The following is a 120,792-nucleotide window of genomic DNA, read 5'->3' as shown; positions in this document are numbered from 1 at the left end:
AAACTACTCCCTCCCCTGTTATCCAGACAGAACAAGTTATTACATTTCAGACATTGACAACTTGCTCCTCTGACTTGATCTGGCACTCTGCCAACGTACTAAAAATGTCCCTTTAGAAAAATTATGGCAGCAAGCCCTTAACTTTAACTCCTCAGAGTTGAACAGTTTGAAAACTGTATTGATTCTGGCACTCCATGTCACATCTTGGCTGGATATGTGACAAGGTGTCATGACTACCATGATGATGAGGGAGTTGCCCCTGAACTCTTGGGGTAGGATAAGAAAGCTTATGTTGAACCAAACAAAAACTTCTTTCAGTTTTCTTCTGAAGATGGAAAGAGAAACCCACAAGATTCCTGTGTATAACTTGTTTACTTGTAATTATTTACATGTTACTTTTAAACTCGAGTACTTTCAGGTCCTAACTGTGACCCTTTTTCAAGAGATGAGGTAGTCAGGCTGGTTCAAGGCCCAGCAATCTTCTGGAACTTCTTCTCCCTGTGCTGTTATTTATATGATGGCTGTCCTGGTTTCCATTCTCTTGAGAGTTGTTAATCCCCTCCTGTCGGTCTGATATCCTGATCTGATGGTCAGTGGTATTAACCCTTGTGGTATGTGAGTAGTCACCATCGGTCTGTTGGGCAGGAGACCTAACCTCCAGGTCAGAAGGGTCGATCTTAGCTTCTGTTAATATTAAAAGATCGGCTTATGGGATCTTCTGAGGTAAATCCTTTGTTTCCTTCTATCACTTTAATCTGTCTGATGAGTGCCCCTTCCACTACCCTCCTATGACTGATGTTATTGCTTTTGTATATAAGCCTACTGTTTTTAAAATCCATCCTATGGTCCTTTTCCCAACAATGCCTAGCTATAGCACTCCCCTGTGAGTTGAGCTGTACTGCCCTCCTGTGTTCTTGGATTCTAGTTTTTATTCCCCTACCTGTTTCACCCACATATTTGTCTCCACAATTGTTGCAATTAATTATGTATACTCCCCCTATATCATCTGCATTACTGTCTTCTCCTTCCAATTTATTTTTACATACTTTGTTTTTTACGGTGTTGTCAAAGGTATACACAAATTTATATTTAATTTCTTTCATTTTTGATGTAATTTGTTTCATTTTAGGCATATAAGGGAGGGAACTATTTTCTTGTTTTCTGTATTCCATATACTCTCTGCATTTTCCCTGTAAAAAATCCTCCTAGCTTTGTTGAGTGCCCTTTTTCTGAACCATTCCCGGTATGCTAATGTATCAAAGCTTTTATCAATGTAGTTTATTTCTTTATCTATCTTACAAGGGTCACACGTTCTCATTGCCCTAAGAAATAAACCTGCTAGAACACCCATTTTTATAGCATGACTGTGAAAAGAGAAGAAATGAATATACGAGTTTGTGTGTGTGGGCTTTCTATATGTGTTTTCATATCCTATTTCTTTCAGAATCACATATTAAACATTCAGTAGATTTCATAGAGAAAGTTAAGAACAAGAATATAAAGGGACATATGTTTAGTTTTGATGTAGTAGCTTTATTCACCAATGTCCCCTTAGATAAAGTTTTAGAATTTCTATAGACTAAACATAATGAGGGCATTTTCAATCCAAACATAGAAATAAGTGTCTTCCTGGAGTTGATCAATTTATGCGTTAGTGATACTTATTTTACGTTTGAGGGACAAGTATACAAAGAGAAATATGGAGTAGCTATGGGGTCCTCATTATCACCAATACTTGCTAATATATGTATGGAATATTTTGAGACTAATCTAGTTCCTAATATTAATGTCCCTAACTTAAAATTGAAAGGTTGGTGGAGATATGTGGATGATATTTTTGCCATTCTGCAGGGTGATGAAAGTGAAATAGAAACTTTTCTAGAAAAACTCAGTAGTTTTGATAACAACATCCAATTCACTCTAGAAAAAAGTAACAATAATAAACTGCCCTTTTTAGACATCTTGATAGAAAGGAAAGAAATAGGATATGAATTCAGCACATATAGAAAGCCCACACACACAAACTCGTATATTCATTTCTTCTCTTTTCACAGTCATGCTATAAAAATGGTGTTCTAGCAGGTTTATTTCTTAGGGCAATGAGAACGTGTGACCCTTGTAAGATAGATAAAGAAATAAACTACATTGATAAAAGCTTTGATACATTAGCATACTGGGAATGGTTCAGAAAAAGGGCACTCAACAAAGCTAGGAGGATTTTTTACAGGGAAAATGCAGAGAGTACATGGAATACAGAAAACAAGAAAATAGTTTCCCTCCCTTATATGCCTAAAATGAAACAAATTACATCAAAAATGAAAGAAATTAAATATAAATTTGTGTATACCTTTGACAACACCATAAAAAACAAAGTATGTAAAAATAAATTGGAAGGAGAAGACAGTAATGCAGATGATATAGGGGGAGTATACATAATTAATTGCAACAATTGTGGAGACAAATATGTGGGTGAAACAGGCAGGGGAATAAGGACTAGAATCCAAGAACACAGGAGGGCAGTACAGCTCAACTCACAGGGGAGTGCTATAGCTAGGCATTGTTGGGAAAAGGACCATAGGATGGATTTTAAAAACAGTAGGCTTATATACAAAAGCAATAACATCAGTCATAGGAGGGTAGTGGAAGGGGCACTCATCAGACAGATTAAAGTGATAGAAGGAAACAAAGGATTTACCTCAGAAGATCCCATAAGCCGATCTTTAATATTAACAGAAGCTAAGATCGACCCTTCTGACCTGGAGGTTAGGTCTCCTGCCCAACAGACCGATGGTGACTACTCACATACCACAATGGTTAATACCACTGACCATCAGATCAGGATATCAGACCGACAGGAGGAGATTGACAACTCTCAAGAGAATGGAAACCAGGACAGCCATCATATAAATAACGGCAGAAGGAAAAGAAGTTCCAGAAAATTGCTGGGCCTTGAACTACCTCGTCTCTTGAAAAAGGGTCACAGTTAGGACCTGAAAGTACTCGAGTTTAAAAGTAACGTAAATAATTACAAGTAAACAAGTTATACATAGGAATCTTGTGAGTTTCTCTTTCCAAAGCTTATGTTGTTGAGCAGGAAAGCCCTCACCTTCCTGGCCCACCAGACTACCAACCTTTAGGTTAATAATTTTCTTCAATGGAAGGACTCATTCCTGTCACTTATGTCCAGACAGGCATCTCATGAGTTGGCACTTCCACAAGAATAGTTCAGTCCTTGACTCTTACTCTACTTTCCCCAGGGAAGGTAGAAGTGAGGTAGAGGTGACTATTGAGAAAGAATATTCACATGACGAGCTCATCTCTCAAGCAGCCACCTTGAAGTCAAGCCAAGGGAGTAGGCCATCAGCTTCCAAAACTTCTACTTAGACAAAGACCACCATGCTGTATGCACACCCCACTTGGGTACTTCTTAGCTCTTTCACCTCTTCTTCCTGGGTCAGCCTAAAGAGGGAGTCGGGGCAAGAGAAGAGGGGATTCCTGATGAGAAAGGCCTCATCCCTGATCTGCCATAGGTGGGAGGCTGCCTCTTGAACCACTGGATGGCATGGCAACAACAAGAGGTGGAACGGTGGGTAGTAACAGTTCTGAAGGACAGATACAAAATCCCTTTCAAGGACCATTGCCACCTCCCAGGGTCCAATCCCTTTCCTGCCCCTCCCAGGATCCAACCCCTTTCCTGACATACTTTGCCAACTCAACCAATTCCAAATTTCTCTGGACTGAGGCTGAGACAATGATGCAGAAGGGGGCAATCATAATCATTCACAATAGGCCTCCAGGCTTCTACAGCTGCCTCTTCCTAGTGGAGAGGGCTTTAGTGAGATATAGGCCTATCACAGATCCTTTGGTAATGAACAGCTGCATCAGACAGCCTTCACAATAACAACTGCTCATTCAGTGTTGCATTCTGTCAGAGAGGGAGACTTCATGATCTTAAGCAATCTCGAGGATGCATGTTTCCTTATCCTTGTTCATCATGACTCAAGAAAGTTCCTTTGCTTCATGTTCCAAGGGGAGATTTTTCTGCTTTGGCTTGGTGACTGACCCACATTGTTCACTATGGCCGTCCTGATAGTCTCGGCTTGAGTACACTCCATGGGACTCCATCCGTTGCGCTATCTGGACAACTGGCTCATCCTTGCTTCCTCAGAACAGAAGCTTATACAGGACAGACAGAATTGGCTGATCTTTTGCAAGCATGGGGACTGTCATAAAGTGGTGGAAATATGACTTAGTTCCCAAACAAAGGATCTGGTATTTCTGAATGATCCTGGAATCCACTGTAGTGAAGGCTATCCTTGTGCCCCTCTGAAAAGATATCCTCAAGAGAGTTGCCAAGTGCCTCTCGGAGAGGGAGGAACAACCAACTCAACAGTAACAAGTAATATTGGGCCACCTTACATTCCTGGAGAAACTCGTCCCAAATGGGAGGAGTCGCCTTCATTCATTTCCAGACAAATCACTACATCACTTGCTTCCCTTCACAATGAAATTCAGAAACACCTGGAGTGGTGGCTGTTGGACCACAATCTCCTTCAGGGAGTCTCACTGAAAGCACTCCCCCCCCAGGGTTACTTCTGTTCTCAGACACAGCCTGCAAAGGTTGAGACTTCATCTGGGACGAGAGTTAGCTTTTGGGACTTGTCCCCTGAACATGAACAGAGTGCTCATCAGTGTGCTAGAGATGATGGCATCATGGCTGGCACTCCAGACCTTCCATCAGCATCTGGAGGGGCACTCAATGTTATTCTTGAGCAACAGCACTGCCTTAGTGGACATCAACAAACAGTGGGGGAAGGATGGTCTCCCCCTCATTGTGCCAACTAGCTGTCTAATGTCTAGATGCACAGGATCAAGCTAAGAGTCAGATATACATTCTAGGCAAAAAGTGCATTGGCAGACCAACTGAGCTGTTGGGATCAGGTTGTGAAAACAGAAATGGTCCCTGCACCAAAGCTGTAGTGGAAAGACTGTTTGATCTATGGGGAAAGCTGATAATTATCAATCTGTTTGCCACCAAACTGAATTGGAAGATTCCCATCTTCTGCTCACTTGTTCCAGACCTATGGGCAGTGATGCAAGATGCATTTCAACAGCCACGGGACAGCATGGATGTCTATGTCAGTCTCCTCCTCAGGACACTCAACAGAGTATTCATGATATTCATGAATCTGAGTCTTCACATGACATTAGTAGCCTCCTCTGGCCAAGCCAAGTGGTAGCAGACCTCCTATTACTTTTGATAAATGTCCCATGAGCCCTGCCTCTTCTATGGCAGCCGCACATCCACAGGTATCATTGAGTGGTGGAGTCACTACATCTTCATAGGTGGGGGTTATCTCTCTGTGAGAGAGGCTTTTCTCACAAAACAGTTAAGGAGATGCCTGACAACCTCCAAACATACTCGGCAAATGTCTACAAGGGAAGTGGGCCATATTCTGCAACTGGTGTTGTAGAATGGGTTACTCTCCAATCAGTACCTCTCTTCAGTGCATAGCAGACTTCTTTGTCTTTCTACATTGAGACAAGGGCATGTCTGTCTCGGTTGTTACAGTATATGGCATTGGGCAGTGCTTGCTGAAAGTGTTCCGCCTAAGTATGTGGTGTGGACATGTCTACTCCCCAGAAATAGCATTGTTTATGAGGAGCTTCAAACATCATGCCCTCCTTGAGAAGTTAGGCCGAGTAGAACCTGACAGGGCAGCGTCAAATGAACCCGTCTCTGTCACTGGACAGGGATCTTATGCTCAAAAGAGTCTTCCTTCTAGCCCTTGCCTTGGCCAAGAGAGTGGGAGAGCCATATGGATTGTCAGACCTTGTTGAGCACTTGGAAGGGTGTGGTATATCTTGTTCTTTTTCATTTCAGAATTTGTGGTTAAGACTTGAAATCAGCCTTAAGTGTAGGTTTTACCTCTCATCTTTGTAGTGAGACTCCATATATGAAAAGCCTAATGTTTGTATCCCCATAGGGAAAATGCCAGATTTTTAAAGTACCGTATATTTCCGCATATAAGAAGACCTTTAAATCATAAAATTCACCCCTAAAAATTGGGGGTCACCTTATACTACCATTCTAAAACTCAAACCGTGAATAATTCTAAATGTTGTTTATCGGTAGGCTAGCCTTGGCCTCGGTTGTAACCACTGACAAACATGAAAAGGTCACATTATGAAATAAACTGATTATAAAGGTAGTAAAACCATTTTTACCTTATATATTACTGGCATATCTTCATAATAAATAGCCTATTCGAGGAATAATTCCATATCAATAAAATCGACTTTTATCTCTGCAAGGCCAGCTGACAAAATGTAAATATCGAATCAAGGTTGATCTCTCAGCAACCTTTAGCTTTCGGTAACGTAGTGCAATTACGTTAGTAATAAATAACATTTAGGATAACAATCATTTTTCATTAAAAATTCAGGCTGTTTGTAACTATTTAGAACAATTCAATCATATGAACGATAATTATGTACGATAATTATCATGCTTTATCGTATTGTTGTTGGGGGTTGCTTATGATTGGTAATGAAATGTAAACAAAACAATGTTTCCCTTTTAGGCGATGTGTGTAGGCACAACATGATATGGAATCAACTTTATTTCATTTACCATATATACTTGTTAACGTGCGAGCTCATGCATCGTGTGACCCCCAGATTTTCACCCATAAAAAATTATTTTATCATGTATCTCGTGTATCATGTGAGTTACTTTTCTGAGAGACCAGATTACTATGGACTACCTCTTTTACTCCGTCTCTTTATCCCATCTTCTAGTTAAATAGGTTAAAAAAGTAAAAGCGAATGATAAAAGTATTGTTATTTACGGTATACTCGTTGAGTAAAGGAGTATAGTCATAAACAACCAAACGAGGAACAACTGTTTTGCTTGCATTTCAACCATCGCACGATAGTAAACAACTACTGTAGTTATGTTACAAATGATGTTAAGTAGAAAAGGACTGATGCATATTTACATTACAGTAAACCCCCGTATTCGCGTTCTCACGGTTTTTGGACTCATACAGTCGCGGGTTTCTCTGTGGAACATATCTAGCCATTTTTCATGGAAAATTCGCCCATTCGCGGTATTTTTCACTGAGAAATATTCGCTAATTACTGTGTTTTCATATAATTTTCATGAACAAATGCACTTTTTGTGATGAAACTATTAAAATACTCGGTATAAGCATTTTTACAGGGTTTTTCTTGGTTTAAGCTATCAAAATGGGCAGTTCTATATGTTTTTAGAGGAGTTTTAAGCATTCGCGGATTTGACCTATTCGTGGGGGGGGTGTGGGATGCATCCCCCGCGAATACGGGAGGTTCGCTGTATACCCTTACTCGGTTTGGAGAAAAGATCGCAAGGAAATATACTGCTAAATTTAAGCTCCAAGTTGCAGCTAAAGCTGAGAAAACAAACAATGTTCAAGTGCTAATGACTATAAATTATTGTGCACTGCAACATAATCAAACTCCTAAATTTCGATATGCCACCAAACTCGACCGTAAATAATATTGGAGAGAAAAGTATTTCAATCAAAACTATTGGACATGAAAGAACACATTTTACTGTTGTTTTAATGTGTATGGCAAATGGGATGAAACCTTCTTCCATGGCTATCTTTAAACGGAAATTGAATTGATGCCGAAACAAAAATACAGTACCCGGAAGGTATCGTTGGCCACGTTCATGAAGACCTAAACAATGCAAATGGCGCATGATCGCTATGTTTGTATTTTATAGTACAATTATTAATATGCGAATACATACAATATTACTGGATACACTGAAGTAAAGCATAACTTGTTAAAAGATCCATGGAAAAGATGCTTATTTGTTAGGTTTGTATTAAAAAAACTATGTAAATATTACATACGCTAATTTTATACTTTGTGTATGATGCGACGCCCTTAAAATTAGCTTCAAAATTAGGTCTTCCAAAATCGCATGATATGCGAGTATATATATGGTATTTTGAATTTCTAAGGATAACAGCATTTGTAATAACATCATCTTTACATAAACAATATTTCATAAGATACCTGTTGTTGCAAAAGCTAGCCTATACACAGATGGTTTTGTAGTTTAAGCAGTCATCTTATACTACAGATATGAGATAAATTCATGAAAATTTGTTATAATTTTTTACCTCGTCTTATCTAAAGGTCGTCATATACACGAAAATATACGGTAATTTGTATTTTTCCTAGGTATACAAACCATGGGCTTTCATATGGGGTAACCCTCCTTGTCCACCCCACTTTGTTATTTTCCTTCCGTTTTTCATTCTGAATATGGGCCAGACAAACAATGGGGAGCATTGGTTGGTAAGAACGGGCATCTCCTCTCACCATTCTCCATCTGGGCATGAAACTTCCTACTGGTCATTAGTAGGTTTTGGGTAAGATCTCTAGAAGGCAAAGTCATCCATATGTCTGTCACATTCGGAAAGGACATGTAGTTCGAGTACTAGGATAGAATGTAATTGTGAAATTCACATGTATATCCTCTTACCTTGGAATGTTGACCATAGGCAAAGGGATAATTTCTCTGCCTGAGGGAATGACCTTCCGAATGTACCCTGCAATTTCCTGGTGGTCATTGGTACATTTGAGGCATCATCTCTAGGGGCCATGTCATCCATTGATCTGTGGCATTCAGGTAGAACCCATTGATCCGGTACTAGGATAGAACGTAATTGTTCAAGTCACATTATTATCCTTTTACCTTGGGTTGTTGCCCTCAGGTCCTTGGACTCCTTTCCCTTGGTGGGTGCTCAATAAGTCATGTAGTTTACCCAGCTCTTAAGGACAGGTTGTATCTCGCCTAAGGTGTGCAGCTACAGGGAGAAGGTGTGGGCAGGACTAGCTTTCTACCTTCCTCCCATTTTCTGTCCTCTTCCAGCGGACATAGGAAGAGTGAACAAGCCATCACCAGCTGGACAGGGATGCATGCAGGTGATCTGCATGACTGAGTATCCTGTCTATAATCCATTTTTGTTTGGATTAATAGATGCATTTCCTACCTTCTCTCTGGCAAGGGAGAGCAGGACTGACTACGGACAAACCTACATAGTCTTCGACATTGTTAATTCAAATGCTTTAAGATTGAAGTAGCATGCCCGGAGCAAGGTGACTCAAAAGAAGTTCTTACATCCTTCTTCGGTCCAAGTAAAGCTTCTATGCCCATAGGAGTCAATTGAAGCAGGAGCCTCAGACCTCTCAAAGAGATTGTTGAACTCACAAATGAGATCAATAACTTCCCTGTAGGAAGCAAGAAACTCTTGACTCTTCCCATCCTTTGCTTCATGCACAGGAGTCTGACAACCTGAGGTAGATGGAACAGAGGGATCCCGATCACTTGATGGATGTAGGCCATCCCTTGCCAACGAGGAGTCACGTCCATGAACGTAGGAACATGGCCGTGCATCAGCTCTTGGACCAGAAGAGTCACGCATGTGGACGCGTGAAGACGAACACCACACGCAATCCCTTACAGGATAGTGAGAAACTGAAGCACGAGACCTAGGCCTACATGGGTCCTCCTAGATGAATGAGACACGTTACGTTTCAGCCTCCTGCTGAGCCGGAGAAACATGGTCACTATCAGATCCACAGACGTGGCTAAGAACATGTCCGTGGACGACAAGGTCCCCTCCCTGGTATAGATCCTCTCCACTAATTGGTTGTCTTGCCATGTTTTGCTAATGAAGACAGTCCTAGTGATGTTCTGTAACATGGCTGGGGCCTGACATTATGGAGTCAAGTACTACTAAAGTACATAAGGAAGCATAAAATAAAAAGCAGATGCTCGATTAAGCGCAGTGACACTAGAGAGTGCAGAAAGTGAATGGATGCTGAAGGGGTGAATAACGGGATGAAACCTGAAGCAGGCAAGTGGCCTGAGAAGACAAACAAGCATGCTGTTGGAGTCAGAGTGCTACTGTAACAATGCAGAACCCTGGTAGGAACACTATTGACAGATGCCATATGAAGCGTAGCCAGTTGATTGGGTGCAAGGATTTGGCTGACAACAGGCATGAGGTTAGATGCAGGTGCACATCCAAAACCAAGAGCATGGTAAGAAACTGATGCTAGACCAGGGGGTTGGGTTAAAGCTGGATGCAGTCGCATGAACAAAGGCAGGCACACACGCAAAATGAGAAGCAAAGATGACTCTGAAGTTCAGTGGCTGGAACCAGTAGTGTAGTCATTTTCCATACAAGAAAAATATTAAACAGTAAAGTGTATTTTATATATACCTCAGATATAGCACATCTTCAAATAGTAATGTAGTTACAAGAGTGAGAGAGAGATCAGAAGACATAGCCACACACACACACTGCTTATGTCTTGCTTATGGGCAGGAAAAATTTTCAAATTGGATGAAGGATAAAATGTACATTAATCAATCATATAGTGATAAAATGTATATCAATGAATTGTATAGAGAATTTACTTTGTAATAACTGACTTGATACGAAGTCAGTGATTTCATCACTCTGGGGAGGTGTGAGCTCTTAACATTTGAGTAGAATATCAAGAATAACCACTATACCAACAACCAGTATACAGTAAAGTTTGGTATTTGTTGTACTTGGCTGTTATAATTTCCATTGTTTTCAGTCTCATTTCTGGAAATTGGTTCAGTAATGTTTCTTATGTTTTAGCAGCAAAAGAACACATTTCTATTTACTGTTGTGCAGTGCTTTGCATTGCAGTTTTTGTGAAATGTTGAATGCTCAATCAAATTTTTGTGTTTTATTGCACTTGCTATATACCCTAACCTGCTTGAATAACATGCTGTGACCAGTGCTGCCCAAGGGATCTACTTACCTAATAAGACTGGACCAGCCCAGTGTACAACAGGGGGTGGCTACTACCAGTGATGTGCCATAGCTACTACCTCAACCTTAATTACTCGCCCATTCAGCCTAGTGATTGATCTACTGTTCCAGTATTGTCGCTCTCTTTCAGGTTCACTAGAAGTATGCCTAAAAAGGCAGGGTCTGCCAAATGGTTATGCATCATCTGGAGATGGGCCTTCACCTCCCAAAAAATACTGTACAGGTTGTGGCCAGCACTGCCAAGGGAGACCTTCTTGGTGTCTTACCTGGGATACCTGCTGAGACCCGACCAACACAGTGTAGGGTTAAAAAAAAGGCATCGTGTACTAGTGATGTACCATTGCCATTGCAACTACCTTAACCTTGGCCCTCAACTGCTCTTGCTGTTCCAGTACTGCTGCTACTTTTGTATGCCCACTAAGCCACTCAGACTTAGTGGACCTGATAGCTGGACCACTTGACTGCTTTGCTGTATGTTTGGATCACTACATTGCCTGCCAATGCTCCATTGATCCCAAAAGTACCAATGACTAAGTAAGTGGTACTTTTTTCATGAGAATTTATGTCTCTTGATGTCTGGTATTATTCAGGAGCACCTTCACAAAACAATTGCGTATTCTTCGGCTGCTGTTCAACTGGCTGGTGTGTTTCAGCAGCTGTGCTTGCTACATTAATGACTGCTGCTCCCACTCCTGTTGCTGCTGTTCTTGTGACCAGCCCTACTGCAAAATTCATGCAAAGTAGTTATTATAATTTAGTGATACAAAAAGCCAGAGACCAATCTGTAAGTGGTGATGAATAATATAGTGATACTATGAGGATTAAGTGACTCAAACAGAAATACTGTAATGACTTAAAATTTCAGGATGATTAACAGCCATCCACAAACCCAGCAAACAAGCTGGGAGTACTTTACAGGCCTATGTGATCAACAAACCAGATATGAGAATAATGAAGAATGCTACTGGTTCCTCCCAATGTGTCCTGGTGAGCAAGTACTGTCAATCACCTTTGGCTCCTCTTCTGTTTCTGTCTACCATACATAAGAAAGCATATGTCAAGGGAATTGCAAAGACCACAATGTGGGCTCAATATGACTGATGTGTTTGTTATAAAACAAGTTTTTATAATATAAAATTTTTCCATATGAACCAATCAATCATATAGAGAGCCCTGATTTGTGGTCAGACTATGAATGCTGAGTTTGAGATACTAAAAGTAGTATTATAACAAACCATGGAAACTCATCAATCAGACCCCAAATGAGGAGTCCACTTGATTAATGGGGTTTGTGATGAAACATTTAAAATATATAGTACTGGAGTAATGTTAAAATATTAAAAAAAGTTGAACATCCTCCAAGGAACTCTAATTAAAAAAGGACCTGAACATACAGCTACAGTACATCTTGCTAATTACAGGTATGCTACAGACATCATAAAAATTTTATGTTACAAGTTAATTACATTATGTAAAATATTTGATGATACAAATAAACTTTGTAAAATCACATCAGAATGAAGAATGCAGTTATTATAAAGTCCAATAAAAACTGGATCCAACACAAACCAAATAGAAAAATACACAAAATATCTCAAGGAAAAACCAATAAGCTCAGAGGCATGTTGACCCAACAAAAAGTTAACCAAGGGCACTAAGCATGGGAAAGATATTACTGCTGAACACTTAAATAAACATCACTTTACATCACACACAAAGAAGCAATAAAATACTCAATGAAAACACAAAGTCAGTTAAGCAAGAATTATGATAGGTCATTAGCTAGAAACTAAAGCTAACACCTCAAACTAGACAGAGACAAACACTTGTTTTTCACTTTAGAGAAATTAAATCATCACAAACGTTATGCTAAAATTTCAGAAAGAAAAAGCCTGAAGAGCTCAGTACAATAGTACCAAAGTACTTACAGAAAATATTAAAAGTCCAGTGAAGAAAACTGCCGTCACTGTTCACAAAAATAAGCTGCAGTATCCTTGAAAATCTAAAACTGCTGGTGCCATTCACAAAACTAAGCTGTGGTACTACTCTTGAAAATCTATATAAACAATTTATCCACCAATGCAAGAAGGAAAATAATCAAAATGGAATAAAAAAAAATTATAAATTGGAAATATGCAAACCCTAAATGGTTCGAAAGTCTAGGAATCTATGGAGCTGTTCACCAGTCAGTAGACACATAAAGATTACCTTAACCAATGTAAATGCATGTGCCAGCCTACCAGAGGTATCTGATGATGATCTTGGGAACAGTGAATTTGATTCTTCCGTGAGGCTCAAGCAGGCTAATATTGAAATATGGATTTGAGATAACTGTCAACTGCATCTGTGACCTGGGATACCTCCTACTGTACTGTACAGCATTCAAGATTTCTCACGCTTGTTGGTTACTGACAGTTTATTCCAGAAGGGGTAAACTAACCATAAGTTTCTTTTATTTATGAGCTCATTTATTGAAAAATTACACTTCAATGACTAACGTCACAACAAAATAAATAAAAACACTTAGTATATATTTAAAGTAACTTCAGAACACCTCGTCTTACGTCATTAAGTTGTTCCAAGCTCCAAGGATCATGACTCAAGCTAAACTGACTGAAATTGAACAAACCGTTGAAAAAATTACCTAGACCCCCTATAAACCCATATAAGTAGCCCATAACATTGCTAATATGCTTTAAGTTGATGGATAGTTCATTTTTAACTGTAATAAATTTACACATTTCATTCGATGCTTGAAGAAAAAACAATTTTTACTATTCCCTGCTGAGTGACAGCAATGTGCCTTATTGTGAATGACTCTCAACACTGCCACCTGACTTGCACCAAAAACAAAAGCTAATAAAGCAAAAAATCTATCATTCTTTCTTCCCTCTCCTGTTTCAAGTTTTGATGACAGTCTTGTAAAGGCGTGTACACACTTGTTGCATTTCCACGTGTCGTATCATCGTTGCATAGCATGTGGATGGGAAAGCGTTGCACTGTTGCATGTCAAAATATGATGCAAACATACGCAATGGGCTCAGTCTGCCATTTGTTGGTCTTTTGCCATCATATCAAAGGAATGACACACAACTTGCATACCCTCGTGTGGATGGGGAGAGTGGCATTGTCCCGTTGCATGTTCAGTCTTGTTGTGGATGGCCACGCGTAAAGAGGCACATTTGTGACAGCCCGTGATTGTTTGTTATTTTTTGTGTGAAGCACTATCTACAAATGGATTGGAGTAAGGAGGACATTATAAACTTAATTTTTCTAGGCTTTGATGCATAATGAAAATAAAGTCTCAGTTCAGACGTTCCTGTCATTTAATAGGTAATTACCTAATCAATTATAAGTCATTTACATACAATAATAACTAATAATTACCTCAATAACGTTGGATAAACAGTATTTCAAAATTTTTAAAGTCTTTGGCTGTACCAATCTGGTTTATGGCTTCCAAAGGTACTATTGGAGGTGTTCCAGCAAAATCGACTTCTATATCCTCCTTATAACTGTCTGTCTGTTATAAGGGTACGGGTTTGATTGAAACCTACACTATTATCTAAGTTAGGTCAAATGATGACCACATGCCAAATTTTATAGCGCATAAACAAAAGCATACAAACATTCACTTTTATATATAAGAAATATACAGTACTATATATAATTATATATTTATATATAAGAGAGAGAGAGAGAGAGAGAGAGAGAGAGAGAGAGAGAGAGAGAGAGAGAGAGAGAGAGAGAGAGAGAGAGAGAGAGAGAGAGAGAGATGTTGATAAATAAAAGCTAAAGACACATTTTTCCCCTGCTTCAGAGGACCTGTCTTACTCAGGCAAGGAGTGGCCTTGTCCTCAGCCTCGATTACGCTAATAAAAGAAACTGAATGACACTATTACACCACGGAACGATGTTACAACACACGGATATGCAACAAATGGATACAATAAAATCTGTTGCACTGTATCATATCACTGGGTGATACCCAACAATGATACGATACGTGGAAATGCAGCAAGTGTGTATGTGGTTTAAGCTGTTAAATTCAGTAATGAATGTAACAATACAAGTAGGAATAATAAAATAAAAAAAAATACAGTAAGCACTGCATATGAGTCTTTATGTGTGCTTGTCTTCTGATTTTATCATGAGCAAATGGGTATACAGTAGTTTTGTACTGCATTTTGGTATACAGTGGTACCTCGGTTTCCGACGCTAATCCGTTCTAGAAGGAATGTCGAGATTCGATTTTGTCGAATTCCGAATCAACTTCGACCATAAGAAATAACTGAAAATGGATTAATCCGTTCCTGACTACCAGTCACTACTCCAACCTTGTCTTTTTATACAAAACACTACACACATTACAATTAAATAAGTTCAGAGTTAAATAACTTACCTTATTAGAGTCTTCTTACAGTTTTAAATGCATACTGTATCAAAAAAATTGGCCTACCAGTGGTAGACCGAGCGCTGCAGGCTAGGCTAGGCAGCCCATATGCACTCCAGAATGTACTGTAACGGCACGCACAAAAACTGTTGTTAATGATAAATACAATGAAAAACAAGCCTGGTCATTACATTAAATTAATAAAACAATATTAAAAATAAGCCGAATGTACTGTAGAGTCTGTTATAAAAATTAAGAAAAACGTCTTGTTACGTCGGCATCGGCAGCTTGTGGCAAGCGCGAATGTAAACAAACCAAATACGCGTACTACTGTAATTACATAAACATTGTGTACTTTCAGGATTGTATTAATTTATGGTAAATTCCATTCAGAGTCCACTGTAAGTGCTTTTAAATGTGCGTGGGAAGAACGCCACCAACAACGCCAACTAGCGCGGCGTTCAAACACTTTTGTTTACAAACATCATATGTTTTGTCGACGGGTCGGATCGCTACGGCGGGTCGGATTCTGGTTTGTTGTTGGGAACCGGCGCAAAGTTTACTCGGCATTTCGTGTTGGAATCCGATTTTGTCGAGTTTCGGTACGGTCGGAGACCGGGGTTCCACTGTATCTACTTGAAGAATCTAATAAAAATTTCACTCTCATTTTGTGTGTATGTGTGTGTGTTTTTACAATAATTTACAAAATCTTTGCACTGTCCAAAACATGTTATAGAGTACAGAAATAAGGGTATTGTATATCAGTGGTTGAAAGCTTTGGCAAATATGTAATGCACTTTACTTACAGATATACACAATTATATTACTATAATCACACTTTATTAAGGTGTTTGATCTTAAACGCAATGCATGAGACAGACTTTCACTCATGCATTGTGTATCATTATTTTACTTTAAGTTTTAAGTTAATACACCCTGTATCCTTAAACGTTGTGATTATTATAATTATGTATCAGTAAATATAGTGAACTGTATATACACCCAGTATTTCAACCAATGTTCTATAATAGCCAAGTTCCAGTAACTAATGACAGGCTTCAGGCGGAGTATCATAAATGTATCGTATAATAAAGATATTGTTGTAATATATTCTTAATAACCTCAGCATACACACACATGAAGAGTTAGATATGGTCATTAGAATTTTTAAAGTAAAGATACCAAAATTCAGATACAAAATAGTAGCTAATGGCTCTGTATAAAATTAACATATCAATTCACAGACATTTATCATGCCTGCATGTACCGTTGAATTTGTTACTGTATTCAACAGCTTGCACAACCCTCCTCAAAACTGTTTTTATGTATTTATCTAAGTAGAACAGGAATTATCATAAAATTTAATGTTGTAAGAAGTGGCAAGATCAATGAAGCCCATCACATTTTAGCTTACCTCCTTCTTCCAAAAACTGTAACCTTCTACAGATATTGTACATATTTCATTTCACAACATTCTTTAAAGAAAGCCATAAAAACGCCAATAAAAAAAATCTATGGTTAATGTTGTGTCTATTGAAAAGTAGGTCTGTCTGTAGCAGACTTAGAAGTGAGTAATGCTGTCCAAAAATATTGATATCATTTACAAGTTTTATATCTGATTTTGTTATACTAAATGAACAATATTAAGCTCTGGTCAGAGTCTGCCAGGAATCATAAGTGATAAAGCAATACTTCAAAAACATAATCATGTGAAAATTTTATATTCAACTGTTGTTGTCATGTATTGTATTATTGCAAAACTTTATATTCTAATATATATAGATATATATATATACTATATACAACTTTTTGTACACAATAAACTAACATTATAATGCATAAACGTTCCGCTTACCACTAAAACAGACAATATTAAACTAAGTCAAAGGTTAAGAATCAAAGGATTACAAGGATGTCAAATAACTTTCACATTCCTTTTGTAGGTGCACAGCCAGCTTGTCTTCCAGAGGTATAGCATGAAACTTAGTAGCACCAGCAATAGCACTACCAGTGTGATGAATATCAAAGTCACAAATTCAGCACAGAGACACTGAACATAACACCTACACAAACATAAGTTTGAATAAACTGCCATGAACAACCACTGCCTTGCAACAGAATGCTTGAACCATAGGAATCAAATGCATGTATATTAGACAATATTCATAAATTTTTAAGCTTTTTAAGTATTTTTATGAATTAAACTAGTGCTACATTATTTTATATTTTAACATTTATTTTTATGTGACTGCACTTTTTAATTCCTCTAGGGGGCTTTAATTTTTTTGCCTTTAAATATTTTTGCTGACTAATGTAAAGTTAGGTAAAGTGGCAGTTGTATTTTCTCCCATTCTTATTTACAAAATCTGCCATAAAATAAAATATGTCTTCAGCCATAACAACCTAAGTCGAGGTACAACAATTTATGTATGTGCCATATGCTAAGGTACTTAAGTGCTTAATAAGTTGACATTATTTTGTGGCTTAACCTTGAGATTTGCTAAATGATAAAATGGTACTTCAAGAGCAGCCAAATCACAAAATGAGGGTACTTCAAACAACAAAAAGAGTATCAAATATTGTCAGCCCCAAGTGAACTAGCATCCAAACGAGAATATAGTACAGTATTTGCAAATGTAACATTTTGAGAGAGAGAGAGAGAGAGAGAGAGAGAGAGAGAGAGAGAGAGAGAGAGAGAGAGAGAGAGAGAGAGAGAGAGAGAGAGTGTGTGTGTGTGTGTGTGTGTGTGTGTGTGTGTGTGTGTGTGTGTGTGTGTGACAAATGGTTTCTCCCTAATGTGGTGAGGATTACCTTGTTGAGGACGTGACTCATAATGATCACACATAAAACATGACTTTTTGTACTAAGTGCTAGTCCAGTATTAAAAGCCAAATTATCAGTTTCTTCCAATCAACCATTTAATATAAAATATTATGGCAACTGATGCAACAGAGCTGGGCATCAGATTTTAGGTAAGTAGTGTGAAAAGTATACTGACATCAAATCCTAACATTTTTCATAGTTCATGTAACTTTAATAGACTTGACAACGGGCAATAGTTCCTTAATTTTGCTTTCAATATCTATGTCATCACAGATAGGATTAGAACTTACATCTAATACTTCTAATTTACATAAATTCTTTAAGCACATAATTTGGTCAAATGAAGCTATTTTATTATTAGCTATGGATAACTTACACAGAGAAGTTATTCCACTAAGTGGACTAAGGTCACTAATTTTGTTGCTATCTAAAACTAGCTCCCTGCAAGTCACCAAATTTTTAAGGGGGTTTAAGGATGTGATTTCATTGTGACTCAGGTCAACACTGACAGAACATGCAAGGAGATGAGAAAAAGGAATCCTTGTGAGGTTGCTTCCATTTAGTTTGAATGTGCTACCTCCTTCTGCCTTCATACGGTGCTTTGTAAGTGAAGTTTCCATGGCTAACTTGCTTTCTGAAAATATAGAAAAAAATTTTAATGACAAATTACAGTAACATTGTTTTAACCTTTTGTGAGCGGGAGTCGTTAACTGATGACTATTTTTAGGTTGGGGTAATTTCTGGGTATAGTCCCCTGACGATCACCATTTCACGCTGTACAGTTTGAATGAATTTTGCGGGAAAAGTATTTAGATCACTCCCACAAATGACTTCTGGCAACTCTTACATGGCATCTCTAGTAGCTCAGTAGAGGATAGAGGGAGATCAGTTTGACTTGAGATGTCATGGGGGAAAGTACTGCAGCTCCCCATCCGAGGATGTCTAGTAAATATTTTACAATAAATATACTCAGAATTTGTTACTGACTTTAATTCTTATCTGTTATGATACTGTGTGAACTGTAATTATAATTTTACAAAATAAAATAAAAAAAATTATTAGAAAAAAATGTATAACTTGGTATTAGCATATTTTTACAACCATCTTCTGGAAATGAAGGCCCGCAGAGGGTTGTAAATATTCACTTTCAACTTCCCGTGGAAGGCACAGAAAATTGTTCAAAACTTTTTTCTTATACCACATGCATATGCATATCTTCTTACCACTGATTTTTTTTATTTGGCCAACCTTAAATTTAGCCTGGTCTAGGGGTGTGCTTAACCCTTAAACGCCGAGCCTCTATTTACAAAAACGTCTCCCGTATGCCGGTGGCGTTCGGTGAGTTATCACCGAAGCGGAAAAAAATTTTTTTTCAAAAAATCACAGCACGCTTAGTTTTTAAGATTAAGAGTTCATTTTCGGCTCCTTTTATTGTCATTGCCTGAAGTTTAGTATGCAACCATCAGAAATGAAAAAAAATATCATTATCATATATAAATATTGGAATATATAACAGCAAAAAAAAAAACTTATATAATTGTATACAAATCGCGCTGTAAGCACAACGGCTAAAGCTAATGAGTTAATTTTTTTTAGTTGTTTTGTACACTAAATTGCGATGATTTTGGTAAATAACAAATTGTAAAACAATCAAAGCAACACAGAGAAAATATTATCACAAAATGATGCATGAATTCGTAACGCTCGGACGTAAAAAAATGTTTTTTTAAAAAATTCACCATAAATCAAAATATTGTGCTAGAGACTTCCCGTTTGTTGAAAAATGAAGTTAATTGATTGAATATTACTAGACTGTAAGTGTTTTAGCTTACAATTGCAGTTTTTGACCATTTCGGTCGAGTTAAAGTTGACCGAAAGGCAAATTTTTTCTATTTATCGTGATTTATATGAAAATATTTCAAAACTGATAAAAGCTACAACCATGAGTTATTTTCTGTTGTATTGTACATGAAATTGCACACATTTTCATATATAAAACTTTATGTAACAACTAATATAAAACGGTGCAAATATTACGACAATGAGACGAAAGAATTTCTGAGATGTTCGGCCGAGTTACTGCGCAGACGTAAGGAAAATGTTTTTTTCAAAAATTCACCATAAATCGAAATATTGTGCTAGAGACTTCCAATTTATTGCAAAATGAAGGTAAACGATTGAATATTACTAGAATGTAAGAGTTTCAGCTTACAATTGCGTTTTTTTACCATTTCGGTCGCGTTAAAGTTGACTGAAGGTTGAAATTTTGGCAGTTATCGTGATTTATGTGAAAATATTTCAAAACTGATAAAAGCTACAACCATGAGCTATCTTCTGTTGTATTCTACATGAAATTGCACACATTTTCATATATAAAAGTTTATGTAACGACTAATGTAAAACGATGCAAACATTACGACAACATGACGAAAGAATTTCAGAGATGTTGGCCGAGTTACATAGCATGAGACATAAGGAAAAATTTTTTTTCAGAAATTCACCATAAATCGAAATATTGTGCTAGAGACTTCCAGTTTGTTGCAAAATGAAGGTACATGATTGAATATTACTAGAATGTAAGAGTTTTAGCTTATAATTGCGTTTTTTTTACCATTTTGGTCGAGTTAAAGTTGACCGAAGCTTGAAATTTTGGCAGTTATCGTGATTTATATGAAAATATTTCAAAACTGATAAAAGCTACAACCATGAGTTATTTTCTGTTGTATTCTACATGAAATTGCGCACATTTCCATATATAAAACTTTATGTAACGACTAATATAAAACAGTGCAAACATTACGACAATGACAATGTGAAAAAAGAATTTCTGGCGCGGACATAAGGAAAAAGTTTTTTCAAAAATTCACCATAAATCGAAATATTGTGCTAGAGACTTCCAATTGGTTGCAAAATGAAGGTAAATGATTGAATAATACTAGAATGTCAGAGTTTTAGCTTACAATTGCATTTTTTTACCATTTCGGTCGAGTCAAAGTTGACCGAAGGTTGAAATTTTGGCAGTTATCGTGATTTATATGAAAATATTTCAAAACTGATAAAAGCTACAACCATGAGTTATTTTCTGTTGTATTGTACATGAAATTGCGCACATTTTCATATATAAAACTTTATGTAACGGCTAATATAGAACAGTGCAAAAATTACGACAAAATCACGAAAGAATTTCTGAAATTTTCGGCCGAGTTACACATGCGGGCGTAAGAAAAAGTTTTTTCAAAAATTCACCATAAATCGAAATATTGTGCTAGAGACTTCCAATTTGTTGCAAAATGAAGGTACATGATTGAATATTACTAGAATGTAAGAGTTTCAGATTACAATTGCGTTTTTTCGACCATTTCGGTCAAGTCAAAGTTGACCGAAGGTTGAAATTTTTGTAGTCGGCGTATGGTACGTCCACTTGGCACCCAACAGACAATTTTAGTCGACGTATGATACGTCCAGTAGGCGTTTAAGGGTTAATATATATTTAGCCCCGTCCTGTAAGGGTTAATATTTATCTCACATAAGCAGAAATGTATACATCTTAAAAACTTACTCATGTCAGTGTAGTAATTTGCACGAAGAGAATCTAGTGCTTCAAGCTGTGATAGATAACTCCTGATTTTATCTTGGTAATTTCTTGCATCTAAAGCCCACAAGATGTCCACCAATGTTAACAGCACCCCTGTAAATACAGTTACTGAGTTCAAAAATACATTGTGGTGTTAAAAACGAAAATACCTAAAAACACAACAAAACAAAGCAAAAAATTTCAAATTAAGTGTAATATTGTATGTATCGGGTTTAAGGATCCTTTTATGTTTGCAAGTGTATAAGCTAATATATCTTTTCTCACTTTAATGTATATACAGGACGTTTACCCCTGATGCCAATTTCTATTACATAATTCACAAACAAAACATAGGTTATAAATTGTAACAGCTCAGTTACACCAAGGACAGAACATTAATAATATGGCTATAAATTTCAATGAACTACCAGCAGTGCAGTAGCTATAGTGTCAAAATAAGTGAGCATGGAAAACTACTTGCTCCCCAATGCTCCGCAGGGTACCGCGCCCGGGGTGGCGCCGCGCAACTGGATCTCCAGTTTTTCTCTGAAGGGAAATGGTAACCCGGCTACTATATCCCTACAATTAATCCTAGCCGGTGACATAAAATTAAACCCAGGCCCCTACACATGTCCCATCTGCAGCACACGAGTCACAGCTTCTCGCGCCGGGGGTGGATCAGTCCGCTGCAACTTGTGTGGTGGGTGGGTACACCTTCGGTGCACCACACTGAGAACACTAAAAGACTACAATGTACATTGGAAGTGCATCATATGCCGTAACACACACTCACAAACAAACAATAACAATACACAACAAGCACTTCCTATCCAACAAAACACCAACCAACCAACACCACACAGATCACCATCTCCCACATCTACCACACTTTCCTCCAATCCCAGAACACCATCACCTATTCCTACAAATCAAACATCCCCACAAACCCCAACACCCCATAGCACACACTCACCTAACACCCACAGAAATGCACCACTAAATACACGCACTCACACACTTAGACATAATCGCCGCAACATAAACATCTTAAAATTAAACATTGACGGCATTCGCAACAAACACATTGAACTAAAACATTTCATGCACAAACAAAAGATCCACATAGCCATCATTCAAGAAACAAAACTGAAACACACACATAAAACACCCAACATACCAAATTACACAGCCATCAGACAAGACAGACAACATGGTGATGGTGGAGGCCTCATCACATACATACACCATAACATATCCTACATTGAAAAAACGCAGCACATCAGAACACTAACACAAGTAGACAGACATACAGAACTACAAGCATTTAATATCAAAATAGGGCACAATAAACAAATCACAATCATCAACACATACATCCCTCCAGAATATTCACCGGGTTTACCAGCAAACTTCACAACTAGACTGCAGGCGTTGAATACCCTCCCAGATATACTTCTGGGAGGAGATTTCAATGCCAAACACACAGACTGGTACGCTCACCAAGACATCACACAAAGAGGCACAGACATCTCAACACAATTACACCAACTATACATACTAAACAACACAGATATGCACACACACATACCACACCAAGCCAACTTTAGTCTCACTTCCCCAGACATAACATTTTGCTCACCCAACATAGCACCATCAATCACATGGAAAACACAAACAGACCTATCATCAGACCACCTTCCTATTTTAATAACACTCCGAACCACACATGACACTTTCTCACATACAAGACACACCATCCCTAACTACAAGCGCGCTGCCTGGGATGAGTACTTGGAAACCACTGAGGCTCATTTCCAGGAGTTAAACCACACACACATAACATCATCACAGACACTAAACAATACAACAATACAATTCAACGACATAATAAACAATGCAGACAAAAGAAACGTTCCTCAAGGCAACAGAAAACACTACAACCCAAACTTCACGCCTGACATAAACAGACTCATAACAGAACGAAACAATTTAAGAAATACACCAACCCCACACACACAAATCACAACAAATCGCATACATGATTTAAACACAGAAATAAATACCAAATTAACTCAAAAACAGACAGAGAACTGGCAAACTTTTCAAGGTACACTAGACTACAGAACCAACCCATCCAAACTACACAAAACTATCAACAGTCTCATCAATTCAAACAGTGGGAACACTCAAAGTCACGCCTCAATCACCACATCTGACAAGATCCTTTCACGCAAACAACAAGCCAACATCTTAATAAACCACTACGCAAAAATCAGCCACCTACGCAAATACAAAGAAGACAGACACATCTACAGACGCAAACAACAGTTCCCATTAGATTACACAGTAATACTAGCCACAACAGAAGACACTGCTAGAATCATTAAACAACTTAAAAACTCTGCAGCCATGGGCATCGATAACATTTCAAACATTCATTTAAAACATCTAGGTCCCCATGGCACACAAACACTGACAAACATAGCCAATTATTCATATGCACACTGCATTATACCACACATTTGGAAACTGGGGAAAATAATAGCACTTCTAAAACCAAACAATACACCTACACAAGCAGCTTCATATAGACCTATAACTTTACTCTGCACACCATCAAAAGTAGTAGAACGCCTCATCTTACGCAAAACCACACCACACATGCCACTGTCACCCACTCAACATGGTTACAGACCACACCACTCCACAACAACACTACTCACCAACCTTACACAAAAAATACAAGATGGCATTAACTCCAGACGCCCACCACAAAGAACACTGCTAATCACAATAGACATAAGTAAAGCCTTTGACGCCATCTCTAGACCACTTCTCATCAACAAAGTTTACAACACCACACTACACAACAACACCAAACACTGGCTCGCCAATTACTTAACAGACAGACAAGCATTTGTACACTACAATGGCGAGTCATCCAAAATCAGAAACTTCCCGAACGGCGTCCCACAAGGCTCCATCCTAAGCCCAACACTTTTTAACCTATTCATGCATGACATACCAACACCACCTAACAACATATACATCTCCTCATATGCAGACGATCTAACAATCATATCAATACATGCAGACAAAAACGTATGCTCCACCCAAGTACAGACTTACATAACACAACTTGAAAACTGGCTCACACAAAACAGATTACAGGTAGCACCAACAAAATCCACAAGTACACTACTCACTAGTCACAACAAAGAACATCAGTACAGACCCACAGCAACGCTGAACAACACCACAATTCACACACACATGAAACAAAAATCCTAGAGTCACATACAACACTTCAATGTCATTTGCTCCACATGTCAGTAACATCATCAAGAAATGCAGACCTAGATTAAATGCACTAAGATCACTAACAGGCACAACATTTGGACAACAAAAGAAACGCTCATCACAGTATACAAACAATACATCCGCTCCATAATAAACTATGCCAGCCCAGCCTGGCACCCTGCCATATCCAACACACAACTAAACAAACTACAAATAATACAAAACACAGTTCTTAGAATCATCCTTGGCAGTACACAATCCACACCAACAGAACACTTACACGCTGAAACCAAGATTCTCACCATCAGGCAACACTTAGACATGAGAGGCACACAATTCTTGGCATCAGTCATAAACAACACAAACAGCCCATGCTATTACCTTCACGACCACCCTCCAACACACAGGCAAATAGCGAATACACCACACAGACACTATACAAATATCTTGAATTCTATACCACCACCCACAAACATCACACAAAACAAAAGCACATCCATACTCACCTCACCAGACAAGCACTTAATAACCTTCCCAACAACAAAATACTCGGCACCCCCCCACCCAACATAAGCAGCACAGAAACAGCTCTCAAGATTGGAGAGAGTACACCTGACTCGACTTCTCTGTGGTCATCACCAATCACTAAACACCTACAAACACCGCATAGACAACACCCAAACAGACATATGTCCACTCTGCCAAGTTAGTCCCCACACAATTACACATCTCTTAGTAGATTGCCCTAACTTGGCAGCCCTTAGACAACACAACATCCACACTACCACACAGTTATGGTCAGATCCAGTAAGCGTGGTGTCCTTCTTGCGCGGTGCAGGCTTCCTGGCATAACAGAGTCTGGGGAACCACAACAACAACAACAACTTGCATACATGAATGGGTGGCTTGAGTAGGAAGAGTAATTGTGACACTCACAATAGTGCTTATTTGTGGGTGATGCCACTAACCCTTTCTCTCGTATCATTCAACATTTGTCTTTGTTTCATGGCTGCACCACAAACTTAAGAAAGGCCTAGGCATCTAAAAATGCATGACTCAGTGTGAGCTTTATGGAAGATGGACTGAGTGTAGTGATGAAATAATTTTTGTGGGTGCCCAACAACCCTGTTTCCTTGTCCATCACTAACTATATCACTTGTGACTAGCTATGCTGCATTCTTTGCATTCAAAACTTGTTTTCTTCTGTATAAATATGGTGCCAAATAAGTATCATAGTGCACATGTATTTGGAAAACACTTAGAAAAAGGTATAAAAATTTAATAGATAGAAATAAAGTAGATGGTTTAACTAAAGTTTAGTGTGGATGAACCTAAAATATGATATTTTTATAATAAAATAAAGTTTGTTCATACTTACCTGGCAGATATATATATAGCTGTCCTTCGGAGAATACAGCTATATATATATCTGACAGGTAAGTCTCATGAACAAACTATATGGTAAGGAAAGATCTTATGAAAACTGAAAAGGCAATTAGTTTATGTGGTGCCCAAGATATTTATTAATTTTAAGGTAGTTAATCCAGTACAGTACTTCCCTTACTAGAAAACATTTGAGTGAAATTTGTGGCAGCTCAGAGAGACTCTGGCTTGCCATTATATAAGGTTACCATAAGGTCTAAGGCAAGGGATACCGTACAAGAAATGGCAAAAATAATGAAAGAAGACACGGGAATCCTATGCCTTTAAATGCCAGTAAAGTTTGGAGTTTTATTTTTCCAACATAAAGTTACAACTTGCATGGTTTCAAGGCACAGTGAAGTTTGCAGATCATACGACTGTGCTAAAGTGGAAAGGCCTTCCCTCCTATACCTTAATTATGAAAGAACAAAATGCTTTCAGGTGTCACAAGACCTCCAAGGATTGTACTGTGTTACTGCTGTAAACAAAATATGGCTAGGGATTGCAACAACAAGATCTAAACCTTTCACACACCAACTGGTTAAAGAGTATTAATGAACCTGAATACCAAAAATATCATGGTTTAATTGAGGCTCAAAACTAAGGGTTAGGTTGAGTGTCAACTAACACTCACTGAGTCCTAATATCTGCACATGATCCCTGACTTCCAGTTATCTTGACTAAGGATAATTTCCAAACACCTGCATGTCAAAGTAATAAGTAATATTTTTAATTTCTAAGACAACAAACCAAATCACAACCCTGGATCTGGAAATGCTTAGCAGCTTCATTGGGTTTTACTCTGCATTACTTCTGGGGGTTCTACTATTCATTAATTTGGCTAATGAGGAACTGACTTTGCTGGAAAGGACTTGGGTAGTATGGAGGCTGAAAATGGCAATGTAAAGACCATGGCAATCAAGAAAAGCTTCAGCTTCAAAGACTGTACAACAGGCAGTGTAAAGCTACCCCGTACATGGTAGAGCATGGGTGGAAGAAACTGCTATCCTATGTCTATCTTTATTCTCAACAGAATTGTTTACTTAAGTACTCTAGGAAGCTCTGGAGGTTGCTAACCAAAGTCCAGTGCAGGGATGTGAGGTAAAATTTTCATCATATTATGTTAATGTTATGTTAATGCTGCAGTGAATGCTGATGAAGTGAATGACAAAGTTTTAGAAATGCTAATACAGTAACAGCACACGAATAACAACAACAGGAGAATGAACCTGTACAAGAAAGTACAATTTGTTGCTGGCTTAATATACTCCTGAAGATGCCAAAAGTTTGAAGGACATCTTTATCAATCTCAACTTGTTTGGTTGATGATCCTGCACAGCATCATCTAATATCAATAAAATCACAACCTGGCCACGAAACACATAGACAACCAAACTGTTGTACTCATTACCCCTACCTGGTCCATCATATTCATCACCACACTCTGCAGTGTCATCATCATCTCTGCCTTCCCTGTCTACTATCTCACCTACAGCCTTGCTACCTGATACTTCACCTCAGATTTCCACTTGCTCAGATGAGTTTGGGATTTAGTGTCTCTTAATGAAGGGAGTAAGCAGTACAAACTTTACTCTTCAGCCTTCCACCCCTCCCAAATTACACTTAACTCTATGGCATGTTGGTTTCAAACTAATTTTCACCGTACAGATCCTCTAAAACAAACTTTTATTTTAAACTGCACTTGAGCCCCTTGTCAGACGAAAAAAGATTAATCAGGTTTTCCAAGCCAAACTAGTTTTTTTGCAAAAATTTCCTAGATAGCTGGCAGATTTATGTTAAAATCTCTCTATCACAATTTTATGGTGCTTAAAACTTTCAGATATGAATTAACTAGAATCATCTTGTTTGCTTCAATGTACCCTTAATTTGTAAAATCCAAGCTGGCCACCATTTTTAATTGCAAATAAATGTCCTCACTAGATTAAAATGATATATACATACACTATATTAAATTGGTAATCAAGTGGAACTGAAAACTGACAAATGTGGAAGTGATTGCAACTTCAAATTTATGAATGTTTTTGCTTATGATTAAGAACATGGCAAATTTTTAATTAATTTGTATTTTTCATAACTAACAAACCTGTGATCTTAACATTAGGATAAATATTCTGGCACCAGCTGGAACCTGGTAAAAAAAAAAAAACAATAAACTGCTGAGGAATGTATGGCTTACATGTCCTGAAGACCATCAGTGATCAGTCTTTTGCTCTCCCAGGTTTACAACAAAGAGGTATTCCTGGCAAACAGACCACCTATGGAAACTAGGTCAGCAAAATACACATCTCCATTCTTTATTGTGCAAATGCTGATGGGCATCTTTATTCAAAACTTTGGTTATTAGCAAGGCTTTTCATTACAATGGTCAATCTGCCAAAATTCTACAACTACAGCACCAATTCATGAAATGGCTTTTCAACCATGCTGTTTTTGATGTCAATCATCACCAGATGGAAGTGCTTGGAACTGAACAGCACTGTGTCTGATACATCCAGTTGCTCTAACACACTACAGCAGCTATCTACGAGGAGGAAGAAGATACTTGTGCAGCAAAGACGTTTGCTGTTCTTAAAGCTTTTAATCTTTCTGGCTGCCATTCATTGCTGAAGTTCACCAAGAAAGGAGATGAAGAAAATACTAGCCAGTGGCTGGAATATGCTGCTGAATGACGAAGACACCAGTATGCATGATTTTAATGGCTACATGGCCAATAACTCCTGGGCAAGGGAGGGGATAGAGTATCTAAGAAGTAGTGGAGTAGCCTGACACTGCCAAAGGTGATCCTAAGGATCAGGTGCAGGGGGATGAGGAGATTGCCTTGCCTACTGCAGAAGAAGAGGATGATGAAAAGCAATACAATGAAGTTTGTTCCAACTGCTGATAATTCTGCTATAACCAGTTCTTATGTTCTACATCACATTCCACAGATCTGACAGTTAAAGGTAGATGGAACCTCTGCCTTCAACCTCCTTGGATCCTTAGCCTTCAACATCCTTTGAGCCTCTACTCTTAACCTCCTTAGAACTTCAGCCATTGGCTTTAACTCCCCTTACATGGAAAAATATTTCAGACGCCTACATTGTACTTGTCGCTGGACAAAATCTCCCCCTTTCCCCTCCATCAAGCAAAAAATAAATAAGTAAAATAAAATACAATAAAATAAAATAAAAGTAAAAATGGATTATTCTCGCTCTCTCTCTCTCTCTCTCTCTCTCCAATATCTCAAGAATAATTCTTTCATTCTCTTTCTTTTTTCTTACAGTGTTTAACTGAGTTGAGATCAGTATGTGCAATTAACTGGATAACTTTATGACATTTGAGAATTTTTTTTAGCAATTGTAAGGATAATATTTTTTTCCTCTCCCTCATATTATCATTAAAAGGATTTTTCTCCCCTTATCTCTTTGTAATATTTGTAAATACATTTTTCAGTGAACAGAGTTTGTCTTTGTGCGTATTAACTGGGAGCATATTTTATGATGCCTCTGGAGATATGAAGTTTTCATAATAAAACTAATATTGTAATACTTACCTGAACACCTGAATGAGCCCTGATCACTGAATGCCTGAACTATATCCCTATAATTTACCCACAAAGTGGGTAATTAACTGTCAGCATTACCAACGCTACAGGAAAAATCTTGTCAAATGGGTTACCTGAGGTACCACTGACAACGCTGCTGCAAATACCGGCCAACAGAGGCCGACATCCCCAACTGAGTCACTCACTATCAAAAATTGAAGCGGGGAGGAGGGTGGGAATCATTTAGGTGTTCAGGTAAGTATGACAATATTAGTTTTATTATGAAAACTTCATATTGCAATATACTCCCCGAACACCTGAATTATCCCGATTAACAAAATTTTAATGGAGCTGGGATCAATCTAATTCAGCCTGACCTGTCAACGGAGAGTAAGCAGGTAACTCCTTATCAACCTACTATATGTAAATGTATGTGTAAATGTATGTCACCATATCAGTCAATGCTTTCGGTGAAGAGACATGCTGGAGGGAGACCCATCTAAGTTGCGGCATGCCCCCTTTTTACAACAGCAGAGATGGTAGCTCACTGATCTGCTCTGCATAGATATCTGTTTAGTCAAACACTCACCATATCAATCAATGTTTTCGGTGAAGAGACATGCTGAAGAGTGCTTTGATTGTCGGTCCGGTCAGTACTGTCTCGGTCCGTCGACCTCCCATGTGACTCTTCAGAACCTCTCGTGTATGGAGGAGTACAATGAAACTCCCATGTGGCTATTCAGAGCCTCTCATGTATGAAGGAGTAATGAACCTCCCATGTGGCTATTCAAAACCTCTCATGTATGGAGGGGAATGAAGCAGTGTGCCGAGCTGCTGATCCTTCGTAAAAGGCCCGACGACTGACGCAAAAAGTATCTCAGCACCGATGAAAGAGCCTAGCCTACTAGAGAACCCCCTTGGACTCTTGTAGGGAAATTATCAAAGGGTAAGATACTTAAAAACATACTAAACCTAAGTTCATGTGATTATACTATTACTGCTGCCTAAGATTCTAATGACTAAAAGGAATTCCTCTATTTGGTTAACCTAAGAACCTCCGCACTAAGAGAATACCAACTTAGCTAAATGAACACACCCTAGATGATAGAGTTAGCAGCTACACACGGACTAAGAGAATAACCCTCCCACGGGGTGAATTGAATGTCTCTTAAGTAACAGGAAGTAAACATTGAGACGGACTTCCAAGAAGCTGCCTCCAGAACAGAAGACACTGAACAATTCCTTAGAAAGGAAGATGAAGTGGCCATACTCCGAATACTGTGCACTCGGGGTAACACAGAGCTTGAAGACGACGAAGAAGAACCCTGAGAAGCCTAGGAAATCATCTCCCTCAGAAAGTAACTACTGTAATCGCATTCTTTGACAGCGGACGGGAAGGATTCCGCAGAGAGACGAGAAGTGTATGCGTACGAGGACGGAGTTTCTCAACCATTGATAAATAGACTTTTAATGCTCGCATCAGACATAAGGACATCTCCGCTGGATCACCGGTAATGAACTCTTGCAGATAAAGAACCCTAAACGAATGAGGCAGAGGGTTAACCTACGACTCCGACTTGCCACGAATTCCGGAAGAAGAGACAAATACATATCATTTCCTGCCTAGGAAACCAGCCTAGAAACTGCCTGAAGCTCGCCCACCTTTCTAGCTGTAGTTAAAGCCGTAAGAAAAAAAAAACATCTACAGGCAGTCCCCGGTTTACGACGGTTCCGGCTTACGACGTTCCGAGGTTACGACGCTTTTCAAATATATTCATCAGAAATTATTTCCTGGCTTACGACGCATGTTCCGGGTTACGACGCGCCGCGACCCGATCCGACGGAAGGAATATGGCCCCAAAACGGCAGAATAATCATAATTTGAAGGTTTTTGATGTAAAACTCAATAATAATGCAGTTTACATCGTTTTCAATGCACCCAGAGCATTAAAAGTGTTTTCTTATGATTTTTGACGATTTTCGACGATTTTCTGGCTTACGACGATTTTCGGTTACGACGCCAAGCAAGAAGAACGGAACCCCGTCAGAAACCGGGACCGCCTGTAATCAGTTGCCTTAATATTAGAACTCCCAATAAATCCCATGGAGGAGCCCGAGTTGGCAAGACAGGACGTTTAATCTTAAAGGAATGTAATAAATTATGGATGACCTTACTACCAGAAATTTTCGGGAAGATGTCAACTACATGTACTGCTAAGTGTTGAGTGGTAGTCAGCAATAGCTGAATATGAAAGAACCTTGACTTTCTGAAGGGATAAAAGAAAATCAGCTATTTTGGCTATGGAAGCTCTAGAGATGGAATGACCTTCCTTACGACCAACTTCGATACATTGCCCAACTGACCTGGTAAAGCTTACGGGTTGACTTTCTCAAGCTGAAAGAAAGCTGTCTAGACACAGCTTTAGATAGTCTGTTCTGTCTATCTGCTCACTCGGCAGTCACCTTGCAACTAGGTTCAGCATGCGAGGGTTTGGATGATAACAGTGAAAATGCGGTTGTCTGAGAAGATCTTTCGCATGGGAAGGAACGTCGGAACTTCCATAAGGAGCTTAAGAGTTCCGGAAACCAAGGGTGTAGGGCCAGCAAGGAGCGATTAGAGTCATAGACGTCTTGACACTCTCCCGCAATTTCCTGATTACCTGATGAATAAGACCGAACGGGGGAAAGCATACACCTGCATGTGATTCCAATTTTGTAATGTCGCAGTGGTGCCTATCAACATGGGGTCCACCACTGGTGAGAAATAAACCAGAAGACGATGGTTTAATCTTGTCGCGAAAAAGTCCACAGATGGTGGCCACTTCTGGAGAACCTGGCATACTGCTTCCTGAGCCAATACCCGACAAGGGCGACTTAATGAGTCAGCCAGTACGTTGAAACTCCCCGATACAAGTTGGGGAAGAAGAGACACTTTCCGTTCTTCCCACCTTCTCAAGACTCTATGTGTTATAGTACTGTATTGAGTTCTGTTGATCTTGATCCCCCCAGAGTTCTTTAGATACGACACAGAGTTATGTTGTCGCAAAACAGAGCCACTACTCTGTTGTGCACTAGGACTGAAAAACACCTGAGAGCTCCTTTACAGCCCTGAGTTCCCTAAGATTTATTGACTCCTATCATTCCCAATCCCTCCAGAGGCCCGAAGCCTGGGTTTCCTCCAAGGTTGCTCCCCAACCTTGATCTGAGGCATCTGAGTACAGATGAACGTCAGGAAGAGGGGAGTCGACAGACCTTCCGGGTGTCAGATGCACTTCTTCTGAACACCACAGAAGATCCGACAGGCAGAATCGCTCCAGATTGTAACTGCATTCTCATTGCAGAAGTCCCAGCGATTCCTGAGACACACTTGAAGAGAAATGCCTCCGGAGATGAGACCCTGGAATTAAAAGAGAGAGAGAGAAGACATTCTCCCTAAGAGGCTTCTCCAAGCTGGTACCGGCTGTTTCCTGTTGGACAGGAACACCTCTACTAGCTGATGGATGGACTGGATCCTTTCCAGGATCGGGAAAAAAAACCTCCACGGAAGAGAGAGAATCCTCATCCCTGAAAGATTATAGATTGTGTTGGAAACAGGCAACTCTTGGCAAAGATTAGACGAATTCCTAGTATCTTGCATAGATCCAATAAGAAGTCCCTCGCCCTTACTAGCTCCTCTAAAGAGGAGGCAAGGATCAGCCAAGGGCTAGACACTTCAACATTCTGTAACCTCAACAATGCACAACTGCCGACACCGGAGACACGAGTTAGAAGCAACAAAGTTCATCATACTGGCCACATCACTTGAACCCAGAGCAGCCACACGAATCATAGCCTCCTGTGACGCTGACGACGATGACACGAAATTGACCATGGAGGAGACATCCTCCTCTCTCTGTTGCAGAGCGCAAAAGGTGCCCTCAACAGAACCCTCTTATGTATGTCTGGATAGTAAGGTGGAAGATGATTTAAAAAGAAGTCCCTCCTCTTCTTGCCAAAGAATGTTGTACGCTAGCCGAAATGTTAGCCTGGTATGCCAATCCCATTGAAACCGAAGTGATGAGGTTGTCAAACCATACAGGACCGGAAGGAGTATATCCATCTTGTTTGAGAAACCCCATCAAACCAGACATCATCCACATAGACTGGCTGCAAAAAGTGCCCTCCAAAATACAAGTCTCACAAGATGTAACTGCTACCAAACAACTCAATGAGGGAACCCGAGAGAGAAGGGCCTCAACAGATTCATTGAGAGGGACTCTGACACCAGCAGAAGGGTTACCCACTACCCTACAGAACCCCTTCCAATTCGGAAGCAAGGTTGAATCCTGTCTACCCGACCCGATAAGAGAAGCTAACCTAGAGTCCACCTCCCTCAACACCTGCCCGACTCGGCCAAACCAGACTGATTTACTTGATGTCTGGGAGACTACTGGTTTAATTGCATACAACGATTCAAACACTGCTTGGTTTGGTTGTGTAGGTTCCTCAGGAGCCTTGACTGTGAATAGAGAGAATGGATAAGTCCACCATCTGGTATCGGCTCCCCTTCTTTAAGAGAGCATTCTCTGTCAGACTGGTCCGACTGAACCGGGACAAGAAAAGACAGACTGACCACCCGCAAGAACTGCACCCGATAACCCAGAACTCGCTACACCAGGATGTGCGAGACCAACACCTGACATACCTGACCCCATCATACCTAAGCCAACCGTAACTCAGTTGCGCAAACCCTGTACCAACTAAAGCCGATGACAAAACTCTTGTCAGACGCACTCGACTGCGCAAACCCCGCACCATCCAGCGACGATGACATAACACCTGGGCTGACCACACCTGGGAGACAAACGCCCACCCCTGCGAGTGGAGAGGCCGCAACACCCGATCCACCCAGCGCCAGATGATGAACCAACACCGCACCAGGACGGGTATCCGGAGCTGAAGTCACACTGATTAAGGGAGAGGGAGGAAGAACTCCCTGGTGACCCAGAATCAAAGCCGAACCCACATTGAACACCTTAGAAGGAGGAATAGAAATAGCTGCAGGAAAAGTTGAGAAAGAAGTAGAAGAAGGAGAGAAAAAGAAAGAGGCCACACTCGGAGTAACCACCGGAGCACCTACAGCCGATGTTGGACAGGTGGAGAACATACCTACTGGTCCAGTACTCAAAGGTGTTTCTCAGGACAAGCTATGAGCTGCGGAACCAATGGGGACCGAAAAGGAAAATTAACAGCTACTCTAGTGAAAGGAGAGGCTGAGGACACCATCGGTGCTGATACACTCAACGATGGCGCAGACAAAACGCCAACTGCCATAGCATCCACAAGAACCGCGGCGGACACATTACGTTTTAAACTCAGTAAAGGGTGAAAATACGGAAATGCAGAAGACTCCGCAACCACCTGTGAAGCATTTAGACCAGAAGCCTGAGAAAACTACAGGACCCGTGTAAGATGCTAAAGAAGACAGCCCCGCCAGAGAGTACACCTTACCTCAACTCCGAAGAGAGAGAGGGAGCCGCCGAAACTCCAACATTACAGGATTGAACCAATGAAAATTCTTTGCCCTGCCGAGTTAATGGCAAAGAAAACAGGATGAGTGAGAGGAGACTCCGAAGAGCCCTCCGAAGAGTGGCCCGATAAAGAAGATTGTGTAAAGACATTGGAAGAAGGCTTAAAAGAAATTGGGAAAAAAGGAAAACTCAGAAGCAGCAGAAGAGGCCATAGCTGTTAGAGAAAGAAACTAGACCAACTGTTCCCCCTTGATAATCCTGACAGACATCATTAGCAAATTGAGAAAAATTCTTCAAGACGTGATCGTGAATATTGGAAAACCCAAAATTGAAACATTGCATAACTAGTAATCTATAACCTTGTGATAAACCCAACAATTCTGCATTATATTGAGCCAAATTGAAAACCTGATCACCAGAATTACCACCACTGCACGACGAACCAAACTCATCCATCGAAGGAAATGGAACCTTCGAAGACAAAGGAGCATTCTCCAACACTTCAGAACCCGACAAACCCGAAACCACATCCAAACGATGAACCACGGACTTAGAAACCTTCTGTTGTAAAGAGCTTGAAGCAGGAAATAAAACCGAAGATGGATCCAAAGACGAAGTCGTCACACTAGAAACCCCAACTGAACCCGAACCCGAAGAAGGCTGCACCTTCTACTTCTCTTCCTGAACACTTCCTAACCTATTTTCCCTACTTGTCTGTCTTACGCCTTGAGTGGGAAGGGGGGGAATCTCCTGCCAACACTGCCTGCTCCGCACAGGGGGGGCCAGCAGAACCAACCTTCGAGACTTGCGGTTCTCCATGACCTCCGGCACCCGTTAGGGCTGGTTCTGTAACAGGCAGGGAGGCTGAAAAAGAACGATAAGAATCAACTATGCTACCACTACCACTATCTCTATTCTCAGTTAACTTACTCATCAGGCTAGAAAATAGGCTAGACATACTGGATGATAACCTGTCCTCTAACTTCTTGAACAACTCTGAATCTAACGCTTCCTTATCTACTGATTGTAACCCTACAGTTAGTCCTGACCTGCGCTTATTCTTCGAGGCTAAGGATTTTCTGTATTTCATATAATCCTCCATTTGATCTACAGACCAGGACCTACACTTGTCACTTCTCTGACTGATAATACATTAAACCTTCCTATGTAAAATACAAAAAGAATGTTGATCGTTTTTGAGGGTACTCATCCTACGCTTCCAGGACATGCAGGACCAATGAGCGACAGCATCTCCAGCAGTAGAAGGCTCGGTCTTCAAAGCTGTAGATGAAGTAGAAGCAGCGGCACTAGCAGATGGCGATGTCTTCTTGTCTGACTTATCCATAACAAGTCCAAAGTACCGACTTATCCATAACAAGTCCAAAGTACCGATCTGAAGTCAAAACTGGGAGAGAAGCTCCAAATCCAGTCAAAAAGCATAAATCCAGAAGAAAAGGCGTTGAAAACAGTCCAAAGTTGTGATCTGATATCCAAATTCTTTAAATGAGGGCCAGGCTAAATGACCAAAAGTTTGCCTGATGTGGGACACGTCCACATAGCACGGCGAACTAATAACAATTGGGAATTGGGGATGTGGGCCTCTGTCGGCTGGTATTTGCAGCAGCGTTGTCAATGGTACCTCAGCTAACTCATTTGACAAGATTTTTCCCATAGCGTTGGTAACGCTGACAGCTAATTACCCACTTTGTGGGTAAAATTATGGGGATATACTTCGGGCGTTCAGTGACCAGGGGTAATTCAGGTGTTCAGGGAGTGTATTGTAATTTATAAATTTTTATACAACTGTAGGTGGAAAATCTTTAAATCACCTTCATTCACACTTCTGATATTTTGAATAAGATACTTCATTACATCCTACTCAATCACACACATTGCCTGCATTTGAAGTCTCAAATTGAGTTTAAGTCTTTTGTCTTCCAGACAGGAAAGCAATAGTTCATGCAAGTACCAGTAGGAACCAACAAACCTCTTCACTGTTCAGAAGTCTACTGCTGTTAAAACTATTACTCCCTTTTCTTCCTTTTTATTTATTAGTCACCTTCTAGTTTCAGTACTTTAAATTTATCGCAACTCTGCATAAATAGTGATTTATCACTTACAGCCTGGGTTAGCATCAGCTCTAAGTAACAACTGCTGATATTCTGTTGTGATTTTCCCCTAGTGAATGCCTTATGTAATTCTGGTATTTTTCAGCTTCCCCATGTCCCCCATTTATCACATTATACTTTTCATGTCAGTGTATCCTTTTACCTATTCAAATTCTTACCTAGTTGCTTCCATGAGGTGTGGTTTATCATGATACCTTCTTTTATTTTGTGTGGGCTAGTTCAGGTTTTTCCTGCTCTACTTTTATTTCTTCTGGTGTTGGGCATGTACATATACTTTTTTGTGAAGTATCATGGGTGTTTCTGGGCCATCCTCACCTAGTATTATTCTTTGCTTAGGGTTTCCTAGGTAGGAGTTCAATTAATTTTTGTGATTTGTTCTTAATACTTGTTTTTTCTTAGATGTCAGTTACAGTTATTGCTGCTAATAAAAGACATCTTTCACGTTTATTGCTTCTCAACATGTAAGCAGAATGTTCTTTTTCTTTCCTGTACTCTTGTGCATTTAATGTTCACTGCTCTGTTTTGTATTCTTGTGTATACTATGTATGCTGCTTGTGTTTTGTGTTGATAGTACTACATTTTATGCTTTTGATATCTGTGCTGTTTTTGCTGTGTACTGTCATTTTGCTAGTACACCTATTCCAGACAGGGCACAGCAACTTCATGTCCTCACTCAAAAGTCCTTGGTAATAAACTACCTAAATTTAGTTGAATAATATAGCCACCCATGAGTGTGGTTTACCCGCGCAGGAAAGAAGCTATGAATGGATGCCTGCTGGTGGTTTAACCAAGATACACTACTTTATGCCACCAGTCTGTTTACTCTCCGCTGAACATAAATTGTGTAGTTGCACTCTGTTTGGTCTTGAGTACATTTTCATACATTACTTGCTATTACATGTGTACTAAATATCACTTGCTATTACATGTGTACAACTAGATACCTTTTGCATACAAAGCTGTGTTGCTTGAGTATCTGTACACACCTAAAACAAAACTAACTAGCAGAATCCTCTATCATCTCTAAAAGATGTACCCTATTTAAATAGAAGACTTGTATCCTGCCATCAGTCATATCTCATGCATCTATTATCACAGGTATTGCGCTGCAAATGTTAATTGTGTTACTTAAGTAACTCTGCGCATTTTAAAAGCAAAATTGACATCCTATACCTACTCCAATATGTATAGTATTCTGTAGTTAATATGCAACTTAATTACTTTACAAGTTTATGCAGTGGTGGTACACAGTTTTACAATCATGGCTCAAAACTTTCAAGTCAGTATTCTATGATGGCAGTTTTTAAAAGGAAACATGTGAATAATAGTATGAACATTATTGGCCTAACTCTCCCTATCAGGTATATAGCATCTACTATGCAGTTTAGGGTAATGTGGATGGTAACCTTATCTTCCAAATTATCAGTGGTATAGGTGAACAGACTGTCATTAAATTTCATCAAACATTATACAAAATCATTCTACAACTTACATTTATTATCAGGATCCAATTCATCTAGAGTAACACAGTTTTCTTTCACGTCCTCTAAAGTAGATCGTGTAAGATCTGACAACTCTTCTCCACACACTCCTAACTCAGTCATCCACTCAACAAAGTGTGTTGAACCAGCGGGAACTGTGACTGTTTTCTCCTCTAAACCACTCCTTGACAAAGTGATGCTACTGTCCTCTGATGATGGGAGATTTAACTTTGTAACCTGAAAAAGAATAGGCACTAGCTTTATACTTGAAAACTACAAGTAACAAGTAATAATGAATATAAATACAGTACAGTAATATGAGAATGCACTGAAATGCTGCAAGTTATCAGTGATCAAATATTTCAATCATAAAATTAATAAAGAAATTTCATTTGCCTGACATTATAATAATAAGCATGATTATACTTGAAATGACAAAACAGAAGAGACAGACAAAACTAGCCACACTAACAAATTTATTAAAAATAATTTAGCTGGATCACTTTCTACACAGAAATGATATTCCAAAAAATCATGCTAGGGTATTCTAATAGAATCATCTCTTTATTTTTTGCTTTTTGTAAATAACTGCAGTAATTATACTTCAAGTCCAAATACAATTATGAAATATTGTAAATTAAAAAAAATACTTGTCTGCAACTCTTTGGTTCTTGTACAACCAATATCTTCTCTCAAGGGAAGATCAATTTTCTTTTGCTCTTTTCTTTAAACAGATCTTTAACGTGCCCTCTCCTCAGGCTCCCTCTAGATGGAGCAGGCTCCTGACAGCAAGAAAGCTTTTTGTGCTTTTTTCACCCTTTTGACTCCTGCAGTTCCAAGGACTTCCATGAGCCTTAAAGTTGCTTCTTGATGGTGGCCCTCACAACCTTACTTGTTGCTTTTTGGGCTACTATTGGACACTATATTCATCAAAACTGTGTTGCTGTTTGCCCTCACCCCTTCTAAGTGCTTCAGTGGGCTTCATACCTCTTCTGACAGCCTCCCTCATCTCACCTGTTGGTATCTGTGAGGAATGTAAGTTGTACCTGCAGTTGGCAGCCGTAAATCTCTTTCTAGAGGAGGTTCATTCTTGAACATCCAAGCTTTTGATGTCTTTCCTTCTTTTCTCCTTTTCTGCTTGATGGGAGCCATCGAGTAGTGCCTCCAATGATTTATATCCTTCTGGCCTTCTTATTCTCATCCATCCCTACCCTAAAATTGCCAAAATTGGACTCTCAAGAACTCTCTTTCCTGTTGACTTTCATAGTTTTCTGAGCACATATGATTACATGCCTGAGGAGACCCATTCTACCAGGAGCTCTCTTTTCTTCATACAGAAACTTTGACCCCGGCAAGTTCCTTTCATGCATTTATCTACACTTATGGTGCAGTATCTGCATATGTCACAGTGGATCATTGCCTACATGTCTAGGAATTCTAGTTACTGATCCTTCTCTTCATCACTCCACCCCTCACCCCTTTTGCACACAAGGAGGTGTGTTTTTCCTCAAGAACCAGCCTTTGTGCCCCTCATGTGGTTGCTGTGCGTACTACCCCTAGATATGTCCTCTGTTACACCCATTACTTATGAAACCTAACAAGGTTTCCAAGATTGCTATTGGCTCCACTGTCCACTGTCTATAGGAACTAAACTTCTTGTATCTGGGTCTTCTATTCTCTTCTGAGGCTTTCCTGCTATGTCCTCCCCCTTAAATAGCAATGCAGGCTGATTATGACTAATGGATTTTGTATAAGAAAACAGATATGTAAGTCATTAATCATAGTCTTTTGAGCCCTCCTTTCTTCTCATCACTCTTCCAAATACAAGTTGGCACAGAAGACTGAGAGGTTTTGGTAACAAATGGTGGACTGTGGGCTGGGCATGTGAGGTGAAACCCTTTTTCTTTCTATTCTTTGAGTTGGTGTAACTGAGTCTACTTTACATGGAACAACAAAACTTCTTTTATTTTAAAAACATTGTGTTTCTAACACCAAAGGAGAAAGCACAATATTTGATAATTTTTACTAGTACATGTCATTCAACATCAATAACTTACCCACACATAAGAGAAAGTTTCTCCATTAGGGGCAAACCAGTCAATATTGGGACTCTCTTCACCATTAATGGACAAGACTGGCGTTTCCTTCAAAGACAGTGGTTGGGAAAATACACATATGAGTGAACCACCATCATCATCATCATATCCTACTTGCATCAACCTGAAAACAAAATTATAACTATAAAAGCCATGAACAGTAGAGATTGCCAAAAAATGTGAAGTTTCAAGCAAAACAATGATGATTTGGAAAAATGTAAGACAGGTGATCATTTCACAACCCTTATGTGCCTTTTGGAAGATATTCAATTGTTTTGCAATGCAACTAATTTACAATGAAAATTTACAAAACTGCCAGTAAACCATGGGCTCACTATATAGTTCAATCTTGAATTTAAAATTTTTAATGTATACACATACAGAATAATATATTTTTCTTATGTTTCACTTATGGTCTTGAAGTCCATGAGGCAACAAAAAAAAAATAAATATCTCACTAAATACTGTACATATGCTTTTCACCACACAATGCTATGCAATCATTAGCTGCCTCCATTAACAAAAGCAAGAAGGGAAGAAAACCAATGGAAGGGGTTGGGAGGAGGCAATCCCATAAAAGTTTGTTTTTAGGAAATATAAACAATTATTTATATCCAACTTTTGATTTCATTTACAGTATATTTTGTTATTTATTCAGCCTTTTATTTCACTATTTTATTTATGTGGGAGGAAACATGTGACTCTTTAGTATTCTAGTCCATTTAGGCCCTATAAAATCGGTAATAGCCAAAAACTTTACAGGTTTTCACGAATCTCAAATGTTTCTTGTACCAGTATCCTGGCTGTTACTCTCCACAGGAAGTAAAAATATATAAATATTTGTGAAAGAGAATGGAACTGCACTGCTCCCTCTCCTATTAAGATGAATTCTCAGTTCTTTAGATAAAGGTAAATCCTCATCTCTTTACGAAAGGTTTTAAAAATTCATGCATAGCCAAGATCACAGCTCTTCAAAGGAATGTTTCTGTAGTACATCTATTGGAAAACAGAACATCTGGTCACCTGATCTAAAGCCTTATACTCTTAGATTTTTGTCGTGTTACTCCATTAAAACTGAAATACTGTAAGGTTAAAAATGAAGGAAGCCATCATTCATGTTATGGAATCCTCAATGAGCTGCACTTTCCTAAGATAATCACGGAGAAAAAATGGCTTTGCTAATTCTAAGGGATGTTCCATAGCTCGTGTATCTTGTAACCATTACTTTGCAGGGAACCATTACTTTTCTGGAGCTTGGACCCTTAGAAACCCTTTGTATGAAGAGTCACCACAGGGAAGCTAAGTGGTATGGAGTTCTGTGATATGGTAGCCCTCCTGGAAGCTCCAAACATGGTCAAAGCATGTGCACTGTGCAGTCACACATAGATGGAAGGAGCTTTATAAGCAATGAATACTGTCAGTGAGTATCCCCTTGTTGGTTACTTATGCAATGAATATTCTGCCCTTTCCCAGAATCATTCAACATTATCATCTTTAACATTTTTACACCTGATTTTCCTTTAACATGGATAAATGTGAAGTGAGTCCCCTTTAACGTCTTTTGTCTCATGATGTTCTTTGTACTTCTACCAGAATTCCTGTCTAGTATACATTTGCATCTATGCCTCTCCATAATTTTCTGGACCCCCTTACAGGTCTTCCACTACTTCCATATCTACTACTGTTCTGACTTACTGCAACTCTCCTTCTCATTACATGTCCATAACATCTCAAACTTTGATCATCTCTATTTTCCAGCCTCTGAACATCCAATCACTCCATAAACTTCCCTTTCGTAATATGATATTCCTGCGACATTCCTTTTGTAATATGATATTCCTACGACATGACTCCTCCATTTTTTTCAAAGTATTAGTGTTTATTCTGACTGCTAATAGATATATTTACCAACAATATAGCACTGTCTTCCCACTTCATCTGTGCAGCTGCTACTTTATTTTTTCCACTGCCTCCAGTATGTCTCCTAAATAACAGACATGTTCTCCTCCTTTGTTTGCCCTTCTAACACCTGGTACTGCTCCTCCCTTCCTTCTGCATTTACTCTTCTTATACATTCAACCACTGAAATCCCTCACTTCATTTACATTCTGCCATTCTGAGCATGTATCTTTTGTGAGATCATCTACTTTCAATACATGACAAGTTCACTCTCACACCTCCCTCACTTCCATAAAGGCCTTTTCCTTTTTCTTTTAATTGCTTGGCTTTCCTTACATTTCTCTCTTACATATTTCAAGCATTTCTGCAACTTGTTCTTCTGATTCTGTAGCTAACTCAAGTTCACCTGTATACAACAGTTACCAGGGGCCTCCTTTTCTGAATTCCTGTTTAGCTGCCTCAATTACTATGATAAACAATAGACACAGTGCTGATCCTTTACGGAAACCAACATTTGTCTAAATTTCCTCAATTTAGATGCTATGGAGGAGAACATGTCTGTTATCTGGGAGGCATACTGGAAGGCAGTGGAAAAATAAAGTAGCAGCTGCACAGATGAAGTGGGAAGATAGTAGTATATTGTTGGTAAATATATCTTCACTCGACAACTTGTATTATGGTACACCAAAATAACTAGCTTACCTAGTCTCTCTTGTAACCTCTGCTTTTGTAATGACCATCTAATTACCTGTCTTGGTACTAGGTTATGTCTTCTCTCCTGATCCACAAATATGTATGTGGTATAACCTGTTTCTATTTCTGATGGTTCTGAGAATTTTATATTTTCATATTCCCAAAGGCTGTCCTAACATCTTCAGATGTTGTATTCTCTAACGGTCCCACTGCCATGTCTATATACTACAGTCCATACATATTCTCAATATTTCATATACCAACTCCAAGGTTTCCTTATTCTTTTTTTTTCAGCTTCTATTTTTACAATTTCATCTTCATTATATTTTACTCCTTTCACATCCATCTTCAACAACTTTGCTATTCGAAAATTTTATCTTCCCTCTTTTGTGCTGAGATTCTAATTCCACTCCTCTTAATCTGACTCACTATTTCATCCTCCCAGCCTGTCATCTGCCACAGCCTGAAGGTATTCTTCATTTTAAATTTCCCTCTGGTAAAAAATATTATATTCCACCACCAAGCTTTTCCTTCCTGTATATAAACATAAATTCATTCCCAAATGTTATAGTGTTTACTTTTTTTACTGTCTTTTATGTGCCCTCATTCAGCATACAGTGTATTCCAAGTCCACATTTTTATTCTGACTTACTGATACTGTACTTTCTTAGTACTGTACTTATAAACTTTTTCATTTTTAATTAACGAGTTTTTACTCATATTCTTTCTTCTCTGGCAACTCTACTCACAGCAGCCTAATAGCAGTAAGTGTGCCTTGCCTGGTTTAAATGTGCAATCTTTTTCTTCGCTGCTTGCACTTTTCATCATATGGAAATAAATAAGTTTCATTGCTTCTCACCAGGCTTCTTACACTGTACTGCTTACTCATCCCGTTTCTTTCTCCACACCTATATCTTTCCAGCAAACCCTCAGAATCAAATCTGGATGATGCACCACTGCCATTGCACAGAATGTTTCAGTAAATTCTGGCTTTCTTTAATTTAGTCTCCCTACTTGTGAAGTATACAATGAGAGGCATGAAATACTGTATGTAGAACATTAACATGAAACTTTAAATTTGCATCATTATTACTGTTTCTGAGGCATACACAGATAGAAACCTCTGATTTGCATTATTATTACTGTCACTAAAGTTTTAGAATTGTCTTCCTGGTTATATTTTTTCTAACTCTTATAAAATGCCATCTCTCCATCTTTGTGTTAGTAAGGGAACCTCATGCTCATTATCACATTTAGAGATTTAATAATAAAAAACTTTAAAGGTTAAATTGGTCAACACACGGATGCAAAATATGGGCTGTTTCTATGCCAATGTAACAAATATTTTAAAAAATAAGAGGCTTTATCATCAGCCAACAATACTCTCTGTTCATCCAGGACTGCAAACTGATGTGAGAAGAATGCAAGTGATGCCATTTACACCAATTATCATTTCCAAGTATTAATGACAGTATATTCCGTAATTAAAACTTGAGTGAAAAACCATTCAATTTATATGAAAATGTTCCAAGTTCATTTGTCAATTACATATAAATTGCACTGTCATAAGTAACTGTATGCCTCCCTATTTCTCTCTTGCATTGAGTATTATACGCCAAGATTTACTACAGTTAATTTCCCTTACAACATGTGATTAATACCACTATGTATCATTAAATAAAGTGCACTGCATATTAACTGAGCGTTTCAACCAATGATATATGATAGCCTAAGCTCAAGTAGCTTACATGTACAAACAAAAATTTGGATGAAATGTTCACTTAATTTTTAAAGAGGGTATACCAAAATTTGAACAAAACAGTACCTACTTGCTCTATAAAATCACCTGACAAATGAATATACATACTCACATATCCATACAGTACTTTTTTATTATTGTTTATCAAGCTTGAATCTACTGTTGAATTTGTTACTGTATTTAGCATCCTGCAACACCCTCTTCAAATATTGTCATTACAGGCAGTCCCCGGTTATTGGTGGGGGTTCCGTTCCGACGGCATGGCGATAAGCGAAAATAGCTGATAACCGAAAATCAGTGATTTTCGGGCACTTATCGGTGCCGAAAATAGCCGATTTTTGGTTATCAGCGCCTCTGTTAGGTATGTATTGGTGCCAATACGAGATTATCGGTGCTGACAAGCAGAAATCGGCGCAAAAAACTGCCGATTTGCGTCACTAGGCAAGCGCCAAAAAACTGGATTGCCAACAACTGAGCCCGCCAATAACCAGGGAATGCCTGTATTGGTACATACCTAAATATATTTAGAAGAGGAATCATCATAAAAGTTATAAAAAAAATAGCTACATCAACATGACCCAGAAATTTCAGCAAACCACCTCCTTCCAACAATGTAAACTGCACTTTCGTAAGCAATTGTGTGAATGTCTTTCTTTCTCTCTTGCATTGTGTACTGTTATTTTATTCCAATAATTGTACCCTTCAAAAGATATCGTATATGTTTTGTAATCCACCCACTCCTAATGCAATACTGTTTTGTTTCACCATACTCCTCACTTAAGCAAGTCACAAAAAATTTAGAATCAAAATATTGAATGTATTTAAAATGTGTCCGAGAGTAGCAAATGCAGAGATGGTAGGCTAAGTAATACTGACTGTAAAAACTGATATCATTTATCCGATTTTGTTATGAATTGTATTATTGTAAAAGTTTATATTCTAATATATAATATATATTTTTGTATTATCACTTTTGCATTTGCTTTTTTTGTCCATAGTTATATATATATATATATATATATATATATATATATATATATATATATATATATATATATATATATATATATATATATATATATATATATATATATATATATATATATATATATATATATATATATATATATATATATATATATATATATATATATATATATATATATATATATATATATATATATATATATATATATATATATATATATATATATATATATATATATATATATATATATATATATATATATATATATATATATATATATATATATATATATATATATTATAAAGAACTATACTTTATAGCATCAGTGTCTATGTGTTACTAACTGTTACTTAAGAAAAGTACTTCAAGTTGAAAATTAATTCTTGAATAGAGGACACAAAATAATTGTATGGAAGAATAATCAACAAATTTGAAAAAATTAACTCTCTTGATAAGGCTGATGAATAAATTTATCAATCTTCAAATAAACGATTATGATATTCATTACTGAATGGCACTTGGTAATATTCTGATTACCAATTCATTATTACTATAAAGAAAATGGAGTACAGTGTAAAAACACCCAAAGAATAGCTCAGCAAAAACACACCTCCATTAGAACAACTTAACCAGGTTACTATGCAGCAAATTACACTAGACATAACAGGTCACATGACATGAAGTGCATGCAGACATCCACACATTAATTGTTTATGTGAGTGGGAGAATGTCTAGAGGGAGGCATAACAAGTCAGTTACCCTGAAAACAAAGAAGCCACCTTACACGGTTAGACAAGCAAGTATCGGTTATGTTCGTTTCAGCATCCGCATGTCTAGTGTACTTACCGGATTATTCTGTCAAATATGAAAAGGGATTTGTGTTTTTCTAGGCTCAAATGTATCTGGTAAGTAGCAAAATCTGATAAGCTGATGTGCCAGAGTATTTTGAAATCCTGTATTATAGATTGATTTGTTATATTACTAAATGGTTTCTTTGGTCTTATCACAAAAGCCTGAAAGATATTTCTTTGGTAAGATTGTCAGCAGCTCATTCCTATGTGTGAATAAAACTCTCCTGTCTGAATTCAGGATTACACCAAAGATTTCAGAGTATATGAGCAAATGACTAGTTTTAAAGGAATGATTCTTCTTTCTTTATTTCTTTTGCCATTTCTTGCACTTGACTCTGAGTAACAAAGCACAATCTTGGGGAATACTTGCTGGGGTTGGGTTATTCATACCTATGCTTATTACAGTTAGCTGTCCACCATCTTTGCACAAATTTTATTTCACAGTACAAAAAATAAAATAGCCATCCAAGATAAGCAACTGTCCTCCACATGGGCCCTCTTAGAGAGAAAACATTACTGCTCTATCAAAGTTACAGTTGTCTATTTAAAGATCAAGTCCAACCCAAGGGCCAAATTTAACAATGGATTTTGATCTTGCTTGACCACAGCCATAAACTGAGTACTGTACTATGGATGGATGATGAGGCATGTCTCTCCAACATTACTTACCACCCAGCTATAAATGTAATGAACACTGTGTTAAAATTTTCACTAATTTATTACCTAACAGTTATTTTGAAGGTTTTCTGAAGTACCAGATGATTCATTTGAATGCTCAAGTGCATTATACCACATGAATTGCATTAACTTTATACTGCATGATAGTTAATATATACAATGTCCTGTACTCTATAATTACGAAAGCACTAACTTTATACTGCATGACAGTTAATATATACAATGTCCTGTACTCTATAATTACAAAAGCACTAACTTTATACTGCATGACAGTTAATATATACAATGTCCTGTACTCTATAATTACAAAAGTCCAAGTATAAATAGCATTCTTAATGTCTCATAGGCTCTCAGTCCATAAAACTGAACTTTCACAAAAGAAGCAGAGTCCAACTTAAGATTTTTACCTTGCTTAAATGTGATATTCACACAAATTCAATTGGTATTCAGTCAATCTGAGTTATTCAAATTATAAATTAATCCTGAAAGGGTTAAAATAGAAAAATAAACTTCCTGAAAATGGGGAAGAAAATGAGCTAATCAGCTTGATCAAATTTAAACACTTGAAAAATGAAAGTAGAATTTAGGTAAATGGCCATCCACCAGCAACCTAGAAGTAAGAACAATAAAAACTATAATCATTTTTCGACTAAAGATCATCCTAGAAGTAAGAACAATAAAAACTATAATAATTTTTTTACATAAGATCATGAGTGTTTGTTTTATAAATATTTATGTTCATATCAGTCAGTAATTTCTAGTGGTAATTTTCATTTAGAATTTCCCAAGTTAAGGGACAAATAAAGATTATTATAGATCTTGTTCAAAGAACTTTACATAAATGAGACAATGTAATATAATGTAAAGGATTATAAATTTAGAAACTAAGATCTATGAAAAAATATAGTAAATATACACAACTAAAATAATTCTCCAGCACTTACAACTCCAGAACATTTTTACCATCCACTGCATCTATTTCTTACTACATTCATTTTAACAGCAAACAGTTATAACTAACTATTACTAAGGATGGGATAAAAATGCATATGTATACAATACCTTGGATACTTCTCTTGTCGGTTTATAAGCCATCTAAGAAAAAACCATGGACTCTGATCAGAGGGGTCTGTGAATACTGCTTCAACAACAGTTTTCAATTCCTGAAATACAAACAATAAATTACATGTTTAGCATTTCTATCGACAACTTCTGGGATGAAAGTATTTACTAGTCAATTTATCAGGCAACAATATTTGTTAAAAAACTACAACAAATGTAAACCTTTATTGCTGAAATGGCTATCTAACTTCAACCAATGATCAGCATCTGACTCTGCATCGTACCCAGTAAGCTTCATTACTATTGTATTCTTGTCAAAAGGGAATAATGCTGTTCTTATCCTAGTTTTTAACATTTCACATGAATTTATCTGGTAAAAATGATCTTGAAAAATCTGGTCTCATACAAAGCTAGCTTATGCTTGATATAAAATTTAGTTACAAAAATTAACAACCAACACTATCAAGCTGAAAAATCCTCAGATTCACAGGACTGGACAACTTTGTACAGAGAAACATACTATTCCTCAGTTATTCTGTATTTTCAAAAGTTTTCTCTGACAACACTGAAAAGCAGCCACTTCAGGAACTGCTTGTTTCCCATCAAGGTTATAACTTTTTACTTCACTCAAAGTGCTTATCTTTTTTTAATGTTGAGTTGTTAAACTGTGCACTATTAAACCTTCATATGTTTTTGTAGTTGTATTATCACTGTTAGTGATTGCTCATTATGTGGGCATTGCACAGTAATAAGAAAAAGAAACACTGCCTTGGCCAGTATTGAAATAAGGCCACGCACTTTGCATTTAGCACATTGGGAACATGTCTTTGGCCATCTTACTTGTGGCTCCTGTTCTGATCGGTTCAGTGAGTAGTGATATTTCTTATTCAGCTACAGATTCTTTGGATTCATCCCCTGCAGCTCACAGAGTACAGAGTTGTTTATTGTTACAGAGTAGAATGTTTCCTCCAGTAATATGCCTTCTTGAGCCAAGCCTCTCTCCTTCCCAGAGAGTTGAAACAACAGTTCTTTGCTTCTGTTCATGAGATGATGAAACATCAGTGACAGAAAATGATTGCTAAACTTTTCCATTCTGCCTTACTACCATGACCTAGGCTGTGATTGGAGCCATACCACAATATTCTTAAAGAACATGCCCCATACTCTAGACTGTGTTTCAACGAGCTACGAGTTGAGACTTTTGAAGCTGTCGACTTTCATGATCATCAGCTTCATGATTTTAATCCCTTCTTCCTCATTGTAACCTATCAATTCTTCTTCAAGGGATCTGAACTGCTCTTTTCCTAGGGACCCTAGCCACATAATACTAAAGGAACCAAGCCAAGGTGCTTCAAGGAGCTGAAGCCACTCAACACTGAAAGGATCCAGACTGAATCTCTCTCATATCCAAGGACTACACCAAATATGAAAACCCTCTTCCTTGGGACAACACTGGTTAATAGGTAGATGACCATCAGTTTATCTCAAAAAAAAAAGAAAAAAAAAAGTTATTCACATAAACCTATCATTCATGTAAAGCCATCATTTACAGTCTGAATATTTCTAGGCAAGCACATTCTTATGTTTTCCAAACAGATGAAGCAGAAGAGATGAGAGCAACAATTCATGCATGCACACCTTTCACTTACTGGTAGGTAATAACTATCCTCCTCAGTGTTGCCATAAAGTGGATGTGAAACAGATAGGATGATGGGATGGGAGATGAGCACTTCATGTATGATTGATGGGTTTGTATGAAGACAATATGTTTAAGGTTATAAAATCTGAATTTGTTTTATCACAGGACAATCAATCATACAAATCCAGAAAGGCCTTGCACGAGGCAGGTTGAGAAGTTAAGAGAACGATTTGTGAAACTAATGAAGAGCACTTTTTCTTGATTGCCAAAGCAAAAGTTATGTTGACCAAAACATAAAAGTGCAGACAGTGAGGAGGATAGTTACTTCCCACCAATAGGTTAAAAGAGTAAAAGAGTGCAAGTGTGGCAAGTTACTCTTGGCTCTTCTGTTTCCTCTGTCTATAAGAAAGAATGTAAATGTCTGGGGCCATTCAGATAACAACTGAGGCTCTATAACTGAAATGTATCAACACCTTAGTAGCCATCTCATCTTCTTCTTTTCATGGCCTAACAAGTTCTCACATTTATGAATCTTCAGAGACTTTTGCAATGATCTTCAAGGCATCCATATTCTGTGAGTGAAGGTTCCTCTTGGCCCTCCTTTTAAAGATTCTTTTACTTCTGGATGTGAAAATCTGAAGGAAGGGGAAGGGGAAGGGGAAAGCCCATCTTGTCTTCATTTCATCAGGACATGACAGGTAAACTTCCTGAAACAGATGCTCTCTTCTTTAGTCTGCAAGTCTTTCAATTGTGCCTTTCTGCCTAACCAAAGATCTCCACTGCCAGCAAGCAAAGAGACTGATCTCATTCCCCATTGATTCTGCACATACACTACGGTGATGCTATTAGCCTTGACCCCAATGCAATGACCCATTGAGACAGTCATGAACAAGAAGACTAAGAAGACTGCCCAAAGTTCTAGAAGTTGCTGTGCCTGTTTCTGAGCTCCAATGATCATCTCCTTTCACATGTAAATCCAACAAATGAGCCCCAAAACTCTGGTTTGAGGCATCTGAGAACATCAAAAGTTCAGCTCAGGTGGCACCAATGGAAGTCTTCAGTATGTTCTTGCAACCAATGAGGATCATGAAGAACACATGAAGAACATCTCTGGGGTTGGCATAGGGGAGGACATTGCAGCTGCTGTAGTTATAGGGAATGGATGAAAAGCAACTGCAAGAAACCAGCTTCTAAATTTATACCAGGTGACCAACCAACACCTGCAAAGACTTCGCCATAGGTCAACGATGATGAAGAAACTCCCAGATAGTCTCCTGGAGATAAGAAACCATCTCCAGAAGGGTGGATTAACTAAATGTGCTGATCTACATGCCTAAGTACACTCCATTTGTGTAAGGCTACAGGTCTAACTTCTTCAAAAGATGCTGCAAGTGCTTCCTCAATGCCTCCCTTGATGAAGCCAAAACCTGCTGGTCCAGATACTGATGGAGACAGGCCAACATGATGAACCCTGAGGAGCTGTACACACATTGCAATAATGGCCTGAAACTGGAACATGTGGCAATGCCAAAAGGAACCTTAGAAACTTCCTGGAAAGAGCATGAACCAGGATGCAGAAGTAAACATTCCTTAGGTCTACTGAGGAAACTAATAACTTGATAGACTTCAACATCTCCTTCAAAATTTACTGAGATGGTCTATAAGACAACAAGGAAAAATTTACTGAGTGATGCCAGCATTCCAGAACATGGAAGCAAGTTTGTCATCGAGGAACTGCATCTTCACTGGATTAGAATAACAGTTCTTGAGGTCGACTTGTTGGGACAGCAAGGAAGGACCCATATAAAGAAACAAAAAGCAGCAGCCACTGCAGAGAACCTCCAAGACCCAAGGTCCAAGTACCAATAGAATCCCAACCCCTCCAAAACTGCTGGGGGCAGACTCTGAGTGGGAGGGTGAGGAAATCAGAGGGGACAAAAGAGCCTCATTTCTGTTGGCCACCTTTACCTGCAGACTTAATATCAATGATTAGTAACAATAAACTAACAATCTGCTCCCCAAATTCTTACAAGAATTCTTATACCTAATACAGTACCAAGGAAATAACCTATTTAAAACTTAATTTAAAAAACTGGAGTGGCTATTTATCATTTGACAATTAAGATACCACTGGTAATGCTGATAACAATAATGGTATAGAAGTTACCCATTTCTTAATAAACCCAGATGTTATGGGCTGACATAAAAAATACCTTAAAATTCATCCCCTAATAATTCTTTCTCATTTAGTTTGCAACATATATAACAAAAAGAAAATTTTAGAAGGAAATTATAAAAACAATTTTATAAAATTAAAAATAAAAATGATCTTATCAAACTGAAATGACTACCTTAATAAGAATATCAACAGGTATTGGATGTGGAGTGCTAGCTGATGGAGGATAAACTACAGGTAAAAGCTTTGACCTATAATGCCATGCTGAATAGTTACTCAAATTGCGTTCAATGAGCTGTTTAGATATTTTGAGCTCATCCTCTGGTTGCTGGTGGCTCCCAGTTGTAATAAACCTTCGATAATCCCAGCAATGAACTGCAAAATGAAATGAAATTTGTGAATACTTCCATTCATGGAAATAACATTAGCATTACAAATGCCATGATATAGTCAAAATAATAAAACTAAAACATCCATAAAAACACATAAAAGAGCTCTACAGTAAATCTTCAACTACAGCAATGATTATTGTTCTCCTGTCAATCCATATACTGTACACAATTACAATAAAACCAAGTCAACAATTTATCACAAACAATTCAAGCTTAAAAATGTAGGAGAAAAATTATTGTTTAATAAACACAAACATGAAGTTTTCATAATAAAACTAATATTGTAATACTTACTTGAACACCTGAATTACCCTGGTTAGCCACCAGCCCAAACTACATCCCCATAACTTATACCCATTAATTGGGTAATTGACTGTCAGCATTACCAATGCTTACTGGAAAATCTTGTCAAAATGAGTTACCTGAAACACCATTGGCAATGCTGCTGCAAGTCCCAGCCGAGTGAGGTGGGTTCCCCAACTGTGTAATTCACTAATCAAATTGAAGTGGGGAGGAGGGTGGGAATCATTCAGGTGTTCAGGTAAGTATTGCAATACTAGTTTTAATACGAAAACTTCATATTGCAAAACACTCCCTGAACACCTGAATTAGCCCGAGTAACAAAATTTTAAGGAGGTGGGATCAATCTAATTTCAGCCTGACCTGCCAAACAGGAAGGCAGGTAACTCATTATTCACCTACTCTGCCTATATGCATGTATCCTCACCTGGTTAACCACTTGGCAGGAGAGAATGCCTGTAGGGAGAGTACCCTCGACATCAGTCTCAAGTCTCGGTACTGAGTCGAGCTACCTCTCATGTGGTATTCAAACCTCCTCATGGGTAGAGAGTAGCAAAAAACCAACCTAACATGTGGCTAATCACAGCCTCCCATGAGTAACGGAGAATGACAAACCTCCCATGTGGCTGATCAAAGCACTCTCATGTATGGAGGGGTACAATGAACCTCCCATGTGGCTAATCAAAGCACTCTCATGTATGGAAGGGTACGGTGAACCTCCCATGTGGCTATTATAGCCTTGCATGTATGGAGGAGAAGTTGAATGTGCAGTCTCTTCGGGTTCTTTGCCGTATGTTGCAGCCGACATCTGTGCAGACAGGGAGTTTTGGAGAAAAGTTCCTATCAACCTGGCTCAGCCTAGTTTCATCGTGCTAATGTCTTGCCTAATGCTCCCCTTATGGATCTGGATCAATGGAGATTTCAAAATTCCTAGACTAGCTTGAATACCTAACTTCCACCTGTGCCCCCGCCCCCCGACATTTTCATGCATTTACAAGATCGTGTTGACTGCCACGAAAGGACCTAGCGAGTAACCCTTCTTCGATGAAAATTGGATGTCCCTGAGAAAAGGTAGTGAAAACCGACACCCATTTCCAAGTGGCTGCTTCTAAAATCGCTGACACTGAATAATTTCTAAGGAAGGCCGAAGATGTCGCCATTCCTCTACTACTATGCGCCCTTGGATGCGCAAATGAAGTCAAAGGTTCCGAAGTTGATGAAGAGCCTTCCGACGCTTGCTGGATAACCTCCTGAAGAAAGAAACTGATTTTGTTTTTGGAGATCAAACGCAAAGGACATTTAGGAGAAATGAATAACGTTCTTGGGCAAGGCAAAAGTTTCTCGGTCCGAGACAGATAGACTTTTAAAGCCCTAAGTGGACATAATAGCATCTTGGAAATGTTGCCTCCTACAAAGTCTTCTAAGGATGCGACCTTGAATGCCCTTGGCAAAGGATTCATTTCAGATTCGGACTTTGCCATGAATTCCGGTAGGTAAGAAAGCAAAAATATCTTTCCCCAAGAAGGAGACTGTCCTGGTTACCGCCCGAATTTCTCCAATTCTCTTGGCTGTAGCCAGCGCAATTAAAAATAGAGAACTTTCTTAGTTAATTGCCTTAGGGGCAGAGACTCTAAAGGTTTGAAGGCTGCTGATCTCAAGAAATTCAAAACCACTGCTAAATCCCATGAGGGGGCCTGAAGAGGAAGAATTGGGCACTCTATTTTAAAAGATCTTAACAGTTCATGAAGAATCTTCCTGGTTGAGAGTTCTGGAAGGTGAAAGCGGAATGTACTGCTCAGCATTGACCTGTACCCAGCAATTCTAGAGCAAGAAGGTCTCTTGTCTCTCTTTAAAAATAGCAGGAAGTCTGCTAATTTCGCAACTGACCGGCACGAAATACAATGCCCTTGTTTTTGGCACCATCCATGATGCATTGCCCACCTGGCCTGGTATAACTTCCTGGTTGAACTCCTTAAGCAGAAAGACAGTTGTCTAGTCACTGCTTTAGAGAGTCCCGCATGACAGGCCGCTCGCTGGACAGTCTCCATGCAGCTTGCTTCAGCACACGGAGGTTTCGGTGGAAGTAGTGGAAGTGCAGCTGTTTGAGTAAATCTCTCCTCTCTGGGAGGAATACCGGAACTTCCGTCAACAGGTCCAGGAGGTCTGGAAACGAAGGTCTCTGGGGTCAGAATGGGCAAACCTAGGTCATCTGCATGTTCTTGCAGCTACTGAGTTTTGCTAGGACTTCCTGTATCATCCTGAAGGGAGGAAATGCATACGCTTGTTGTCCCATGAGTGCAACATTATGTCTGTCCCACAGGGCATGGGATCCGCTACTGGGGAGAAGTAGACTGGAAGGTGATGGTTCATCCTGGTGGTGAATAGGCCTACCGTCACTGGCCATCTCTCAAGCAGAAGTTGCATTTCATCCTGCACTAATGTCCATTCCCCTCCGAGAACTTCCTGTGACTGACTCAGAGTGTCCACCAAGACATTGAGCTTTCCTGACGTGAATTGGGGAATGAGCGAAACTGTGTGTTCTTCACACCAACGAAGAACTCTCTGTGCTACATCGTTCAACACCTGTGATCTTGTTCCCCCTCCTTTTTGAGATACGATACTGCTGTACCGTTGTCGCAGAACAACGCTACAGTCTTGTTGCTCACCTGTTCTGCAAAGCAACTTAGAGCCTCCTCGACTGCTCTTAATTCCCTGTAATTTATGGACTCCTCCCAATCCAGATTCCTCCAAAGGCCCTGAGCCTGAGATTCCTCCAGGGTTGCACCCCAACCCTGATCTGAGGCATCTGTGTAACAGATGTAAGTCTGGAAGGGGGGGTCCAATCTTACGCCAGTGGTCAGATGATGTTCTTCTGACCATCACCGAAGATCCTTCAGGCAAGAATCGTCCCAGATTATTGACGCGTTCTCTTCTCGAAAGTCCCAGTGATTCCTGAGACACACCTGCAGAGAACGCATCCAGAGATGAGACCCTGGAACAAAAAGGGATAGGGAGGCCATCTGGCCCAGCAGGCTTTTTCATAAGCTCACAGGTTGAACTTTGTTTGACATGAAAGTTTCCAGCTGGCTTAATATTGCCAGAACCCGCTCCTCTGTCGGGAAAGCCCTCAAAGACGCGTCTGAATCGTCATTCCCAGATACATCTTTACTTGAGTTGGAAACAGAACTCTTGTCAAAATGATTCTTATGCCTAACTTCTGGCATAGGTTCAAAAGAAAATCCCTTGCCTGCAGAGCCTCGCCTTCCGACGAAGCTTGAACCAGCCAGTCGTCGAGGTATCTTCTCATTCGGACGCCCCGACAATGCATGATGTCCAAAACAGGAGACACCCTAAGGTATTCACCCTCGTGAATACCTGAGGTACTGTGGTCAGACCGAAGCAAAGGACTTTGAACTGAAATGTTCCAGTTGGACCTGTGAAACGAAAGAACTTCTGAGATTCCCTGATGAATAGGAACCTGGAGATATGCGTCCTTGAGGTCCACTGAAATCCTCCAATCTTCCTTCCAGACCGACCGCAGCACCGACTGGGAAGTTTCCATGTGAAACTTTGCCGAGGTTTCAAACTTGTTGAGGCCCAAGAGATCTATGATAGGTCTCCAAGATCCTCCCTCTTTGGGGGCCACGAAGATCTGGCTGTAGAACCCCGGAGAAGGGGGAGCGGGCTCTAAGGCCCCCTTCTCTAAAAGGGCTCGGATCTCTGCCGCCAAAGGTAACCCCCCTGATGGAAGAAGAGGAATAACTGGGAAGATGTACTGGTGGGTCGGATAGCGGAGGATGAGAGTGAAAAGGGACCCTGTAACCCTTCCTTAAGACCTCCACTACCCAACTCTCCTCGCCCCACCCCTTCCAGATGTCCCAGTAAGGGGCAAGGCAACCTCCTCCAGGTGCAGGTGAAGGGAATGTCTCCTATTTCCGAAAATCCTTCTTACGATTGGAAGGTTTCGGATCCAAGGCAGAACTGGAAAGCTTGGATGAAAAGCGTACTTTCTTAGGAGAACTTCCTGAAGACTTGGAGCGAGAGCGCTCAAGGAGAAGACATTCTAGACCCCTTCGGACACCTGGCACTCTGCGCTGCAACCCTGATCATGGCCTGCTGTGACTCCACTGCTGAGGTAAACGACACAAAGTTGACCATCCCTGAAACGTCTTCCTCTCTCAACGAACTGCTGCTGAGCGCCAATGGAACCCTCAGCAGTGCCCTCTTGTGAATGTCAGGAAAGTAAGGAGGCAGATGGTTTAGAGAAGTCCCTCCTCTTCTTCCCAAAGAACGTAGTACATCCTGCGGAAACATTCGCCTGGTGTGCAAGCCCCATGGAAACCAACGTGGTGAGATTGTCGAAAAGAGTCGGGTCTGATGGAGTATAACCATCCTGTTTGAGGAACCCCATCAGACTGGATAGCATCCACAGTGTGTGATAACCCCTCCGACTGGTTGCAGAAGGTGTCTTCCAAGATACTGGCTTCCCTGGCCGAAATAGATACTAGACGGTTCGATGATGGAACCTGAGATAGAGAAGCCTCTACCGACTTGTTCAGCGGCACCCTAACACCCACAGAAGGGTTACCCGCGACCCTATAAAAGCCCTTCCGAATAGGAAGCAGGGCTGAATCCTGCTTACCTGATCCTATCAAGGATGCCAACCTATTGTCAGCTCCTCTAAAAGCCTGCTCGACCCTGCCAAACCAGATTAGATTCTTTGGTGACTGCTCTACCACCGGTTTTGTTGCATAAAGCGATTCGAACATAGCTTGGTTGTGCTGTATTGGCTCCGGATTCCTTGGACTGTGGATACAGCAAGTGGATAAAGTCCAACATCTGTCTGTACTCAGACTCATTGGCCGAAGGAAAACTAGCCTCTGGTATCTGATCCTCCTCTTCACAGGAACAGTCTTTGTCGAACTGGTCTGACCGAGCCGAAACCGGAAATGAGACAGGCTGACCCCTAGCAAATGTTGAACTTAATGATCCGGAACAAGACACCTGGATGCACAAGACGGACCCCTGGTGAATCAGTCCTGAACATATTGGGAGTCACCGAAATAGGTTGCGCAAACCCCGGACCCTCCAAATACGATGATGCAACACTGGGTCGGCCACACCTGGGCGGACAACGCCCACTCCTTAGAACGGAGAGACCGCAACACCCACACCATGCAAACCTGGACGTAGCAGAGTTGCGTGAGACTGGGAATCCGGAACAGAAGGTCCCCTACTTAAAGATGAAGAGGGAAAGTGTCCCTGATTACCCGAAATCAAACCCGAACCTACATAGACCGCCTTAGCCGGAGGGACAAAGGAACCTGTCAGAAAAGCTGAGAAAGGAGGAACTGAAGGAAGAAAGAAGGAAGATGCTACACTCGGAGTCACCACCGGCACTCCTGCTGACGATGTTGGGCAGGTAGAGAACGTCCCAACTGGCCCTGAACTCGAAAGGGTTTTGAAGGGAAGATTACGAGGTACCAAACCCAAAGAAACATTAGAAGATGAAACACCAGACAGCTTAGGTACCAGGGCGACTGCGGAAACTATCAGTACGGCAACATTAAATGCTGAGGCAGGCGAGCCGCCAACTGCCGCAGCAACTAGATCGGAAGCCTGAGAGGGTATGAGATTCGCTGCAGATGGCACCGAAGACAAACCTGCTAAAGGCACAGATGCCGGATGAACTAGCAAAGCACCTGAAATGTTCCCCGAAAGATGGCCTGAAAGGGAAGGTTGAGAAAGAGCAGCGAAGGTTTGGAAGCAGTAGAGAATAGGGAAAAATCTGAGGTTACAGAAGAGGCCATAGATTTTAGAGAAAGAAAATATACAGACTCCGGTCCCCCTTGATAATCTTGTAACACATCATTTGTGAATTCCGGAAAATTCTTCATTACAAGATCATGGATATTCGAAAACCCTATATTAAAACACTGTCTGACCAATGACCTATACCCTTTGGAAAGACCCAATAAATTAGCATTATATTCTGCTACATTTAATGTCATATCAAATGAATTACCATCACCAACCGACAAAAGTTTTTCCCCAGAAGGAAAAGGAACTCTCGAAGAGGAAGGGAAATTCTCCAACCTTCCTGAACCTGACAAACTTACAAATAAATCTAAATCCTCCTCAATAGATTTAGCAACATTTCGTTGCAAGGAGACTGCAGCTGGAAATAGAACCGCAGCTGGATCTAACAAGGATCCCGGAACCGTAATTGCACCTGCTCCCAAAGAAGACTGCACCTTCAACTTCTCTCCTACACTCTTTGCTACCTCACTATACCTATTCGCCTGCATCAATCCTATATCTAAATTTACCTCTGAACTTACACTATCTGAAGAAAGGGGAAAAACTGCTGCTAACACTGCCTGCTCCGTGGTGGGGGGGGGGCGGCAGATCCTACCTTTGAGGTTTGCGGTTCTCCATGACCCTCAGCACCTGTTAGGGCTGGTTCTGGAACAGGCAGGGGAGCTGAAAAAGAACGTTAGTTTCTATTTCCCTAGCACTCGTATTTTGCTCTTTGAATTCAGATAACTTTATCATGAAACTAAAAAATATATTTGTCATGCTAGCTGATAATTTATCCTCTAACTTTCTAAATAACTCCGATTCTAAAGCTTCTTTGTCTAGACTCTGAGTTTCTACAGCTGGTTCCCTAGGTTTGCTCTTGGAAGCTAGAGAGTTTCTATGTTTAACATAATCCTCCATCTGATCTTTTGGCCATGACCTACATTCGTCACATCTCAATGTTAAGCTACATTGCACCTTCCCACATGCTATACAAACTGAATGTCTGTCATGTTTGAGGGTACTCATCCTCCATTTGCAAGCTGTGCACGATCGGTGGGTTGCAGTGTCTCCAGCATAGCAGTCTCAGTTGCAGTAGCTGTAGCCGAGGTTGAGGCAGTTGTGCTATCCAAAGGAGGCGTCTTTTTATCCAAACTATCCATGGTGAGTCCAAATTGGGCCAAAGTCCAGACAAGAGAGAAAAATCCGATGCCAAGCGAAAGAACAATCCAGGAGAAAAAGATGAAAATACGGTCCAAGTCATTATCCAATTTCAATAAAGTCAGTATACGGAGTCGGGCTAATAACCAAAAGTTCGCCTGAAGCAGGAAACACCCATGCAGCAAGGTGAACGGAAAGCAATTGGGGAACCTGGCCTCACTCGGCTGGGACTTGCAGCAGTGTTGCCAACGGTGTTTCAGGCAACTCATTTTGACAAGATTTTCCTGTAAGCGTTGGTAATGCTGACAGTTAATTACCAAATTAATCGTAAATGGGCTGGTGGGTAACCAGGGCTAATTCAGGTGTTCAAGGAGTGTATTGCAATATTTCATTTTACATATCCTTTATAGTAGTGCCTCAAACAGCTCGGTGCTAGCAGAGAATAATTTCTCCATTAGAAAAGCCAAAAAATGAAGAAAAAAACCAAACTTTTCTCCATCAGTATATCATTAGCTGCCTCAGCAAATAACTGAAAGGATGCACAAAATGACTTATCCTTAATTACTGCTATGAGTGGGAGTTACTTCACCCATCAGTATAAAAAGATTCTTCCTCTCCATGTAACAAACAGGTTAACAATACTCATATGATGATCAAAATAATGCTACATTAAGATATAATCTTAAAAAAAAAATCACACATGCCTAGTACTTATACTGTAATTCACCCAATTTTGTAATAACATAACTGTCCCAGACATTGCAGTCCTCCCTAAAAAGAAAATGGTTAGCAGCTGGCAATACTTTGTAAGCTTCGGTGGGTCCCAGGGCTTCAAGCAAGTAAAGGTTTCATTCCCTGTGCTGTCTAATCTAAAATCTGCTAAAAATTGGTGGACTTGAAGGTGGGAAATTGCATCATATGTAATGAGTTTTCATGAAAAAATTAGTTTTCAAAAAAATTGTTTTACAAAAAACATTAATGATGATTTAGCCTAATTTCCAATTTAGGTGGGAAGCAATGAGTGCTTTAGCACCATCTTAACCCTTTGAAATTTTGGGGGCTCCAAGACTCACTGGTCTAGTTTACTATCCCTGACCTTAGAGATAATTTCTTATTACTTGCTAGAATATTTACATAACACTGGTTTTGGTCTCATTCTAGTGTCTAAAAATGAAAAAAGTAATATTACATAGTCAGAATAATTCATTCAAGTTAGCCATGGTAAAACCCTCTTTAGCTTTTGTAAACAAATATTAAAAACCTATACATATCTACACCATGAAAAGAAATTCCTTTCTATTAATATATCAATTGTATTAATTTATTGCTATTTATGCAAATTATCGTATGTAGGAAATTAAATAACAACGTCATAAAAATACAGAAAAATATTTTTATTCAGTTTCAAACAGTTTTCATGATAATTCTTTTTGAATAGCCCCTACTTGCATGACTGATAGCATTGAAACGTTCCCCAGCATTCCAATGCTGCCAAACAAACAGTGTAGCAGATGACAACATTTATCCTTTAGGAGTGACTTTCTTTCTTTAAATCTAGTGGCAAATGACTTTAGAAAGAGTATGTCACAGAGAAAGCCATAATGGATAACATATTATGATTATGGCAATGCAAATGATGACTCTACAAAGTTGGGAACTTCTCCCTATGCAAGGGCCATCGCCCTGCTGCTACCCAAGGACCCAAAGCATGAGTCTCGTCACCTATTTGGTATATCATGAAAATAAAAGTTCATGAACTGCTTGATTCCACTAAATGCATGCCATGCCAGCTGTATCGGCATCAAGATATAGTTTAAAAGCTCAACGAGATCTGACTCCACACAAAACTTCAGCTTGTACTACTCTGCCATTTGTCATTTCCTATAGGCCCTCAAAAATCAATGAAAAATAACATTTATCAGCATCACAAGAACATAAGATAAAAGATGGAATAACTGTTTTACATTGCAAAGGAAAGCAAGCCTGGGTCTTAAACACAGCATCCTTGACGCAGCTCTGTCATCATATGAGGTTGTGCAGTAACCTTGATATAGTTTAGGCACATAATTTATAATGCATAACAAGTATCATCTAATGACCCATACTAGCATCATAAGTGCCTGAATGGTTCAAAATGAATGATCAAGGAAGTGCGTCAAAAAGGCTACACTAGTTTAATCAGGTCAAAGGGAAAAATTTGCTGGGTGGCTAATACTAATAACAAATGCCATGGTTCTTTTTCAAAGCACAAATGGGGTAACCAATACACTATCTGAATCTCTTAACTATTACATAAAAAATAACACACCAACTTTACCCTTGGAACAAAAGAACAGGGGAAGAGTGCCAGATATCAAATATAGCACAAATGCTTCCACAATGGAAGAAGCAGTGGAATTCCTTAATTACAGTCTTACAGCTTCATTCATCTACTTTTGACTTACTCCTGGGTAAAACCATACTGTTCAAGGCAGTAAAGCATAAAAAAAATAAGAGGTTTGTACACTGCATGGACACAGAAATCCAAAAAATTATTTTCAAGTTACTAAAGAAATATGAAACCAATGAGTTAGATGATCTCGGTAAACATGTGATTAAACAATATTGATAACTAAGTAGAAAACCATGCTAAACTTACAGTTCCTTTCATCTAGCTTCAAGTATCGATTACATAACTCCAGTTCATCATTCCATGGGGGTGAGGGAAACTTTTGCATAATCCAGCACCTATGATGCCAAGCTCCATAACTTTTAGGGTTTTTCATGAGACAGCTTTCAACCATCATAAGTTCTCCATTAAGTAGCTTTGTCCAAGCTTCATCATCATCACTAAAAAAAATTTATGGTAATAAATATATTACTAATGTGAGGGAACAAGTTTATAGAATTTCAATAATTTTATTAAGGAAAATTAAATAAGAACTGTTTATGAATATGAAAATGAAATTTTTCATGAAAACAACAAAATTTATCTTTTTAATATAAACCCAACAGTTTATATGACCCTACCTGGATGGTCACACCTCCAAAAGACCCACCATATAATGAAAAAGAACACTTCCTTTAAATAACACTTGCCCTGTTGACTGTCCATCCAGGAACCCCAGCACCACCATCTATTGCTAGTCATTCTTCTGTGATGTCTGTATTAGCAACAAAACTAGCAGGTAACCAAATGATGACTTTGTGTAACTGATGTATTAAGTAAAAATTTGTTGCTTTCACAAAAGTTTTCATTTAATATAAAGTACATCAGTTTACATGAGCCATAAGAGCTATTTAAGAGAAAAGGGCTCTTGCAGATAGCAAATTTTAGCTTCTGGGGTGTTGGAAAGGTAAACTCATGAGTAAATGTAATTTGGAAACAGAAGTTCTCCAGTGCACACTAACATGGGGGGTCATGTAGTTAAGACTAGTAAAGCCATGTTTTGCACTTCCTTCAAGACTTGGGGAAATAATGATACATTTACGCCTTCCATGAACTGTTATCACAAGTACCCTGGGCCAATGGAGTAGAAATTGATAGGTTTATGATAGATCTTTTGTAACTCTTATGCTGTAGGAAATCTCCAAGAAGAAAAATTAGGAATGGCTTCTACTTCCATGTTCCTCTTAAAAGCTATGGAAACTCAGATATGTACACCAAATCTCATGATTCCTAACTTTATCCTCAGATACACTGAACTTGGGAGTGTTCTTGTGTGCATTCCAAATCACCAAAAAGAAAAGGAGTTCCTATTGATTGGAATGGAACATAAAATTTAGGCCAAAGGCCAAGCACTGGGACCTATGAGGTCATTCAATGCTGAAGGGAAACAGAGTAAAAAACCTTGCAGTTGTACTATGAAACAATTGTTAGGAGAGGGTGGAAAGTAAGCTGAAAGAAGGAATATACGAACGGAGTTACAGTAAAAGGAATGAAAAAAAATGCAGCTAGGGGCTGAAGGGATGCCACACAGAACCCTAAGTACTGCCTTACAGTGCACCACATGAGGTGCAATCATAGCACTAACCCCCCTACAGGGTTCCTACTGACTCTAATCTTTAATACTTCTGCCACTAAAAACAACCATGAATCTAATTTTCTAATTGATTTTATTCTCCTCAAGTATTCTTACAGCCCTCGCCATGAAAGGGTCAAGATCTGCTTATCTACATGAATACACTGGCAAGACAGGGATAACAAACTGTGGAGCAGCCTAGTTTTGGAAGGGAGTTGCTGAATCTTGGTAGTGATTCAGGGGACATAAGGTAGTGATTCAGGGGACATAAGAGATATCTATCCGTTTTTTTTTTTTAACATTAAGTTTAATATTACACCTCAATGTAGGTGTATAGGAGCTGGGGGGAAACAGTGCTGGAACTTAATGGCTGGCATCAGTAAGGACTCCCCACTTTCTTAGCACCTGCAGAAGTCAAGTATGTTCTCCTGTTTTCACCAAGAACACTTGTAAAGTAAGGACTGGTCTGTCTTTAAAAAAAATTTCTATAATACCCTGGTGCCTCCTCTGCATCAAAGAGTTCTTTGGTGGCTTCCACAAAGTAGGACAAAAACAAAAATGACACAGAAAGGCTCTAGTTTTGACATACTTAAAAGAGTTTACTATACTTTCACTTCTGGCAGAAAATGTAACAGAACTGCCAGGATTTAACCGAAAATCTGTCAAAATACATTCATCCTAGGCAAAGCTTGTAGCCCTATAGCTCATCATTGTCACAGGTCTCCATCTCTTGATCGTCTACAAGTGCTGTCTGTCTACATGCTCCTTGTATTAGATGGATGATGTTGGCAAAGGTAGTGATCAAGGTGACGGTAGACTTCATGGGGACCAACAGCTGACTTTCTGTAGTCCCAAATTTTTAGGGGGATGAAGACCCACTATCAACCCCACCAACCTCAACAAGTATTTGCTTTTGACTCTTTTCTAGATGGAGACAGTAACCTTGGTATAGTGCTTCATTCTGAGGGATGAAAACTTAGTGCCAACTGACCTTAGGGACATTAACTTCCAGATCTCCATTTATCATTCCTTTAGTAAATCCTTTTGTTTCTCATGGCAGGGCAAGATATCCCAATCAAGAGCTCTGTTTTGGACTAGCTGATTGGGCCCGAGGAGGGGCATCATGCTGGTGAGGCATCTACATTACTAGGTGGTGTTGGCATCACCAACCTATGCCATCAACTAGGCCAAGTCAGACTTGCTTCCTCCCAAGGCAATAATCTACTTAGCAATGGATGTAAAATCTCAAACACCCTAGTTTGACAAACCATAGACAGGGAACAGAGGTGTTACCAGATACTGCAGCAGTTTCTCAGCCTGTTAGCCCTTCCTCCTCAGAGGCTACAGTTGACAGGCCACCTATCCTCTCTGAACAAATTAGTGCTCCACAGCCTCTTTTGGACGAGTTCCCTGCAATGTCAGCTCAACCCCAGTTAGCTGGCAACCAGTTTTCTGAGGGACAATCATGTTGAGGCCTCTCAAGAAATCAGGTTAGACTTCAAGACACCACTAAGTTCGCCTTGATGAAGTTGTAATCTTCCATGAACATGACTGATTAGTTGTCTCTTTCTGACCCCAAACAGACTTGGTTTCCAGCTTTACTAGCTCCTTTGGTGATTATCTGTGGGCAATATCATTGTGGTAGAAACTAGTGAGATGGCTGCACTTTTGGTGTTATCACCAACCTCCCTACCCCTCAAGCAGCATAAGGTTCAGATTGTGCACGGCAACAACAAGTTTTCAGCCACATACACACTCAGAAAGAGGAAAGGTTAACATAGAAGTAGTGGGTTTGTACATGAAAAAATTACATTTTTATGATAAAATAAGATTTTATATATACAGGCAGTCCCCGGTTAATGGTGATCTGGTTTATGGGGCTTATCTAGCGCTGAAAATCAGCAATTTTAGGTGCAGAAAATCGCCGATTTCCACTTACTGGCACCGATAATTGGGGAATTGGCACCAATACATACCTAGCAGAGGCGCCGATAACTGAAAATGGGCTCTTTTAGGTGCCGATAAGCCCCGAAAATCACCAAAAATCGCCGATTTTTGGTTAGCGGCAATTTTCGGTTATCATCACATCCTCAGAACGGAATCCCTGCTGATAACCGGGGACTGCCTGTACTTACCAAGTAATTACAAAGCTAACAGTTGCCTCTACTTTAGTGGGTGCTTTGCAATGTAGATCAATCACATGTTGCCAAAGCTAACACTTCAAAAAGACACACCAAAAATGTGTGTGTGCCTTTGCCCTGGGTGCAGTGCAAAAAATATAACCAAATAAAATTTAAAACCTACACCATAAACACGTTAAAATTCGGACAAACTGATGGCACTAATAACACAGTGCCAATCAGGCTTCCCAAGAAAACAACAATCCTCATTCAAGGAGAGTGGATAGAGGAAAAACAAAGACATTACTCCTATCCCTCATTCCCCAACACCACGCCAGCTGCGATGTACGGGCCTAGGGTACTGCATCTTTCATATATTGTTTCAACATCGCGCAGGTAGAACATTGCAACCCCTGACTTGCGTTTCCAATATGTGGACTGCAGGATATAAGTCAGCGATAGGTTACGTCTGAAGGCCAGCGAAGTCGTGACTGCCCTAATTTCATGTGCCTTGACCTTACATAAAGGAAAGAAGTCCTCCTGAATCCTCGAGTGTAATTCAGAAATCAGTCCTCAAAAAGAATGTTAAGGCATTTTTAGATAAAGGGCGGCTGGGGTCTTTAACCGAACACCACAGGTTCAGAGAAGAACCTCAAATTCCCTTGGTTCTCCTTAAGTATTCATGATGGGATCTAACTGGGCAGAGGACTCTCTCTTGATCCGCTTGACCTAGGATGTTAGACAGGCTCTTGACTGAAAAGGAACATAGCCAGGGTCTAGCAGGGTCTTCGTTCTTTGCCATGAATCCTAAGGTCAAGGAGCAAACGGCATCACCTTGAGCACAGCCTACCCTCTTTTCAAGGGCATGTAGCTCACTAGCCCTTTTAGCCATAGCTAAGGCCATCAGAAAAAGGGTCTTCCTCTTCAGGTCTCTGAGAGAAGAAGATTCCAGAGCTCCGAAGTTGGGCCCGAGAGCCATTTGAGAACTATATCCAAGTTCCATGCTAGTTCAGAATGTTTTTCTTGCTTACCAGTATTTAAGGATTTTATCAAGTCACTTATATCTGGATTTGATGAAAGGACCTTTCCTTGAAAAACCTTTTGCTCTGACAAGCTCCCTGGCACTCGGAAGCCTGTCAGAGAGTGGGATTGGATAAGCCTAGGTGAAAACGTTGACAGTAAGGCTGTCTGAGAAGATTTCTCTTCTGAGGTAGAAGCCTTGGATAACCTACCAATAGGCTTAGAAGGTCTGGGAACCATTCCTTGTGTGGCCAAAAGGGGAGCCACTAGGGTCACTGAAGTGTTGCTGTGGGTGCTGAACTTCTTCAACCTTCCCCTACCATGCTGAAAGGAGGAAAGGCGCAGACATCGAGATCCGACCAATCTTGCAGCATGGCATCTGTTGCCCAAGCTTACGGATCTGGTGTCAGGGTACAGTACAGAGGGAGATGATGGTTTCTTGACGTTGCAAACTGGTTTACCAATGGTTTTCTCAACAGCTTCCACAGGTCGGTGCACACCTGTGTATTTAGTGTCCACTCCATCAGTGGCCAAAAGGGGAGCCACTAGGGTCACTGAAGTGTTGCTGTGGGTGCTGAACTTCTTCAACCTTCCCCTATCATGCTGAAAGGAGGAAAGGCGCAGACATCGAGATCCGACCAATCTTGCAGCATGGCATCTGTTGCCCAAGCTTGCGGATCTGGTGTCAGGATACAGTACAGAGGGAGACGATGGTTTCTTGACGTTGCAAACTGGTCTACCAACGGTTTTCCCCACAGCTTCCACAGGTCGGTGCACACCTGTGTATTTAGTGTCCACTCCATCAGTAGAACCTGTCTTGCCCTGGATGAGGTGGGTTCACAATGGTGGTCTTGTTGCTCTGTGCCCATAGAAAAAGTCCTTGCCCACTTTGCACAGCAAAAAGGAGTGGGTCTCTCCTTGGTTCTTGACATAGGCCAGTGCACTCATGCTGTCCGAATGGACTGCATCTGTCCTGTCGAAGGTGTCTGTTGCAAAGCACTGAAGACCCAGGTGTATCACCTTCAACTCTTTTACATTTATGTGAAGGTCTCATACTGTCAGAGACCATAATCCCGACACCTCTAAACCGTTGAGAAGAGCTCCCAACCCAGACCTGACGTGTTGGATTACAACATTAGGTTGGGGTTAACAGGAGACAGTGACATCCCTGTCATGAATCTGTTCTCCACCAGCCACCACCAAAGGTCCTCCTTGATTTTGGGAGTGATTTCGAAGACGAACGAATCTGGAAAGACTTTCCTCTGCCACTTGGCTCTGAGGTAAAACTGTAGTGGTCTGGGGTGTAACCTGCCAAGAGGAAAAAACTTCTCTATTGAGGACAGTGTTCCTAGAAGGCTCATCAAAGCATTGGCTGAGCAGGATGGACAAGAAATGAATTTCTGGACTTTGCTGATTCAATTGAGAATCCTTTGTTGGGATGGAAAAGCCCGAAAATTCAGAGAACCTATTACTATCCCCAAATATAGAATCGATTGAGTGGGGACTAAGTGTGACTTCTTGAAGTTTATCAGAATCCTAAATCTTGCACAAGCTGAAGAGTCCTCTAAAGGTCCTCTGTGCACTGGGCTTCTGAGGGGAGTGTAGGAGCTAATTGTCCAGGTACAAACACGTTTATCCCCAGGAGGTGCAACCACTTTGCTAATGGAGCGAGAACACAGGTAAAAAATTGGGGGGCCATGGAGAGGCTAAAGCACAGAGCCGGAAACTGGAAGACCCTGTCCTGGAACAAGAATCTCAGATACTTTCTGTAGTCCTGGTGAACTGGAATGTGAAAGTATGAGTCCTGCATATCTACTGTGTCACGTTAAGTGATGGTTTTGCGGGAACTGCTGGTTTCCCGCTCGTTCCCTTTGTGGATTGCTGCCTCCCTTACCTTCAAGTTTTTTTTTTTTTGTTTTGATGTTCGTTCGGTGAGCCAGTCGGGTCTGGTAGGGCAGCAAAAGTAGCGGCAGTGGCAGCAGCAGCAGGCAGTTTTTTGGAGTCGACGTTGGTCGAGTTTTTGAGCAGCAAATTGGAGCACGCGGCTAGGTAAGTGGAGCACGACGTGAGGTGGAGTGTGACCATGAGTAGTCGTGTGACCACGAGCTGCTCATCTTTGATGACAGCGTGAGGCTGTCCTGACGTCTCCATCGGGGTATTCTGGTTTGTGGGGTCTTGTCCCTGTTGTGCAGCTGAGGGCTGTCTTGGTGACCCGATGGAGGACGTATGTTTGGTATTTTTTCTGCCTGCTGTTGTTTATTTTTGCCTTTTTTTTTTTTTAAAGCTTTTTTTTTGTTTATTTTAACTGGATTTTGTTTAGTGCTGCCTTTTGGCTTTTTGTATTTATGGTTTTATCTTTTTGCCAGACCTGACTCACTTGTAAATATTATAAATAAATTAATATTAAGCTCATTTTATTGTTTTTGTTGTTTTCCCTCCTTTGTTTGTTGCATCTGCCGTCAGTCATGACAGCCCGTCCTGAGTATATTAAAGAACCTGCATAACGGCCCACTCGGTCGTTACAATGGCGACACCGTGACAGGACGGCTCTGTTTTGGCTGGCGGGTTGTTCTGACATTGGAGGATCATGAGTGTAAAAAAAAAATAATTTTTTTTTTTTTTTCTTTTAGGTGGGGAGGTGTCACGTTAAGTGATGGTTTTGCGGAACTGCTGGTTCCAATTTCGTTCCGTTTTGTGGATTGCTGCCTCCTTACCTTCAAGTTTTTTTTTGTTTTGATGTTCGTCGGTGAGCTGCCGTTTTTCTTTTCGCCAGTCGGGTCTGGTAGGGCAGCAAAAGTAGCGGCAGTGGCAGCAGCAGCAGGCAGTTTTTGGAGTCGGCGTTGGTCGAGTTTTTGAGCAGCAAATTGGAGCACGGCTACGAAGTGGAGCAAGAGGTGGAGTGTGACCATGAGTAGTCGTGTGACCACGAGCTGCTCATCTTTGATGACAGCGTGAGGCTGTCCTGGCGTCTCCATCGGGTATTCTGGTTTGTGGGGTCTTGTCCCTGTTGTGCAGCTGAGGGCTGTCTTGGTGACCCGATGGAGGACGTATGTTTGGTATTTTTTTTTCTGCCTGCTGTTGTTTATTTTTGCCTTTTTTTTTTAAAGCTACTTTTTTTTGTTTATTTTAACTGGATTTTGTTTAGTGCTGCCTTTTGGCTTTTTTTGTATTTATGGTTTTTATCTTTTTGCCAGACCTGACTCACTTGTAAATATTATAAATAAATTAATATTAAGCTCATTTTATTGTTTTGTTGTTTTCCCTCCTTTGTTTGTTGCATCTGCCGTCAGTCATGACAGCCCCGTCCTGAGTATATTAAAGAACCTGCATAACGACCCACTGGTCGTTACATACTGTGTCCATCCAGTCTCCCTGGTGGATAGCTGACAGAACCAAGCAATTCGTTTCCATTTTGAATATTGTAGTTTGAATAAAGAAGTTCAGAGCACTGACATCCAGGACAGGTCTCCATCCCCCAAGTAATGGGAGCCAGAGATCGGAGTTACAGGAAAAGTCGGAGGACTTGAGGTAGGGGAAAAAAGCGGTCACAGGTGTTTGAAGGCACATGTAATTCAGCCCAAGCAACCCCTGGAGACAAAACCTGACTAGCAGAAGCCTTTGTTACAGCCCTAGCAGTAGCCTTCCTTGGTCTGTCATGCTGCAATTTCTCTAAATGTGCGTGCAGAGTCTTCCACTTCCCCTTATCCCAGTCCTTACATTCCTTACAGCAAAGTTCCAGCGAGCAAACTTGCTCCCTAAACGAACTACATAAGGTGTGATTGTCAAACTTAGCTGAAATTAACCTAGTCTTACAGCCTTTACTAAAGTACCTGACGCTAGACAGGCTAGAATCTGACATGATTAGTCCAAGCAAAATTAGTCAAAGTCGGGAAAGTCACAATCAGGAATCCTGAATTAGCTAAGTTAATTAATAGAGCATGCTACTGTTACGAACCCATGAGTTCGTATTTGTACATATATTTATATATGTTGTTTGTGTTCCTGAATTGGTATTATTTGCCTTTAAGGGTTTATTTGTTGTCACTTGTCAACGGTAGTTTAGTCACTCGTCAATGATAGTTGGTTGTTTATCAGTTGTTGACATCCGTATATTTGTTGCTGCAGTGGTTACTTAGCTGCTTTACTTTCATAATCATGGCAGTTTAACCCTTTTGACTAATTGTTCATTGACGGCCGAAATTATTTATTAATATTTATTATTATCGTTTAGTTGTTCTCTCGTATAATTGGCTGGTTAAGACTGATACTTATTTCTCCTTTGGTGGTTGGCTGATGGGCAACCGAGTTGATGAGTGGCCTGGAACTGCAGTCGGATGTAGAAGTCACCACCTGACTGGATTTGAGAAGAAGTCACCTACTTACTCCCGTGAGGAGAACCTGACTGGATTTGGAGAGAAGTCACCTGCTTACTCCTGTGAGAAGAACTTGACTTGGATTTGTAACTTGACGAAAGCGGACTTTGAAGGCTGTGGTTTTGGTGGATCCCTCGTGGTGGCCCCGAACTGGATCCTGCCCTTGCTGGAAGTTGTTCCTGAGTTTCCCTGATTCTGAAGGTAGCTTCCCCGTCAGAATTGCCATACGACGTAAAACATCACGACAGAGCTCGCTATCGAACTACCAAGACCCAGTAATAGAAGATCTTGGACCTATCCATTGTCATCCAGATATCTGAAGACCATGTGACAGAAGATCCTGGACCCATCCATCGTCATCCGGATACCTTATCTATCTAAGGTCCTGTGTCGTCTTACCAGCCAAAGCTAATTATTATTGTTATTATTATTATTATTATTATAATTTATTTTTATAGTTATTTATTCTTATTATCCTTCACTTCTTTCTTGACGTAGCCCTGGGATCCCAATTGAACCCATAAAATCCATTCAACATCTTTGGGTTTTAAATTAAACAATTTTTGTTACTGCCTTGAGGCTGATACGTAACAAATGGCATCCTCAGCGGATCATCCAGTGCTCTTCAGGTTTGAGGTGAAGGATAGAATTTAGGAGTTAGGGTTTAGTATTTTTTTTTCTCCATCTGGTTCTTTTTAAAAAATGGCAGTTCTAACCAGTATCGAAGATGTACAACCATTTATAAATAGGGAAACATTGAGGTTGACATTGAATCATTAAAGAAAGATGAACTTTTATTAATAGCAGAATATGGTGGGCTAGATGTAAGTAGAGCTGATAGGAAGCAAGTAATCAAGTCGGTGGTTATGAAATATCTTTGTTTAGAGGCAGATTCTATTGATGAGGATAAACCAGTTCCAGTTAGGAAGGATGAAGATCCTAAGCCAGTTCAAAGTAGGAGAGGTAGTAGAGGTAGCCGAAGTAGCCTTGTGGAGGGTGATAATGTTGATGATGATGATGAGGTCAGTGAGACTGGTAAAGATAGGGATGAAATAACTAAATTACAGTTGCAGATTAAGTTGAAGCAATTAGAAAATGAGGCTAAGGAGAAAGATAGAGAGGATAGAGAAAAGGAAAGGAAACATGAGGAGAGACAGAGGGAACATGAGGAGAGACAGAGAGAGCACGAACTTAAACTAGCTCAATTGAAGTTTGGAGGTAGGAATAAGGGAAGTGATGAGTCTTTTGATTTGATCCACAATATTAAGTTAGCGCCTAAATTTAGTGAGAGAGAAGTCAGTAAGTTTTTTGCCAGCTTTGAAAAGGTGGCAAAACAGATGAAGTGGTAACCACTTTAGAAAACTGGACTATAATGTTGCAGGTAGTGTTAGTTGGGAAGGCCCAGGCAGCATATTCAGCTTTGTCAGTTGAGGATAGCTCTAATTATGAATTAGTGAAAGATGTTATTTTGAAAGCATATGCCTTAGTGCCTGAGGCCTATAGGCAGAAGTTTAGGAGTTAAAGAAAGCAAGTGATGAGACTTATTCAGAGTTTGCTAGATGCAAAGAAAGGTTATTTGAAGACTGGTGTAATTCCAGGAAAGTAGGAAATATGCAGGATATGAGGGAGCTAATTTTGTTGGAGGAGTTTAAAAAACTGTGTACCAAAAGATTTAAAAGCTCATTTAGAGGAAACTCAAGTAGAAACATTAAAAGTAGCCGCTAGAACCTCAGATGAATATAGTTTGACCCATAAGAAAGTGTATGAAGGGGAGACAAGAGTTGAGGCAGGAAAAAGTAACATGTCCCTTCCTAGACATTTTAAGCCTTCGTCTCCACGTAGACATTTTAAACCTCCCTCTCCCAATAGTTATAATTTTTATAGGAGAAGTAACCTACCCCATAGGGAGATAGTATGTTATGGGTGTGGTATGAAGGGTCACATTATGGCTAGGTGTTATAAGTTAAAAGGTAATCCTCCTAGTAAGAAAACGATGTTAGTTGGGGCAGATAAGGGTATTAAGCTTAGAAAAGCGAGAGAGATAAAGGATAGGGAGTTATTGAAGGATTTCGGTCCTTATGTATCCCATGGTACAGTAGATTTTATGAATAAGCCAGGTAGTGAGGAGGAAGTAGTAATTTTAAGGGATACTGGTGCAGCTCAGACATTATTGTTAGAATCTGTGGTACCCCCAGATGTTGAGATTTGTGAAAATGAAGTAGTATTATTAGGTGGCTTTCCTGATAGTGTTGTGTCTTGCCCATTGATTACTGTTAAACTTAAGTGTAGTATAATAGAGGGTGAGGTAAAATTGGCAGTGGTTAAGAATTTACCTATTCCGGGAATAGGATTAGTGTTAGGTAATGATTTAGCCAAAGGTAAGGTGGGAACTGATCCCTTATTAATTTGTAACCCAGTAGACAGTGAGTTTGAGAAACCCTTAGACTTTGTAGATGAAGTTCTTCCAGTTAGTGCTGTTACCAGAGCTCAGTCGAAGGAGTTAAAAGCTGAGGAGGAGTGTGAGATAATAAAGTTTTTTGAGGACCAGGAGAATGGCAAAAATGAGTTAGAATTAAATGGTGGAGAAGTAGTATCTAGTATGGAGGCCGATGAATGGTCTAGGAGTCTTTAGTTAGAGAGCAGAAAGGTGACCCTGAGGTTAGTCGTTTGAGAGAAATAGCAGAGAGAGGAGGTAAGGAAGGAGATTTGTATTACTTGAAGGAGGATATACTGTTTAGGAAATGTAGTTCTGGAGAGTGGAGAAGAGTTGACCAGATAGTAGTGCCTGAGAAATTTAGAAGTCATATAATGAGAAGGGGACATGAAGATATATTTGCAGGACATGTATGCGTATAAGCAAAACTTTAGAACGTATTCAGGCGTAACTTTTATTGGACAAAAATGAAGAAAGACATTGCTAGGTTCTGTAAATCATGCCACATATGTCAGTTGACTGGTAAACCCAATGAAATAGTGCCCAAAGCTCCACTAATACCTGTTCCTTCTATTGGTGAACCTTTCCAGCACATCTTGATAGACGTGGTTGGCCGCTACCAAGAGCCAGTGCTGGCAAAGAATTCATTTTAACTATATTGATAGAGTTTCTAGATATCCAGAAGCCATTCCATTGAAATCAATTAAGGCTCCGTAATTGTTAAATGTCTGGTAGATTTCTTTTCACGTTATGGTCTGCCTAAAACCATCCAATCAGATCAAGGCAGTAATTTCATGTCTAAATATTTCAAGGATCAGATGAAGCAGTTAGGAATCAAACATATAGTCTCTACAACCTACCATCCAGAAAGCCAAGGAGCCATTGAAAGGTTCCATCAGACTTTGAAAAGCATGATTAAGAAATATTGTATAGATAATCATAGTTCTTGGGTAACAGATCTACCATACTTATTATTCGCTGTTCGATCAATGCCTAATGACTCTCTAGGTTTCTCTCCTTTGAGTTAATTTTTGACACCATGTAAGGGCCCATTAGAGGTGCTTAGAGATAGTTGGGAAAGTGAGGAACCAAATTCCAATATTTTAGAGTGGGTGTCAAATTCCAGAAGTAGACTTTTTGCAGCTTGGGAATTAGCTAAGGATACTATAGTTAAGTCACAAAGAAAAATGAAAGAGGTGTTTGATATGAAAACCAAGTGTAGGACATTTAAAGAGGGAGACAAAGTCTTGATATTATTACCTTTAGTTGAGAATCAATTGCAAGCTAAGTTTGTGGGTCCTTATGAAATTGAGAAGAAAATTAACGACTCTAATTATGTGGTTAACACACCTGATAGGAAGAAGAAACAGTGGGTTTGCCATATTAATATGCTTAAATTATATTGTGAAAGGAAAGTAGAGCCTAGTATGTTAGTTCAGAAGAAAGCGGAAGAGAGTGGTGAGGAATTTGTGGAAATAGGATGGACTAGTAGTAATTTAGGAATATTAAAAATCTGAAGACTAAATTATCACATTTGTCAGAGGCTCAGAGAGTACAGTTAGTAGATTTAATTTCATTCTATGAAGATATTTTTAAAGATGTTCCTGGCAGGACTCATTTGATAGAACATGATGTAGAAGTTGAGGGTGCAACACCTATTAAACAGTACACGTACAGATTAAATCCCTATAAGAGTGGCATTGTAGAAAAAGAAGTAGAATATATATTGCAGCATAATTTAATTAGACCTAGTTATAGTCCATGGAGTTCTCCAGTGGTTTTAGTGCCTAAAGAAAATAATCAGTTTCGACTCTGTTTCGACTATCGAAAAGTCAATAATGTTACAAAAACTGATACCTATCCTTTGCCCAGAGTTGATGATTGTATAGATAGAGTAGGTATGGCCAAATTCATCTCTAAATTCGATCTATTGAAAGGATATTGGCAGGTGCCACTAACTGAAAGAGCTAAAGCTATATCTGCCTTTGTGACACCCAATGGCTTGTATGAATGTGATGTTATGCCATTTGGCATGAAGAACGCCGCATCCACATTTCAGCGGTTAATGAATCATGTCACTAGAAATATCAGAAACTGCGTTGTGTACATTGATGACGTAGTTCTCTATAGTAATACGTGGACTGAACATATGCAACAGATTAAAGAATTTTTGAAGCTATTCGAAAGGCTAATTTAGTTATTAATCTGAGTAAATCTGATTTTGGTCATGCTAAAGTCACTTATCTAGGGCACGAGGTAGGCTATGGTAACATACGCCCTAAACATAGCAATGTGGAGGCAGTTATGAGTTTTCCAGTGCCAAAAACTAGGAAAAATGTTATGCAGTTCTTAGGGTTAGCTGGGTATTACCGAAGATTTGTGTCAAACTTTTCTGATACAGCTCAACCACTGACCAATCTATTAAAGAAGAACGTTGCTTTTAGTTGGAATGATTCATGCCAGGATGCTTTCAATAAATTGAAATCTATTCTAGTTAGTGATCCCGTATTGAAGTCTCCTGATTTTTTTTCACAACCATTTAAATTAGCTGTGGACGCATCTGATGTGGGTATAGGTGCAGTATTAATTCAGAATAAAAATGGTAGTCTACATCCTGTAGCTTACTTTTAGAAGTTGAATCCTCATCAGCGGAAATACTCAACGATAGAGAAAGAGGCTTTAGCTTTAATTTTAGCTTTAAATCATTTTGATATTTATTTGTCCTCCAATGTAGGCAATATTGTAATTTTCACAGACCATAACCCATTAACTTTTTTAAGTCGTTTTAAAAATAAAAATCAGAGGTTAACTCGTTGGAGTTTGATTCTTCAGGAATATAGTTTGGAAATTAAACACATCAAAGGTAAAGAGAATGTAATACCTCATGTTTTATCGCGGGCGCATGAATAGATTTTTGCAGTCCTTGATAGTTGTTTGAATAGATGGTCTGGAAGTCTTATTGGTCGGTTGAATCGTGGTTGCCCCGTCTAGCCTACCAATGGGACTTTTAGTAATTATTATATTAGAATAGGTATTTTATTTTTAAAGAAAAGAAATTGTTTTTCCTTTTCTTTCTTAAGGGGAGAGGATAACCCATGAGTTCGATTTGTACATATATTTATATATGTTGTTTGTGTTCCTGAATTGGTATTATTTGCCTTTAAGGGTTTATTTGTTGTCACTTGTCAACGGTAGTTTAGTCACTCGTCAATGATAGTTGGTTGTTTATCAGTTGTTGACATCCGTATATTTGTTGCTGCAGTGGTTACTTAGCTGCTTTACTTTCATAATCATGGCAGTTTAACCCTTTTGACTAATTGTTCATTGACGGCCGTAAATTATTTATTAATATTTATTATTCTCGTTTAGTTGTTCTCTCGTATAATTGGCTGGTTAAGACTGATACTTATTTCTCCTCTTTGGTGGTTGGCTGATGGGCAACCGAGTTGATGAGTGGCCTGGAACTGCAGTCGGATGTAGAAGTCACCACCTGACTGGATTTGAGAAGAAGTCACCTACTTACTCCCGTGAGGAGAACCTGACTGGATTTGAGAGAAGTAACCTACTTACTCCCGTGAGGAGAACCTGACTGGATTTGGAGAAGTCACCTGCTTACTCCCGTGAGAAGAACTTGACTTGGATTTGTAACTTGGAAAAGTGCGGACTTTGAAGGCTGTGGTTTTGGTGGATCCTCGTGGTGGCCCTGAACTGGATCCTGCTCTTGCTGGAAGTTGTTCCTGAGTTTCCCCTGATTCTGAAGGTAGCTTCCCATCGTGAATTGCCATATTGACGTAAAACATCACGACAGAGCTCGCTATCGAACTACCGAAGACCCAGTAATAGAAGATCTTGGACCTATCCATCGTCATCCAGATATCTGAAGACCATGTGACAGAAGATCCTGGACCCATCCATCGTCATCCGGATACCTTAACTATCTAAGGTCCTGTGTCGTCTTACCAGCCAAAGCTAATTATTATTGTTATTATTATTATTATTATAATTTATTTTTATAGTTATTTATTCTTATTATCCTTCACTTCTTTCTTGACGTAGCCCTGGGATCCCAATTGAACCCATAAAATCCATTCAACATCTTTGGGTTTTAAATTAAACAATTTTTGTTACTGCCTTCGAGGCTGATACGTAACAGCTACCAAAAAGCAAAGAGTACTTCACCCAATGAAGAAGGTCTGCAACCAACCAGTCAAAACCAGAAAACCAGAGCTGCTCAATAACCAAGTATTTAGTCACTGACCACCGGAAACGAATTAAGCTCTTTAGCTGTGTTTTGCCTACCCTCCCCGAAAGTGAGTGGGGCAGTATGCCTACACCCAAAACAAAAGAACACCACTGCAAATTTTGAATTTTGAGCTGCTGCGTAAGGTAGAAACTAGTAGCTATGTAATTATTTGGTAAGTTACTTATATAAAACAAAGTATACAGGACTTGCAGTGAGCATCTTATATTTCCCCAAGATCAATATAGGAGAAGTTAAATATGAACAAACATTTATGTTTGTCTCAAATTACTTCATATTTTCAGAAATTCAAAACAGTACATGGTATACTGCACAAACCATTTCATATTTAACAATATTTCCCTTCTGAAGTTCCAAAGTGTTGCTGCATCAGGATTTGCAGTCAGGAGCTGAGCTGTTAACTTCAAGCCTTCCTCATCGTATGATCTAGAAGACCGCTGGAATGTTAAAACTAAATAATACAACAGTAGAAGTGCATTAATGTTATAAGTTAATTGAAAAGGATATTAAAGCTTATCTATACAAACCAGACCCTTTTATATAGAAATATTCCTCAGTGTGAGCTGGAAACAACAAAATGGTTATTGAAACATAACAAATGGTTAACCGGTGCGTGTGGGGGTATCCCCTACTCATAAGTCATATCCCAGCACTTTTTTCTCCTGCCTGAGGACCACCTAGAATGGTTGAAGTGGAATTGTGATACAAGGCTTTGGTGTGAGTGGGGGGAAATCGTAAACTCATATCTCATATCCCAGAACTTTTCCCTTCGGTATCAAGGCTATGTGGGGTGGTTGCATATGCAATAAAAGGCTCCGGTTTGTATACTGTACCTTGAAAAACACAAATGATTTAAAATTAGATATTCATTCCTAAGGAAATACATACCAATGCCTTTTACTTGGAGATTTATTCCTGAGGTGGGGGATTAGGGTAATAACTGACTGGCCAAGATGAATCTCTACCCAAATACATCATGTTCCTGGTCATGAGCAGGGGAATGAATGTCTCTTGTAACCTCTGATGGGTTCCAACACACTACATATTATTCCCATCTTCAAACGAGTATGACAAACAAACTGGTTCAAATGAGAGATCAATGACCTGATTCCAACCTCCAGTTGACTTCTCCACCAGGAGAGTTAACTGTAGAAGCCCTAGTGCATTCTTTTCTAACATCACCCTCTTCTCTCCTGACAAGTTAAGAAATTTGTGTAATCCTGAAGACAGGTTGGAAACTGAATAGGCATCCAAGAAAGGGGAGAGCAACGTTCCTTGTGAGATAACCTGCAGCTGTCCTGACAGACACAGACTATCCAGGGCCCTGACCACCACTGCTATCACACTGCCTAATAGCATGAAAGTCATCCTCCTACTTGCTGCAAAAGACTGAGCCTTCCCTAAACCTGACTCTGAAGGTGAAGCCAACCTCGAAGGCTTGGTCGCAATGCCCTTCAAAGCCCCAAAGGACTTGAAGAACACTGCACAGTAGATTAGTGTTCCAGCTATCAGAAAGCCTCCCTTTCCCCTGCCGCATCAACCTCACTTTCAAAGAGAGTACACAGGAGTCCAAGACCAATCTGTTCTGCAAGGCAAGACTACTCTCAGATGAAACCTGTCAAGAAAAGAGAATTGATATAGTTTGTCTTCACAAGATAAAGTTAGTACTCTGATGTGAGAGGACACTGCTTTCATCCAAGGACGAGACACCAGTGACTATGCAGTAAGTCAGTGTTCAACTAAATGTTGAGCAACAGTGCAACATGGAAGGAAGACATGGTGACTGACTTTGTGGCTCCCAACTCTGCATATGAAAAGGTATGTTCCTGTTGGAACCTCTCATAGAGAAACCTCTCATGGGGAAGGTTGTTTCCCTTGAAGGGGAATGGTCTGCATTCCCTACCAAGTAAAACTTCTGCAGGCATATCAAAGACAAGGTAAGTAGCTTGTTCGATCTGCTAGACAACGGGGAACCCTTCAACCTGTATATCAAACTGTTTGTGTCCTATAAAACATCATGCGTAGGTAAATATGCTCATGAAAGAGCCTAATGATCTCATGGAAATGCTTCTCATGGTCAGACTGCAGGGGCTCTGAAGGAGAAAAAGCCTCAGTTCCTATCAGGTCCCTTAAATAATGGGCTGAATCTTCTCACAAAGGAGAAGCAACAGACATATTAGCTTATTTGTGGAATCATGATAAGGAATGATCAAACCTACTGGTACTGGCAGAAGAATCATTACTGAGGTTGACCCCTGAATGGAATGAGCATATTTCAAACTGTGGTCAACCACCCTAGACTCTTTTGTACGACACTGCCCAAATCCACGCTAAACATGAATGCTGTCATGCACATGCACATTATAAGTCTTAGATGAGATGTGGACATTTAGTGATGACACAATCACGCTCACACAGGTATTTACAACACCACGAGGTATTGTACAAATGAGCCCTGTTGTGAAACTCCACCCTGTGCCCCCCACCCCAACCCCAATATGAATACATTCTGGAGACAGTGCATGTGTAGGACAAGACTTACCACTTTGTGCTTACAGAGCAGTTCCAGCAGCAACTGGGTCAACCATGCCTATGGTGGATGTCTTTGATTGTATGTTAGTTTTATAAGTTAGTCATTATTTTATTTTCTGCATTGATGAAGTGTATGGGTATTGCAGAATGTATAAAAAGAAAGCACATGTTTAATTTTATAAGATGTTTTTATAGCATAGCATTACTTATGTTTAAAGAGTATGTTATTGTTGTGACGTCATAGGAAGTGACGTCACAGGACGAAAATGGCGGGAGGGAGAAAAATGTAAACAAACCAGAAGCGGGAGTGTTGAAAGCATGGTGGAAAGAGGTAGAGAGAGCTCTCTGAAGGTTAGGTCGATAATGGTTGGGTTGTAAGTCTGTTTGTGGTTTTTGTTGTCGAAAGCTGGATTGCATAGAGTAAAAAGAACAACGTGAACAGGTGAGTGGATCACATAATTGAATGATTTAAGGATAGGTTAGGCTAGAAAAATTTTCAAGTGGTAGCAGAGCGTGGTTCGTTAAAAATGGACGGATCTGATGGTAAACTTTGGGAGATGAAATGGAGGAGAGACTGTCCGAGATTTAGCGGGGCACAGGGCGATTATAAAGGATGGAGAGGACAAGTCAAGATTGGCTTGTGGTGTGTGGAGAAGAAGTGAAATATCCGGGGATAGCGATAAGGATGAGCTTAAAGGAAAGCTTTAGAAGTAACAGAAGGAATAGATAGAGATGAACTTAAGGATAGCGAGGGTTCAAAGATAATCCTGTCCAAACTAGATGAAGTGTATCTAAAAGATACGTTAATGGAAAATTACAGTAAAATGAAAAACTATTTTAAAATAGAAAGAGAATCTAGTGAAAAGATGAGAGATTTTATAATTAGGTATGAAAAGGCAGAGTCAGAGTGTAGTAGGGCACTAGGGAAAAGCATGCTTGAAGGGGAAGCAAAAGGTTTTCATGTACTAGAACAATCGAATCTCACAGAAGATCAAAACAAATGGTATTAGCAGCTTGTGGTCGAGAAAAGTTGGAATATAAAACAGTGTCACAAATAATGAAAAGAATATTTGAGGGATTAGGGAATAGAGAGGAGGGGAATGGTTAGGATCAGAAGGTTGTGAGAATTTTGGGAAAGGGTGGAAAAGCCAAAGATATCGGGAAAGGTGAATCGAGGTAGAGGTGGAAGAAATCCTTTAAATAGAGAAGGGAAAGTAACACTGTGTGCTATATGCAAATCGGAATGGCATTGGGCCAGAGATTGTCCTCAGAATTTTCAGAATAAGAAGAAATCAGAAACTGGACAAGAAGAAAAAGTTTATATAGGAAAAGTTAGCAAAATAGAAGAAGAATCTTGGGAAGAGGTTGATGCAATTTTAGACACAGGATGTAAGTCAACAGTTTGTGGGGAATTGTGACTAGCACGCATTGTTGTGGGTTTGAATCAGGAAGAATTGAGGAGAATGAATGATACTAAGAAAGAGTCTAATAAAGTATTTAATTTTGGTGAGTCATCATACAAGTCGAAAGGAGTAATGGAAATACCGGTGATATTGAAAACAAAAGTTTTATTTGAAGACAGAAATTTTGCAGGGTGATGTACCATGGTTAATAGGTAAGAAAACCATGAGTAAAATGGGGATGACCATAAATTTAAAAAGAGAATTGTGTTAAAGTAGAAGTATTAGGGGAAATGAAGGTAAAGTTACGAGAAGACAGACAGGGCCATTTAAGAATACCAATTTTGAGGAGGAAGGTAGAAGAAGAATTATTATTGGAGGGTGGAAGGAAAGAGCCTAAGGGAAATTAAAGGTACAATGATGAAGTTACATCTACAATTTGGCCATGGAAGTGGAGATAAAATATGGAAGCTAACAGAAGAAGCACAGTGGAGTGACGGTTTGGGAGAGAAGGAAAAAGAGGAAATAAAAAGTTACTAACTGACTTAATCGCAAGTTGTGAAGTATGTAAAAGATATAAAAGAAATCCAGCTAAACCAGTAGTGGGATTTTCTTGGAGTAAGACATTCAATGAAGTTGTAGCAATGGATGTGGGAGAGATAGAAGAGAGAAAGTTCTTGGTAATGGTAGATATGGCAACAAGGTATTGTCAGGCTTTTTGGATAAAAGACAAGAAACCAGAAACTATTATAAAGACTCTTTTTGATGGGTGGTTTGCGATATTTGGGGCACCTTCTAAAATATTATCAGACAACGGGGAGAATTTCAAAATGAAAAGTAAGGAGGATGGCAGAAAGATGGAATATTAAAGTATTAGCCACAGCATCAGAATCTCCATGGAGCAATGGATTGTGTGAAAAGACAGTAGGCATAATCAAAGAAAGCTTAAGAAAGATGAAAGATGATGAGGAAGTGGATTGGTCCATAGCATTAAGATGGGTAGTGAGTGCCAGGAACTGCTTAATAAATAATGGTGGTTTCTCCCCAACCAATTAGTATTTGGGAAAAATCCTTCCTTGCCTAATTTAATGGGAGAAGAAAGTTCAAGTCCTGCAAGCAGAGAGAAAGGTATGGAAGAAAGCATAGTAAGGGATACACTGAATGCAATGCATAAGGCCAGAGAAGTGTTTATCAAAAATGAGTCTTGTAATAAAATAAGAATTGCTCTAAACAAAAATGTCAGAGAACATAAATTTGAAGAAGCAGTAGTGGGAGACGAGGTATTCTATAAGAGAGAAAATGAAAATGAATGGAGAGGACCTGCTCAGGTAGTGGGAGTATCAGGTAAAACAGTAGTGGTTAAACATGGGATTCTCTAAGAGAAGTAGCGAGAATACATGTTACTAGGATTCAAAGACTATCACCAGAAAAGGAGAAGATACTTAAAGTAGACAAAACACACACTGTGAAAGATGAATCCCTTGCATCAAAGGAAGGGAATATAGATGAGCAGGAAGGAAAGATGATAATTGGCTGGAGAAGGAATGCTGATGTAGAAGAGACTATAGAAAGAGATTTGGCAGAGGAAACACTGGAAGATGAAGGGGAAAGTGAGGTAACAGAAGAAAGTGAGTTAATAGAAGAGATACCCAAATTCAGAAAGGGAAATAGAGTTAGAGCTATAAACAAAAATACAGGACAAGTAGAAGAGTGGACGATATTGAGCCTTGCAGGAAAAGATCAAGCAAATCTTGGGCTGATTCGTACAATGTAGAAGACTCACAGTCAGGTGACAAGGGATGGGTTGACTTAAGAGATTATAGTCATGTAGAAAAAATTGAAGATGAAGAAGAGGTTTTGCTAGATTCGAAAATAGAAATGTAATTGAAGCTAAAGAAAAGAACTACAAAGTTGGAGAGAAAACAAGGTATATGAGGAGGTAAATGACATTGGACAAAAGCTATATCTACAAGATGGATAGTAACTGAAAAGGTAAAAGGTGGGGGAAAGGATATGTAAAGCAAGATTGGTAGCTAGAGGTTTTGAAGAAGAAATGGCTGAATGGGAAAAGATGCTCCTACATGCAATGCCGAAATTTTAAAATTTTGTTTGACAGTAATAAAACTGAAAGATTGGAATTGTTATACGTTAGATGTAAAAACTGCATATCTACAGGGTGATGAAATACAACGAGAGGTATATTTAAAACCACCTAGTGAAGATGGTTGGAGTGGATTATGGAAATTGAAGAAAACTGTTTATGGGCTCAAGGATGCAGCAAAGGCATGGTATTGTAAGGTGGTAAAACTGGTGGAGGAGCTTAAAGGCGAGAGGAGTAGATTAGAACCTAATATATTCTTTTGGAAAAAAGACAATAAATTGAATGGTATTTTATGTACACATGTAGATGATTTTTGCTATGGAGGAACTGAAGGATTTTTAAAGGAAACAATTGGGAAATTGAAAGGGAAATTACAAGTAGGAGAACAAGAAAGTAAAAGTTTTAAGTATATAGGAGTAATAGTAGAGCATAAGGAAAATGGAATTTGTCTTAATCAGTGGCAGTATATAAATTCTATAAGAGAACCAGAAGCCAGAAGATTTACAGGTAATAGAGTATTAGGACAAAAAGGAGTTAACAGAATATAGATCAGTGGTAGGACAGTTGAATTGGGTATCGCCACATACTGTGCCAGAAATATCATATGATGTTAGTGAATTAAGTAAAGCTTTTTTAAAGAAGGAACGACTCAAGATATGAGAAAGCTGATTAAGATAGTGAGAAAAACTAAGTGCATAATGGGAGAAGTGATAATAAGTGAGTTAGAAGAAGAAAAGATTTATTGGGAAGCCTATGCAGATGCTTCATTCGGGAATATTGAAGATGGTCATACTCAATTAGGTTATGTGATATCATTGACAGATGGTAAAAGGAGAAGCCCTATATGGTGGAAACCAGAAAATCTAGAAGAGTAGCAAAGTCCACCATTGAAGCAGAAGCTCTGAGTGTTGGGGAGGCCATAGAAGGATTGATATATTTCAAACATTTGTGGGAAGAGATAGTAGGAGGAGAAAATTAGAAGCACTGGTGAAAACTGATAGCAAAACCCTAATGACTGCAATAAAATCAAGTACCGGAGTAAGTAGTAAGAGATTAAAAATTGATATTGCAGCAATAAGAGAAACAATAGAATCTGGAGAAATAAGTGAGGTGAGATGGATAAAGGAAAGCATCAGATAGCTGATGTATTGACCAAAGCTGGAGTTTCTGGGGAAAGCATTAGGAATTATGTAGAGGGTAAAGAATTGGAGAATAATGGAGATTAGAAGGGATTAGGATAAGAAAAGGCTGGAGGGAGGAGAAGGAGATAAGTGTGATTGTATGTTAGTTTTATAAGTTAGTCATTATTTTATTTTCTGCATTGATGAAGTGTATGGGTATTGCAGAATGTATAAAAGAAAGCACATGTTTAATTTTTATAAGATGTTTTTATAGCATAGCATTACTTATGTTTAAAGAGTATGTTATTGTTGTGACGTCATAGGAAGTGACGTCACAGGACAAAAAATGGCGGGAGGAGAGAAAATGTAAACAAACCAGAAGCGGGAGTGTTGAAAGCATGGTGGAAAGAGGTAGAGAGAGCTCTCTGAAGGTTAGGTCGATAATGGTTGGGTTGTAAGTCTGTTTGTGGTTTTGTTGTGAAAGCTGGATTGCATAGAGTAAAAGAACAACGTGAACAGGTGAGTGGATCACATAATTGAATGATTTAAGGATAGGTTAGGCTAGAAAAATTTTCAGTCTTATCTGGAATTAAGCGAACACTGATATCAACCTTCAGAGAAGGAAAACATTTACTGTATATGAGTCCGGTTAGGCTTACTGTGTGAAGCCTTGGAGATGATGAGAGAGAGAGAGAGAGAGAGAGAGAGAGAGAGAGAGAGAGAGAGAGAGAGAGAGAGAGAGAGAGAGAGAGAGAGAGGTACATGCATTTCTTCATCTTACTCCTTATCAGCAGAAGAAATGCACTTGCTTTTCTTCATCTTACTCCTCACAAGCAGAGGACAAGGTCGCTACAGGCAGACAAAGATCTCCCACGTAACAAAATGGCAACAAAAGGGTAAATAGATCTGATTTCTTAAGAAATAACAGCAGCAGCAAATCCAAAAAGGCAGAAACGGGGGGTCCCTCTGGGAATACCCAGGCCAGACCACATCTCCTTTGGGTACTAAAGGGCATCCACCAAACCTGGAGCAACTGGCAATGCTGGAGTAGGTGATAAACCATGCGCATATGCTGAGGTCTCCCCTGGGGAGACCTCTGCACGCATGCCTGTGCCGTAACTGTTGGAATGGGCAAGCTCGGTCACCATTTTCACAAATATAACCCCTTCACACTGAACTAGAGGGGAACAAGCAGGATTGGTGAGGTAGTCCGGCAGGAAGGTGACAAAGTGATTTGGTGGTGTCAGAGGTGGAGTATTCCTCCCTTCGGAGACACCAACAAAGCTTTTTGCCTCTAATACAGTAAGCTTCTTTCTTGCAGGGAGAGTCAAGAGCTGAAGATACTACCACTACAGCAAGAATAAAATTGGTGAGGATCAAAAGTAATGGAGGACATAAAAGCAGCCACACGTTCGAATCTTCCAGATCATCATTGCTCAACCATGCTCTTGTTAGCAACTTCTATATTACACAGTTAAAGCACTTTCACAATCACCAACATATAATACAATAGCTTTAACAAGGCGGTCAAGAGACCAGCGCAGCAAGGCATCCACTCTTGGTAACAGCAGAAGAAAGTGCTGGGTTCTGACAGGTGACTGGGGGACTGTTCTCCCCACCACCACCATCACCAAACTTGAATGACTATTTCCAGCTTACATTGAGGAATGTAGTACTCCTAAGTAAAAGGTAATGGCTTGTATTTCCTCAAGAACAATGCAACATTACTGAAGAAATATTTTAGTATTAGCCTTAACAAAAGCACAAGACTTCATGGCTTATCCTATTTAATAAACTGTATTAGCACACAATTACATTCCATAAAAACCTTCAGTTAAAAAAAAAAACTAGTAAATGAAGATGGCTTCTAAGGAAATCATATCATTACATAAATTACTGATGAACATGCAAATTACCTAACATAAAATATGTTATAGTACCTTTTCAAAAGCTTTTGTTAAACCTCCAAGATAAAGTTTTTTCTTCTCTTCTCTTTCTTTTTGTTTCTCTGCTGCTTGCTCTGCAGTAGTCTTAATTTTCAGTCTGCCATGCTGAAAAATAATTACAGAAATCAGTTAAAGTGACAGGAGTTTACACAGGATTATAGAGTCCTCTAAAGATACCAACACACCAAAAATATATTTTTATAATAAAATAAAGTCTTATATATACTTACCAAGTAATTACATTGCTGTAGTTTCAACTCGCGTGGCAGCTTAAATTTTGAAATTCACGGTAGCGCTTCTTTTGTTTTGTGTAGGTGACTAGCCCCACCCACTTCCAGAGAAAAAAAGGAACAACTCAGCAAATAGATTCAATTTGTTTGTGCCCTTATGTCCATGCAGAGGGGAGGAGGAGGGTTCCAATTCATGTAATAATTTGGTAAGTATACTGTATATAAAAATGATATTTTAATGATAAAATAAAGTTTGTTCATACTTACCTGGCAGATATATATATAGCTGTATTCTCGAAGGTCCGACAGAATTTCAAATTTGCGGCACACGCAGTGGCCGGTCAGGTGGTTAGTACCCATTCCGCCGCTGGGAGGCGGTATCAGGAACCATTCCCATTTTCTATTCAGATTTTCTAACGCCACTGTCTCCTGAGGGGAGGAGGGAGGGCAATATAAATATATATATCTGCCAGGTAAGTATGAACAAACTTTATTTTATCATTAAAATATCCTTTTGTTCATGAGACTTACCTGCCAGATATATATAGCTGAATACCACCTTTGGAGGGGGTAGAGACAGCCAAGAAATAGGAAAAAAACCAATTATTGGTAAAATTATTTTGGTTCCTTATCTGATAGCGTAGCTGACTGAGTGGTTACTGTCACTCTAGTCTGCTTCTGCTTTACTAGAGACCCCAGCGAGGTAGTGACCTATATAGCTGGCGACTTCTAGATGATCTGTCAACGGGGCGTGACCACAATGTGACTAGATCATAGCCCATACAAAGAGGACAAAAGAGCATTACTAACCACCTAACCAACACCTAAAGCGTTAGTTTGCAAAGGATTGGGAAGACTGCCTCCAGTAGTCGACCCAACAACCACAAAAACACAATTAAAAAGGGATAGGATCAGAGTTACCCCTTGTCCCCAAGGTTGCTGAAGCAGCAATGTATGGTCCCAATGAAAAGCAATTTCGTATGCTACCTAAACATCTTGCCAAGAGTGTGAGGCAAACACCGAATTGACTTTCGCCAAAATGTGGCACTAAAAATGTCACTGAGTACCATATTTTCTTGAACGCCATGGAGGTAGCAACTGCCCTCACCTCGTGGAGTTAACTCTCAACAACTTGAAGTTGGAGTCGTCACAACTAGAGTGTGCGTCCTAATGACGTCCCTAATGAAGAATGCCAGTGCATTTCTTGACATAGGTTTAACTGGTTGCCTCACAGAACACCATAAAACATCCAATGGACCACGAGTGTCCTGTGTTCTTTTAAGGTAGTACTTGAGAGCTCTAACTGGACATAGAACTCCTCAGGTTCCTGTCCAATAAGGTCTGCTAAACCTTTAATTTCAAAGTGTCTAGGCCAAGGGTTAGAAGACCTATCATTCTTAGCCAAGAACTTAGGGCTTAAAGAATAGACAGCATTGTGTTCCTTGAAGCCCACATGACGGACCTCGAACTTCTCTCACTCTCTTCACAGAACTATGAGGAATGCCGCTTTTTGAGTAACATCCTTAAGAGATGCAGAGTGAGAGGCTCAAAAGGACTAAACATCAAAAACATGATATTTTAATGATAAAATAAAGTTTGTTCATACTTACCTGGCAGATATATATATAGCTGTATTCTCGAAGGTCCGACAGAATTTCAAATTTTGCTGTGCACACGCAGTGGCCGGTCAGGTGGTTAGTACCCATTCCCGCCGCTGGGAGGCGGGTATCAGGAACCATTCCCATTTTCTATTCAGATTTTCTAACGCCACTGTCTCCTGAGGGGAGGAGGGAGGGCAATATAAATATATATATCTGCCAGGTAAGTATGAACAAACTTTATTTTATCATTAAAATATCATTTTGTTCATGAGACTTACCTGCCAGATATATATATAGCTGAATACCACCTTTGGGGGGTAGAGACAGCCAAGAAATAGGAAAAACCAATTATTGGTAAAATTATTTTGGTTCCTTATCTGATAGCGTAGCTGACTGAGTGGTTACTGTCACTCTAGTCTGCTTCTGCTTTACTAGAGACCCCAGCGAGGTAGTGACCTATATAGCTGGCGACTTCTAGATGATCTGTCAACGGGGCGTGACCACAATGTGACTAGATCATAGCCCATACAAAAGAGGACAAAAGAGCATTACTAACCACCTAACCAACACCTAAAGCGTTAGTTTGCAAAGGATTGGGAAGACTGCCTCCAGTAGTCGACACCCAACAACCACAAAAACACAATTAAAAAGGGGATAGGATCAGAGTTACCCTTGTCCCCAAGGTTGCTGAAGCAGCAATGTATGGTCCCAGCTAAAAGCAATTTCAGATGCTACCTAAACATCTTGCCAAGAGTGTGAGGCAAACACCGAATTGACTTCGCCAAAATGTGGCACTAAAAATGTCACTGAGTACCATATTTTTTGAACGCCATGGAGGTAGCAACTGCCCTCACCTCGTGAGCGTTTAACTCTCAACAACTTGAAGTTGGAGTCGTCACAACTAGAGTGTGCGTCCTTAATGACGTCCCTAATGAAGAATGCCAGTGCATTCTTCGACATAGGTTTAACTGGTTGCCTCACAGAACACCATAAAACATCCAATGGACCACGAGTGTCCTGTGTTCTTTTAAGGTAGTACTTGAGAGCTCTAACTGGACATAGAACTCCCTCAGGTTCCTGTCCAATAAGGTCTGCTAAACCTTTAATTTCAAAGTGTCTCAGGCCAAGGGTTAGAAGACCTATCATTCTTAGCCAAGAACTTGGGGCTTAAAGAATAGACAGCATTGTGTTCCTTGAAGCCCACAAAGCGAATATCGAACTTCTCTCACTCTTGAAGACCATGAGGAATGCCGTTTCGAGTAACATCCTTAAGAGATGCAGAGTGGAGAGGCTCAAAGGACTAAACATCAAAAACATGATATTTTAATGATAAAATAAAGTTTGTTCATACTTACCTGGCAGATATATATATAGCTGTATTCTCCAAGGTCCGACAGAATTTCAAATTTCAGGCATTACACGCAGTGGCCGGTCAGGTGGTTAGTACCCATTCCCGCCGCTGGGAGGCGGGTATCAGGAACCATTCCCATTTTCTATTCAGATTTTCTAACGCCACTGTCTCCTGAGGGGAGGAGGGAGGGCAAGGGAATATATATATCTGCCAGGTAAGTATGAACAAACTTTATTTTATCATTAAAATATCCATTTTGTTCATGAGACTTACCTGCCAGATATATATATAGCTGAATACCACCTTTGGAGGGTAGAGACAGCCAAGAAATGGGGAAAAACCAATTATTGGTAAAATTATTTTGGTTCCTTATCTGATAGCGTAGCTGACTGAGTGGTTACTGTCACTCTAGTCTGCTTCTGCTTTACTAGAGACCCCAGCGAGGTAGTGACCTATATAGCTGGCGACTTCTAGATGATCTGTCAACGGGCGTGACCACAATGTGACTAGATCATAGCCCATACAAAGAGGACAAAAGAGCATTACTAACCACCTAACCAACACCTAAAGCGTTAGTTTGCAAAGGATTGGGAAGACTGCCTCCAGTAGTCGACCCAACAACTACAAAAACACAATTAAAAAGGGATAGGATCAGAGTTACCCCTTGTCCCCAAGGTTGCTGAAGCAGCAATGTATGGTCCCAGCGAAAAGCAATTTCTTGTATGCTACCTAAACATCTTGCCAGAGTGTGAGGCAAACACCGAATTGACTTCGCCAAAATGTGGCACTAAAAATGTCACTGAGTACCATATTTTCTTGAACGCCATGGAGGTAGCAACTGCCCTCACCTGAGAACGTTAACTCTCAACAACTTGAAGTTGGAGTCGTCACAACTAGAGTGTGCGTCCTTAATGACGTCCCTAATGAAGAATGCCAGTGCATTCTTCGACATAGGTTTAACTGGTTGCCTCACAGAACACCATAAAACATCCAATGGACCACGAGTGTCCTGTGTTCTTTTAAGGTAGTACTTGAGAGCTCTAACTGGACATAGAACTCCCTCAGGTTCCTGTCCAATAAGGTCTGCTAAACCTTTAATTTCAAAGTGTCTAGGCCAAGGGTTAGAAGACCTATCATTCTTAGCCAAGAACTTAGGGCTTAAAGAATAGACAGCATTGTGTTCCTTGAAGCCCACATGACGGAACCTCGAACTTCTCTCACTCTCTTCGCATGAGGAATGCCGTTTGAGTAACATCCTTAAGAGATGCAGAGTGAGAGGCTCAAGGACTAAACATCAAAAACTTGAGCATTACGTCCAAGTTCCAAGCAGGGGAAATCAGCTGAGGAACCTTGGACGTCTTGAAAGACTCGTAAGATCGTGGAGGTCCTTATTGTCAGACAAAGCTAATCCTCTGTGTCTGAATACAATCGAAAGCATGCTCCGATAACACTTGATAGTCGGAACTGCTATATCGAGTTTTTTCTCTTAAGTAAAGGAGAAAAAATCCGCAACCTGGCTCACAGTGATAGAGGAAGAGGAAAAGCCCTTCTTTCTACACCAACCTTTGAAGGTTGCTCACTTCGCCTAGATATATCCTTTAGATGAAGAACTTCTGGCTCTAGCGATGGCCCGTGCCACCTGGCCAGAAAAACCCCTTCGCTCTGACCAAGTTTTCGATAGTCTGAAAGCAGTCAGGTTCAGAGCGGGGAGATTCAAAGATATCTCGTGAAGTGGGTTTGTATGAGCAGGTCTGCTCTCATAGGAAGGGTCCTCGGAACGTCTACCAACCAGAAGAGAAACTCCGAGAACCAGTGGTTCGAAGGCCAAAACATGGGGATGAGAGTCATCCTCGTCCCTTGTGAGGCCGCGAACTTGCGTATGACTTCTCCCAGAATTTAGAACGGGGAAAAAAGGCGTAAACATCTATTCCCGTTCAATCCCAGGGAAGAGCAACTATATAACTGCCCCAGGGTCGAGTACAGATGAGCTTTACAGAGGGAGCCTCGCTGTTCTTGAGGTCGTGAAAATATCCACAAGATGGCGACCCCAAAATTTCCAAAAATCTTGGCAAACCTCCTGATGAAGGGTCCATTCCTTCGGCAGGAGTTGATGGCGCCAACAGAGCAGGTCTGTTCGAACATTTTCGACCTCTGCCACAAAACTTGTGAGAATCGAAATGTTGCGAGCATGAGGCTCAAAGAATAATCTCTCTTGCAAGGCTGAACAGGGAACAAGTATTGTCCGAGTTTGCTAGAACTACACGATTGCAAACTTGGACCTCGAAGAATTGGCGAGCTAAAAGATAGCCGCCAAATCTTTGAAGTTGATGTGCCAGGACACCTGTTCCTCTCTCCAGGTTCCTAACACTTTCTCTCCCTCTAGTGTTGCCCCCAACCTGTTGACGACCCGTCGGAAAAACAACACTAGGTTGGGGTTCAGAAGCTTGAGGGAGATCCTTTCTGCAATTCCGTTGGATCGAGCCACCACCACAGATCCTCTTTATATAAGGAAGAATTCTCAATTCCTCTTTCAAGTCTTCCTTGCTTTGTCAGTTCTCCAACAAAAAGAACTGAAGAGGCCTGAGATGCAGACTCCCCAGAAAACAAACTTCTCCAGCGAGGAAATGGTCCCCAGCAGACTCATTCCTTCCTTCACCTAGCATGTTTCCTTTTCCAAGAAGGCCGAAACTTTTCATTACATAGAAGTTGCCGTTCTTGCGACGGAGACGCTATAAAAGCCGCTGAATAGATCTGAATTCCCAGACACAATGGACAGTGAGGGGATCAGCTTGCGACTTCTCCACAGACCAGAAGTCCCAGGGACTTCACGAGTTGCAGAGTCAACTGAAGGTCCTCCAGATACCTTAACCTTTCGCACTGCTCAATCAACCAGTCGTCCAAGTAGAGTGAGATCCTGACGTGCGACAGATGCAACTGCATCGCAACGTTTTTCATGAGACGGTAAACACCCTCGGAGCAAAATGTGACGCCAACAGCATCTGGTGTTCCAGGCGGTCAACCATCCAAGTACTGACCAGACCTTCAACGTTTTTAACTTCGCTGATCGGTTAGAAGCGGTGTTTTTTCAACGTGGTATGGGTTGTGCAGAGTCCAAAGCAGAGAGCCCTGAACTGGTACGTCTAGTCCCCAAGACAACCTGAGATACTTCACCGAACGTGGATGAATTGGGGCGTGAAGATAAGTATCTTGGAGATCCAAAGATACCATCCAATCCCCGGGATGAAGGGCTCCTAGTATTGACTGCGAGGTCTCCATCTTGAACTTTTCCTTCGGACCAAGTTGTTCGACCTGTTGACGTCCAAGACGGGTCTCCAGCCTACTGAAAGTTTTGGGACTAGAAACAATCTGTAGTAAAATCCCGGGAACACCGAGTCCAATATCTGTTCCACTGCTCTCCGCTCGAACATCTGTTGAGCAGGTCAAACAATTTTCTGTTTGACAGGAAGGCAGTTGGGAAACAAAAACAAAAGAGGAGACAGGAAGGGAATCAAGTAACCCTCTCTCTAACAGTAGGAGGGACCAAACGTCTGCCCTCACTCTTTCCAGGCTTGTGCAAAAATGAAGCCTGGTTGCAAAGGGAGTCTGGAGATGAAGGGAGTCACTTGCTACCTCTCTTGGAAGTGACATTCCTTCGGAAAAAAACTCTCTCGTGGTGCGGGTCTCGTGTTGCTTCCATGGGAAGCCCCTTTGTTATGCAAACATTTAGCTTTCGTTTACTTTTTGTATCTGAGATCGGTGCAAGCGTTATGAAGGAGATGCAGTTTGAATGTCGATAACTTTAGTTTTGAGAAAAAGGATATTTTTGCTTCTCTGTGTATTTATTTGCTTATCGTTACACAGTTTGATGTTTTTATGACATAATGAAAAGCCAAAAAAAAATAGACCTGCAAAGTAATATAACTTCGCTAAATGAAGCTAAATGAAGCGAGTGTCAAAAACACGGCTGAGGTTGGCCAGCCATGACGTTTACTTAGTCAAGCTCTGAGCTGCTACTGACTGACTGCCACTGACTGCCCCAGAAGCATTCCTGTCTTTCGCTGATGCATACTATGTCCACAGGGTTGCTATAGATCGCATTAGATATTATTTCATAGCTAAAAGAAATTACCACCGATATACTGACAATATCATTACATTATATGAAAAAAATGTAATCTGACTATGATAGGTTACTGTTTTGTTAATAACTTCTAACTGTGGCGAACTTTTTAAATAAAACTTTCTGAGAAGATAGTCAGGATATGTATGATGCCATATATAAAATATCCCAGAAAATTTTATTTCCGATTTTTCAGTCAAACTTCCTCCTTAAGACAAAGACAACTGCGAGGTGGAGAGAGGAGCGACGGTTGAAAAGTCTCAGAAACAGATCCTTAAGAAAAAGCCAGAGTCTGATAATCAGAGGAAGAAGAAGACGAAAAGTTTCTCTTCATACAAAGGCTGTGACGAAAGAGGATGTTCTTCCGCAGCTGGTGGGTCTTGAGTGAGTGGTGAAAGTAGTTCCGATGAAGGCCGATCGTGGCGGGAACTCCATGCATCGAAGAAGTCGATCAACTAGATTTAAATATGATAGTAAACATAAAAATTTGGAACGCTTACGAAAAGCGTGTCATCCTTGCGCTAAAAGAGCCATGCTAATCTTCTCTGTATCGTTCCAATTTAGTATATGTACTTTGAAGCAAGTACTGGCTAAATTAAGAAGGACATCAAATGTTGAAGCGGGTAGTTGTCGACATGATGAACAACTCAGCGGTGTCAACACAAGACTTGAAGCTATATCATTTGCTGAAAGCGGAGCGTCATGGCTTGACGTGCAAGAAAGGCTCCGGGCAAAGTACTAGAAGAGAGTCACAGCGTGGCGCTTCGAAGTTTCCTAAGGCTGGAGGCGGCGTCACAGGTGAGTGGCGCGTGAAGCGTGAGAAGCGCCTTCGAAGAGCAAGACGCGCGCTCCTGGCGCGAGACAAGAGAAAAGGCCAACACCTCAACTCGGGAAGACGAACAGGAAGCCACTAAACACTCTCTAGAAGACAGACGCTCTGTATCGTTCCCGAGCAAGGAGGATTCAAGGTGAAAGTCTGTACCTCTTAACAGGCAGATTCTGAATCTTGAAAGGTTCATGAGAGCATCCAGCTGTTGTTGCAAACCCAACAAAAACATGCGTTAAAAGAAGCCACTCTCTCGGGAGAAGGGCTGAACCTGAGAGAAGGAAGGGGGCGAGAGACGTATGCTTCCTTCCACAGGGGAAGAAGCTCTAGCCCTTGCCTTAGCGCGACAGAAAAGTAGAGTGATCATTCGAAAAACACTTTATTCTCTTCTGCAGAGGAATATCCACGCCAACTGTTTCAAGGGAAGAGTACAAACGTCTAGAGGAAGAGGGCGGGGCGTCCTCTCCTCTATCTATCTTAAGAGGCGAGAGTCCAACCGAGCTCCAACCCCGTGGCGGGAGGACGTGTCGGAGGACGAGAAGCAATCCTTCAGGATCGTGCCTGAGCACGATCCCTGGCAGCCTGGGTAGCGTCATCAGGACCTGCCAAGGGACGCCAGATCGGTGGGAAGCCCCGTAACCCTCATGCTTTCGACATGCCCCTCCTGGTCCTGGGAGTTCGACAGAGGTCCAGGCCTAGAGGCATTATAGGGTCGATCTGACGCCCCTCCACAACACTAGGGCACTAGCACTAACACTATGCGTTTGAATTGCATTCACTTTAGTTTCAAGAGCACGCATTGACTCCACACGAGAAGCCAGGGAATTACCTTCTGCAGCAACAAACTACAGGGTTAGTAATAAATTACTACAGGGTTACTAGTAGAGAAAACCCTGACTGTCCAACTAAGGATGCACTCTAGGAGGAAGATTTCCTCAGCCTATCACGCTCCAATTTAAGCATATAGGCTTCATATTTCTTCCACTCACCCTCAGACAATCCCACACATTCATTACCGATTATCATAGAGCATTGAACACCCTTACATATCATACGCAAAGAGTGAGGAACTATCCCTTCGATAGCCTCAGAACTTACATTCACCCAAGCTACAGACTCGATAGCTAGAGGTAAGACATCTTAATTATAAGAAAAGTCAAAAGCAAAATCAAAAAGGTCCACAAAGAGCGTATGCCAAGTCACAGATCCAGTCCAGGAATACCAAAAACAACCAAAATACTTAAGTGACAACAAATTTCGAAATCCAAAAGGCGGAGGAACTGACAACAGGTGTTGACAGTCCCAGCGACAGAGAAAATCTGAATAGAAAATGGGAATGGTTATCTGATACCCGCCTCCCAGGGCGGGAATGGGTACTAACCACCTGTTCCTTGAAGCCCACATGTGCCTCGAAATTTGAAATTCTGTGGACCTTCGGAGAATACATCCTTAAGAGATATATCTGGAGAGGTAAGTCAAAGGACTAAACATCAAAAACTTGAGCATTACGCCCAAGTTCCAAGCAGGGGAAATCAGCTGAGGAACCTTGGATGTCTTGAAAGAGCTCGTAAGATCGTGGAGGTCCTTATTGTCAGACAAAGCTAATCCTCTGTGTCTGAATACAATCGAAAGCATGCCCGATAACACTTGATAGTCGGAACTGCTATATCGAGTTTTTTCTTAAGTAAAGGAGAAAATCCGCAACCTGGCTCACAGTGATAGAGGAAGAGGAAAAGCCCTTCTTTCTACACCAACCTTTGAAGGTTGCTCACTTCGCTAGATATATCCTTTAGATGAAGAACTTCTGGCTCTAGCGATGGCCCGTGCCACCTGGCCAGAAAAACCCTTCGCTCTGACCAAGTTTCGATAGTCTGAAAGCAGTCAGGTTCAGAGCGGGGAGATTCAAAGATATCTCGTGAAGTGGGTTTGTATGAGCAGGTCTGCTCTCATAGGAAGGGTCCTCGAACGTCTACCAACCAGAAGAGAAACTCCGAGAACCAGTGGTTGAAGGCCAAAACATGGGGATGAGAGTCATCCTCGTCCCTTGTGAGGCCGCGAACTTGCACATGACTTCTCCCAGAATTTAGAAGGGGAAAAAGGCGTAAACATCTATTCCCGTCCAATCCCAGGGAAGAGCAACTAAAAAACTGCCCCAGGGTCGAGTACAGATGAGCTTTACAGAGGGAGCCTCGCTGTTCTTGAGGTCGTGAAAATATCCACAAGATGGCGACCCCAAAATTTCCAAAATCTTGGCAAACCTCCTGATGAAGGGTCCATTCCTTCGGCAGGAGTTGATGGCGCCAACAGAGCAGGTCTGCTCGAACATTTTCGACCTCTGCAACAAAACTTGTGAGAATCGAAATGTTGCGAGCATAGGCTCAAAGAATAATCTCTCTTGCAAGGCTGAACAGGGAACAAGTATTGTCCGAGTTTGCTAGAACTACACGATTGCAAACTTGGACCTCGAAGAATCTGGCGAGCTAAAAGATAGCCGCCAAATCTTTGAAGTCGATGTGCCAGGACACCTGTTCCTCTCTCCAGGTTCCTAACACTTTCTCTCCTCTAGTGTTGCCCCCAACCTGTTGACGACCCGTCGGAAAAAAAACACTAGGTTGGGGTTCAGAAGCTTGAGGGAGATCCCTTTCTGCAATTCCGTTGGATCGAGCCACCACCACAGATCCTCTTTATATAAGGAAGAATTCTCAATTCCTCTTTCAAGTCTTCCTTGCTTTGTCAGTTCTCCAACAAAAAGAACTGAAGAGGCCTGAGATGCAGACTCCCAGAAAACAAACTTCTCCAGCGAGGAAATGGTCCCCAGCAGACTCATTCCTTCCTTCACCTAGCATGTTTCCTTTTCCAAGAAGGCGAAATTTTTGGAGTACATAGAAGTTGCCGTTCTTGCGACGGAGACGCTATAAAAGCCGCTGAATAGATCTGAATTCCCAGACACAATGGACAGTGAGGGGATCAGCTGCGACTTCTCCACAGACCAGAAGTCCCAGGGACTTCACGAGTTGCAGAGTCAACTGAAGGTCCTCCAGATACCTTTCTTCGACGACGCTCGAATCAACCAGTCGTCCAATTTCAGAGTGAGATCCTGACGTGCGACAGATGCAACTGCATCGCAACGTTTTTTCATGAGACGTGTAAACACCCTCGAGCAAAATGTGACGCCAACAGCATCTGGTGTTCCCAGGCGGTCAACCATCCAAGTACTGACCAGACCCAACGTTGCTTAACTTCGCTGATCGGACGAGAAGCGGTGTTTTCAACGTGGTAAAATGTTGTGCAGAGTCCAAAGCAGAGAGCCCTGAACTGGTACGTCTAGTCCCCAAGACAACCTGAGATACTTCACCGAACGTGGATGAATTGGGGCGTGAAGATAAGTATCTTGGAGATCCAAAGATACCATCCAATCCCCGGGATGAAGGGCTCCTAGTATTGACTGCGAGGTCTCCATCTTGAACTTTTCCTTCCGGACCAAGTTGTTCGACCTGTTGACGTCCAAGACGGGTCTCCAGCCTACTGAAAGTTTTGGGACTAGAAACAATCTGTAGTAAAATCCCGGGAACACCGAGTCAATATCTGTTCCACTGCTCTCCGCTTCGAACATCTGTTCGAGCAGGTCAAACAATTTTCTGTTTGACAGGAAGGCAGTTGGGAAACAAAAAAACAAAAAGAGGAGACAGGAAGGGAATCAAGTAACCTCTCTCTAACAGTAGGAGGGACCAAACGTCTGCCCCTCACTCTTTCCAGGCTTGTGCAAAATGAAGCCTGGTTGCAAAGGGAGTCTGGAGATGAAGGGAGTCACTTGCTACCTCTCTTGAAGTGACATTATAGGGAAAAAACTCTTTCTCGTGGTGCGGGTCTCGTGTTGCTTCCCATGGAAGCCCCTTTGTTATGCAAACATTTAGCTTTCGTTTACTTTTTGTATCTGAGATCGGTGCAAGCGTTATGAAGGAGATGCAGTTTGAATGTCGATAACTTTAGTTTTGAGAAAAACGATATTTTTGCTTCTCTGTGTATTTATTTGCTTGCCGTTACACAGTTTGATGTTTTTATGACATAATGAAAAAGCCAAAAAATAGACCTGCAAAGTAATATAACTTCGCTAAATGAAGCTAAATGAAGCGAGTGTCAAAACACGGCTGAGGTTGGCCAGGTGTGGGACGTTTTACTTAGTCAAGCTCTGAGCTGCTACTGACTGACTGCCACTGACTGCCCTGCGGCATTCCTGTCTTTTCGCTGATGCGTACTATGTCCACAGGGTTGCCATAGATCGCATTAGATATTATTTTTCATAGCTAAAAGGAAATTACCACCGATATACTGACAATATCATTACATTATATGAAAAATGTAATTTGACTATGATAGGTTACTGTTTTGTTTATAACTCCTAACTATGGCGAACTTTTAAATAAAACTTTCTGAGAAGATAGTCAGGATATGTATGATGCCATATATAAAATATCCCAGAAAATTTGATTTCCGATTTTTCGTCAAACGCTCCCCTTAAGACAAAGACAACTGCGAAGGTGGAGAGAGAGGAGCCGAAGGTTGAAAAGTCTCAGGAAACAGATCCTTAAGAAAAAAGCCAGAGTCTGATAATCAGAGGAAGAAGAAGACGAAAGAAGTTTCTCTTCATACAAAGGCTGTGACGAAAGAGGATGTTCTTCCGCAGCTGGTGGGTCTTGAGTGAGTGGTGAAAGTAGTTCCGATTCGCCGATACGTGGCGGGAACTCCCGCGAAGAAGAAGTCGTCAACTAGAGTACGATAGTAAACATAAAAAAATGTGGAACGCTTTCACGATTAGCGTGTCATCCTTGCGCAAGAGCCATGCTAATCTTCTCTGTATCGTTCCAATTAGTATATGTACTGCCGAAGCAAGTACTGGCTAAATTAAGAAGGACATCAAATGTTGAAGCGGGTAGTTGTGCGACATGATGAACAACTGGAGCGGTGTCAACACAAGACTTGAAGCTATACGGCGAAGCGAAAGCGTGGAGCGTCATGGCGTGACGCGCGAGAGGCTCCGTGGCAAGTACTAGAAGAGAGTCACAGCGTGGCGCGAAGCGTCATGCTAGGGCGCGAAAGGGTCAAGGTGAGGAGCGCGTGAAGCGTGAGAAGCGCACGAAGAGCAAGACGCGCTCCTGGCGCGAGACAAGAGAAAAGGCCAACACCTCAACTCGGGGAAGACGAATAGGAAGCCACTAAACACTCTCTCTAGAAGACAGACGCTCTGTATCGTTCCTAGAAGCGGGAGACGAAGGTGAAAGTCTGTACCTCTTAACAGGCAGATTCGAATCTTGAAAGGTTCATGAGAGCATCCAGCTGTTGTTGCAAACCCAACAAAATCTTACGCGTTGGAGAAGCCACTCTCTCGGGAGAAGGGCTGAACCTGAGAGAAGGAAAGGGGCGAGAGACGTATACTTCCTTCCACAGGGAAGAAGCTCCAGCCCTTGCCTTAGCGCGACTGGGGGGTCGAGTAGAGTGATCATTGAAAAACACTTTATTCTCTTCTGCAGAGGAATATCCACGCAACTTTCGGGGAAGAGTACAAACGTCTAGAGGAAGAGGACGTGAAGCGTCCTCTCCTCTAAGCTTCTCTTAAGAGGGCGAGAGTCCAACCGAGAGCTCCAACCCCGTGGGCGGGGAGGACGTGTCGGAGGACGAGAAGCAATCCTTCAGGATGCGTGCCTGAGCACGATCCCTGGCAGCCTGGGTAGCGTCATCAGGACCTGCCGAAGGGACGCCAGATCGGTGGGAAGCCCCGTAACCCTCATGCGGCTTTCGACATGCCCCCTCCCTGGTCCTGGGAGTTCGACAGAGGTCCAGGCCTAGAGGCATTATAGGGCCGATCTGACGCCCCCTCCACAACACTAGGGGCACTAGCACTAACACTATGCGTTTGAATTGCATTCACTTTAGTTTCAAGAGCACGCATTGACTCCACACGAGAGCCAGGGAATTACCTTCTGCAGCAACAAACTACAGGGTTAGTAACAAAATTACTACAGGGTTACTAGTAGGAGAAAACCCTGACTGTCCAACTAAGGATGCACTCTAGGAGGAAGATTTCCTCAGCCTATCACGCTCCAATTTAAGCATATAGGCTTCATATTTCTTCCACTCACCCTCAGACAATCCCACACATTCATTACCGATTATCATAGAGCATTGAACACCCTTACATATCATACATAAAGAGTGAGGAACTATCAAAGTCTTCGATAGCCTCACCTTACATTCACCCAAGCTACAGACTCGATAGCTAGAGGTAAGACATCTTAATTATAAGAAAAGTCAAAAGCAAAATCAAAACGGTCCACAAAGAGCGTATGCCAAGTCACAGATCCAGTCGAATACCAAAAAACAACCAAAATACTTAAGTGACAACAAATTTCGAAATCCAAAAGGCGGAGGAACTGACAACAGGTGTTGACAGTCCGGCGACAGAGAAAATCTGAATAGAAAATGGGAATGGTTCCTGATACCCGCCTCCCAGCGGCGGGAATGGGTACTAACCACCTGACCGGCCACTGCGTGTGCCGCGAAATTTGAAATTCTGTCGGACCTTCGGAGAATACAGCTATATATATATCTGGCAGGTAAGTCTCATGAACAAACTTAATTTTATCATAAAAATATCATTTTTATATAAGTAACTTACCAAGTAATTACATTGCTGAATCCCACACTGACAGGAGGTGGGATACATGGACATATTTTACCCCAAAACATTATTAATGGTAATGAATTTGAGAACAGAAAGTTGCTAGCATTGATACAAAGCTTGTTGTTTCCTTACCTGGTATGAGAGCTACTACAAGTGGGAGCTTTGCAGTGAAAGACATTTCCATTGCTAGTAAAGCATCAAAAGTTGCCCCTGCCCTGGGCGCAGTACCACAATAACAACCAGACAAACAAACGCTGTCACCTACATCACCATCCACTAAAAAACTGGTGAGCACTCCAGGTACAGTACATGGTACCCCCAGGCTCCCCTAGAACTTGGCACCCCATGTTAAGGCGAAGAGAACAAGGACAGAGAGAAAGCTTCCTATGTTTCATCCCCCAAAACCATGCCAGCCACTGACAACAGACCCAGGATACTGCAAGTAATGAGTTGCGAAGAACGGACCTAAAGTACTGCATTTTTCATACACCGTTTCAATATCCCTTAAGTAAAACATGGCAAAGACTGACTTGCACCTCCAAAATGTTGCTTGCAAAACGAGAGAGACAGATTACGTCTGAAAGCCAAAGACATTGCCACGGCTCTTATTTCATGAGCCTCTACTTTACATAAGGGCAGTAAATCATCTTGAACTCTCAAATTTGCTTCTAAATCTCAGGTCTTCAAAAGAATGATAATGCATTCTTGGACAAAGGACAGCTGGGGTCTTTCAGAACAGAACAAAAAGATTCTGAAGAACCTCTAAGGTTTTTGGTTCTTTCAAGGTATACTCTCAAGGTTCTTACAGGACAGAGGACTTTCTCTTGACTGGATGGGCAGAGTACTTCAAACAGGCTCTTGATTGAAAAGGAGCGAGGCCACAGGTTAGTCAGGTCCTCATTCTTGGCCAAAAAATCCAAAATCAGTTAGTATACAGCATTGCCTTGTGAGAAACCTACCCTTTATCAATGGCATGAAGCTCACTGGCTTCCTTGGTTGCAGCCAAGCCATCAAGAATAAGGTCTCCTTCAGAAACAAGACTGTAAAGTCTGACGATGAATCCAAAGGTTCAAATAGCCGGTCCTGACAGCCACTGAAGGACCATGTCAAGCAACTTTTTCTCCCAAGGGTTTTGACCCCTTACTAGTATTCAATTGTTTTATTAAATCGCTGATGTCTTGGTTCGAAGACAGGTCTACTCCTCTATGTTTACATACTGAACTCAACATCTCTCTGTAACCGTTGATGGTAGATGTTGAGAGTCCTTTTGAGGTTCTAAGATGTAATACAAAATCTGTGATTTGGGTTACAGATGTTTGAGAAAGGAGATATTTCGCTTCCGGCACCACTTCCTAAAAACTGCCCACTTGGATTGGTAGGCTGCAGTAGAAGATTGTTGCCTACACTTAGCTTGTTTAGCCTCTGCAGCCTTCCTTGAAAATCCTTTTCACTCTGATTTCAAGCTCCCTGACAGTCTGAAGCCTGTCAGAGTGAGAGTGGATAACCCTTGATGGAATTGGAGAAAGTGCGGCTGTTTGAGAAGATTTTTCTTTTGAGGAAGTAGCCTTGGGAAGTGTCAAAAGGCCTAGCAGATCGGGGAACCACTCCTTGTGTGGCCAAAAGGGAGCGAGTAAGGTCGTTGACATGTTGTTGTGTGCGCTGAACTTTTTCAACACTTCCCTCACCATGCTGAAGGGAGGGAAAGCGTAAAGGACAAGGTTCCACCAGTCCTACAGCATGGCATCCGTCGCCCATGCTTGCGGATCCTGAGCTGGGGAACAGTATAACGGAAGACGATGGTTCCTTGACGTCGCAAACAGGTCTAACAACAGTATCAAGAAAAGCTTCATACAGGTCGGTGCACACCTGTGGATTGAGTGTCCACTCAGTCAAAAGAACCTGTTTGTTATGACTAAAAATTTGTGACAGGACATTCATCCTCCCCTGAATAAAAGGGTCACTAATTGGGTCTCATTGCTCCACCCACAGAAGAAAATCCTTTGTCATCTGTCGGAGAAGGAAAAAGAATGAGTCCCTCCTTGATTCTTGCTGTCTGAACAAATTTCCATTGTCTTGATGAAGGTTTTGCGTTGCAAAATGCTGAAGTGCAAAGATGAATCACTTTTTTCCTTTACATTGATGTGGAGGTTTCTTAAACAGGAGACCTTGTTTTAAAACCTCCATATCACTGAGAAGGGCTCCTCAACCCAGGTCTTAAGCTTGAAAAAAGTATAACGTTAGGTGGGGTTTGTTGGAGCCTGAGACTTCCCTTTGCAAATCTGTCTTTTGCCAGCCACCAGTGAAGGTCCTCTTTTATTTGGGGAGTGATGTTGAAAATGAACGAATCCGGGAATGACTTCCTTTGTCATTTGGCCTTGAGGTAAAATTGCAGTACACTTGTGTGTAGCCTGCCTAATGGAACAAACTTCTCTATGGAAGAGAGGTTAAGAAGACTCATCCAGAATTTTTTGGCTGAGCAGGAAACAGATTACTAAAAGTCTTGGACTTTTCTGTGACAATTTAGGATCCTTTGTTGGGATGGAAAAGCCTGAAAACTCAGAGTCTATCACTATCCCCAAATATAGAATAGACCTGGGACTACAACAACTTCTTGAAGTTTATTAAAAGACCTAAATCTTGAGTGAGACAAAAGAGTTTTCTGCAGGTCCTCTGTGCACTGAGATCTTGAGGGAAGCATAGGAGCCAATTGTCCAGGTACAGAGAGATGTTTATCCCCATGAGATGCATCCACTTCGCTAGGGGAGCAAGTGCACGGGTAAAAACTTGAGGGGACGTGGAGAGTCCGAAGCAAAGTGCCCAGAGCTGAAAGACTCTGCCCTGGAACACGAATCTCAGATACTTCCTGGAATCCGGGTGAACTGGAACGTGGAAGTATGCATCTTGCATATAGATTGTAACCATCCAGTCTCCCTGATGGATGGCATCCCAATACCAACTGGTTCATCTCCATTTTGAATTTGTTGTTTGAACAAAAGGTTCAGGGCACTGACATCCAGGACAGGTCTCCATCCTCCTGATGACTTGGGAACCATGAACAGGTGGTTGTAAACCCCTCCGTGTTTACATCTTGACTACTTCCATGGCTTTTCTTGTAGAGTTGACACTTCAGAGAGGGCTAAAAACCTCTCTGAGTCTACTGAGTAGGCTGTTAAGCTGATGGGAGAGGTTACTAAAGGAGGTTTCTCCTGAAAGGGATTGCATAGCCCTCTTTCAATACTTTCCAGCACCCACGGCTCCACATTCTTCTTTTCCAGTCTGTCCAGAAATGGAAAGTCTTGCTCCCACTGGAACATGGAGGACAGGAACTCACTTTCGAGGTGCAGTTAGACTTATTAAGGGTTTCTTGGTTGGTCTGGAAGTTTGGGGTTGGTTCTATGTTGGGTCTAACAAAACGACCTCTAGAACTTCAAAGGGCTGTTGCTGACAGGGTAATGACATTCTAGTAGCTGTGGTAGAAGCAGTGGCTCATGTGGGAACTTAGTCCTTTTGGTGGGTTGAGCAAAGAGGTCCTGAGTTGATTTCTGTTGTAGCTCTACTGAAACCCGTTCCAGGGTGTCCTGCGGGAGTAGACTATTCTTGTCCAGGGGGCAAAAAAGAGTGAAGAATGTTGCGATGGGGTGACTCCTTTTGCTGTGAACGAGCATTACAAATTTCGTTTTTAAGGACTCCTGTTGTGAAAATGGTCGCCAGCTCTAGTGCTCCATCTCTTGGTTCTGTCAGCTTGACAGCCAGCACTCCCAGCCAGTCTGATGCCAGTTCTCTTGAAGGGACGTACAGTCATTCTATTTTCTTGGCTAGAGCCCCCACCATCCAGTCCAGAAAACTGAGGACCTCAAGGACTTTAAAGATGTCTTCAAGCAAAGGTCTAATTCCGAGATGGTGAAGAGAATTCTGGCCGACAAGAAAGCAGAACGACGAGAAGCATCTATGATACTGGAGAAGTTCCCTTGAGAGGAGGTAGAAACTCCCAAGGACAAAGCTTCTCCAGTTGCATAAGACAGATACTTCTGCCTTCAATATCAAGTCGGAGAGCAAGAACAGCTTTCTTGACGAAGATAAAACCATATGTGGAAGTCTGGCAGTACCTGGTGGTTGTTGCATCAAGAAGGCCAAACCCAGAGACGAAGGGATGGCTGGAGAGAAGAAAGACGGGTAACAGATCAGGAAAAACCTGAGCAGTGCCGAGTAATTAGATGTACACATCTCTTCTACAGGTTCCTTGATGGAGGAAGCGGGTGATCCTGGGGGGTTCACGGTCTCTTGCACTACCGGAGTTGGCTTTTGAAGAAGGCTCAGAACTTTATCAAGCCAGAGTTGAAGTGGCGCCACAACAAAGGATCTTGAGCAACAGACAGATATTCATCTGAGGAATCAAGTACTGGAGTCTCTCCTTGGAAAACAAGATGCTAGAAAAGGTGGACTTCAAGAGGTTTGCCCACAGAAACTGGAACTTGGAACTGGGTGCCCACTTGCTGTCGGAACAGACAATGACTACTTGAAGCAGCAACACTCTAAAGGCATTCTTCGCGGACACTTGGCACACAAAGGATGGGTGCTCGGTGATTTGACGTTCAAACTCCATGCTGTCATACACGGGCTCTTCCAACTCGGAATCTGGGCGCCCACGAACTGGAAAGGCAGAAACTGCATGCTCATGTCATGGGCGCTCAGATCAAGTGTGCTCATATGATGGGTGCTCGGACACTGGGCGCTCTAGAGATGATAGCTTGGACACCAAACGATCTTCAAGTTGGCGCTTACACACAACACTATCGTACACTGGGCGCTTGGACGCTTTGCGCTAATAAGCTGGACTGGCACACACTCTTTTGGGGTTGGAGTGCACTTTTGCAACTGAAGGGTGCGAGAATCTCTCGCTGGCGACTCCCAAAAACTACGAGAAGGGAGAGGGCTACGTTCTCTCTCTACAGCTCGCTTACAAGAAGGGGGGGAATCTGTTTCCAAGGAAGTGCCCGGCCTTTTCAATGGCCCAGAAACTTTCACAAAATGGCCACTGAGCTTCTTGGGTGCGGGAGGGTCCGAATCACTTGATGATAGGGCATGTACAGCCATTCGAACGCCTTTCCAATGGCGTTCTTCCGCAGCCTGGGATTGGCAGACAACAGGCTCGGATGAGGCGACAACTGCTTGTGGGCAAACCCCACCGACCTCCCTTGGACTGCCAGTTTGCTTCCTCCCAGGTGAGCAAGGGGAGTTTAGCAGGGACCTTGGTATGCGAGTCATATTTTGCAGAAGTGAGTCTAGTTTTGCAGCTTGTGCTGCAATACCTAATGCTAGACAAACTAGAGTCACACATAATAGGTAAAAAATCCAATTAGGTAAGTCACAATCGAAGATATAATCCAGAACTCTAGCTAAGCTAAATAGCCGCACTACCAAAAGCAAAGAGTACTTCACCAAAGACGATCTCCGACCATCTGGTGAAAACAAATCAAGAGCTGCTAATAACTGGTGTTCAATCATTAGCCGGCAGAAACGAACTGAGCTCTTTAGCTATGTTGTACCTATTCTTTCCCAAAAGTGGGCGGGGCAGTATACCTACACCCAAAACAAAAGAGTACTACCGCGAATTTCGAATTTTGAGCTGCCGTGTAAAGTGGAAACTATAGCTATGTAATTATTTGGTAAGTTACTTATATAAAAATGCTATTTCTGTTTTGGGTTTATATCCAAGCTTTATAAAGAAAGTTTTTCAATTTCTTTATTCCTTATCGGGGGTTATCTATATATATATTTTACAGTTTTTGCCACTGTGCAGCAATGGTTACGTTTGGTTCCCTGTTTTTTAGTCAGCTGTTCGTCACTGCATATTTTGCAAGCATAGTATTAGGATATTTTGTATTTTTTGAGATCCACATACAGTAAAGCCCCATATTCGCGGTCTCACGATTAGCGGACTCACCTATTCGTGGATTCCCAATGGAACACATATACACATTATTCACATAAAATTCGCCCGTTCACGGTATTTTTCACTGAGAAATATTCACTTATTACTGTATTTTAATCTCATTTTCATGACTAAATGCACTTTTTGTCATAAAATTATTAAAATACTCAGGTAGTGCTCAAGTTGCGATAATTAGCCTTAAAATAACTCAATTTTGCAATGGGGTAAGCAATTAATACCAATACGACAATATTTATAAAATATTTTTAAATTTCGTGTGGGTGCAGGGAGTAGTGTACAATCAGGCAGTGAGAGAGACCAAATTACAATAGACCAACTTCTTTTCCTCCATCTCTTTAACCCATCTTCTAGTTAAAAAAGTAAAAGAGAATGATAAAAGTATTGTTAGTAATGTTATACTCTTGCATAAATGCGTACAGCCAAATCAGATAACAACAGCCGTTTTGCTTGTATTTCAACCATCGTACGGTAAGACACAATTACCGTAGTTATAGTACAAATGAAGTTAAGTAAAATAGGACTGATATATTTTTACATTATACCCTTATTCACTATGGATAAAAGATCGGCAAGGAAATATACTGCTAAATTTAAGCTGCAAGTTGTAGCTGAAGCTGAGAAGCTGAGAAAACAATGTTCAAGCTGCTAATGGCTATAAATTATCGTGCATCGGCAACATGGATGAAACTCGGCTGTAATTAAAATTGGACAGAAAGCATTTTAATCAAAACTACTGGGCATGAAAGAACACATTACTGCTATTTTTACGCCGAAAAACGATAAATATGTAAAGCTCGTATTGTGATGAAATCAAGTGAAAATAGTGAACAGAAATCTTTATTTTTTTTACACAAAACAAACGGCCCCAAACGGCCAACGTCATCTATTAAAGAAAAAATTGCTAAGTTAATTTCAACGAGACGTAATTAAGTTATATTTCGACTTAAAAGCACTTCATATAAAGAAAAATAACCTTGCCCCATATAAATAAAATATCTAGAGTTTCATTTATGTTAACTACAGGTAAGAAAAGCACTCTGAACTGAGTTAAATAAAGCAAAATAAACTTAACCTGTAATTGATTTCTAAACCAAAACATTGATCGCAATTTATAATACAAAAGCAATATAAGAGTATATACAGTATTATTGGATACAGTGAATTAAGCATAACATTTTAAAAGATCCATGGAAAAGATGCATATTCCTTATGTTGACGTTTGTATAATATGACGTGAATATAGTGTACAGCATAATGTAGGCTAGGCTACCGTATATGTATACAATATACCATAGTGTAGGCTAAGCTAATTCTTGTTTGTTATTCAATTTCTCTTTGTATTGAATTATCCTAAGTCACTCTGCATGAACCTCCAGAATTAGCTGATATTAATAATTACTATATCGTGTATGTATAGAGTATACTTTATACTGTAGGGTAGGCTACCATACATGTATACAGGCAGTACCCGTTAACGGTGGGCTCGGTTAATGGAGATCAGGTTTTATGGCCTTTGTCTAGCGACGAAAATTGGCAATTTTCGGAGCCGAAAGTCGCTGATTTTTGCTTATCGGTGCCGATAATTGGGTATTGGCGCCAATAAATACCTAACAGAGGCGCAGATAACCGAAAATCGGCACTTTTTGGCGCCGATAAGCCCGAAAATCGCTGAAAAAATGCTGGAAATCGCCGATTTTCGGTTAACATCACACCCCTAGAACAGAACCCGCACTGATAACTGAGGACTGCCTGTACATGGTACTGAATACCCTAGTGTAGGCTAGCCTATATTTGAGGTATGTTTTTTCCACCAAAGGATGGGTTTTCTTCCAACAAACAATGGGTTCTTTTGGAACCTAACCCCATCGTAAGTGGGATAATACCTGTGTAAGCATTTTTAGTTTTTTTTTGTGTTTGAACTATCAAAATAGGAGTTCTAAGTATTTTTAGAAGGGTTCTAAGTATTCGTGGGTTTTAGCTATTCGTGGGGGGGTTATGCATCTCCCGCAAATACCGGGGGTTTACTGTACTTCCCCTTAATTGTGCTAAAGTTTGGAAATTTCTTTGACATTAAACATGACTCATCTTACTTGTGTGGGCATGGAAGCTAAACCCTGTGGATTGTTTAGATCATATTTGTCATCCTTGGGCAAAATCCTGTAGCTGCACTGCCCTTCCTGTAGGGGGCAAACAGTGTTCCCCTCAGCAGATCTTGGATCAGTGAGTGTAGAAATGTCTTTCAGACTTCTGGACACCCTTGTCCATTAGGCTGCCTACTTCTCTTGCGATGGCTTAGCTTAAGTACTGTTCATCTCCAGTGTCTTTACGGGATGCTCTATGGGCAAGAACCCATAATGGCATACAGCCCACTCAATCAAAAACAACAGCAACAACAATCCACTCTGCCACCACACATCTCCATCTCCATCCAATCTCTTGTCACTCTTAGGAAGGATCTTGTCTACTCATAGTCTGCTCTTTCAGGGTCCACTTTTATTTTATTCCTCTTACTCCTCTCCCACCTCATCCCCAATTCCAACAACCCCTTCCCTCAAGACCATTTGCTCAGCAGAAGTCTTTTTCCTGGTCCAGCTCAAGATTATTGCCTTTGTGTTCCATGATTAGTATTTCACTTTAGTTAATTCATCCATGTTTACGTTGACTGCAGCCTTGCAACCATCTACTTCAAGGACACTACCTGGATGCTAACTTTCTAAACAGACAGTACCACACATCTTAAACTAATATCATAGACTACATGGAAAATTCTGATAAATATAAGCCTGAAGCTCATCCTAACCACTTGGCATGGCTTCACATATATACATAAAGTCTTAGTCATTAAATTTTGAGAGCCAAGAGAGTAAAATGGACTGAAGTTCCTAATAGTTTACCAAAAGGGAGATGTCAATCCAATCTGTACATCTTGAAAGTGTATCAGAGTACCAAGACAAGCTATTGGATGGATGTCATAAGGACAGAGGATAAAAGAAAGACTTATTGAACAAGTAATGGTACTGCACTATAACACAAGATCTAGAGAGTTAAGGTAATGGAAAATATGTCTGAAGAATAATCATTCACTGGGCCAGGCATCTAGTCCAAGAGGCCAAGGGAAGGCTCAAGGTCTGCAGCATGCTCAATCCTACCTATGGTCTCCCTCTCATCAGGAGGAAGGGACCACTGCCACTGATCCTTGAACAGGGAAGGAGCTCACTCAAAGTCATATGGAAACTCTTGTGACAATACTTCTTGGAATTCTTCTTGCGTGAGTAAGAGGGGGCAGAAGAACTTCATCTTATTCCATCCACCAATCATGCATCCAACATACAGTGCAATGGGAACTATTCAAAACAATAATCATAGTCACTACTGGAATACAGATTGTGACTGATATAGCAGGGGTACTTTCTCCCTGTAGGACGACTGCTACAGGAGGCTCAGTTGCAGTGCACTCCTTAGGGTTGGGGAACATGATCCAATGCAGCAACATAAAAGTCCTTTGGCAATGACTAGTAAGACCTAAGTGATCGAGGAATGCCAAAAAAATTGGCTCCCTGGGATACCTGGGGAAGGCAACATCTGCAATGATGTAGTCATCCCGGGAGCAGCCAGCATAACAGGGAATGTGCATGAGTTAGGGTTTCACCTGGGCTGCACACCTCGCTCATTAATAAAGAAGTGCGCGTGGCAGCTGCCCACCTTGGACAGAGCATGAGAAGAATGTGATGAAGTAGCAAGGACAGGGGTGAGGCACCCAAGCAGAAAAAAGCTAAAGAGGCTTAGTAGAATCAAAATGGGGAGTGTTTCCTACCAGTACACTAGCAAACACTATTCAGACTTTTTCCACTTTTTACCAAGCATTTTCCATTGCAAAGGAAACACATTCAAACATTACTCACAGGGTAATTTGGAGCCACAAGACCTACTACCCTTGCAAGAAGAAAATTGTTGGAGACCCAATAACATGACACAACCTCCCTTGTCTGGTACAATGCTCTTCTGTTTTCTTGGTGTCTATAAAAAAAAATTCCAAATACACAAGAAAAAGCTTAAAGCTTCAAGAGCCAAGGAGTCATGGCAAAGTACAGTAAGACATCCATTCTTGACTTGTAACCATGTTTCAGTGACTGATTCCAACTCATGCTGACAAACTCCTACATCAGAGGTGAATATTTGTATTCCTGCAGGGAAACTATCTTCTAGATAAATTTGGCCAGCTGTAGGCTATGCAGGCAGGATTGCCTAACCTTGGCTAGCCAAAGACAGAAAAATCCTTTCAGTACTGATTATAATAAATTATGTGATATTTAACACTTCATTATAAAAAAGACTTTGTGCAAGATAATTTTTGCCAAACTGCAGGCAACAGTATATGTTCTGGGTATGTTACAATAAACACGGCTGTGTTTGGAAGATACAGTATTCTTTTTAGACCTATGATTTTTTCAGCTAACAAAAGGTTTCTTATAATGTAACCTCACTGTGAGTAGCAGTGGAACTGTCTTGAATTCACAGAACAACTCACTAACTAGCACAAAAAGAATGGTTAATACTGTATCTAGGAATAATTGTGAGGTATGAACTAGCCTCTACAGTTCATGTGACTCATTTGCTGTTTAACAACTCTGATTATTTTTTGTAAGTAAGGAAAGCATTTTATTTCTCATTTTCGAACATATTCCCAAACATTTCACCTGGACTGCAAGCGTGATTTTAGATTGTAAAATGGAATACAATTAATGGATTTCTTTTACATTTTTATATTTCAATGAAAAAAATTCAAGCATGTGGACATACTAGCAAGGTGTTGGTGAGCAAACTGACATTAGTTTTTCCTTGTGTTTTAAACAATTCAGATTATTCTCTGTTTTTGACAACTGCAACTCAAGTAAATCAACACATACAATATGAGCTTTTAAACAAATGGGAATTATGCCGCACATTTTAGCAAAAGCTAATGGCATACAACAGTTGGCCATGAAAGAGCAGGGTAACATGATTAAATCAGACTACAACACAGTTCACGCTATATGATTATTCATAGTGTATCTGTATATAATAGTAATAAAAATGACAGAAAAACATGAAAAAGTCTTGATGCTAAAAGTATATGAAATTTCTTTGATGAGTGCCTGGACCCTCTCTTTGCCATGAGTAAATACAATTGATACATGTTAGAAGAGAAATGTCTCAATCAGTGCTAATTGCAGCATCCATTCTACTTTGTAGTTTCCATTGCAAATGTACATGTCAATTTCTGAGACGTAGGTCAGATGAAGACGATAACTTTTTTGTTCATGTAATGCCTCTACAGGATCATGTCAAGATTAGCAAACCCAACCTCTCCATGTTAAGAACAGTGAACCCAATGATCCCCACGTACAGAATGGCCAACCCTTTCTGGTCCGAACTCCAATTCCACATGAGGGCTAGTACTAAACACAGCGAAACAGTGATTCATCTACACTGTGTCACTGTGTTTATTACTAGCCCCTGGGGGGTCAAATGTATTTCACTTTGTTTAGTACTAGCCCCTGGGGGATCAAATGTCTGGTACCAAAGTGTTCATGCTTAGAACAGCGAACTCAATTATTCCCATGTAAAGAATAATGAACCCAATAATCCTCTTGTAAAGAATAGTGAACCCTGCTGCGAGTGGGTTCGTTAATCTTGACATGATCCGCTCTCAGTGTGAAGTGCATCTGTCCTTCTATGAAAGTAAAACTGAGGTTTGTCTACATTCATAATGCTTATTCCAAATAATCTGAGCTATGATATGCAACCCCTGACCCTTAGGAAAGGTAGGGTTATGGTGAGGTGCAATACATGATACCTGTGACAAGTTAGGGATACAGCTTCTTATGATACACTGTCCCTGTGATAGGATTGAGATGTGGTGAACTGTGATACAAGGGGCCCTATTACAGGTTAGGAAGAACCACATACCCTTTGATATGTTAGGGAGGTTAGTGACACAGCACCCTATGAAGCACAGCCCCATATGATAGGTTAGGGATAGGACACCTTTAGTTAGGTTAGGATGCAGACCCTGTTCTTCAATGTTTGTGCATAGCAAGCTAATGGCCCTGGCAGTTATGATACCTACCAGATACCACATTAGTTTGTATCCCCCAGCCAAAAATCTTAGTTTCCAACTGTGAGGCTGTGGTCCCCATAACAATTTACCGAAATCCCTCTGAACACTGAAATGTGGCTATTCAAAATAGTTTTTATATGATGCGTTGATTTTTTTCATTTGTCATAAATAAAACTTTTTCAGTTCGGATTTCTCCTAGTTTGTGGAATTTAAACTCTTAAATGACTCAACTGACTTGCAAAGGGTTATAACAGCTTTGTAGAATTTACACTGGGCTACACTAGTTTGAATAACGTTTTCACTAAAGTGTAACACCCTGGGCTAGGCTAAAGTGACAAATTTAAATTAAACAGGACACATACATCAAAGTAGCTAAATCAATCGACCTTACCTACGCTAACATAGCCTACCTTTATCTTCCAAAGGGCTTAGCCTTGCCGTCACTGTTAAAAGCAGCCTAGGCTATTAGGCTATTCTACCATGCAAGGCAAGTCAGATTAAACTTTATTTCAAGGGCATCACTAATTAAAAACTTGCCTAAAACTACAGGAGACCTTCGTCTTGGGAACTGGATAATTCTTACACGTTTAGATTAGGTCCTAAGCCTTTGTTATGCTACACCCTCAGCTAAGATTCCGTGACAGACGTTATTTTTACTCTGATGTGAGGAGGCAGACTTCCACCAGAATTAGTCTTTCTTAATGTTAAATACGAATTACTGACGGGAAAATAAGAAAACTCACCATTGTAACGTTTAACACAAGTCAAAAGTCACTAGCGTAATGTGTCAGCTGACGAATGACGACCACAACAAAGTTTAGGGATAGTTCAACACAACCAAATATGCTCTGACCAAACAATAAATGTCATCCGAATAAAATCCATTAAATTACCAGTAAAGAGAAATTTCAAATATCTAAATTCTTTCTTTATTTTTTTTTAAATAGCAGATATCCCCAGATATTTCATAGTGTTGTAAAAGTCGTAGTAAACGTAACCGGCTGCTTTATCTACGTACAGCACAGTCCAGACGCTAAGCCTTCAGTGCCCAAAAATTATAGATACCATGCACTAACCGATTGCCGGAAGATAAGAAGCCAAAAGGAGAAAATAAAATATTAAGAAAGTAGAAAACGCAATAAAGAAACATAAATTTAGCATAAGTAAGGAAGTAAAAGAGAAAGCTTAGTTTCAGAGACACGAGACAAAGAAAGAAGAAAAAAAAAAGCCTAACACTATCTCAAGTGCTCTAAAGGAAGACTTTTTAAGAAAAAAAAAAAGAATAACAACACGAGTAAAGGTTTAATAAAAAAACGATTTAAGTCAAATTGTACCATAGTGTGATACTGAACATGTTGGGCAAGTACACAACAAATAAGGCAAAGCTACTTTTTGTAAAACTTGTACTGAAAAGTTAAAAAAAAAAATAAAAATACAAGACTCTGTGGAGACTTGACAAAATGAAAGGGCCAGTTGCTGTATTCACTGTTAAAGAAAAAAGTACACGGACAGAGTAGAAAGATGAAAAGGATAACTCCTTTTTTTTCTCTTTAAAAAGCAAATAAGAGCCTCGTCAGTAAAATTAGCTTAAAAACAAAGAAATACACGAGAACTGACTTATTCGAGATTAAGATAAATAAAGTACAATTTTTGTGCATGACTGAAACACATTATCAATATATAAAATGTTATTTACAACAAGCTTAAAGTGTCTTAGAACCATTTCCATGGTGAACTTTATTGGTGGTGTTAATTAATAGAAGTTAACAAAGAAGTTGCATATCATTTTTGCATTGCCTAATAAAGAAAACTAGTAATTTTTTAAATGTAGTGTTTGCAGAAGACCCACCGATATTTTTGTGTATGTTCACTTCTATTCTGGTAATAGCAATAACGTTCAGAATCAGTTTACATATCCCTGTTTTTAAGAGCATTACGTGTATGTAGCCCTGGATACATTGATGATGAAATTGATATGGTCAGGAATATAGGCAAGAAATTGAAATATTCTGACTCTGTATTGAGCAATGTATTAAAGGTGGCAAAAAAGAAATTTTATGATACAGAAAAGTAACTTATAACATAAAAAAAACCTACTTGCACTGCTATATAATTTAAAAATGATTCCCCACCTACTAAGGAAATTTGGAGTTATGTAACATTTAAGAACAATAAAACAATGAAGCATGTACTTATAAACTTGCCTGACAGTACTAAGGATTTGCATACCGAATTCCACGTATGTCTTGTAATAACTTCTATATTGGTCAAACTGGAAAAAAAACATTGGAAAAGAGTATAGAACAGCATAAAAGATTTGTTAAAAAATGCACAGGTGAACAGTGGAGTTTTTGTTCATGTGAGTGAAAACAATCATACAATCAACTGGACAGGAGCAGAAGAGATGGTTTATTCTAATAGTACACTGGAAAGAAACACCACTGAGTCTAGTTTTATAAATGGAAGTTTCTCTATGAATATGACTATCAGCCAGGGCATGTATAAACTTGATCTATCAAATTTAAAAGAAATATGCAAGAAGTTTAGATTTTTAAGAACGTAGCTGCTGGACGGGTAAAGGGGAAATGGACCCCGTCGGATTTGTAAAATTGGACACGTTAACTAATAAGGGTAAGACTCCGCCCACAAAACACCTGTCAGGTGCAAATGTTCGCTTTTCAACCACCTGTATGTTCGTATGTCTATTTATAGAATTTCTACCGCTTTGTATCAGTCCTCTGAGGATGGCTTAGCAATAAAGCTGACACCGGTCAGGATTTACGACTGTTTTGATTTCTTCCCTGTTATGTTTGTTATAATCACGTATCAATTGTGATTATAATTATCTATCTATCTATCTATCTATATATATATATCTGTCTATCTATCTATCCCTATCCCTATCTATCTATCTATATATATATATATATATATATATACTGTATATATATATATATATATATATATATATATATATATATATATATATATATATATATATATATATATATATATATATATATATATATATATATATATATATATATATATATATATATATATATATATATATATATGACTATTTATCACATCACCGTGATTCATATACAACCAGAAAGCTACAAACGTCCTTTAATATCAGTTCACTCTACCTCAGAAGTAATATATTTTCAAATATGTTACTGAAGAATTTTAGTTGATAATAAGTCCACCGTCCGTGAGGTCGAACCAGCGACGGACGAGGAATCAGGACTTCAGTGACACACTAACCAGTCGGCCACAAGAGAGGGTATAAGTGAATACCATCTCCCATCAACCCACCCGTCGAACTCAGGTGTTTTGCGTTTTTGGAGGCGATATCCACCCACCTCTGCCATGTTGACCGTGTAGTGCGTTTGTCGCCGCGTAGCCATATATGACTATTTATCACATCACCGTGATTCATATACAATCAGAAAGCTACAAACGTCCTTTAATATCAATTCACTCTACCTCGGAAGTAATATATTTTTCAAATATGTTACCGAAGAATTTTTAGTTGATAATAAGTCCACCGTCCCGTGAAATTCGAACCAGCGTGGACGAGGAATCAGGACTACAGTGACACACTAACCAGTCGGCCACAAGAGAGGGTATAAGTGAATACCATCTCATCAACCCCACCCGTCGAACTCAGGTGTTTTTGCGTTTGGAGGCGATATCCACCCACCTCTGCCATGTTGACCGTGTAGTGCGTTTGTCGCACGTAGCCATAATATGACTATTTATCACATCACCGTGATTCATATACAATCAGAAAGCTACAAACGTCCTTTGATATCCAATTCACTCTACCTCGGAAGTAATATATTTTCAAATATGTTACCGAAGGAATTTTTAGTTGATAATAAGTCCACCGTCCGTGAGGTCGAACCAGCGACGGACGAGGAATCAGGACTACAGTGACACACTAACCAGTCGGCCACAAGAGAGGGTATAAGTGAATACCATCTCCCATCAACCCACCCGTCGAACTCAGGTGTTTTGTGTTTGGAGACGATATCCACCCACCTCCGAGGTAGAGTGAATTGATATTAAAGGACGTTTGTAGCTTTTGATTGTATATGAATCACGGTGATGTGATAAATAGTCATATGGCTACGCGCGACAGACGCACTACACGGTCAACATGGCAGAGGTGGGGTGGATATCGCCTCCCAAACGCAAAACACCTGAGTTCGACGGGTGGGTTGATGGGAGATGGTATTCACTTATACCTCTCTTGTGGCCGACTGGTTAGTGTGTCACTGTAGTCCTGATTCCTCGTCCGTCGCTGGTTCGATTTCACGGACGGGTGGACTTATTATCAACTAAAATTCTATCTGGTAACATATTTGAAAATATATTACTTCCGAGGTAGAGTGAATTGATATTAAAGGACGTTTGTAGCTTTCGATTGTATATGAATCACGGTGATGTGATAAATAGTCATAATATGGCTACGTATGTACAAACGCACTACACGGTCAACATGGCAGAGGTGGGTGGATATCGTCTCCAAACGCAAAACACCTGAGTTCGACGGGTGGGTTGATGGGAGATGGTATTCACTATACCCTCTCTTGTGGCCGACTGGTTAGTGTGTCACTGTAGTCCTGATTCCTCGTCCGTCGCTGGTTCGACCTCACGGGACGGTGGACTTATTATCAACTAAAATTCTCTTCGGTAACATATTTGAAAATATATTACTTCCGAGGTAGAGTGAATTGATATTAAAGGACGTTTGTAGCTTTCTGATTGTATATGAATCACGGTGATGTGATAAATAGTCATATTATGGCTACGTGCGACAAACGCACTACACGGTCAACATGGCAGAGGTGGTGGATATCGTCTCCAAACGCAAAAAACACCTGAGTTCGACGGGTGGGTTGATGGGAGATGGTATTCACTTATACCCTCTCTTGTGGCCGACTGGTTAGTGTGTCACTGTAGTCCTGATTCCTCGTCCGTCGCTGGTTCGATCCCACGGGACGGTGGACTTATTATCAACTAAAAATTCCCCTTCGGTAACATATTTGAAAATATATTACTTCCGAGGTAGAGTGAATTGGATATTAAAGGACGTTTGTAGCTTTCTGATTGTATATGAATCACGGTGATGTGATAAATAGTCATAATATGGCTCGTGCGACAAAACGCACTACACGGTCAACATGGCAGAGGTGGGTGGATATCGTCTCCAAACGCAAAACACCTGAGTTCGACGGGTGGGTTGATGGGAGATGGTATTCACTTATACCCTCTCTTGTGGCCGACTGGTTAGTGTGTCACTGTAGTCCTGATTCCTCGTCCGTCGCTGGTTCGATCCCACGGACGGTGGACTTATTATCAACTAAAATTCCCCTTCGGTAACATATTTGAAAATATATTACTTCCGAGGTAGAGTGAATTGATATTAAAGGACGTTTGTAGCTTTCTGCTTGTATATGAATCACGGTGATGTGATAAATAGTCATAATATGGCTCGACGTGCGACAAACGCACTACACGGTCAACATGGCAGAGGTGGGTGGATATCGTCTCCAAACGCAAAACACCTGAGTTCGACGGGTGGGTTGATGGGAGATGGTATTCACTTATACCCTCTCTTGTGGCCGACTGGTTAGTGTGTCACTGTAGTCCTGATTCCTCGTCCGTCGCTGGTTCGACCCCACGGGACGGTGGACTTATTATCAACTAAAAATTCCCCTTCGGTAACATATTTGAAAATATATTACTTCCGAGGTAGAGTGAATTGGATATTAAAGGACGTTTGTAGCTTTCTGATTGTATATGAATCACGGTGATGTGATAAATAGTCATAATATGGCTACTCGTCGCGACAAACGCACTACACGGTCAACATGGCAGAGGTGGGTGGATATCGTCTCCAAACGCAAAACACCTGAGTTCGACGGGTGGGTTGATGGGAGATGGTATTCACTTATACCCTCTCTTGTGGCCGACTGGTTAGTGTGTCACTGTAGTCCTGATTCCTCGTCGGTCACTGGTTCGACCCCACGGGACGGTGGACTTATTATCAACTAAAAATTCCTTCG

At 40.3% G+C, this 120,792-nt stretch overlaps 1 protein-coding gene, 2 non-coding genes and 1 pseudogene across 3 annotated transcripts; all 4 read right to left on the bottom strand.

Moving 5' to 3' along the window:
- Window positions 1–17,176: 17,176 nt before the first annotated feature.
- On the bottom strand, window positions 17,177–115,555 carry RabGGTa (Rab geranylgeranyltransferase subunit alpha). The gene is made up of 10 exons (XM_067102275.1): window positions 115,456–115,555; window positions 87,847–87,957; window positions 79,071–79,189; window positions 63,182–63,372; window positions 53,067–53,266; window positions 49,077–49,177; window positions 41,108–41,270; window positions 39,062–39,287; window positions 21,650–21,778; window positions 17,177–18,724 (listed from the first exon to the last, which is right to left on the bottom strand). The coding sequence occupies exons 1-10, from the start codon at window positions 115,456–115,458 to the stop codon at window positions 18,291–18,293; spliced, it is 1,677 nt and encodes a 558-aa protein (XP_066958376.1). The 5' UTR covers window positions 115,459–115,555; the 3' UTR covers window positions 17,177–18,290.
- LOC136837790 (U6 spliceosomal RNA) lies at window positions 95,636–95,741 on the bottom strand. Its single transcript, XR_010852775.1, has one exon. It is a non-coding gene; the product is annotated as a U6 spliceosomal RNA (small nuclear RNA).
- Window positions 99,152–99,269, bottom strand: LOC136837794 (5S ribosomal RNA; annotated as a pseudogene).
- LOC136837787 (U6 spliceosomal RNA) lies at window positions 100,770–100,874 on the bottom strand. Its single transcript, XR_010852772.1, has one exon. It is a non-coding gene; the product is annotated as a U6 spliceosomal RNA (small nuclear RNA).
- Window positions 115,556–120,792: the final 5,237 nt, after the last annotated feature.

This window comes from Macrobrachium rosenbergii, chromosome 59 (genome assembly GCF_040412425.1).
Source record: "Macrobrachium rosenbergii isolate ZJJX-2024 chromosome 59, ASM4041242v1, whole genome shotgun sequence".
Taxonomy (NCBI): Eukaryota; Metazoa; Arthropoda; class Malacostraca; order Decapoda; family Palaemonidae; genus Macrobrachium; species Macrobrachium rosenbergii.
This window is presented reverse-complemented; position numbering and strand designations above follow the sequence as displayed.

Bases quoted from the DNA above. Each gene is read 5' to 3' on its own strand.
- RabGGTa (XM_067102275.1), bottom strand. The intron at 49,178-53,066 runs GTAGTCATTTCA...TTTGTATTTCAG, and splicing joins CTGTTGATATTCTTATTAAG to GAATTGAAAACTGTTGTTGA. The intron at 21,779-39,061 runs GTAAGTTGTAGA...CTGTATTTACAG, and splicing joins ATTGGATCCTGATAATAAAT to GGGTGCTGTTAACATTGGTG.